This window comes from Corvus hawaiiensis, chromosome 24 (genome assembly GCF_020740725.1).
Source record: "Corvus hawaiiensis isolate bCorHaw1 chromosome 24, bCorHaw1.pri.cur, whole genome shotgun sequence".
Classification (NCBI taxonomy): Eukaryota; Metazoa; Chordata; class Aves; order Passeriformes; family Corvidae; genus Corvus; species Corvus hawaiiensis.
In genome coordinates, this window is record NC_063236.1 from 6,531,746 (window position 1) to 6,667,633 (window position 135,888).

The 135,888-nt window shown below is 55.8% G+C and overlaps 7 protein-coding genes and 2 long non-coding RNA genes across 26 annotated transcripts in view; 5 read left to right on the plus strand and 4 right to left on the minus strand.

The window, feature by feature from the left end:
- Positions 1-3,204: 3,204 nt before the first annotated feature.
- Positions 3,205-25,451, plus strand: SLC6A17 (solute carrier family 6 member 17). Its single transcript, XM_048328000.1, has 12 exons — positions 3,205-3,697; positions 10,793-11,199; positions 14,447-14,604; positions 14,872-14,998; positions 15,605-15,786; positions 16,873-16,983; positions 17,970-18,211; positions 18,841-19,033; positions 19,380-19,572; positions 19,763-19,922; positions 20,421-20,583; positions 21,009-25,451. Exons 2-12 carry the CDS (start codon positions 10,914-10,916, stop codon positions 21,375-21,377), a joined length of 2,184 nt encoding a protein of 727 aa, XP_048183957.1. The 5' UTR covers positions 3,205-3,697; positions 10,793-10,913; the 3' UTR covers positions 21,378-25,451.
- Positions 25,452-28,352: 2,901 nt separating this feature from the next.
- KCNC4 (potassium voltage-gated channel subfamily C member 4) lies at positions 28,353-50,850 on the plus strand. Of its 3 annotated transcripts, none has more exons than XM_048328132.1 (5): positions 28,353-28,520; positions 30,355-31,101; positions 35,423-36,359; positions 37,818-38,003; positions 49,847-50,850. In XM_048328132.1, exons 1-5 carry the CDS (start codon positions 28,353-28,355, stop codon positions 49,906-49,908), a joined length of 2,100 nt encoding a protein of 699 aa, XP_048184089.1. In that variant the 3' UTR covers positions 49,909-50,850. The 3 variants fall into 3 exon arrangements, with proteins under 3 accessions (XP_048184089.1, XP_048184088.1, XP_048184090.1); XM_048328131.1 differs by lacking the exon at positions 49,847-50,850 and adding an exon at positions 43,252-43,838; XM_048328133.1 differs by lacking the exons at positions 28,353-28,520; positions 49,847-50,850 and adding exons at positions 29,258-29,441; positions 43,252-43,838.
- Positions 50,851-54,261: 3,411 nt separating this feature from the next.
- Positions 54,262-56,416, minus strand: LOC125338139. Its single transcript, XR_007208203.1, has 2 exons — positions 56,329-56,416; positions 54,262-55,033 (listed from the first exon to the last, which is right to left on the minus strand). It is a non-coding gene; the product is annotated as an uncharacterized LOC125338139 (long non-coding RNA).
- Positions 54,764-58,048, plus strand: LOC125338138. Its single transcript, XR_007208202.1, has 2 exons — positions 54,764-54,845; positions 55,673-58,048. It is a non-coding gene; the product is annotated as an uncharacterized LOC125338138 (long non-coding RNA).
- A 19,811-nt stretch (positions 58,049-77,859) lies between these two features.
- RBM15 (RNA binding motif protein 15) lies at positions 77,860-102,929 on the plus strand. 6 transcript variants are annotated; one of them, XM_048327691.1, is made up of 5 exons: positions 77,860-86,754; positions 93,417-93,599; positions 95,332-98,211; positions 98,741-98,900; positions 101,324-102,929. In XM_048327691.1, exon 1 carries the CDS (start codon positions 77,933-77,935, stop codon positions 80,759-80,761), a length of 2,829 nt encoding a protein of 942 aa, XP_048183648.1. In that variant the 5' UTR covers positions 77,860-77,932; the 3' UTR covers positions 80,762-86,754; positions 93,417-93,599; positions 95,332-98,211; positions 98,741-98,900; positions 101,324-102,929. The 6 variants fall into 6 exon arrangements, with proteins under 6 accessions (XP_048183648.1, XP_048183649.1, XP_048183650.1 ...); XM_048327692.1 differs by lacking the exon at positions 98,741-98,900 and having other exon boundaries at positions 101,324-101,452; positions 101,552-102,929; XM_048327693.1 differs by lacking the exon at positions 98,741-98,900 and having other exon boundaries at positions 77,860-81,761; positions 85,170-86,754.
- Positions 95,733-108,500, minus strand: SLC16A4 (solute carrier family 16 member 4). Of its 10 annotated transcripts, none has more exons than XM_048327695.1 (9): positions 108,089-108,490; positions 107,479-107,597; positions 106,390-106,522; positions 105,485-105,628; positions 104,497-104,724; positions 103,408-104,025; positions 101,392-101,603; positions 100,384-100,477; positions 95,733-96,045 (listed from the first exon to the last, which is right to left on the minus strand). In XM_048327695.1, the coding sequence occupies exons 1-9, from the start codon at positions 108,102-108,104 to the stop codon at positions 95,891-95,893; spliced, it is 1,719 nt and encodes a 572-aa protein (XP_048183652.1). In that variant the 5' UTR covers positions 108,105-108,490; the 3' UTR covers positions 95,733-95,890. The 10 variants fall into 10 exon arrangements, with proteins under 10 accessions (XP_048183652.1, XP_048183655.1, XP_048183656.1 ...); XM_048327698.1 differs by having other exon boundaries at positions 104,563-104,724; positions 108,089-108,486; XM_048327699.1 differs by having other exon boundaries at positions 103,480-104,025; positions 108,089-108,486.
- Positions 108,501-109,890: 1,390 nt separating this feature from the next.
- LAMTOR5 (late endosomal/lysosomal adaptor, MAPK and MTOR activator 5) lies at positions 109,891-111,838 on the minus strand. Its single transcript, XM_048327971.1, has 4 exons — positions 111,730-111,838; positions 111,553-111,614; positions 110,674-110,791; positions 109,891-110,211 (listed from the first exon to the last, which is right to left on the minus strand). Exons 1-4 carry the CDS (start codon positions 111,762-111,764, stop codon positions 110,151-110,153), a joined length of 276 nt encoding a protein of 91 aa, XP_048183928.1. The 5' UTR covers positions 111,765-111,838; the 3' UTR covers positions 109,891-110,150.
- A 9,476-nt stretch (positions 111,839-121,314) lies between these two features.
- Positions 121,315-126,083, plus strand: LOC125337914 (embryonic pepsinogen-like). Its single transcript, XM_048328166.1, has 9 exons — positions 121,315-121,370; positions 121,706-121,868; positions 122,317-122,434; positions 122,843-122,961; positions 123,827-124,026; positions 124,383-124,496; positions 124,974-125,118; positions 125,653-125,751; positions 125,946-126,083. Exons 1-9 carry the CDS (start codon positions 121,315-121,317, stop codon positions 126,081-126,083), a joined length of 1,152 nt encoding a protein of 383 aa, XP_048184123.1.
- A 5,274-nt stretch (positions 126,084-131,357) lies between these two features.
- KCNA10 (potassium voltage-gated channel subfamily A member 10) overlaps positions 131,358-135,888 on the minus strand; it is a 10,998-nt gene continuing 6,467 nt past the window's right edge. For both annotated transcript variants that reach the window (XM_048328438.1, XM_048328439.1), the window contains one exon: positions 131,358-133,176. In XM_048328438.1, coding sequence (XP_048184395.1) covers positions 131,552-133,102 — 1,551 coding nt within the window. In that variant the 5' untranslated portion in view covers positions 133,103-133,176 and the 3' untranslated portion in view covers positions 131,358-131,551. The remainder of the gene's footprint in view (positions 133,177-135,888) is intronic.

The window sequence follows — 135,888 nt, forward strand, 5'->3', positions numbered from 1 at the left end:
AAAAGTACCGGGCAGAGGGTCTGGTTTATTTTTTTCTGAGCCTGAATCTCTGTGAAGCAGCCTCAGCTGAACGCGGCCGTAACCTTCCCGCATCTGCCCGTGGCATCTCCAGCACTGGTCACCGCAGTGGGACAGCCTGGCCCATAACCAGAATTTTTGGTCCTGAAAATGTTCCTGGCAGAGCCCAAATCCGACTTTGTCCCATCTGGTTTTAGCTCTGATACACCTGGGAATCTTTCCATGCCTCAATTTACCAACGAACAGCACACTTTGGTGACGTGTGGTGAACCAAAGGGAGATTTTAAATCCGCGGGGAGGATTTGTGACGCCTCAAGGTGTCATTGAGCCAGCCCTCCCCATCTCCAGCAGGGTTATCCCTGCTCCCTGATGAGATGTGCAGGAGCAGGGAGCTGAATGGCTGGTTCAGCCCCCCCTTAATAAGGATCCTTGATTTCTCTTTGCTTAAGACCCCCTTAATCAGGCTGCCCGATGTTCTTTGGGTTAATCTGGGTGTGCACAGATCCCACAGGATCTGTAGCTCCCCTTCCCCAGCCCTCCAAGCTCAGGCCCATCTTCCCATGGAGACAGTGCCTGGATGCAACAAAACCCCCCATCCTGGGAAATCAGTTATGGAATCCCAGAGTGGTTTGGGTTGGAAGGGACCTTAAAGCTCCTCCAGTGCCACCCCCACCATGGGCAGGGACACCTCCCACTGTCCTGGGTTACTCCAAGACCTGTCCAGCCTGGCCTTGGACACTGCCAGGGATCCAGAGGCAGCCACAGCTGCTCTGGGCACCCTGTGCCAGTCCTCACTTCCCTGTCCCCTGCGTGTCCCCACTGATGTCCTGGCTGTCTGTCCTGTCCAAGTCTCCCTTTCCCAGCCTGGACATCTCATCCTTGGCTTCTGTGTTTGTTTCCCCCCCAACCAAAGGGAACGTTCCACAGGAAGGGCTGTGTGGAGGCGCCTCATCTCAAACACAGAAAGTACCAAGTCTTTGGAGAGGTCACAAGGACTGACCACAAACCAGAGCAGTCCCTGGCAGGCTCTGACCCCCATCCCACCTGCTCCAGGCTGCTTTGCATCACCCGTCGCTCTCTGGATCACGCAGAGATCAGATGCTCTGATCACGCAGTGAGCAGACACTGTGGATTTTGTACTGGGAGGGTGTTTGGATTTTTAAATCATGACTGTGCTGGGCCTGCTCCCTTTCCAATGCTGAGCTCTGCACGGCCAGGCTGGGAAAGGCGCAGGTAATGGAGTGTGGCCTCCTTCCTTCCTGGGGGAAGAGGGAGAGTTATGGCCATCGGCGCTGGCCGAGCTCCCAAGTAGCTGGAGAATTGATCGTTCTGTGCCTAATAGGCTGGAAAGGGAAACGGCTCCAAAGGCCAGGAATGTGTGTAAACACTGCGATCCAGGAGCTGAGGGAGCGTGGTTTGGGGCTGGAGGTTTCAATCCTCTGGAGTTTGTCTTCCAAATGTGTTTTTCCTCCTATCAGGGTTTCTCAGTGGATACTGGTACCAGCATCCGCAGCACCAGAAAGATACTGGTGGGGAAAGTGCATCCAGGCTCCATTGCTGGGGGTTGGATGAGCTGAATTTGTGTTTTCAGGACCAGGAGACTTTTCCATGAGGTAATGAACCAGAAATAAACTCCTCTGAAAACTTTTCCCATTTTCCCTGCAATGAACCAACCTCCCAGCCCTGTGCGTTTCCTGATTAACCCAATTAGAGGTTTTCTGAGGGCAGCCCTGAATAGATGGGGAGGGCTGAGCCCTCCAGGTGTCCTGGGCTCTGCTCCCCACACCAAGCAGCCCGAGAGGCTGTGGGAAATTGGGCCTAAAAAGCCGGATTTGGGGTTTGCTCACCCTCTAGAGCTGTTTGTGCAATGTCTTCCTGCCTTCCTCCAGACTGAATGTGCTGCTGCTGCATCCCACAGTGCCCTGTTGGGAAGGAAAGTGGTGTCCTTTCACCTGAAGAGTTTTATTATCTGCAACAAAGGTGGGTTAAAGGTGGAGACCTCAGAGCAGCCTTCCAGGAGCTGAAGGGTCCTACATGAAGCCAGAGAGGGACTATTCCTCAGAAATTGGGGTGACAGAGCAAAGGCGGGATGGGTTTGCACTGAAAGAAGGGGAATTTAGGTTAGATATTAGGAAAAACTTCTTCCCTGTGAGGGTGGGGAGGCCCTGGCACAGGGTGCCCAGAGCAGCTGTGGCTGCCCCATCCCTGAGAGTGTCCAAGGCCAGGTTGGACAGGGCTTGGAGCAGCCTGGGATAGTGGAAGGTGTCCCTGCCCATGGTGGGGGTGAAATGAGATGGGCTTGAAGGTCCCTTGAACCCAAACCATTCTATAAGAAATGCAAATATCTCATTTATCACATCTCAAATATCTCAAAGCTGGCTGACACCCCAGCTCGGCCCCATTCCAGTCAGTGCTGCTCCTGGGCTCCTCTGGCAGAGAGAACTGGTGTGGCCAGTAATGTGGTGTCTTCTGAGCCCAGTGCTGGCTCTGGGGTCCCCGAGTGTCACAGGGCTCAGGAGCAGCACTGAGCATCCTCACGCTCCAGGGGCAGGTTATGGATTCACACCTGAGTGAGGAGGAGGCAGAACTTGGGGCCTGGCCACTCCTCCTGCCTCACTCCTGTGTGGTCCCAGCCAAAGAAAGTCCTCTGAAACATCAAATAATAAAAGAGATATGAAATGCCTCTTTCAAATAATGAAATACAGTAGGTTTCGATTAGATTTGAGGAAAACATTCTTCCCTGTGAGGGTGGTGAGGCCCTGGTAGAGGCTGGCGAGGAAAGCTGTGGCTGCCCCGTCCCTGGAGGTGTCCAAGGCCAGGTTGGATGGGGCTTGGAGCACCCTGGGATAGTGGAAGGTCCCTGCCCGTGGCAGGGGGTGGCACTGGGTGGTCATCAAAGTCCCTTCCAACCCAAACCATCCTACCGTCTCTGATAATGTGTCGGGGGAAAGGGGTGACCAAACCCGCAAACTCTCCCTTCCCTGGGGGAAGCGCTGCCGGGAGGGCAGCCCTGAGGCCGCTCTTTAGGGGCATTCAAAGGGGGTTTTATTCTTTCCACAGCAAAACCGAACCCACGCCTCGTGTCAGGACTCGATGCTACTTTTCTTCGAACGCAAGAGCCTCCCTCGGAGCAGGGGGGGTGGCCCGGCACCCCAGCTTTGACGCGCAGCCCTGGTGACTCAAGCCTGCGTCAGGGGCTGCGTGGCCCTTCGCGTTGATTTTTTTTTTTTTTTTTTCTTAATTTATTTTTTTTAAATCGCTTTTCCTTTCTTTCTGTATTTCCCGGGAGCCGAGCGGAGTTACCTCCCTCCGGCGAAGGCGAGCGGGGCCGGGCGAGCCCAGCGCGCATCCACCGGGCGGTGGCGGGGCGAGGCGGGGGGGGACCCGGAGCGGAGCCACCGGTACCTCGGAGCTTCACGGCAGCGCCGTGCGGAGCCGCTCCCGGTCACCGCTCGCCTTTCCCGGTCACTGCCGCTCCCGTTTGCCCGGCTCCCCGCTGCACCGGCAGCCTCGCACCGGCCCCGCCGCCGCCCGGACTCGCCATTCCCCCCCCCTCACCGGAGCGGGGGGAACCTGGGTGATTTCTACCGGGAATTTGCGCCGTTTCCTCCGGGACCGGGCCAGTTTCTCCTGGAATCGGGTCGGTTTCATCCTGCCAGGGAGCCGCCGCAGCGCCGAGGTAAGGATGCTCCCCCCGACCCCCGCTCCGGGCTCTCGCTGCCGGGGGTCTCCCCGCCTCGCCGGTGGCTGCCGGCTCCGGGTGCCCCCTCCCCAGGGGGGTCTTTGGGAGGGGGGAGATGCTCAGGGCCAGGTTGAGGAGGTTAATGGAGGAGACACCTCAGCCTGGAGGCATCAGGCGTGGCCCTAAGGGTGGTGGCATCCAGGGCTGGAGGGGGGACATTTAGAGACAGCAGACGGCTTAAGCCACTCCAGGGGGCTGGGGGTCACCGCCGGGGGTGGCACTGGGTGCCTGCCCGGCTCGTGCTGGTGGGGGGCTCATCCCGTTTGAGGATGGGTGGAAATGGAGCCTCCAGGTTGACCTTGACAATAACATTGGGAGAGGAGAAAGCATTCGGCTGCAATGAATATTTCAGTCCCGGCCCCTGGAGTGGTGGGGGTTGTTGCCCCTTCTTTTATTTTCATGCTGCTCCCTGAGTGTGGATGGTTGGGTTTGAGGTAGAAAAATGGGGCTTGGGGTCGTGGTTTTGTGAAATTCCCGGTGTTGGGTGTGGGGAGCCCTTGGCCCCCTCTGTGCATGCTGGGTGTACCCAAAGATGCGTTTTTTGGGCTCGCATCTCGGCCAGCTCCAAATTTCCGTTGTCCCGGGAATGTGGGGCTCAAAGCAGCTGAGAAATCTGCTCCCAGCTCTTTGTAGAGGACCCAGAAGGTGAAATCCTGCTTCCTGGATCACGCCTTGTGTCTGAAGCACCTGGGGTTTGAATCCATCAGGAGCTGATGTAACTATTTCTGGTCTTGGTAGGAAAAAAACCTGGAGCACCGCGGCAGCTGAGCTATTCTGGGCAGGGCGGAGAGTTCCTTGTGAATATTTCTCCAGAGGTGTCAGGACTAGGTCAAGGAACCTGGCTGGGGGTGTGACTGCTCCAAGGGAAATAAAATGTGGGTCTGAGCTGTCCACTGGGATGAATTGGAGGTGGCTCTGCTAAAATAAAAGGGCTCAGTTTAAACCTGGAGTGACTCCACTGCTACTTCAGGCTTGCACAGAGCAGGGAATCTGGAGTTACACCAGAGCTGGAGTCATGAGGATCAAATTTACCCCAAGTCAGATGCTGACCTGTGCACGTCCAGGCGAAACCATCGCCTTGGGAAGAGAGGCCCTGCCTTTACCCCGTCCGGGCTGTGTTTGGAGTTGTTTGTTTACAAACGTGGCAGCAGCTTCATGAATTACACCAGGAAAAAGCAGCGCTTACGGCGGGGTTTGGATGCCACCCGTTTGCTGCTTTTTAGGATGAATCTTGGCTGGTTTGGGGTGCAGTCAGTAACCTTTGGCTGGAGTGGGTGAGTTACGACGGATCGCGGAGATCTGAGTGGAAAACGATCGTCTGGCGAATCAAACCGAGCCCTGGAGGAATCATATGATGGTTGGCTTTGCTCTGGTGTCACGTTATTGCAGCTGCGTGTGTTTTCGTGCCACTAAATGAGACATGAAAGGAGGCCAGAGCTGATGAATCAAGGGGCTCACACGCTTCGTGACAAACCCGAGTGCCGAGGCTTCTCCTCCGCCCGTGTCCCTCTTGTGACCCACGGGCAGAACGGCCCCTTCCGGAGGTTTCTTGGCACCTACCGGGGACAGGAGTCACTGTAATGTCACAGCCTGTGTGAAAACCTCCGAGGTGGGACAGGCACCCACCCGGGCTGGGCAGAGCAGCCCCCTCCGGGCTGGTGTAGCCCCATCTCTGCTTTCCTGAGGAGGAATTGGGGGTTATTTATAACATCTGGGCGCTGGCGAAAGCCTCCGGGGTGGGTGTAAGACAGAAGCGGGGGCAGCTCTGATTCATCAGCGCTCCTGTGTCATGATGCTAAAGCGGGACGCGGTTTGCACGGGAAGGACGAGGAGCGTCCCCGGCCCCTGCGAGGGAAATGCCGGCTGCGTGTCACCGAGCTGCCCTCAGCCCCAGCCAGCCCGCGGCCTGGGGAGCTTCCCTCAGGTGCCCCCCGTGCTCTCCCATCTTCTCACGCTGCCCCCATCCGAAGTTTGTGCCTCCCCAGGGGTGGGTGTGAGGAGGGGACAGACCTGGTGGCACTGGGTCACCCCGTGTCCTTTCCGCAGGGTGGTGGGAGCTGGGTGCTAATTAGCAGGGCTCGTATTAACGAGGGGAGAATGGGAGCAGCCCTAAAACCCTTCCCTGTGGAGCCGGAGGCCGAGCAGGGAGGAGCAGACCCCGGGATGGAACCGATTTAAGGTGGAGGTGTCTCGGACCAGCCTTGGCTGGTGGAAAGGGGAGGTTTGTGTGACGGAGGCCATGGGAAGGTCCTCGGAGCAGGGCAGGGGTGGGTCAGAGCTGCAAAAAAACTCTGCCTTGGGCAAAAATCTCTTCTTGGGGCTTTGAAGAGAAGTTTGGATGCTGCTGGGAGAGTCCTGCCCTTGGTTTCTTGTGGCTTGGAAGAGCGGGACGCTTCCCAAAGGACCAGCTCTGCCAGGGCAGTCCCCATCCCACCACAGAGGCTCTCCTGACCTCAGGGAGCAGCAGGAAGGGGCCTGGAGCTGCTTTTCTCACGACTTGGGCTCGAAGTGGGATGTGCATCCAGGTCTCCTTCCCTTGGCTCTTGGCTGTGCAGCGCAGAGGGACGACGGGAGGGATTCATGGTCCTTCCCTTCTCCTCTGCTTCCCGGGTTTGCTGCTTCCGGGGTGACCTTGGATCTGTCCCTTCTCCTCCCCGTTCCAGTGTCCCCATCTGCACCGAAGAGCTTGGCCCTGGGTGCAAGATTCCCCTGGCTCTGTGTGTGCCAGGGAGGATGAGGAGCTGCAAATTGATGCTCAGATCTCCGAGCATGAAGCTGAGAGTAGATTTTCCACCTCCTGAAATCCCTCAGTTCCTCTGTCCCCACTCCTCCCTCCCTTCCCTGCTCCGTGACCTTGACGGGGCGAGCTGGACCTTCCCGGGCCTGGGGAGCTGGATGCTGCACCAGGAACATCTTTCTCCTCTCCTTTAGGAGCTGTGGGGGATTTGTGTGGAAGCTGAGGGGGGAGAAATGGTAATGGTGGGGCAGGGAGGGACCAGCAGAGAGTCCCCAGGGGTTGAAACGCTAATTTTTAATTCACCCAATCTCATCTTGTGGCTTTTCCTGCCTCAGTTTCCCCTTTCTGGACCCAAACAAGGGATAAATGTAGAATTTGGACACAGAGAGGAGAAATTCCCCCTCGCCACACCCTTTGGACCCAGAGCACATTTGCTGCCGGTGGCTGCTCTCCCTGGATTCTGCAGTAAATCCCCATCTCCTCCCTGCCTTCCCCTGCGCTCCCAGGCCCAGCTGAAAGCTTTGCTGACACATTTCCAGCCCGTTTATTGCTTCCCAAGAAAGCAAGGATGGGCTGAGGCAGGACACGTGGCTCAGAGCCTCCCTCCTCCCCTGACCCCTTTGTGGTGCTGCTGGCAGGGCTGGGGGATTTGGGGGGGGTCTTCACTCATCCCAAATAGCAGCTTCTTCCCCGTGGATGCTTTTGGGATTGATGGGAGCCTCTGGGCAGGGTTTAACCCTGGAGCAGGAGCTTCTCCATCCCTGCCCTTTCCCTGGTGGGTTGAACCCAGTTTGTCCCATGGCAAACCCATTCCATGTGCCTTGGATGCACTGCAGTGGTGGTTCCCATGCCAGTCCAAAGGGATGTGGAGCTTGAGGCCACCCTGTGTCACCTGGAGAGGAGGACATGGGCGGGGGACTGTCACTCTGGGCGAGCAGGAGCCCTGGACTCAGCCCAGGGCTCAGGGAACGGCAGCTGCTTTGTGAGGAGTTAAATCTGAAGGTATCCCCTGGGACTGTGGAAGTGGGAATCCTGCTCAAGGACACAGCCAGGGACACGGAGCAGGAGGAGGTGAGTTACCCCCAGGGACAGCCCAGCCATGCTCCCCCAGTGTCTCCCCTCGTGACGCCTGTTTGGAGACACCAGTACTGACCACTGCTCAAACTGGTCCTTTCCCTGCTCCTGCTGTGGGAAAAGCCGTGTTCCCTCTCTGGGTGGGTGGCACCAGCACTGGTTTTTACCTGGGCAAAGCTGTGGGTGCAAAGGCAGCCCTGGTCCGGCAGCACGAGTGAGGTTCTTGCAAGCCCTGGGCTCTGAAAGACCCTAATCTATCTTCTAAAGAGAGAGAAAAAATGCACATTTAAGAAAATAAAGGTCATGGGGACTAAGTAAACAAGCTGAATCTCCATCTGTCAGTGACAGGGTTTTCTATCTCTCTCCAGCCCGGAAAGCTCCTGGTTGTCAGCTGATCTGCCTTGTCTTTCTCACAGGGTGGTTGTTATTTTTGGCAGATGAATTTTTGATTAAATTCCCCTTTCAACCAAAGGAATTTGCGGAAATACCTTTCTCAGATGGATTTGGACTGTGCTTTTTGATTTGAGGGTGCAGACCTTGGGGCTGATGCAAGAGGCTGGGGAAATTAATGGGAGGAGCCCTGCTGACCCCGTGTTCCCTGGATCGTGTCCCTGTGCTGCAGGGGTTGGTGGCTCCGTGCGGGTTCTGGCCGGGCTCATCCCACAGCCCCAGCAGGGATGGGGATGGCGAGGGCTGGCTGTGCTCATGGCATCGCTGCTGGGGATGATCCTCCCTTCCTTCGGGCCTGGATCTCTGCCAGGCACCACCACCATGCCCAGGCTGGGGCTGAGCCATTGGGAGATGGCAAGAACTCCCCAAAGCAGCCATGGGGACACTGGGCCAGAGCCATTCCAGGACCAAGATTTGGATCTCTGCTACGATTTTCCCCTCTGGTTTAGTCTGGGAGCAACTCCTGGGGGCAGGGAGACTCGTACCTCTGTCCTTCACCCTCGTCCCAATGTTCAGAGAGGCCTTCCCCACCCTGTTAAAGCAGCCAAGCACCCCAGCTGATTCCCCAAATCCTTTGGGAATGTTGGAGTGTCCTCCAAGGCTCTGAGAGGGCTTTGTAGGTGCTGGAAGGACCCTGCTGCTCCAGGATGTGGGTCCTGGTACCTCTCAGCTCCTCAGAATAACGCAGAGGGGACCTAAACTGAGGAGAGGAAGAGGCTGAGATCCAGAGGGATGTTGTGGGGTCTGTCCCGACACCACGGTGCTGGCCTGGCTCAGCACCACCTTCCCTGGAGCTGGGCACCTCCGAGGGGTTGAGGTGTCCCAGGAGAGCTGTTTGGGGCACTGAACTCTGTGAGCTTGGCCAGCACATCCTGGATCTTCTCGGCTCTATCCCGAATCCTAAGAGATGCTTTAGCCCCAAGGCCGAGTGCTCCTGGCGCTCTGAGTCTCCCTCGCTCCGAAGGAGCTGCTGAGCAGGCAGGGAGCAGCAAACAACCCGTGGGTGTTCACCCAGCTCTGCACAAATCCACGCAGAGCCTGACCCAAACCTGATGGAAATCCTGTGCTTCCCTGGCTGCTGGATGAGGCCCTTCCCACGCTCTGTGCCCGTCCCCATCCCGGCTTGAGGATGCTCCAGCCCCGGGCAGCCGCGTGCCGGTGATTGAGCGGTTTATGTGAATGAGCCCTCGTTAGGAAATGAAACATCGCCGGCTGGGCTTGAAAGGATAACTCCAACGGCTTCTCCGGAGGAGCCGGATCCAGGGAAGATGTGGAACCGAGGTGGTTGCCTGGCAACGGATGCAGCCGACAGTTGAAAATAGATTTTTTTCTTATAGGAACAGGGCCTGGCAAAGGGGGAACTTCCTTCAGGGGTGAAAAAACACCGAGGGGAGGATGGGTGGAGGGGGAGGTTTCCTGCTCTCGGTGCTTTGCTCCTGGGCTGGAGCCCCGTGCATGAGATGGGGATGAGCTTTGCTGCCTGGGCTGAACCCTCTGCCCTGGAAAGGGTTGGGACTGGGGGCTGAATTAGATCAAAAATGTCCAAAGGAAAGAAGAGCTGGGAATGGCTCTGGAAAAGCCCTCAGGGTGGGGGGGACATGGTGCTGCTGCCCAGCTGGGGTGGGACAGGTCTCTGAGCACAGCAGCATCGCTCTGCCATGGCCCAGCCAGCAGCCGGGTGTCCCCTGGGATGCAGAGGACAGGGAAGAGGGAAGCGCAGCTCTTCCCGAGGGTTGCTTTTCTGAGATAAGGGATTTATTATGGGATTTCTGTGTTTTCCCCCCTGCTGATGTAGCACCACAGTCCAGTCTAGGGCAGGAGCTGCCCATGTGACCCCAGTTCTCCCAGTACGGAGAGGAGGGACATGGTGCTCTCCCAGTTTGGGGATCCCCAGCCCAGTGGAGCAGATTTCCACGATGTCCCCAAGATTTTTGAGGCTGGGTGAGATCTGCAGGGCTGGGCTGGGCTGTGGGCACCTCCTGAGGTGCTTCTGTGCAGGATCACTCCTCCTGACCCTCGCTGAAGGCTGGGGAAGGGAAGGGGCCGGGATTGATGGCTCTGCCTTGGCTGCTGCTGTTTTGCAGCCGTTACCTGTCGTGAAGCTGCCTGGGGAGATTTAGCGTCGGGCTCCAAGGCTTTTAAGTCACTCCTGATAACTTCCTGGGATGCAGAGACAGCCTGGGAATTTGTCACTGCCCCCTGAGCGCTTCCAAGCTGTCGTGGAGCGAAGCCTGGGCTGTGCTGATGGTGAGGAGGGGAAGGAGCAGGGCAGGGAGGGCAGAGCCTCAGCGAGGACTGAACGTGGTGTCAGGCCTTGTGAGGTTCAGCTGCTGCTCTGGAGGCATTAGAGGGGACAAGAGGTGTCACTGTCCCCTGGAGCCCAGGGAAATTCCTCTCTCTGGGACCCAGGGGCCTCTTCCCCATGAATAAGAGAAGCTGTGGCTGCCCCATCCCTGGCAGTGTCCAAGGCCAGGTTGGACGGGGCTTGGAGCAACTGGGGACAGTGGGAGGTGTTCCTGCCCATGGCAGGGGTGGGGTTGGATGAGCTTTAAGGTCCCTTCCCACCCAAACCATCCTGGGATTCTGTAATTCTCAACCAGAACGTTGCTCCTGGCCCATCATTCCTGGAGAAGGGGACCCTCCAGGTTCAGGTTCAGGTCCCCAGGACATGGGGGGACGGGCACTCTTCTCACCTGGTGCTGCCGGTCCCACCAGGACACCTGGGGATGAGACAAAACCAACTGACCCCAGCTGACCCCTTCCCCACCCAGGTCCTGCTGATGAAGAGGAGGTGAGGCCCGAGCTGTAGCTCACACCCGTGCTGCTCCCTGTGGGACATTCATCCTCTTCCCTCCTCCCATCCTGCCCCCGGGGCCGCCTGGAGCCGTCCCGATGCCGAAGAACAGCAAGGTGACGCAGCGGGAGCACAGCAGCGAGCATGTCACCGAGTCGGTGGCCGACCTGCTGGCCCACCAGGAGCCCGTGGACTACAAACGCAGCGTCCTTAACGTGACGGGGGAGACCTGGGACAAGCAGAAGGAGGGAGATGAGGACCTGGACGCGGAGAACCGGCCGGCGTGGAACAGCAAGCTGCAGTACATCCTGGCGCAAATTGGCTACTCCGTGGGGCTGGGAAACGTCTGGCGCTTCCCCTACCTCTGCCAGAAGAACGGAGGAGGTGAGAGATGGGGCAGAGGTGGGATCAGCCCTTGGAGAAGGGGGTGTGACCCAATCCTGCCTCGCTGCATGTTGGGGTGTGGATGCCGGCACAGGACAGGGGTAATTTGGGCTCTAAAATGGGTTATTTGTGCTCTAAAGTGTGTTGTTTGGGCTCTGAGGGGGTGAAAGGGCTGCCAGAAGCTGTGCTGAGATGTGGGAATCTCCAGGACGGCCTCTTCCTAAAGGTTGTCCACCTGCCAGGTTGGGAGCCAGGATTTCTGGCTGCAAGCCCTGATTCTTGTAGGGACTATTTGGAAATCAGGGCCCAAGAGGGAAGAGACAGTCCCTCCATTTCCTTGGGTCCTGAAGCCACATTTTGTGGTTCCATCCCCTTCCCAAATCCTCCTTCCAGACAGCCCCTTCTCTCATCCCACCCCACGCCTCCTCCTCAGGCTTCCAAGAGGGCCAGGTCTTTCCCAGCTGTGCTGAGACCCACCACCCTCCGTGACACTGACAGCAGAGTGGGTTCCTCATCATTAACCCAAACCCAGTCCCTTCCCAGCCGTGTTGGAGGGAGCCAGGCCCAGCCCAGGGCCCCCCTGAGCTCTCCTGTTCCCAGTGCTGCATCCTTCGCCGAACCTGCAGCGCTCTCAATAATTAAAACATCTCCGGTGTCATCGTCAGGATGAGTCATTCTGCCAAACAGAGACCTGTGCAGTCAGCACTCCCCCCCCGGGGCTGCTCACCCCCATTCCCTTCCCTTCCCGCCTGGGATGGAGGCGGCTGTGCCTGGCTCCTGCACCCCAGCACCTCCCAGTGCCTTGGTTTGGCTCCAGGCTCGGCTCGGTGCTGGCACAGCTCAGCTCAGCATGGTGTGTTCGCCCCAAATTCAGGGCTGGGAGAGGTTGGTACAGCCCCCCTGGCTTCATTGCACAGCTGTCCACACCTGGCCTCTGACTTCCAAGCAAGTTTTCCTCAGTAAATGAGATTTAGAACCAGCTCAGGCCCAGAGGCCAGAGAACCAGCATCCTCCTGCTCTATAAGGACTTAACCCAGCTGTGCCTCCGTTTCCCCACGGGCACAGCAATCAGTAATTAACCCTAATTAGTGCAATGAAAATCCCTCATCTTACACTGAGCTGTCTGCTGTCCTGCGTATCCGGGGGGCTCTGGCCCCAGCTGTGCAGGTGCTGGGTGACAGGAGGTGCAACCGGTGTTCCTGGGCTGGGATTCGTCCTGGTGTATCCCTCAAACCTGGGGCTGAACTTGCTGTCTGTGTTTGGGGAGCATTAAAGAAGTGGTTTTAGACACAAGCCCGGATGGGGTGTGGAATGGGGATGGGAACTGAGGCAGCACAGCCCTGACACTGCAGCAGCAGAGGAGATGAGCGGTGGGTTTGACCCATCCTGTGATGGGATCCAGGGGCACCGAGCTGGGCAGGGAATGGGGCAAGCAGCTGCTTTTAGGAGCTCCTTGCTGCGATAGAACATCTTTCTGCAGCAGGACTTGAAATAAAAGGCCTTACAAGCTGCCCCAACCATCGCCACAATTCCATGGATGGGGAAACTGAGGCACAGAGCTGGGAACTCTGAGCAGCGGCTTGCTGAGCTTTGCAGTGGTATTTCTTCTGCCCAAGTGGCACCATCTGTGTGTCCCATGGGGCAGACAGCAATTCTCTGCCTTTTCCTCCTGCCATGTCAAACCCCCTTGGCAGGGATTCCCTGCAGGCCGTGAGGCTGCTGCGGATACAGGAGCTTGGGAGGGGTGGACAGACCATTCCTGGTCGCTCTGAGCAGCTCCAGGATGTGGTGGCGGTGGCTGCTTTCTCTCCTGCTCCCCGAGCAGGTGTCTGCGGGGGAGAACGGCTGCGTGCTGGGAGCAGGATGGGCTGGAGCCAAATTCCCAGGACTCGAAGTGCCGGGAGCCAGCATGGGCTGGCAGCGCTGCCCAAGGCTGCTGCCCACCTTTCCAGACATCACAGGAAGAAAATCTCCAACACTGGACAAATTTGCATCTGAATCTGTCCATCTGTCTCGTCTGCACCTATCTGCAGGTGGAGATACCCAGGAGAGCGTTGCAGAGATGGGATGCTCGTGGTCCTTCCCGAATTTCCCTGAGCTCCAGCTCTGCTCTCTGCCTCTCCTTTTACCCTCCCGATCACCCTGGGCTGCTGCACCTCAATTTCTCTCCCTACCGGCATTTTTAACACACCATCCCCAACCACTGCTGGCGCTGATCCGCTTTGCAGAGTCCCAGCTTGGAGCAGCACTCCCTGCCCCACCTCCTGCCCGGGGCCGGGGAGTGGCGGCTGTCCCCGGGGTGTCAATCCAGGCAGGAATTTCGGCTGTCTTTGGACCGTCTGCTGCCCTGCAGGAGCCAGGCACATGCTCCCGAGCCCATTCCTCAGCTCCTGGCAGGAGGCTGGAGTCATTGCTCAGCCGGGCGCTGCGGCGTGGCTCATCGCATCCTTTACGGTCACCGGCTGTGCTTCGGGAGCCACCGCCTCCTCTCCAGCCTCAGCAACCAGACAGGCACTAACCGAGCTTTTAACCTGAGTCGTTTCTACCCCTCAGACCGTGCAGGGTGGCACACGGCATGGTGGTGCTGCTGCTGGGAATGTGGGATGTCCAGGGGGATGTGTGGGGACAGGGGGCTCGGCTGTGCCTGGGGGACCGGGAGGGCTCCCGTGTGTCCGAGGTGGCCGGGAATGTGGCCGTGTCCCCATGCGTTGGCCTATGGAGGTGTCTCCTTGCACAGGGAGATTTGTCTGTGTGGATTCAGGGAGTCTTTGGGGGCCTTGGGGTCTATCCCACACGACTCACACTGGCAGGGGAGGCTGCACCCTTCCCTTCCACACACGTGTTTGCTCCTCTCCACAGCTTCTCCTCTGGCCAAGCTCTGATCTGCATTCCTGGATCACAAAATCAGGGGAAAACCACGGAAAATTTAGGTTAGAAAAGCCCTCTAAGACCATCGAGTCCAACCATTAACCCAGCACAAGGCCACCTCTAGCCCATGTCCCCAAGTGGCACATCCACACAGATTTTAAATCCTTGCAGGGAGGGGGACTCCACTGCTGCCCTGGACAGCCTGTGCCAGTGCCTGACCATCCTTTCCATGAAGAAATTTGTCCGAATATGCAACCTAAGCCTCCCCTGGCACAACTTGAGCCTGTCCCAGCTCTGCCCTGCTTGTCCACCCCCGTCCATCTGTCCTTGGCTGCACCGGAGCAGGGAGATCTATGATGACCTTTCTGTCCCCTTCCAGGTGCATACCTGGTCCCATACCTGGTCCTGCTCATCATCATCGGGCTGCCCCTGTTCTTCCTGGAGCTGGCAGTGGGGCAGCGGATCCGCCGGGGCAGCATCGGCGTCTGGAATTACATCTGTCCCCGCCTGGGAGGCATCGGCTACGCCAGCTGCCTCGTGAGTGCGCCCAGGGCACCCCTCCAGCCCCACCTCGGGGTGTGTGGGATGAGGCAAACCTCGAGGAGCCCCATGGGGGGGGGTTGAGAGGCCAAGAGGTGTTTGTCCAGCTCCACTCACGACTCTAGGGCTGGTTTGGGAATGGGCCCATCCCCTGATCGCAGCAGCCTCGCTTCCCTCCGCTCCCTGCGTGGCATGAGGGGTGCCGGGGACGGTGCCACTGCCCTGGGGTTTGATGCCGTGTCCTCCTCCTTCCTCCCCCCCAAGGTCTGTTTCTTTGTTGGTCTCTACTACAATGTCATCATCGGCTGGAGCATCTTTTACTTCTTCAAGTCCTTCCAGTACCCCCTGCCCTGGAGCGAGTGCCCCATCGTGAAGAACGGCTCGGTGGCCGGTGAGGGACGGGGAAGCTCGGCTGGGAGGAGCAGTTCCCAGGGAAGGGGGGCTGTGGGACACTGTGGGACACACATCACCACCCCCAACAGAAGGTGGGGCCACAGGAGGTGGAGGTGTCTCCTGGGGCCCTGGATCCTCTCTGGCCCAGCTGCCCTGACCATATGGAGAGCTTTCCCTTGGGTTGGGTGTCTCCCATGCGCTCTCTCCCCACTGATGGGATTCAATGCCAGTTTGGGAATCCAGAGTCCCCACTGATGGGATTTTCAGGCTGCCTCAGTGCTTGAGGCCAAGATCTGACCCAGGACCATGGAGGGAGGCAGCGAGAGGCAGGCAGAGGCTGCTCCATGGCTGCCTGACTGAGACATGGATGGAGCTAATGGTGTTTAATAACACCTGAGCATCAACCTGGGACTCTCTGAGAGCTTTTATAGCAAATGAAACTGTCTCTCCCAGTATTTAACATCTCATTTTCACCTGGCAGTGTTTTTCTGTCCTGTCTCTTCTTTTCCCTGCTAAGAATGAACCCCATTAATTTCTGCCCCTCAGTTTCCAGAGGTGGGGGTGACTCTCCCCCTCACGCCCTCCTGCCTCTGCTCTGTTGCAGTTGTGGAGACTGAATGCGAGAGGAGCTCAGCCACCACCTACTTCTGGTACCGGGAGACCCTGGACATCTCCAACTCCATCTCTGAGAGCGGGGGGCTGAACTGGAAGATGACCCTGTGTCTGCTGGTGGCCTGGAGCCTTGTTGGCCTGGCCATGATCAAAGGCATCCAGTCCTCAGGGAAGGTGGGTATTGGTGGCCACCTGAGCCTGGCCGGGCTCTGTCTTGGAAGCAGGAACCTGCCTGGACCACACTGTCCTGCCCCAGTCTGGGGTACCAGTGGAATGCTGTGTCCCCTGGGATGCTCACACCCACTCCATAGCTGGGCTCACCTCTGGAGGGATCCAGAATAAGATCAAAAGAGGGTGTAGGGAAGAGCTTTAGCTCAGCTGACACGTGCAGCCAAGGCTCAGCCACACCAGGGCAGAGAATCCACCTGAGCTCCAGCACTTCACAGAGTCACAGAATCAATTAGGCTGGAAAAGACCTTTGAGGTCATCGAGTCCAACCTGTGACCTAACACCACCCTGTCACCCAGGCCATGGCACTGAGTGCCACATCCAGCCTTTCCTCAAACACCTCCAGCGATGGTGATGCCACCACCTCCCTGGGCAGCCCCTTCCAATGCCCAATCACTCTTTTTGTGAAGAACTTCTTCCTAATGTCCAGCCTAAACCTCCCCTGGTGCAGCTCAAGGCTGTGTCCTCTTGTTCTGTCGCTGGGAGCAAAGCCCAACCTTCACCTGGCTGCACCCTCCTGTCAGGGAGTTGTAGAGAGGGATGAGGTCCCCCCTGAGCCTCCTTTTCTCCAGGCTGAGCCCCCCCAGCTCCCTCAGCCGCTCCTCACAGGACCTGGGTTCCACACCCTTCCCCAGCCCTGTTGTCCTTCTCTGGACGAGCTCCAGCATCTCAACATCTTTCCTAAATTGTGGGACCCAGAACTGGACACAGCACTCGAGGTGAGGCCTCACCAGTGGTCCTGCTGATCCAGACCAGGTGCCATTGGCCTTCTTGGCCATGTGGGCACTCTGCTGCCTCATGTCCAGCCTGCTGCCAGTCAGTACCCGCAGGTCCCTTTCTGCCTGGCCACTGTCCAGCCACCATCCTGATCCGAGGGGCATCACAGTTTATTCCTGGGGAGCTAACCCCATCCTGGGGAGGGAAATGCTCCCTTCTCCGCACTCTGAGCTGTCCGTAGGTTGGGTGGGAGGGTGGCTGAGCCCAGGGGGGCAAGAATTGAGGCTGTGCCTGTGTTCACCCCTCTTGCTCCAGGTGATGTACTTCAGCTCCCTCTTCCCATACGTGGTGCTCGTTTGCTTCCTGGTGCGGGGACTGCTGCTGCGTGGGGCAGTGGATGGGATCATGCACATGTTCACGCCCAAGGTGAGAGTTCCAAGCCCAGCAGACTCCAAGCAGGTTCCCCACCTGGCTGATCACGCCCTATTTTCCCTTATTCTCTTATTATTCCCCTTATTTTCCTCCCCACCCCAAAAATCAGAGTGCCAGCCCCAAATCTGGGGATTCCTGATAGATCATCAGGATGTGGAGTGGCTCCCAAAATTCAGGGTGTGGCCAGGACAGCCAAGAGCCTCACAAACTCACCATCCTCAGCTGCCCAGCCACCAGGGTGGGGGGCACAGAGGTGCCCGAGGGGATATATAAAGATCTAATGGAAAGATGCTGTCTGGCAGCAAAACCTCTGCTGGTGGTATGCACTTATTAATTAACCAGCTAATTAATTAATTAAGCAGAGATGTAGATGAATCAGCTCGTCTGGCGAGGCTGTTAGAAGATATTAATTAAGGTCCCTTGACGAACAACGCTGGGAGGCCTCCAGGCTGCAGCTCTGGCTCCCAGGAGAGGGGGAATGTGGTTGGGGGGGGTATCAGGAGTTAGAACAACCCCCCCGCCAGGATGTTGGATTTCCATGCTCCAGGTGCTCTGGAAGCAGGAGAAGGCCGTGGAGGATGGAGACCCATCGCTGGGCATGGGGTGGTTCCCTGGGCTGGGGGGACAGGGACATGGAGCCCCCAGTGTGGGCTCTGGGGCAGGTGGAGTAGACAGGGATGTGGTCAGGTCAAACCTTGTCCTGACCTCTCTGTGCCTCAGTTTCTCCCTCTGTGGGAACGACAAGAAGGACCCGTGAGTGCTGGGTAAAGCCAGACCTGACCATGGCAGATCATGGAACCACGGAATGGTTTGGGCTGGGAGGGGCCTTAGGGATCATTTCCTTCCACTGCCCCATCAAAGCACCCCCAGCTGCCCCAAAACCAACTCAGCCCAGAGGCACAGCAGCCTTTTGATGGAGCTTTGGGATGGGTTGTGGGGCCACCAGGCCACCTGACTTCTTCTTCTGTCTTCCTTCCAAGCTGGACAAGATGCTGGACCCCCAGGTGTGGCGTGAAGCAGCCACACAGGTTTTCTTCGCCTTGGGCCTGGGTTTCGGGGGGGTCATTGCCTTCTCCAGCTACAACAAGCAGGACAACAACTGCCACTTCGATGCCACCCTTGTCTCCTTCATCAACTTCTTCACGTCTGTGCTGGCCACCCTGGTTGTGTTTGCTGTGCTGGGCTTCAAGGCCAACATCATGAATGAGAAATGTGTGGTGGAGTAAGATTTGCTTTTTCTCTGTTTTGTTTTTGCTGGTTGTGGTGGGTCTGGAGCTGGATGATCCTGGGTTTTGGTGGACCCAAGTTCCTGATGGTTGAGACCTGGATTTCCAGAGATGTCCCGCTGTAGCTGAGGGAGTTGGATGTCGCTGTTGTACTGAGAATGGCGAAAGGAACGACACAGAATTCAAGTCCAGGATAAAATGGGATTATTTAATGAATTACAAACTCGTTTATTTAACTTGGTTCACAATAGAGAAATGATGATTGGCCCATCAGTCAACCACCCACCAAAGTGGTTGGCTGAAAGGAATAGTTCCCATTCTCAGAATATTATTCTCAATGAACCAAAACAATAGCCACAGTATTCCACAACAACCTGCACCTGCAAAATAGTTTACAGAATAGCAACCCGTTCCTCAGCTAGTTTGTGTGAGAATGGAGACTTTCATAGGAGGCTGTAAAAAGCTGGAAAATTTCTCTGCTAGCTTTTTTAGCACCTACAGTTGGACATTCAGCTCCTCCAACCTAAAGTCCAGCCCCAAGACGGGCTCTCAGTCTGCGGATTGAGCGTGCATCCAATGTGTCTCAGGTGCCCTGCATCACCTGAGAGGTTCTGCTCTCCCTTAGGAACGCTGAGAAGATCTTGGGCTACCTGAACACCAACGTGCTGAGCCACGACCTCATCCCACCCCACGTGAACTTCTCCCACCTCACCGCCAAAGACTACAACGAGATGTACCGGGTGATCATGACGGTGAAGGAGGGGCACTTCAAAGAGCTGGGCCTGGATGCCTGCCTGCTGGAGGACGAACTCAACAAGGTACCTGGTGGCACTCCCGGTAGGACCAGCAGGTCCCCCGCCCCATTGCCTCTTCCTGTGTCAATCCTGAGCACATGGATCTGGAAAAACAACTTTTAGAGACCCTCCAGGCATGGGGAATCCAAGTCTCTGTGGTTTTACCCAGCACACAGGGGTCCTCCTGGGGTGGGAGAAGTTCTGTCCAGTACAAGTCTAGCAGGGTCATCACCAGTTCATCACCAGTACCAGACTGGGATTTTCCTTCCTTGAAGAGGATTTGGTGAGGGAGACCTGAGACATCAGGGGCTTGAAGTCTGTGTCCTGACAAGTTTCTTCTCATCTTTTGGTTCTCTCCCCACCTCAACAGTCGGTGCAAGGGACTGGGCTGGCCTTCATCGCCTTCACAGAAGCCATGACCCACTTCCCAGCCTCGCCCTTTTGGTCCGTCATGTTCTTCTTGATGCTGATCAACCTGGGCTTGGGGAGCATGATCGGGACCATGTCAGGCATCACCACGCCCATCATCGACACCTTCAAGGTGCGGAAGGAAGTGTTCACAGGTGAGGTCCCTTCTCCTGCAACCTCCTTGGGAAGGGGTGGGGGGGTCCCCGTTGCCTTGAGGAGTCACTCCAGAAGAGTGTGGACATAGTGGGGGGTGAACTGGGCCCTGCTAATGCAGGGAATGGACTTTGTGGAGGTCTTGGTGTCCCTCAGGGGGCTCTGCTGACCAGGCCCGTTTGCTCCCCACAGTCGGTTGCTGCATCTTCGCCTTCGTGGTGGGGCTGATCTTTGTGCAGCGTTCTGGAAATTACTTTGTCACCATGTTTGACGATTACTCGGCCACGTTGCCGCTCACCGTCGTGGTCATCCTGGAGAACATCGCTGTGGCCTGGATTTACGGCACCAAGAAGTAAGGAATTTCTGTGCAAAAGGAATAACTGTGCTGTAACTCCTGACTGAAAACCCCTTCCAGCTCTTTTCCACATGGCTTTCTCTCCAGGAGAAAATGCTCCAAGGGCAGGAATTTGGTTCACTTTGATCCTCCTGCCCTGCCCTGGTGTAACCCAGCCCCAGGAGCGGGTCTGTCTCGTGGGTATCTCCTGTTGGTTGTGATGCTCAGTTACTTGTGATGACCCTTCTTTCTGAGGTTTCCAGGTCCTTCTGCAAGTGGATGCTGTTCCCCTCTGTGTGTCTCGTTCAGAAGTTGTCCAGAGCGAAGGCAGCTCTGGGTAACGCTCAAATGGTCTTGTCCTGAGGAGTTTTCCACAAGTTCTTCAGGCTTGAGGGACGCTGAGATGCTCAGCTGAGTTCTTCTTCAGGCTCTACCTTGAGCATCAGCGGGGCTCCTGGGAGGTTGTTTCTCACTCGAAGGCGGGGGATATCACGATTCCATGTCTCTCCTTGGCAGGTTCATGCAGGAGCTGACAGAAATGCTGGGTTTCCGGCCCTACCAGTTCTACTACTACGCCTGGAAGTACGTGTCTCCCATCTGCATGGCCGTGCTCATGACCGCCAGCATCATCCAGCTGGGAGTCAGCCCGCCAGGATACAGCGCATGGATCAGAGAGGAGGTGAGCGCAGCTCCCTCCCCTTCCCCACCCACGTCCCAGTGGAGCAGGGGCAGCTCAGAGCCACAGACTGCTCTGTTCATGCCAGCTCCGCTCATTCCTCCTTCCTCTCCTGCTGGGTGACATTCCCACCCTGCTCCTGCCCTGGGAGCGGTCAGGTTTGTTCACGCTGCCCAGATGTCTCCAGCCAGCTCTGCCCATGGGCTGAAGTTTGTGTTAATTTTGGTTGGCTCCCACAGCTCCACGCTGTGCTCAGCATCCTGTGTGAGGATCCTTTCCCTCCACCTGAGCCCACCTTCATGTGGTGTCCCTGAGGATGGAGTCTGGCAGGAGGCAGCAGGAGCTGTCTGGTGCTTTGGAGACGTTGTACCTGGTGGGCATCACCTCTGCTGCAACAACCCCGTGACGTTAATATCTGTCTCTTCCAGGCTGCTGAAAAGTTCCTGTTCTACCCAACTTGGGCCATGGCCATCCTCATCTCCCTGATCATCCTGGCATCCCTCCCTCTGCCTCTGGTCTTCATCCTCCGGCAGTTCCACCTCGTGTCGGATGGCTCCAACGCTCTCTCTGTCACCTACAAGAAGGGGCGGATGATGAAGGACATCTCCAACCTGGAAGACAACGATGAGACCCGCTTCATCCTGAGCAAAGTGCCCAGCGAGACCCCGTCCCCCATGCCCACACACCGCTCCTACCTGGGCCCCGGGAGCAACTCCCCCATGGAAATGAGCAGTGCTCCCAACGGACGATACGGGAGCGGGTACCTCCTGGCCAGCACCCCTGAGTCTGAACTGTGATGGTTGCCTGCCAACCACCCCCACCGGGAGAGGAGGGCACTGGGGAGTGGATCCTGGCTGTCCAGGCAACAGGAAAATTAATTACTAAGGAAGATGAAGAAGAAACCCCTCTTAAAACCGTAAGCAAAGCAGCCATTTCTGAGATGACGTCGGGAAGAAGGGATTGCAGGAGGGGCAGGACTCCTCTGACAACCCTCGGTGGAAAGGCAGGACCCCTGGACTCATCTCCGGGGAAGGGAGGAGGAGTAAGAGGCGCTGCAATACCTTTCCAAGAGTTGTTCTCATGCAGCTCAAATCTGAAGCAAAGAATCTCTCTTTTCTAAGCAGCTGATGGTTGGAACAAGGACCTGGCAGCAGGTGGGAAGCCAATCATACTTCCTCCTGTCACCCAGTGCTCTTCCCTCCCTGTCTGTTGTCCTTTAGCCGGGAGGAGTCATGGCCTTATTCCAACGAGCACAATTAACCATCGATGTTCATAGCACAAAAAGGTGCTGTTGTTGTCACCATCGTTGTTGTTGTTGTTGTATCTCCTGTAGGTTTTTATAGCTGTGGACACACCCAAATAACCCCCCAAATTCTGGCCAGGGTTGGCAGGGAGCAGTGTGGGGCCAGCTGAGATATTGGGGTGGGTAAGAGAGGGCATGGGGCATCCCTGGAATCTTTATTGCCACCAGCATAGGGATGGTGGCTGGGAGTTGCTTGGGGGCATGGAGATGTCACAGCCATGGGATGGACCGGCTGGGATGCTCCGTGGGCTGGTGGCGATCGTGCTGAGTGGCAGGAGGACCCCTGAAGTGACAGTGGTTTGGATGTGTGAGCCTGTGTGTGGTCTGGACGGGGTGAGCGTGCTGGGGGTCACGAGCGCTCTCCTGGAATTACTCCTGACGTGTGGGATGCTCTGCTGATCCAAAATCCCTGGCACGGTGATCATCTCCTCTCACTCCTCTCTTTAGATGTCCCCGAAGGACAAGCAGAGGAGCTGTGGGACATCCAGTCCTACCACACTCCTGGTTTAGCTCTCAGGAAACCACCCCCTGACCGCCCTCCCTTGCCCCGCTGAGCTGCGCAGTGATTCTCTCTGGACGTGCCTCCTCATTTCTCCTCGTGTCCCATCCAAGCCAGGGGTTTGGCATTGCCTCCTGTCACACCCCACAGGAGCTCACCAGCCTTTGGGTGGGGGTGACCAGCTCCTGGGGACCACAGGCACCCAAGGAGCAGCAGCTCTTGGGAGCCAGTGCCAGGTGCCAGGTCCCCAGTAGCTCTTGATCCAGGCTGGGGAGCCCTTGGGAGAGTCCAGGGGCCTCTCTCGTGCCCATCCTTGCTTTTGGGGGCTCACATTGATGTGACCTTATGTTGTTTCTCCCCAGGCTGTTTAGGAAAGGGTGGGATCTCCCAGCTTTGGGTCTTTCCGACCGGGACTGAGGGTCGTTTCCCTGAATCCTACACGTAACCAAGCACTCTGCCAAGGGTACTGGGATAACCTGGCATCATCCCCCTTTTCCTTGGGGACGGGGAAGCAGCCGCCTCCTTGCACACTCTCTCCCCTCTGTCGCCTCCAAAGGCTGGGGGAGCACCTCAGCCTGGGTCCTGCTGGGCTCAGGTTGTGCATGAAGATCTTTCGGGCCGCTCTGAAGGCCGCGTTTGTGGGTGCTGGTTCACGAGTCCTTCTCTCCTCCACTTTCCTGTCGATTGCTTTTCTTTCACCTTGATTCTCCTTTTGGTTGGAACTGAAGGCAGAAAGCAGCTGGTCTATTCACCACACCCCTGATTCTCAGCATCCCTGGGGCCAGGAGGTTCCCACAGTGACATCTCTTGTGGGTGTGATCCTTTATTCACAGTCTTCTCCATGGGCTTGGCTGGTCACCTGGAGACTCTTCCTGGACAATTAGCTCCAGTCCTTCATTAACCATTTTTCTGGGGGGAAAATGGAGGAATGGACTGAACCAAAGCAGCTCAGTGATGGTTCCAAGGGGCACCAGATCTGCAAGTCAGGATCAGCCATGCTCCTCCAGCAGTTCCCCCTTGCTCATCCCCTCCCGCGTCTTTCTCCTTCCTCTGCCCATGCAAGAGAGATGCAGAAATGTCCCCATGGAATCTCTGGAAGGGAGCAGCCCAAATCCAGTGGCATTTCCCCATCATTAGGCAACACGTCCCATCCCATTTCTCACTGGGTCCATCCTCACCTGACCAGCAGAACAGAGGATGAGTCAAACCCTTGCCCAGCATCACCTCCCCATGCCCCCGAGCCCAGGGACCAGATTCCCACCGTAGCTCCCATGGAGTTAACGGAGCAGGACACCTCCCACAGCCAAAACGCTCAGTCCCATGTGCTCCCATGGCACGATGCTCCTCGAACCCTGGGGGGAAGGATCCGGCCCTCGGTCTCTCCCACCCCCGTTCCCAAACCAGCCAGGGAGGCACTCGCTTTCCTCTCTTCTCCTCGCATCATCAATGAGAGGCAAAGTCAATAAGAAGGTAAAAGAAGCTATATTATATATATATATATATATATATATATATAAAATATATACAGAGAGAGGAGACGGAATAATAACCTAGAGATTCTCTATTTCTATTGTATATTTATTCTGTAAATGTCACTGTAAATGCTGTTAAATGACAAATCGTATTCCAAAGTGGCCCATGACCTATTTTCATTCCCAGTGCTGTACAGATCAATTCTCATTCTATAGCAGGGCATATTTTTACCTTTTTATTTCTTGTGCGTGGTGGGTGCACGTCCCCTTCTCCCCCCCAGCCCCAGGGTGTCCAGCTGCCCTGGGGACCCAGCAGGGAGGAGGAGGAGGAGGAGGAGGAGGAGGAGGAGGAGGGACGACACCTTTACTTTTATCTGTGGAAATACTGTACTTTGTCGTGGCATTTGCTCGGTGTTAGACACGGGGTGTTGGGGGGAGTGTGTGTGTGTTAGGTTTTAGGAGATCCGTGTTGTCGCCGTGGGAGCGTGCGCGTGTTCGTCCGTAGATGCCGTGCGTGGGGTGTGCGCGTGTCCGTGTGCGTGGGTGGCTTTAGGATTCACTTCTGGCTGTACTCGCTCACTTTTGGAGCCTGCGTGGGGGTTTCTCCCGCTCGCCGGGGCAGGTTCTCCCTCCACACACCTTCTCGGGGTCCCAGGCTGTGGATGAGGCCGACCCCCAGTGGCTTTTAGCCCTAGAAATCACTTCTTTTCCTCTTTTTCTGCACAGAGGCACAGGGAATAGCTGCTAGTTGTGAGCACAGGCACTTTTCAGTTTTCCTTCAGGCAGTGGGGCAAAGAGCGGGGAACCGCTGCCGATATCCCTGTCCCCCACATCAGCTCCTCGATGGGTTCCCAGCCCAGATCCTGCTGCTCAGAGCAGTGTGGTGCCCCTGGCTGCGAGACGAGCAGGTGCTGGGTAGGTCGGGGGAGGTCCAAACCCTGTCCCCTCTCTGGGGGGAGGGTGTTCAGTGGGTCTGGAGAGGGCAGAAAGGAGGTTGCAGGAGGGGCACACCCTGTGGTGCTGGAGCTGCAGGTCCAGCCTGTAGGGCTGGAGTTGGGATGCTCCGTTCCCCAGGACTCTGCTGCAGGGGCTGGACCTTGACCCCGGTACAAAGCAGAGGTCAAGGCAGGACAGGAGCCGGGTCCCCAGGTGTCCCAGGGCTCCTTCCCCTCAACCCCTCCAAAACAGCCCCTTCCTCACCTCTCAGCTCCCACCCAGACCCCGACAGGTCACATTAAGCCCCAGCACCTCCCAGGAGCAACTCCCACTGCCTTCTAATGGCCCCCGCCTCTCCCGAGCGTGGCTCTCGCCGGCAGGAGCGGCGCCGGGTGGCCTTGGTGGCCGGGAGGGACATGGCACAGCCATGGGAACACGCAGGATGCGGCTGCTTCCCCTGGGACAAGCACAACACTGGCGAAACCCTCCTGTACAGGTAAAGCACAGACCTCCTAGTGACGCGTCCCGTGTCCCCTCGTAGCCGCAGTAGTTCCCTCGTGTGCCGGGCGCGGCCGGGCTGCGCCGCCCGGGCTCCTCGGCCATCGGGAGAAACCCTGTAAGAGCTGTATCGGAGTCTGATTAAAAGTCTCTTCTTACCAAATCTCTCCTCACCGAGTCTCTTCTGTGCCTCTGTTTCCTTTCTTGGGTGGGCTTTGGGGTCTCTCTGAGGTTTAGGGTGGCAGAGACACAAAGCAAGGGGCCCGCGGGAGTTGAGGTCTGTCCTTCCCTGTGCTGTCCCCACTATTGTCCTGCAGTGTCCCCTCATCCCTGCCTCCACCCAGCATCAGCCGCTGCAAGGGCCTTGCTCGGAGCGAGCTGTCTGTAGGTGCTTCAGGAGCCTCGTGGAGGTTGTTTCCCATCCTGGGCCAGTTTAACCAGTACACATTGGCTTTCCAGGGCACAGGGACTGGTAAGGTGCAGCGCCTGCTCCTCTGCACAGTGCCCTGATAACAGCGCTGGTGGCTTATCCTGAGTGCTGGGAGCCCTGCGAGTCTGGAGACCCTTCCTGGAGAAGGCCCAAGGGTTTCCAGCAATCCCAGATGATTTCAGCTGCTGGGAATTAGCTGAGGTTAGCTGGGGAGCAGGGCTGCCTCTTCCCTTCTCTCCCATCTCTGGTAGCTTCTTTGGCTTCTCCAGGGCTCCTTCAGGAGCCTGAGGAAAGGGGGAAAGAAATCAGGAGAGATAGATCCAGATGAGATCCCTGGCACCAGGGATGCCACGGGGACACTGCCACGGCCGTGAACTGAACAGTGACAGCCCTGGGGAAGCAGGGAAGGTCTTTTGGGCACCATCTGGAGAGGTTGGTGCAGGACTGGGGCGAGCGTCGGACATGGCTGGAGGAGCAGCACTGCCCGGGGAGGGGAAGGAGGTGGCACAGGGGTATCTGTGTCCCAGAGGACATCCAGGGTCCAGCTCTGTGGGAAAACGCCCCCCAGGAGTGATGAGCAGGACAAGGGGACACGGAGGGCAGCTCTGACCCCAGCACAGGCCGGTTCTGTGGGAGCAGGGATGGAGATCCCAGCTCAGGGTAAGGCCCAGTGCTGGACTGGAGCCACGTGTGGTGTCACTGCAGTGCTGAACCCACCGAACTCAGCCCATCCTGCACTCCCAGGGGCTGAGAGAGGGTCTGCAGGGGCCAGAAAATCCTGGTGCCAGGGGCTTTCTGAAAACAGGAGAGAGAAACAAATTGGAAAGGGTGATTCTGGCCCTTGGGGGCTGGAATAAAGACACAGAAATGGGCCCAAATGTGGAATTTAAGCCAAACACTTTCTATTTTAAAAACCGCATAAATATTGAATTTCCCGTGACAGCGAGGGAGGGAGGTTTCAGAGCCTGGTGGGAGGTGAAGGATGTTGCTGTCGGATGTGGGGGTGGGTTTTGGGCGTCCCATCTCCAAACATCTCTGGACCGGGCTGCGGGCACGAGGCGGGTACGGACACGAGGTGGAGCTGCTACAGCAGCCTCTGCCGAGATTCCCTGAGCACTTCGGAAAGGAAAAGGACATCCTGACGCGGAAAGACAGGGAAACCGAGGCACGGCCCCAGCTCACGAACCGCTCCCGCTCACTCCAAAGCCACACAGTCCCCACCACTGTCCCCGCTCCAGCCCAGCCCCCTCCCTCCCGCTCCCAAATTGCTTTTATGGAGCGAAATTGCATCAGCGCTGCCGTGGATGGAGCCAGATTCTCCCCAGACCCCGCCGCGCTCCGCCGGCCGTGTTTTCCCTGCCTGGGCTCCAGCCGGGGCGCAGGACACGAGGTGGCACTGTGTGACAGAACACGGGGACACGCCGCCGCGCCAGCAAGCCGGGGAGCATTCCCTGCCCGGGAATCAGGGCATGTGCCAGCTCCCCTTGCAGGCTGAGGTCATGGAGGGATGGGGCTGCAGACTCTGCCAGTGTCACCGGCACTGCTAAAATGAGCAATTGTAGTTAAAAATTCACCTGGCAGAGGCGGAGAGCAGAGACAGAGCTTGTCCATGGCTTGTGACAGCTTTTTAGGGAAGACCCACCTCCAAGAGAGTGTCCAGAAAGGTTTCTTGGGGATCCCACCCCGGGGAGGGGAGTGCCGTGGGTGCCACCCCAGGTCCAGACCTGTGACCCACAGGTCAGAGATGGAGCTGTCCCACCAAAAACATGAGGGCAGAGACCTCCTTTGGAGCATCCAGGGGTTCCTGAGGACAACATATCCTTCATTAACAAGATTCTGGGCTGCAAGGACCTGGAGAGGTTGGTTTGGCTATTTCTACACCAAAACAGGATGGTCTCTCCCTAAAGTGATGCAGTCCAGCCTCCTCCTCTGCCCTTCCATGGACGGAGGGATCCCAGCGTGTCCCCAGCCTCCCTGTGAGGCCACTCAGCCCTCTGGGCATCCCGTGCTCCGCTGTGCTGCTCTCTCCCCACCGCTGGGGATGCGCCCGATGTGCTGGACCATGGGCCAGGCTCAGGGTGCTGCGCCGGGTCAGGGGAAGAGGCCATGGAGGGGAGGGACCCAGACACCCCTTAAAATGTTCCCAGGACCCACCCAAGGCTTCCCAGGTTAGAGCTGATCCTGCTTGAGGTCTTCCAGGTCCTGCTCCTCATTCCATCCTTCGTCTGGATGTTCTCTGAGACACCGTGAACCTTGCAGGACATCCCTGCAGAAGTGACTCCTTCTTGCTCCACAAAGGCCCTTATTCATCCAGCTCTTTCCATTTTCTCTTCTTCTCTCTCTCTCTTTTTTTTTTTCCCATGGACATTAAAAATCAGAAGGCATATTTAGAGAGCAGACAGCTTTGGGCGGGTGTTGCTGGCTAAAAGATCTCTTCCTTCCCCAGAAACAACTCATTTGTCTGCTTGGCCACCTCCTCCCACCCCAGGAACGGCCGCGCTTGGGTGCACGAAGCTCTTCCTGGCGGGATGAAAGTCGACAGATAAAATATTAGCATCAGGTCGCAGCATTCCTTCCTCCTGGCCAAACTCGCATTACGCCGATGAGGAGCCGAGCTGCGATGCCTGGCTGGTGATGCAAGGCTCGATTTTTCCAGCACGGTTTTCCCTTGGGCTTCAGGCTCTCCCGCTGGTGCAGCTCCGGGTGGTTTGGGTGTGGAGCTACGCCAGCCTCCACCCGCTCAGGATCCGGCCCTGGAAGCTGTGGAGTTGCAGTCACAGTTGGAGCAGGGCTGTCTTGGTGGTAAGATTCGAGCGTGGCTCTCGTGCCTCGTGGATTTTTTTGGGTGGAGCTTTTTCCCCAGCCACCCCCAGTGCCCCCCGGAATTCAGGGGCACATCAGTGAGGGGACAAATCTGGGCAGGGGGTGAGGAGGGGACCTGGTGGGGTGACAATGCACCACACAGCCCGGGGAGGTGCAGAGAGGGGTGCTGAGGCAGCATCCTCCACTCCACGTCCCCTCGCCCTGCACCAAGAACTCCCTTATCCGAGTGCTGACCCTCCTGGGTGAGACCCCCACCCCAATAACAGGCCTGTGCTGGGCTTGGATCCCTTCTATGACCCCAAAGTACCCCCCGCCCCCCAGTGCAGCAGCACCAGAGGTGCCAGTGCAGGAGTAAACAGAGCTGGCAGGATGAGTCCCTCAGGTCTTCACCTGGGTGACAGCCTCGGCCCTGGGGCACGGTGCTCTTCACCTCCTCCCCAGCCCCAGGAGCCGGGGCTGAGCATCACCAGCACCCCGGGGGTGTCGGAGCCCCCCAGGGAGGGGGCTTAGGGGAAGGGCTCCGCGGGCTGGGGTGGTTGGTACCCCGAGCCCCGGCGGCCGCTGCGGGAAAGGGGCATCTCACACGCAGGAGCAGAAACAGGGCGGAGAGATGCTCGGGGAGGGTGGTGGGAGGGAAGGGGGGTCAGGTCTGAGTGCAGCCTCCCAGCTCCCCACCGGCCCCGGGGTCGGTCTCTCCTGACCTCTCGGTGAGCGAGGGATTGCGAGCCAGGGAGGGATGGGATCTGCGGGAGCCTCTGCCAAGAGCTGGCTCCAGATCCGCAGGCAGCTCTGGGCTGCATTTCCCCTCCGGCGCGAAGAGGAGCTGGGGTGTCCGGGGTTCACTCCTCGCTGACACCGACCCCCCGAGACCCTCAGCGGCACGTCGGGCCCCGCGGGGAGGTGAGCCGGTGCCGGGGGGTGCGGGGGCCCTGGGGGTAGGCGGAGGGTTGGGCTGGGGGTGGAGGGGATGAAGGGATGGATGGAGGGATGGGAGGATGAAGGGAGGGATGGATGCGGGGATGAGAGGGAGGGCAGAGGCGGGGGGGGGGGGGGCACCGGGCGGGCTGCGGGGCTGGGCGCTGGGGCGGGGGGTCCCCGGCCCCCCGGCGGGGCGGTGCCGGTTCCCGTAACCCCACCGCTCGCTGCCAGCCCTATAAAAGCCCCGCCGAACCCCGCAGCCGCTCCCGCCGCCTCTCTCGCGCCGAGCCCCGCGGGGAGGCACCGCCGGGACGCAACAGGCCCCCCCCCCCGGCCCGGCCACGCGTGAACGGGGACCCCCGGGGAGGGAGAGCGGGAGGGGAGGCGGAGAGGGCGCATCCATCCCCCCTTCTCTCCGCCGGGAACCGGGGAAGAGCCCCCCCGGCCGCCGCCTCCTCCCCGAGCCCGGCCCGGGGGGGGCGGAGGGAGCGCGGAGCCGCCGGAGCGGGAGGGGCGGGCGGCGGGGCCCCCCCGCGCCTGGCGCTGCAGGTACCGGGAGGGGGGGGGGACACAGCGCCCGGCCGGGCTCAGCACCCCCCCATCCCTTCCCCAGCATCCTCCCGGCCGGGCCCGCATCCCCCCCCCCCCCCCCCCCCGGCTGCCGCACCCCCCCGCCCGCTCCTGGCCCCCTCCATCCCGCACTTGTTGCTGCCCGGCAGGGCTGGGCTGGCTCCCGGTTTAGGGCGGTTTTATTTGGGGGGGGTTGGCTTTGGAGGGGGTGGAGGTTGCAGCCTCCCCTGCTGTCCCCCAGCAGCCAGCGGTGTCCGGCGCGGCTCCAGCTTGCTCCCCCCGAGGCCAGAGCCAAGCCTGAGCCCCCCCCTTTTCCCCTCCCCAGTCCCATCTCTGTCCCCCTCTCCCGCCTCCGCTGAACCCCAGCTCCTCGCCCGGAGGAAGGGTGCACGTTGTGGGCATCTCCCATCCACCGAAATCTATGATCAGCTCGGTGTGTGTCTCCTCCTACCGTGGACGCAAGTCGGGGAACAAACCACCCTCCAAAACATGCCTGAAGGAAGAGATGGGCAAAGGGGAAGAGTCGGACAAGATCACCATCAATGTAGGTGGCACCCGGCATGAGACCTACAAAAGCACCCTACGGACTTTGCCGGGCACCCGCCTGGCCTGGCTGGCTGACCCCGATGCCCAGAGCAACTTTGACTTTGATGGCAAAAGCAACGAGTTCTTCTTCGACCGTCACCCCGGGATCTTCTCCTACGTGCTCAACTACTACCGCACCGGGAAGCTGCACTGCCCCGCGGACATCTGCGGGCCCCTCTTCGAGGAGGAGCTGACCTACTGGGGCATCGACGAGACGGACGTGGAGCCCTGCTGCTGGATGACCTACCGCCAGCACCGCGACGCCGAAGAGGCCCTGGATATCTTTGAGAGTCCCGAGCCTGGTGGAGGGGCTGGCGGAGAGGAGCCTGAAGAGGAAGGGGGTAGGGAGATGGCCCTTCAGCGCCTGGGCATGGATGACAGGCCCCCAGGGGCGGCGGGGGCTGCTGGAGGGGGTGGCTGCTGCCGGAATTGGCAGCCCAAGATGTGGGCGCTCTTTGAGGACCCCTACTCGTCCAAGGCGGCAAGGGTAAGCTCCCGAAATGCGCCGGTGGGGAGGCGGGATGGGGCCGTGCTGGGGTTGTGTCTTCACCTCCCCATCCCCGTGGGCAAGTCCGACTTTCCTGGTGGGTTACACGGGAGTCATGTCCCATCCTACAGGACCCCTCTTCCATTGTCTCCCAATCCCCTCCCAACCCTCACACCTGGGAGGGCTGGGCTGAAACTGGGGGCAAGCCCAATCCCTGCCCCCTTTGCGCCCTCGAGTGCTCCCTGTGCACCTCCTGGGCACATGGAGATGAGGGATTGTCCTTGGCAGGGCTGACTCCTGGCAGACTTTCAGGATGCTCTAGGATAGGATGTTTGGGTTCCTCTTGCTGGGCTGCACGATGCCAAAACCCACATTTAACAGCACAGTGGAGGTCAGGGCTGGGGATCAGGTCCTGAAGCAAACGGGATCCTCACGGTTGTCCCCAAGCAGCTCACGCTCCTCGTCTGCAGGAGCCGCAGCCCCAAAGGACACCCTGTTCCTGTGCACCCCCTGCCCGCTGTCCTCACGCCGGCACTGCCCCAGCAGCATAGGGAGCCCACCAGCACGTGTGGTGCAGGCTCAGGCACCGCTGACACCCAGCACACCTGAGCCACGGTCCCACAGCCCCCTCAGCCACACATAGCCCCGGGCCCTGGCACCGTGCGTGTGCACACGTGAGCACATCCACGCAGCAGAGACCCTGCCACCCTCCCTGGCCATGCCAGCGGTCCCTACCCATGGGCAGTGACGCGCCTGGGACGCGTCCCCCCAAACCAGGCGCATCCCCAGGCTCCCAGCCTGGCGCTCGGGTGCTGCTCTGCGCATGTGTCTCCTCTCCCAGCTGCTCATAGACCACCCCCAAAGCGCTGCCCACTGACCCCTCGATACCCACCCCAGCCCCTGGCACGCCCAGCTTATGGATCTGCTGCACACACACGGACAGGCAGTTGGGATCGAGATGAATTCTGGATGCATTGAGAGGTGTAAAAAAAGCCCCGTCAATGGTAAGAAATTCTGCAGGCATTTCACACCCACGAGCAGTGTGCGGGGCAGGGGTCAGTTTGGCAAGGAGGTGTTTTTGCAGCAAATGTTAGAGCAGCACACACATGCAGAGAATGCTCGGGCAGCAAGAGCTGAACCCATTTTAAAAGGGTACCTGCTCCTTTGTCCATCTCTGAGGGCTTTTCACCTCGGAGAGATGCTCTGAGTGGTGCAAAGCTCCAAATAAAAAATTAAACAAAATTAAAAATAAACCCAAGCACAATAATTCAATTCAATTTTTCCCCCCGGCGTTATTTGGTTCTGCTTTTCCTGTGTGCTGAGCTGCTCCTGGAAAGGCTTTATCAGGAGGAATGTATTGGAGGGAGCAGAGATGGTTGTGATTGAGGCCCAGCTGGGGCTGGAGTGGGACCAGTTTGTACTGGGAGCTCCCTGCTTCCTTCTCACCGCTCTGGATAAACGTTCAGCTCAGCAGTGCCATGGGAACGATCAACTTCCAGAGGTAACAGGAAAAAATACCAGTATTATAGCTTGGGAAAACTGCTCTGGCAGAAGGGGAAACTGAGGCACAGAGCAACACAACCATCCCAAGTGAGCGCACCCAGGTCCTGGCTGGAGTCACCATCCAGCATTAGGGTGCTGCAGGACTCGTGAGCATCTCTGTGGGTTCAACATTCCTGGTGCTGCCCTGGCTTTTGGGCTGCGTGAGGTTTGCGGCAGTTGGGATTTCTTTAATACCGCCCCATTTTGGGGTCTCCCCCTTTCTTTCCAGAGCCAAAGGGGTGCTGCTGGCTGCAGGGAATGTGCTGGAGCAGCCCAACAGCATGTTGCTAAACCTTGGGGAGCAGCAGTCCCAGGCTGTCCATGTAAACTCTCTCCCTCTCTGTGTGGCAGCCGTGACTAAGAGTCTCAAGAGCTGAGTTTCTCCGATCCTCGCTCCTCCTCTCTGTGGAGCAGCCCCTCGGGCCCTGACTCAGTTGGCTCCTGGTTATTTCCGTCTTTCCCTCCCTCCAGCACTTCTCCTCCTGAGCTGGCAGCTGGGTGAGCGCGTGGTTAGAAATCTCTGCCGTGTTTTAGCCTCTCTTCGTGCGCCATCGATGCCCATGGGATCCCTGGCTCCTCAGTCTAGTCCACTCTGGGAATATTTGGTCCCAGCTGGAGTTTCACACTTTTCCTCCCCATGCGAATCTGCTCTGGCTGTGATTTTACCTCTACTTCCAAACCCCTCTTACGTGCAGCTCCTCACTATTTTTTCCCTTTGCAGCCCAACTTGGAGACTCCTGACCTCACTTTCATGGGCACTTTCAGGCTAGTGACCCTCTGCGGGGTCATGGATTTTTTAGGAACACCCATTGCGAGCTGTTGAGTGCAGGTCAAGATTGTGTAGGCCACCAACATGTTCTGGAGGACTTGTTTGGTGGGAGTTCTGGTGTGTATTGGTAGTACTGGTTTATACATAGATTTATACATAGATTTTATTTTATTTTATTTTATTTTAAAGACAGTTTTGGAAAAGAACTTGAGTTTGGAGCAGCGACTGGAGCTGAGGTGAGACATCTTGGGTCAGACACAGAACTGGAGCAGCATGCTGAGGGGGACACGATGGTTGGCACCGGCTTGAACCTGACTCTTCTATTTTTAAAGGCTGATTTTGCTCCTTGGGCTAAATCAGGTCTCACCTCACACTCAACAGCAGGGCTGCTTCATTACCCGAGTGTTCGCACGGTCTCACTCCCTTCCTGGGTGATTTTTTTTTCTTCCTACTTTGCTTTAAGTCTAAATTTTTACTCTTCAGGTTTTCCCAAGATTCCCCATACAGGGAAGCTCAGGAACGTGACTCAGCCCTCAGCTGAAAAGCGGATTATTTTGGCTGTGCCACGACTGTGTAGAGACACTTGTCTGGTTAAGCTGGCCTTGCTGTAAGATCCCACTTCTTGCTGGATCTGCTTCCCAAACTGCACACGGCTGATCAGCCTTCGGAGCCGCATCCCCGTGCGTGGTCCAGAGGGCTCTGACTGAGGGGTGAGGAGCATCTCATTCCATCCCCAAGCAGGTGTCTCTCACCGGGGCAGGAGAATCATCTTCCAGAGGTTTCTCCATCATTTAATGCCTGATTTAAACTTCACACCAAACTCCTGGAGGGCTGATGCTCTCTGTGGTGGACCCACACGGGTCTGCCCTTGGGGACACCCCTCAAGGATGCTCCTGGCAGGCTCGGGGCTGCCGCCACGGCACCGCTGGTGTCCAGGGCCGGGTGTTTCTCCAGCGTGACTCAGGCTGTCTCTGCTGCTGATTCACTCCAGCCGAGGATCCGGGCTGTCGCCTGGAGCAGGCTCACGGTGCTGCTCTGCCGAGTGCAGCCGCTTGGGTGGGTTTGACAGCAAAAGGTCACATCCTGCTTGGTGCAGGTGCAGCAAAGGGGCTGCACCAGGATCTGCTCCTGGGAAAGCCGTGCTTTTGTGCCAGAGGAAGGTAGAACAAGAGTTTTTGTGCTCACAGGGGTTTTTTTTTTGCAGGGGGCAGCTTTTGGAAACATATGCTCACTGTGAGTGAGGGAGGGAGCTGAGCAGGATTGATGGGAGCATGACAAGGTGGTCCTTTGTGACCTCCAATGCATGCTGCTGGCCCCTCCTCACTCATATCCACAGCGAGGAGAAGGGAGGAGGAGGAGGAGGTGACATGGAGGGGACAAAGGTCTCTCTCTCGGGCAGAGAGGAGAGATGGGAACATCCCGGTGTCACCAGGTCCAGGCATCAGCAGGAGGCTGAGCTCTGCCTGCTCCTCTCCTCATCCTGCCCTCTCAGACCTGGAACTTCTGTGGGCACATCACCTACCACTGACCCTCAGGGAGGGGGCGAAAGGACATCTCTGACACATCCAGGCCCCAAAGCTCCCAGCTGTGAGCAGCGTGAGCCTGGCATCTGGAGGGGTTTGTGATGAATGCGGGGGAAAGTTCTTTGAATCTGTCCTGTCAAAATTCCCTTTTCACGTCTGTTCCCAACGGAAGATTGCTGCAGTCCCAGGCTGTCCCAGGTTCCCTTCACCCCCACCACTGCCATTCCTGGCACATCTCCAGGCACAGCTGGAGCTCAGCACAACTTCTCCCGTACAGATCGTAGCACTTGGAGAAAGGTCCTGGACTGATGGCCCCAGGCTCTGAGGTTTTCTGTCAGCTCATGGGAGAGGTCTGGGGATCCCTCCCCATTCTCCACCCTTGGCCTTGGGGCAGTGGGTGGCAGCATCCTGGAGTGCTTTGACCTCCTCCAGACAGAAGAGGTTGCCCCACATCAGCTCATGGCCGGTGTAATTTTGACTTTCGCAGGTGGTTGCTTTCGCCTCGCTTTTCTTCATCCTGGTCTCCATCACAACCTTCTGCCTGGAGACGCACGAGGCCTTCAACATTGATGTCAACGTGACGGAGACCCTGGTGGTCGGCAACACCACGACGGTCCTGCTGACACACAAAGTGGAGACGGAGCCCATTCTCACCTACATCGAAGGGGTCTGCGTGCTCTGGTTCACCCTCGAGTTCCTGGTTCGCATCATCTGCTGCCCAGATAAGCTTCTCTTCATTAAAAACCTGCTCAACATCATTGACTTCGTGGCCATCTTGCCCTTCTACCTGGAGGTGGGTCTCAGTGGCCTGTCCTCCAAAGCTGCCCGGGACGTGCTGGGCTTCCTACGGGTGGTGCGCTTCGTCCGGATCCTCCGGATCTTCAAGCTGACACGGCACTTTGTGGGTCTCCGGGTGCTGGGCCACACGCTCCGGGCCAGCACCAACGAATTCCTGCTCCTCATCATCTTCCTCGCCTTGGGGGTCTTGATTTTCGCCACTATGATCTACTACGCCGAGAGGATCGGAGCCAAGACGTCCGACCCCACCGGGAGCGACCACACTCACTTTAAGAACATCCCCATCGGGTTCTGGTGGGCCGTGGTCACGATGACGACCCTGGGCTATGGTGACATGTACCCCAAGACCTGGTCGGGGATGGTGGTGGGGGCCCTGTGCGCCCTGGCCGGGGTGCTGACCATCGCCATGCCCGTGCCCGTCATCGTCAATAACTTTGGGATGTACTATTCATTGGCCATGGCCAAGCAGAAGCTGCCAAAGAAGAAGAAAAAGCATATACCCCGTCCGGCCCCGCTGGACTCCCCCACCTATGGCAAATCCGAGGAGAACTCCCCCCGGAACAGCACCCAGAGCGACACGTGCCCGTTGGCAGTAGAGGAGGGGGCGACTGAGCGGAAGCGGTCAGGTGAGACCCCAAAGGCGGGGCTGAGGGAGGGAGAGACGTCCGGGAGCCCTCAAGGCAACGTTTTTGGTCCCCTGTGTCCCAGATCCCTGGGGATGGCGCAGGATGTGGCCCCCAGCTCTGGGTGGGTGAGACCTCGGTGCCGGGGTCCCTCGAGTGGGAGGGTATTGGGGCCATGTTGGGGGACCAGGGCGCTGCAGGTCAAGTCCCCCGTGCAGGCAGGGGGGAAAGGCCATATCCTGCTTTCCCAAAGGCCACATCCTTCCCTCCTAATGGCACGGATCAAGTCACCATGGTGGGTTTCAAGGTGCCCCTGCCTAAGCCACCTCTCCCTCACAGTGACAGAGGTAAGGCCAGTTGCTCTGCTCCTGTGCTAGCCTGGTCATGCCCTTGGGACAGATTTTTCCTTTGCTTCCTCCCACCATAAATCAGGGAAACCTTCACCAAAATTGATAAATCCATGGACATTCCCTGGGGCTTGACCACCTCCTCATTCTTCTTCTGGTAGACAGAATCCCTGCGCTGCTGCTCCAAATCCTGAGCAAAACCAGTCCCTGGACATTCCTTTTTTCATCTCACGCACTGAGCTGAAGTTCGGGGGTTGGCCAAGTCTTCCCTTTGGATCAGGAGAAGGCCCAGTCCCATCTGTGGGCAGCTGTGGGCACCATCCCTTGGGCTGACTTTGGGGGTCTGTGAGAGCCCTGCCCCAGTGCCAGTGCTGGCCATGGTGGCTGCTCTGCCTCTTTGGTCTTGGTTTGCTGCCAGTGGCACCTCTGGGGTCTCTGGAACAGGAGGCACCATGGTGGGGTTGTGTCCTGCACCAGACCTGAGGTCAGCCCTGGGCAGCTGCACGTCTGGCCACACGTGTTTAACAGTGGTGGTCCTTCTCCTGGGGGGGAACAGGGAGCTCTGCGTGCCCCAAGCAGCTCTTTTCCTTTATAAATCTCCTTTTTCCACATGCCTGCAAATCCTATCTGCCCTGGGAGCCCTGGCAGTGGGGAGCAGTTAGAGCCAGGAGCTCAGGCCAGGCCCTCACGTGGCAGAGCATCCTCTCAGCCAACGAACCAGGCAGCCAGGGGACATAAATTAGCACTTCCCACTACCCCGAGCAGCCCGTTCCTCAGCAGTGTGAATTTTGGAGAGCTAATTCCCTCCAATTAGGTGGGTGGATCTCAAAAACCTGGGGTGTTTCATCCCCAGCTTTGGCTTCACACAGGTTTTATAACCCTCAGCAGGACTAGAGCTGCTTGGAATTATATCTGTCTGTGTCCTGCTCCCCTGGCTGCTCCAAAGGAGCGTGTCCGGGCTGGGATCAGCACCTGAACTGGTGGGTGCTGCTCCGGGCCACCTGCAACCTGCTCTTCTGCCTCCTTGCACGGTCCTGCAAGCCCTTCTGGCCACCCTGAGCACTTTCTCCTGTGGTTCTGTCAGCTGCTGATGGGTCTCTGCCACCCCTTGCAGACTCCAAGCAGAACGGTGAGGCCAACGTGGTGCTGTCGGATGAGGAGCAGCCGCTGTCCCCGACGGACGAGGAGAAGCGGCCAATGCGGCGCTCCAGCACCCGGGACAAGAACAAGAAATCCTCCACGTGCTTCCTGCTGGCCACGGGGGACTTCTCGTGTGCAGCGGATGGAGGCATCCAGAAAGGTACGGCTGGAGGTGTGAGCAGGACCTGGGGAGGGTGAGTGGAGGTTGAGTGCAGCTTTGTTGGGCCGATCCAAGGCCGTGGTTCATCTCCATCCGCCCGCCTGGCTGTTCTCTGCTCCCCAAATCCACGTCTTCCTGCCTCTCCATCTGCTTCTCCTCCGTCCACCACATCTCTCCGTGCTGGCTCCACATTTTGTTTTCTCCTTCCCAGTGGTGCCCGTTTGGGGTCTCTGACCCTGTGCTGGCTGCACTGCCCTCCCTGGGGACAGAGTGCTCCAACCTCTGCCTCTCCAGCTCTTCTCCCTGGGGTTCAACCACTCATCCCTGGATGGTGGGAGCGGGACATCTCTCCTGGGGACACGGTGAGGTTGTGACTGAAGGGGACCGAAAGGTTTTCAGTAGGGAAAAAAAACCCCAGAGGCTTTTCCTTCCCTCTCCCCTCCGGTGGCTTTCAGTGGGTTCGAGCGTGGGGAGCCGCGATGCGTCAAGCGCTGCCTTGCCAGCAGCTCTGGGCTGCCAGAAAGGCTCCTCTGGGCTTGGAACAGGAGCTGTGCTAAGTGTTGAGGTTTTCCATGGGAAACTGAGAGGGAGATGAGTCAGGAAAACACAAAACCTTTCTTCCCATGACAAAACAAAATCTTCTTCAACCTGGTCCCAGACCTCCACCCATCTCCCAGCACTCCAGCTCCAGAGAGGGTGAACCCAGTGCCACGAAATCCAGCTGCACCCTCGATTGCTGGGATAATTCTTAGGGCACAGCTCAGTTTTCCAGCTGTGCAGCGTTTTGCGTGTCCAGGGTGGTGTGGGATGCTGTGGCTGCAGAGCTGACCTACTTCCACCTCCCTGGTACCAAGTGCTGCCTGTTGCTCACAGGGAACGGTGCCCGGGAGCTGGGACCGGGCATGGGATGGTGTGCTGCGCCTCTGAGCTGCTCCCCAAAACCTGTTGGTGCTTTGGAGAGCCTCAAGGGTTTGTTACTTTTGGAACTGCTTGGGATGGCACAGACTGGACGGGATTCAGGGAGGTGTTTGGGGCAACCACATTTATCAGCTGTAGATGTGAGTTGGTTGTTTCCTGCTGGGAAATCAAGGATTCCATTTGGCATTGCTGCTCAACCTCGGAAAGAGAACAAAAAGGAAAAGCTTTGCTCATCCTTGGGGTACCATCAAATATCTGCTTGAAACGCCTCATGTTGTCTCCCTGGATGTGCTTTTTCCTGTGGAGTTGGTCTCTTTTCTTAATGCCTGTTAATGTGGAGAGGGGAGAGAGCTTTAGTCCCACTCCAGACTGGGAGGGGCAATGCTGAACTGGAAGGGATGGAGGAGAGGGATGAAAGCCAGTGCTGCTCTTCCTCCTTAGAAAATGCTGAAGTCAGGCTTCAGCTGAAGCACTTGAGTCTGGTCCCACTGAAGCCAGGAAAAGTGGAGCAGCTCTAAGAGCTGAGGATCCAGAGCTGCTTTCACTCGCTCCCAAATCCCATCCCTGGATCACAGGAGACCAGGAGGTTTCTGTCCTCGTGTGGTGGCAGCAGCAGCTCTTTGAAAGGGCACTTTGGTGATCGTTCTTGGGGTGTTCTGGTGTCTTCCCTGCAAGTTTCAGAGTGCCTTTTACACTTTGAAATAGAAGGTGTGCACGGGTCACTTACCCCCATGTTGCTGCAATGATGCTGCACCTGGAGAAAGCCGGATCTGGGGTCCAGAGGGACTCCAGTGATGCTTGAGGCCTTTTGGGAAGAGGCAACCTCAGTACTTGTGTCCTGCTGGGGCTGTGGGACAGACGGGTGGGACACTGTCCTGGGAGGTCAGGGCTGGCCTAGTGACATGCTCCAGTATGGCCAGGGGTGACCAGAGATGACCAGAGGTGACCAAGGGGCAAAGCAGCCTCCAGCCAAGAGCCGTTGGGAGCTGCAGAGGCTCCTCTTCCCTCGCTCTTGATTTATCTCCTGCTGAGGCTGTTTGTTCTGGTACCGGGATGCTGGCAGCTCTGCAAATTGAGATGAGCTTGGTTCTGAGCCCGACTTGCTGATGGCCATCTGTCAGATCCTGGGACAGGTACTGGTGTCTGTGCAAGCTGTGGAAATCAGGAGGTGGAGCTGGTTCGGGAATGAGCTGCAGATCTCGGCATCCATTGTGGTTTAACCCCGACTCCAGCAGTTGGTCTTGTTGGGGCAGCTCAAAGAGAAGAGCTCCTCCTGCCTTTGGACCTGAGCCTGGAGAAGATTGAGCTGGATTGCTGTGGATTCCTATGTGGAATGTGTTTCTTCTTCCTGTGGCTGCTCCCAGGGGTATTGCTTTGCTCCCTGGCTGCTGGGGACGGCTTCAGACCCTTTGTCTCCCTTCAGCACTCAGGTCCCGCTCAGCAGTTCCCAAAAATGTGTCCTGCTGGGTGCAGACACCTTGGCATGGGGCTGCCTTGGCACTCGAGCCCTGTCCTCTGCTTGGACAGAGGGATATGGAGGCAGGATGAGTCCAGCCAGTGAGACTGGTTAGGATGGAACCATGGAATCGTTTGGGTTGGAAAAGAGCTCCACGAGTCCAACCTTCCCCCGGCACTCGGCCGCTAACCCGCGTGTCCAAGCGCTGCATCTCTGTGTCCCTTAAAAAGCTCCACCTCCTTCCTCAGCACACTAACACGGCACAGCAGCAATTTCTGGCTCTGTAGAGCATCGTGCAGCTGATTTTCACTCTGGTTCTTGCTGTCAGCGCAGGGCCATGGCTCGCACGTGGCCTGAGCCCGCAGCATTGAGCTGGGAATGCTCATGGCAGCATCCCCTGGAACTGCCTGACTGGGGGGCAGTGAGGACCAGCCCACGTTTGCACAGGAACATGGTGCCACACGAGCTGCGTGCCAGGCCTCTGTCCCCAACAACAGGATGTTCCTGGGCTTTGCTGCCTCCCTGCTTGACCCCATCCCATGTGCCACCGGCTCCCAGCCTGCACCAGCGCCTGGAGCCGAGCTCCTGCAGGGAGCAGGCAGTGCCATGGTGCGGGGGGAGCCCCCAGGGGTCACACCATGCTCCTTTATTGGCAGCAAGCCCGCTCCTAAAGCAATCCCGGTGACTCTGGGTAGCCCCAGGGCGAGTTACTGGGACCCCAGCTCTGTTTAAGCACCGTGGCAATCAGCAGAGCACAACCCCCCTGTGCGTTGTGGCTTCACTCTGTGGTGGCACCTGGCCCTGGGTGTGGTGGGGAAGCACGACAGCCTTGAGGGACAGAGTCTTGAGCTCCTTCCCAGGTGCTCCAGCACGCGTGGCTTGGGATAAGTTGATGGAGAGAGGATGAAGTGTTGGGCTTTGTGCAGGTTTGCCCCGAGCCCATTGCAGAGAGTCCCTGGGGAAATCAAACACCTTTATGCAGTTCTGTCCCAAAATGTGACGCTTGAGGCTTAATCAGAGCGAGCAGTGTGATTTGACCCTGTTTCTACGCCTGTTTGCATCCTTTTCTATTCAGCCTTCGGAGCGAGAGCCCCACAAAGCACAGCAGGTCCCTGCACTGCCGGCGGCTCCCAGCAAACCCCGACCCCACAACGCTTCCTGCCAAACTGGTGCTGTTTGGGTGCTGGATCCAGGGTTGCCCTGAGCTTTCAGGGACCGCTTGGATCTCAGCATGGTTGCTTCCCACGCACGGCTCAGGGCGGCAGGGAAACACGTGAGCTTTTCAAAGAGCCTCAGCACACCCAAGGGGAGGGAAGGATGAGCCCGATGCAGTTTTTCGGGAATGTTGTGGGGAGCAGGGGGGTCTTTGCATCCGCTGCTGTTGGTGGGAAACTCCCAGCTCCCCCCAGCTCAGGGCTGTGCTCGCTCCCCTCCTCGCTCGCTGTGTGGATCTGTGCCAAGAAGTAAAGAAGGAAATTGCTCTTCTCCTCAGGTCTGCTTCTGCTCCCGCTTCCACCATGGGGATGGGGAGAGCTTTGCTGGAGTCAGCAACAGGTTTAGGCAGGAGTCCCTCTGTCCCCTGGAGCTGCCTCTGCTGCACAGCCGGAGGAGCTGCATCTCCTCAGGGGGCTGAGAGGTGGGAAGGGGTTGAAGAATCCCTGCTGGCTGCTGGGGCTGGGAGAAAAAACAAACCAACAAAAAAAGGGGATTTTCTGTAGATTTGTAGAGGCTGTGCCCTGGAGCGTTTCCCAGGTGATGCTCCTGTCTCAGTATCCCCCTTGGGGGGTGTGTGAGGGTGATGCTGTCACTGGTCCGGTGTGAGCCTGGATCCCTGATCCAAGCCCAAACCAGCATGGCCAGGCCAGCACCAGCAAAGCAGAACCCAAAGATGTGCCACAAACTCCTGGGGTGGGACATGGGGAGGGATCCCGAGCCTGGCACTGCCCAAGGGACCATCCATCACCTTGTTTTTCTGCTGTCAGGAGCTGCCTCCCTCCGCTCCCCCCACACACTTCCATGGTCTTGCTTTCCCTGGAACGCGCTGGAGCCTTGGGAAGGCTCAGGCTTGGCTGGGTTTGCTCACCTGGGTGCTCTCAGGGAAGATCCAGGTGCAGGGACACCGGGCTCATCGCGGCTGGGAGCGTCATTAATTTTCCATATTTTGGCAGCAGATCCAGGGAACAGACTCATCCTTATCAGCGGTGCTTTGTGGACCTAAAAATTAAATTTTCAGTGCAAAGACTTTGTGTCTTTCCAGCAAGAAAAGTGGCTTTTGACCTGTGAGGTTATTTCCTCTGGCTGTTGCTTTTTCAATAAAAGCTGGAGAAATCCCTGGCTCTTTGGGGGAGTGTGAAGGGTCCCTGTGCTCAAAGAAATAGAAATATTTGCTCTTTAATGCAATTTCTTGTGGAAAATAATGAGCACATCTACCTGCTCCTTTCCTCACAGAAAGGTGTCAGCAGCAGCTTGCTGCTACAGGGGTGTAAAAACCAGAGCTGGAGGAATCACTCCTTCCCAATCCCATATTTGTTTGAGTTCGGCTGCTTTTCCCCGTCTGCTTCAGCCCACAAAATCCCCAGACTCATTCCTCATTCAGAGCAATTTGGGAAACAAAACCCAGCACCCTAGAGGAGCAATTTGGTCTCCTCATTGATGACTCTCCAGTCCTGGATTTGGCCGGTGCTGCTCGGTGAAGGGAGTGGGAAGGCCTGGAGGATCCACAGGAGCCTGCTCGCCCTCGAAAAGCCCGCCCAGCATTTTTTCAGGGGGTTGCTCGGGGTGTGGGGCTGGGTGACACTCAGCCTGGTGCTCTCAGCTGTCCGAGCCTTGGGCAGGAGGCTGCTCGGCTCTAACCTGTCTGTTTTCTTCACCGAGGCCATGGAAAATCCCGGAGCCTGAGCAGCATAGATGGTGTGGCAGGATCCGCGGTGGGCTTGGCTCCCCTGGCGTCCCGCTGCAGCTCCCCCTGCTCCCCCGTCCCCTCCATCCTCTAAACGGACCTCGCTGTGCCCTGAGTGTCCCTCCGTCCCTGTCCCCGCCACGCCGCGTCTCCGGTGCCCAGAGCAGCCCGAGCTGGGACATCTCCGCCCCGCAGGAGCTGGGTCTGACCCTCTCCAGCTGCCCCTGTAACGTCTGCACCCGCCTTGTCTCGTGTCCATGTGTACGGACAGTCCCTGGAGTAGGTGTTGGGGTGCTTTTCCCCTCCTTGAATCCTTATTCATCCGAAATAAACCGTGCAATTCCCTCCGGTGTCGAGCCCTCCCCCCCGTGGGCCGTTTGCATCGGGCTAAAGGGTGGTGGAAACACAAGGAGGACGAGCTGACTCATAAAATTATATCTCATTGTGCTGGAAATGGCTGAATTCACATATTTTTAGGTTTTATTTTGTTTGCTTTTTTTTTTTTTTAAAACCAGCCTCAAGTTTCTGGAGGCAGCAGATGAATAAACCTCTATTCCCTGCCCAGCAGTGGTTCCCCTCTTGTTCTTTGCATTTTCCTGCCTAAATCCTACTTGTTCTTTCCCAGATTGTGTCTGCTTCTCCATCCAACCTCAGGGATGGGCCTGAGGGCCTTGGAAACCAGCCTCGAGATCCCGTGGAGGCTGGAGGGCCCTGGGAGAGGGTGCAGGGAGCACACAGAGGCTGGGATAATAGGCATGGATACTCCCATGAAGAAATGGGAAGTGGTGGGAAGAGCAATAAGGGTCCCTGGGAAAGCTGCTGCTGGTGTTGAAGAGTGGGGAAGTGAGAGACTTGAGGCAAAATGGTGCCTAAATGGATGGGGGAGGAATCCTTGTTTGGGATGGACGTGCAGTGGTGGGGCAGAACATTCCCGTGGGGATGGGAGCTGGGTTTGAACCAGGCCCTCCCCATCCCTGGGAGGATGAGGCTGGAGAGCCAAACTCCCCGTTGTGCTGCTGGTTTTTGCTCACGTGTGCTGGTTTTTGGGGTGATTTTGGATGATCTCAGGTGTCTTCCCGAACTAGAACAAACCCTTCAGCCCCTGACCTCTGGCTCATTTCTAGTTCTGTCCAGCTCAGCCTCCCTGGAGGCGTTTGGATCTTGGAGGGCTGCAAGGGGCTGGTTTGGTGGGGTCCAGCCCTGGGCTTGACTCCCCCTCGGTGCTCTCTCAGCCTCTTTCCTCACTCTGAGCAAGTCAGGGCTGGAGCCCGGGGACTTTTCTGGGGAGGAGAGCTTAGATTTGGGTGTGTTTAAAAAGCAAAGAGCCCCAGGAGCTTTGCTGGGGTCAGACCCTTCCCCTCCATCACGGCCAAACCGGAGCTGGTGCTCAGGGAATGGTGAGGAGGGAGGGTGCCTGTGCGGCCGGGCTGGTCACGGCTTCGACTCGATGACCTTGGAGGTCTTTTCCAACTTTAAGGATTCTGTGATTCCATGGTCCTCAAAGAAGCTGGGATGGATTTTGGCAGATCGCACAGTCAGGACCCTCCTACTCCACCCCAGGTTTCCCATGCCTCAGTTTCCCTTGGTGTGGAGAAGGAGCTGCCAGGAGGAGCAGTCAGCACATGTCCAAACCAACCAACCTACCAACCTACCTACCTTCCTTCCTTCCTTCCTTCCGAATTCCGAATTCCTTCCTTCCGAATTCCTTCCTTCTGAATTCCTTCCTTCCGAATTCCTTCCTTCCGAATTCCTTCCGAATTCCTTCCTCCCTCCCTCCCTCCCTTCCTTCTTTCCTTCTCCTTCTCTCCCTCCCTCCCTCCCTCCCTCCCTCCCAGCTGTGCGAGAGCCAAAGGGAAGCAGAAAAGAGGTGAAAACCTTGGTGCCTGGGGATGGATGACAGGAACTGAGCACTGCATAGACCTGGTGCTGGAGCCAGAATTTGTGTGGATTTGGGGAGAAATTGGGATGAGCTGCACCCATCCTCTGCTCAGGATGTGCCATACAGGCCTGGGGGGGTGATCCATCCCTCACCGGCAGCCCCTGCGTTTGTGTGTTGGGAGCAGCTGCCTTCCTTGGATTCCTGTAGTTCAGTGCATTCCCACAGCAAGTGGACAGGGTAACAGGGCAGGTTCATGGATCACCCCAAATTCCATGAACTGGGAGAAGGGGTGAGTAGAGCAGCACCATGCTGGCGCTCCTCTGGCTCATCCTTCCCTCTGGAAGCAGGAGCAGCTGGAATATCCCCAGCCCCTGCCAGAGGGAAGGTCACCCTCCGTGATTTCAGTGCTCTTTGGATCATAAATGATTTATCCAGGGTCATGCGCTGACTTTGGGGACGAGCCAGGTATGAAACCCCGTCCCTTGCAGAAGAATCAGATCAAGATGCTCAAACTTTGGGGGTTGAGTCTCTTGGAGGCAGAGGATTAAACCCAGAGCAGCCACAGATCCCAGGACATCCCATCCTTGCCTTTCCCCCCTTCAGGCTCCCGAAGCAGCTCATCCCAACACCACAGTGGTTATTTGGGGTGGAAAACCTTTGGTGGACTCCCCAAAATCTCATTGCCACCAGAGCAAGGAGGGTTGGGCATGAGCTGACACAGAGCCGGCAGGATGCAATTTTTAGCTGGGGCGTTATGCAACCCGGGAGAAGGGATGACTAATGTGCAAAAGCTCCTCTAAAACAACCGAGCCCCGAAAGGGAGACGGAGGGATTTCAGTGGGAGGCACCGAACTGCTGAAAAACCCATCGCATCTTCTCCCTCTTCCTCGCCGCCTTCTCCTGAGCAGGGATTTGGGGGATGCAGGAGGGAGAAAACAGCTTGTTGTTATTTTTAGATGGGGTCTGAGTTGCTTTTGGGGGCGAGTTGGCACGGGTTAATCCCCAGGTAAGATTAGAAGAGGAGCTGTAGTGGATCAGAGGAGACCTCTAAATATCTCTGGAGCCCAGGTTTTATCTCAAACAGTGGCCAAAATCGGCTGCCTGGAGAATAGGATAAGAATAGAGCACGAATATACGATACTTCCCCTAAATATCCTCCCAGGGCTTATCTGCGCTGAGGGATCTGGTTAGGAGAGCACGTTCCAGCCCGGGCAAAAGGCATCGAGAGAAAGCCAAAGTGTTGGATTTATTCCCAAGAAACTGGAGCCCAACTGCCCCTGTCCAAGCCCTAAAATGGCATCTAAACAAAAATATCATTGAGGGGTGTGCAGTGACTGTTGGGGCATCCCAGCATGGAAAGGAGAGGTTCCCTGGGATGGGCTGGGTGTGCTGGGTCTCGTTCCCGGCAGGAGGATGAGCAGGAACACAGGGATGAGCACTGTGTGTGCTGTAGGAATGTGTCCCTCCCCTGTGGACAGCGGGATGTCTGGCGGCGTGGGACCAGCCGGAGCTTTAGTGTCCCGTGTCCCTCTCCCCGCCGCAGATGCAGACACGTGTGATGCTCAGCTGTGGGAACGGGGCCAGAGGTCAGGGAGTCATGGAATGGTGGGGTTGGAAGGGCCACGGGCAGGGACACGTTCCGCTAGACCAGGTTGCTCCAAGCTCTGTCCAGCCTGGCCGGGGACGCTCTGGAGGTGCTGGGTGACATCAGGCTGCCCTGGCAGAGCCCTCACATTCCTCTGTCTGTGTGTCTGTCCGCTTTGGGACACGGACCAGCGCTGTGGGACGAGGATTGAACCCCTGTGACCACCCACCCCCATGCAAGGAGCCAAACCAGAGCAGCCTTCAGACTGGGGGGATTTGGGAACAGTTCCCCGCTCCAGCATCAGCTTTTTCCTTCTCTTTTCCTTCTGGAAGACTCAGAGTCCAGCCCTGTGTGGAGGCTGCACCGTGATCCCGGGTTGCTTGCAAAGTACTAATTTTTATTGTTGCAACAACTGCTCTGTTTCTCGGGAGATGCCTGAGAGAGCTGAGAAAATAGAAAGGCCTGTCAGGCAGCTGGGCAGGAGGTGAAGATGTCAAGAGAGTAATTGCTCTACCCAGAAGGAGCCTGTTCCTGGCTTCCCCAGCACTGCCAGGAAAAATCCTCACTGCTTATTTGATGACAATAAAGAAAAATAGAAAATAAATAGCAACCCCATGGCTTGCCCGTGCTGACGAGGAACAGGGAGAGCAGAGGCAGATGCAAAATAGGATGCAGTTGAGCTTATAAATAGGAGCCTCCCAGCTCCCAGTCTGTTACTTCCTTACCTCCGCCCGGGCAACCGATCCCAATGTTTTACCCACGGAAAAGGTAAATGGAGGCTCAGAAAGAATTCTATGAACTTCTGGGGAGAGGGTCACACTTCCTCCTGTGTGGGACAGGCCGGGGCAGGGAATGTGCCCTGGTGGCTGTAAAAAAGTAATCACAGAGTCAGGGAATGGTTTGGGTTGGAAGGGACCTCAAATTCCATCCCATTCCAGCCCCTGCCATGGGCAGAGACACCTCCCACTATCCCAGGGTGCTCCAAGCCCCATCCAACCTGGCCTTGGACATTGCCAGGGATCCAGGGGCAGCCACAGCTGCTCTGGGCACCCTGTGCCAGGGCCTCCCCACCCTCACAGGGAACAATTCCTTCCCAATATCCCATCCATCCCTGCCCTCTGGCAGTGGGAAGCCATTGACCCTTCTCCAAAGTCCCTCTCCTGCTCTCCTGGAGCCCTTTTAGGCACTGGAAGGGGCTCTGAGGTCTCCCCAGAGCCTTCCCTTCTCCAGGTGAACACCCCCAGCTCTCCCAGCCTGGCTCCAGAGCAGAGGGGCTCCAGCCCTCCTGATGTTGGAGCCCAGGGCTGGAGGCAGCTCTGCAGGTGGGGTCTCACCTGAGCAGGGCAGAATCCCCCCCTTTCCTGCTGCCCACGCTGGGGATCAGCTGGGGGGGGCTCTGGGTCATGGCTGGGGAATGCTGAGCTGCTCATCTCCCAACGCCCCCAAATCCTCCTCCTCAGGGCTGCTCCAGAGCAAAGCAGAGTTAGCTCAGGACCTACCCAAACCCACGCTGGCACGGCCGGGCACTGGCAGCGCTTTGGGGTGTGTGAGGGGATCTCACAGCGGGAGGGAGCGAGGGAGGGAGGGAGGGACTGTGTGAACTCCCCGTGCGGGGAAATTCGGCGCTGATGGCTCTGGGAGCACCGCAGCAAACCTTGGGTGTATTTGGAGCTGGGTTGTGCCAGCTGTGCCAAGCCTCCTGCCTCGCCCAGGGCAGCACCCTACGGACGCTGGTGGCAGATCCACACCCAAAAATAGGCTCGAGGAAGGGGCTGCACATCACTGAGGGGCCATGAGGGCAAGAGGGGAACGGAGCTGGTACCGATAAGCCAAGACAGGAGGGCTCTCTTCTCGTGGTGGCTTTGTCTGGGGGACAAAAAGATAAAAATCTGGGCTGTTGTTATTTATTTTTAGTCGTGCTAATTTTTTTCCAAGGCTGGGAAGCTGCTTTCCAAGGCAGGTCCCTGGAGGCTGTGGGCAGCAGGTCTCGAGCTAACACACAAAATGGCTTTGAACAGGGAGGAGGAGGAGATGGGAGTTAAAAGCCAAGTCGTGCCCCTGGTAAATCAATCGACCTGACGGGGAATGTTTCTAGCAGGACACGAGCCCTGCCAGGAGCTTTTAGCTGCTTGCAGGAGTGACTGAACCAAGAGCTGGGATATTTTTCAGCAGCCACTGCATGCATGGGCACTGCTGGGCCCCAAATTGCTGCAGGGGGATGGTGTTGGGTCTCCAAAGCGTTTTGTCTTGGGAGGTGGGGAGCTCTCCTGCCAGCTCGGGGAGGAGAGCTCCTTTAGTCCCTAAGGCTTTCATGGGATGTGAGGTTTGAAAAGCCTCCATGCCTGGGCACTGCTCACCCGAGCTGTGCAGTGATGCTCGATGGAGAACGAGACCTTTATGTTGTGGAAAACGAGGAGGGTTTGGAGCTGCGTTGGGTCTGCAGGGGAGGCAGCTGGGCCAAACCCATGAGCAGGAGCTGGGGGTGAGGTTTAAAGCAGAATTCCGCGGTTTATCGGGTGCATCAGGCGCTGTCTCCCTGCCTGACAGCCCCTCGCCTGGAAACTGGGCCCTGGCGCACGGGGAGAGGCGGTGGGGTGACTCAGAGCTCCAATCAATGATAATTAATTCAATGATAACAAATGAGAGGGAGAAGAAAAAACACTGCGGGATTAATGCACCAGGCTTGGCTTTGGGACATCTGGCTTGGGGTTGGCCTGGGAAGTTTTGGGCAAGAGCAGCTTTCTGGGAGGAGAGGGTTGAGAGGGATGTGGTGAGGGTGATGTTTTCCCCCTGCTTTTCATTTTTACCCTCAAAATTGCCCTGACTCCACGCATGGTTTCTCTTGGAGAATCATTCCCCAAGTCTCCATCTCTGGCACCATTCTGAGGCTTTTTAAAACCATCTTTCCCTGACTTACCGATGCAACAGCAGCATTTTATCCCTCTGGAAAAGGCCGTTTCATTTTGTGCTTACTCTGTTTTCTGCATCCTTCTAAGTCAGGGTCCCCTGGAAGCCCAGGGTCCTTCTCCCTCTCCCATTTCTCCCCCAAACCACTCATGGAAGCAGCGTCTAATGCCGTGTTTAATATTTGTGTCTTTAATTGCAGATTCCTGCCAGGACACCCTCGCTTCCAGTTACCCCCAGGGTGAGGTGGTCACCTTCTCCTGAGCCCCAGCTGGATGCAGGCAGCACCCTGGCACGGGATGCCTTCTCCGAGGGGGAGGGATGTGTATCCCGAGGGATGCTCTCCCTTAGGCCAAGGGATGCTCTTCCTAAGGCTAAAGGATGCATTCCCCCAGGGATGTCCTCCCCAAAGCCCAGGGATGCTTTCCCTCAGGCTGGGACATGCATTCCTCTAGGGATGCTCTCCCTGGGGCCAAGGGATGCTCTTCCCAAGGGAGATGCTCTCCCCAGGGCTGAGGGATGCTCCCCCCAAAGCCCAGGGATGCTCTCCCCAAGGCCGGGACGTTCATTCCCCCAGGGATGCTCCCCCAAGGCCGAGGGATGCTCTTTCCCCAAAGCTCCAGCTCCATCCCTGGGAGGGGGGGTGGCAGCTGGGTCCCCCCAAGAGGTGCCACAGAGCAGCAGGGCCGGGAGGGAGGTTGGGGACAGCCCCATTCCCCTTCCTGGTGCCAGCCCTGCCACGGCCATGCTGCCCCAGCACCCCCAGGGCTGCCCCCTCCCCTTGCCCACGCTTTCGGCTGCACCTCACCCCCCACCTCTGGAGATCCAGCTGCTCACCGGGACATCTCCACCCGCGGCTGCGCCCGTGCTCTGACCCCTCCATCGTCACACGGCCACCCGGAACCCTCCCCCGGGGTGCCAAAGGCTCCGCTCCAGGTGCCACCATCGCCCCCTCCCACGGGGCCTGAGCCCACGGGCACGCAGGGCCGAGCGGGGCGGTCGGGGTGCGGGGATGGGGATGGGAAGCAATAGGAGACCGAGGTGTGGGGATCCCGGCTGGCCTGGAGGGGTCAGGGTCCTTCCAACGCTGTTCCATATCTCTGTGACCAAGGCAATACTACTCCTGTCTCCGTCTGTCCTGTTCGCATGCCTGTCCAACGTGTAGAGTTCCAATAAAGACATCCACGAGCTGAGTCAGCTCCCGTACCCCTCCTGCCTCCCTGTTTCCTTGCCTCTGTCTCCCTGTGTGCCCACAGAGTCCTGTCCCAGCCCTGGCTGTCCCTGGCAGTAGGAAAGGGAGACTTTGGCCATGGCATTGCCTGGATGTTGCCTGGATCACCTTGAAGGAGGTGATTCTTCCTCCCTTCTCTGCTCTCATGAGATCCCACCTGGAATGCTGCATCCAGCCCTGGTGCCCCCAGCACTGAAAGGACATGGAACTGTTGGAGCAAGTCCCAAGGAGGTCGTGGAGTTGACAAAGGAACTGGAGCTCCCTCCCCTATGGAGACAGGACGGGAGAGTCAGGGCTGGTCAGCCAGGAGAAGAGGAGGTTGTGTGGAGACCTCAGAGCTCCTTCCAGGATCTGAAGGGGCTACAGGGAAGATAGAGGAGGACTGTTCATCAGGAACTGGAGTGACAGGACAAGGGGAATGGCTTCAAGCCAAAACTGGGAAATTTAAGTTTGATATTGGGAAGGAATTCTTTCCTGGGAGGGTGGGGAGGCCCTGGCACAGGGTGCCCAGAGAAGCTGTGGCTGCCCCTGGATCCCTGGCAGTGTCCAAGGCCAGGCTGGATGGGGCTTGGAGCACCCTGGGACAGTGGAAGGTGTCCCTGCCATGGCAGGGGCTGGAATGGGATGGGATTTAAGGTCCTTCCCAAACCAGTCTGGGATTCTGTGGTTCCATGTTGTGGCTGAGCTCCTCGCTCTCTCACATGGGTTGGAGCAGAGCCCCCACTGGGAAGCCCACGGCAGAATCACCCACGTGAGCCCTTTGGTGGGAGAAAGGCCCCGCAGAGCTGACACAGGCTCTGCCCAGCCCGGCCATCACCCACCAGCGCTGCTGGATCACCGCAGGGCCATCCTCGGCTCTCAGAGGGAACACCAGGATGGGGTGAACGGGCCGGTCCTGCTGACTCCATGGTGAGTATTTCACATCCTTTTGGGGAATATTTCACACCCTTTTGGGGCTGTACCCTGACAGGCCCAGCAGGAGCCCTTGGAGAACTGCAGAGTTCTGGCACAGCTCCGGGTGCTCCGAATCACTGCTGCCATGAGCTGGGGGCGCTGCAGCTGACACCTTGTCTGGAAATTTGGGGCTCTACCTTTGACACCCTGAGGTCTTTCATTTGGGAGTGGTGGCGTGGGAAGAGGCTGAGTTGGGTAAAACCAGGGAGGGAACTGAAAAGCGGCCGTGAGACTGGAAAGAAAACATTCCCAAATGTGAGCAGTTGGTGGCCAGGGGCCAAAGAGCAATTACAGAGAGAGCCTTCCTCCAAGAGGCTTCGCTTCCCGCTGCGGCTGCAGAGTCCTCGGAGTCGGAGTCCTCCTGCCGGGCCCTGCTCCGACGTGGCCGTGGGCACGGATCGATCACGGATCGATCACAGATCGATGCTGGGTGCCGGGGCTAGCTCATCAGGGAGGGTCGGTCAGGGGGTGCTGAGCCCCTGCATCCCCCGGGGTCCTGTCGGGGACCGCGAGCGCTCGGAACATCTCAGCAGAGCTCAGGACCTGCCCCCGGGTGACCTCGAGGGGACAGGGACAGCCCAGCCCTGTGGGAGGGGGTGTGGGGGCAGGGTGGTCATGCTGGGGGTGGTTGGGACAGAAGCGGCTGGAGATGAACCCCAGCAGCAGGATGAGGTCGCTGCTCCAGCCTGGACAAAGCCTCTTCCCATCACCATTCCAATCGCAACCTGTTCCTCTCTGATCCCTGGGCAAAAAATTAGCCAGGAGGAACAAACGGGTGACTCAGGGATGGAATGGGTGTGCACAGACCCCATGGGCCCCTCCCCTTCCTCCTTCTGCTTTGGGAGAGAGCAAAATCCCTCCACGCCTGACCCTGGGGCTGCAAGCTGAGAATCGTGGCCCCAGCCTAAATCTGGGGGGCAGGGGACGATGAATGGCCAAACCTCTCTGAAGCTGCACAAAGGTGATGAGATCCACGAGCCAGGTAAGGTCCTTCAGCCCAGGACCCCGTGGGGGTGTGGGAATGCAGGAGGGGATGGAGCCCATCCCAACCCCCAGCCCGTGCAGGGATTCCCGAGCTCCTGCTGGGCAAAGCCATGGGAAACCCAGCTTCCCAACAGATCGTGGAGACACAGGAATGTTGTGGCGGGTGGGGGAATGGAGCTGGGGGAGGCCGGACCCCAGGTGATCCCAAACCCTCTTGGGGGAACACCAGGATCAGGTGTGGAAGAGCAACAGTTCCTGGAGGGAGCAGAAATCCCAAAGGGCAGCAGAAAGGTCGATTTTGTCTTCCAGTCCCCACGAGGAATCCAACCCATTTCTGGACCCAGGCATCCGCCCCCTCACTGGGCAGTGGGATGCTCCTGGCATTCCCACATCCCCACAGAGCAGATCACCCTCACCGGTGGGCGATGCCAGCCAAGCCCAGCTCCGGCAGCCCCAGCCCGGGGCTGGCAGGGATTTTGTCAGTGCCACTGCTTGTTTGGAGCCGCAAGACTTGGATTCGGTGCTTTTGGCACGACTCGGCTCCTGGCCCGTGTTCCTTGGCTCTGCATCCCTCTAGGTGCAAATCCAGCCAAGTGGGAGAAGGGAAACAAGGGATGAGGACAGAGCCTGGCATGCCCTGACACCAGTCCCTTTCTCTTCCCAAACAAAAATCACCCTTTTCCCCATCATCCTGGAGCATTTTTGTTTCCTTTCCTTTATTTTTGAAGCCAAGGAGACACGTGGAGCACCTGGGGACACGCGGCTGGGAGGGAGCCTGGGCAGAAAGGCCTGATGGAGGAGGGGACAGTGACAGCATCCCTGGCTCGGGAGTGGGATCAGCCACCAGGTGCACTTAAAGGAATTTTAATCAACAAAAGATGGGGCTGTCAATAAAAACAAGCGCGAGGCTCTGGGGCACCACACCAAGGGATGAGAGCAGGGTTTTTAATCTAGGAAAGTACCTGCTGGGAGGGGGTGGCTGGGAAAGGAGCTGCAGGGAGAACCGAGGGGCCAGGTCTGAGCTGCCAGAGGGGCTTTCCCCCCAAGCCAGGGCACCCTGTGGGTGCTGCTGCAGCGGGAGCTGGCTCTGTCCCAGCACGGATCTGCCTGGCAAACGCTGCTCCACGCACAGGTGCTGAGCCGAGCGTGGGGCTGGGGGCTGAATCCCCCTGATCCCACCCTGATCCCACCCTGATCCCACCCTGATCACACGGAGATTTGCAGCTGCTGAACTCGGCAGTGTTCCCTGACTGCCACGGCCCTGCACGTCCCCTCCCCAGGGCTGCTCCTGGCTCCCCAGTTCAGTGCTGGAGCAGAGGATTTCAGCGTGGAGGGGAAGGGCTGGGGGTGTTCAGTGTGCCCAGTGCCCACTCTTCTAATGAGATGCAGTCTAATAAATAACTCAAGCCCCAAACAGAGTCTCTTTATCATCAAGAAACGAGCAAGCCTTGCAGCTTAGCCACGCACAGATTTTACTGCTCTGGCTACTCAGAGCCAATGGCCTTAATCCCATCCTTGCTGGAGGGAGATCTTAGAACCCACAAACACGGACCTAAAACGTTTCTTTTTTCCCTCATCCCCGCTTTGCAGTATTGTAAGATGTGTTGAAATGCCAGATAAGCCAGGGAGAGGCTCAGGAGGGGTTCCTGGGGTGCTGGGAATGGCTGAGCCCTGGAATGGTTTTACTGGGAAACAGGCTTTGCCCACACTGAACAGGGCAGGGGGGAATTTTCCACTGCAGAACCCCATTTATCACCCACCCTGAATCGTCTGACTGTGAGCTGGGGATGGCATTTTCCCTGCTTCTCTAGATCCTGGTAGAAATAAAGGCTCAAAGCAGCATCCCCAGAACGCCGCCTGTTCCCCCCCAGCGGGAAGAAAAACAAATGTATAAATGCAGAGGTTCCCTAGAAAAATCAATCCCAGCTCTCCATCCAGCTGCTGGAACCTCCACAAAGCCACCTGGATGCGGGTTCACGTCCTTGCCGTGGGCTTTTGAGAGCCTTTTAATTAGGAGCCGGCACTAATGAAGGTAGGAGAATTTCCTGGATGGGATGTTGCAGGGCAATGCCTGATCCCGGCTCCGGGCACAGCTGGGGAGACCTGGGAAGCCTGGATTCACTCCCAGCTTGCCGCGAGGTCTTGAGCAAGCAGGCTCGTGCCTCAGTTTCCCCATCTGGGTGTTCCCTCCCGGGGAGTGCTGAGCTGCGGGGAGAATGTCTTTAAAAAAAAAAAAAAGAGAGAGAGAAATTAAGGAGGTGTTTGTGTATTCTGCAAAAAGCAGCTCTGGGAGTCAGCCGAGGACAGTCCCAGCTAATTGGGAGGGGAGAGCTGGACTTTATTTGCTTATTACGGCCCGGGAGGGCTGGGCTGGCACAGGGCTGTGGGCACGGCGAGGGGCTGGCAGTGCCCACGGCCCCAGTGCCCCTTCTGCTGGACCTCAGGGTCTTTTTCACGGAGAGGTGATCGGAGGGAGAAGGAAGAACACCGTGCCAGCAAGGTCACCCCTCCCTCAATTGTCCCCAGCCCCCTCGGTGGGGACAGCTGGCTCCTGCCCAGCCCATGTCAGTGCCACGCGTTGAGCTTGGCACGGCAGAGAACACAGCGCTCCTCCCAGCCAGCTGGGGGCCAGGGAAAACCTTGTTTTCCTGCTTTTACACTGGGAAAAGGGCATCTCGGAGAGGTGCAACACAGCCCCAAGGACCCGTCTGGTGCCTCCAGCTGCTCCTTCTCTATCCCTGGAGTGGGGATTTGCTCTCCCCCACCAAGCTGGTGCTCCTCGAGGGCTGAGACCCCACCGTTACTTCCCCCATCCCTTTTTTTTTTTTTTTTTTTTTTTTTTTTTTTTTTTTTTCCCAGCTGATTCATGGAATTTCTGCTCCGGCAGCACCGTGTTGCTTTAAGCTGTTTACTCGAGTTCAGGAGGCGACAGCTCACAGGGTATTTTTAGCTCTCCGGGTAGCGGAGCGGGATTAAAATGCAGTCAGTGTTACAGACGCTGGGGCTGAATCAGTATTCCTGCACAAGCGTCTCCGTGCCAGCGTTTTCCATTGAGTGTCTGAAAAACCCAAGTTTCCATGGAGACCCAGCTCCAGGGCAACCCGTTTTCCTTGCAAAAAATAATGACAATAAGATAAAATAAAATAAAATAAAATTTTAAAAAGGCAGCAGGTAGAGAGCGGGAGCAGGGGGTCGACCATGGGATGGCACCAGGAGGAGGGTGGTGGCTGTAAATCCCAATCCCTTCCCGCTGGGATGTTGGGGCGGAAGCAGAGGCGTGGGCGTGGGTGTGAAATGCTGGTAAAGGTGGTTGGGTGTGGGCTGTGCTGCTCGAGCCACCCCGTGCCCCTCTGGGGGGGTTTGGGGGCTGGGTGTGCTCCGTGCGGGGCGGGTTTGGTGCTTTGCTGTGGGGAAAAGGGGCAATGTGACACCAAGGTTGGGTTTGGAAGGGTGGGAACAGGAATTGTCACCCCATCTCCTGGAGCTAAATGAGTTAAATCAGAAGATTCTCTCACCCGTGCTGGATCTGTGTCCTCTTCTGCCTCGAGGCATCTCTGAAAGGGCTTCTCCAGGGGCAAGTTTGTCTCCAGTCCGATGTGCGGGAGCAGAAACGCCCTCGGAGGACGCGAGGCTGGAGGTGTTGGCTCAGGGTCACACCACAGGACTGCCTTGCCTTGGTTTGCTCGTTGGCCATCGCAGAGTCCTCAACCACCAGACTCTCCCATGGAGAAGAGACCGAAACGTTGGGGTCTCTGTTATTTTCTAGCTTGGAAAATTCCCCCCTGATTTTCCCCCCTCCTGCTGCATCTTCCTTGGAAATTTGGCGGAAAACTAAGAGAAAACTCTTCATCATTGCAGGGCTTTTCTCTGATTTCTCCTGCCTGTGCCCAGCACTGTGGTCAGGACTCAGCCCAGCTGGTGCAGCGACAGTGCTGGGTGGCAAAGCAGGGCAGCGGGAGAAAACCCAGTGCTCTCAGTGCGGCACGGGACAAGATTTGGCAAGTGGGACCCAGCAATGAGATGCTGGTTTGGTTCTCCCAATAACCACAGGATGGCTGGCCTGGGGACCCATCCAGTGGCACCCTTGGAGGCCCCCCTCGGTGGGGATGTGGACATGGGCCGGATGCTGAAGCCAGGAGTGTGATTTTCCTGAACAAGCCACATCCTCGAGCCCGCTGAGATGCGAGTTGGAGCCACGGCATTTCCTGCCCGTTGCTCGCCCCCTGCTCTGGTGGGGTTTTTCCATGTGGTGATCCAGCATGTGGAAACCTTGGAAACCCAACCTGCAGCCACTTCTAGCCACCCTGAGGGAGGCCGAAAAGCACAATGAGAGCAAGGACAAAGCAGAGCCAGCTCTCGGTCAGCCCCAGCACTGCCTCCCTGCACGGGAATGCTGCATCCGCAGGGCCAGCCCATGGGTGACGTGTAAATGGTGCAGCTGCTGGGCAGGGATGGACCATCTCTGTGGGGATGAGCTGCTTCTGGGAGCAGAAGGCTCCCCAGATCCCGACCTCCTGGTGAGATCTCTGTCCTAGAGCCAGATGTGAGGGCAGGTGGGATTCACGCAGAGGCAGAAGGCCGCGGACGGACGGGAGCCACCGAAGCCCCGGTGCAATCGGGCACTTCAAGGCCACGCTCTCCACAGCACCGTTCGTTATTTCGATTTTTCAAACCAGTCATGAGCAGCCAGGGTTGAACAAATTGCTCCATTTTCAAAGCGGAATTTGTGCTTCGCCATCCATTACCTGGGGAAAAAACCCTGAGCTCCCATCTGTGGAGAAGCTTCCTCGCTTTCTCGGGGGTGTTTTCATTAAAAGAGCGATGGGTGTTTAACACCCCGTGTCCTCCGAGCCAAATCCAACTCCCAAACTGGTACCAAACCAAATGATTTTTGCTGCAGCTCCTCTCAGCCTGATTGATTAATATTTCTGCCCAAGCAAAGAAAATGTCCTGTGAAAAGGCTCCTTTTGATCTAAAAACTGTTGTCATCGGCTTTTTTTTAATTGAGAACCCCTTCCACTGGCATTAATAGCTGCTCCCCCAGCCCTGCCCTGCGCTCAGCATGCCTGAAACAGTTCCTATCCAACAGATGATTTTCCAGCATTGGAAACAGCTGACACGATGGGATTTCATCTCCATTCACAGGGAATTTAGGCAGACTTGTTCCTATTCAGGCTGTGCTCAGAAAATGGGCTGTTTTCCTTGTTCTTGATAATAAAAGAGGAAAAAAGTCATTTTTCTGCCCAACTCCTTGCTTTTTGTAGTCTTGGAAACTGTGTCGCTCCCCGTGGAGTCAAGGGGGTGCTACCAGAGGCACTTTGGTGCTGCAGGGTCGTGGTTCAGATCTTGGATCGTGGATTTGGCCAAGGTTTGGCACAGGTGAGGAGAGGGCCACCCTGTGCTGCTGGGATGGACATTCCTCTGGGATGCAGGAGGTGAGCCGATCCCCTGGGAATGGTGTCACCAGGGCAGGAGTGTCCCAGGGAGTCCCCTTGTCCCTGGGCTGGGGAGCACGTGCCAGGGGCATTCTCTTGGCGCTGCCAGAAGCTCAGTGGTAACCAGGGGCTGATTTTGTGTGTCTGAGGCTGCATGGAACACGTGCAAATGAATTCCCTCTTATCCCTGCCCAGGCTGCTCCACTGTCAGCCTTTGGTTTTTTCCCAGCGTGAGCAAGTCCCCGGCTTTTCTTCCTGCTCCCAGAAAACGGTATTTGGGGAACAGCCTGCAGGAAAAACAACCAACCAACCAACCAACCCCCCAAACTAAACCACAGCACTCCAGATATCCACTGACTTTATTTCAGCAACCTGGCTGAATTCTCCGTGGGAGCCTGTGGCTCTTCCTGGAGAAAGGAGGATTTTTGCAGCTTTTCAAAGGTTGGTCTCAATGTCCTTGGAGGCGTTTTCCAACCTAAACGATTCTGTGATTCCCAGCAGTGATGGGAAGCAGGGATGGGCAGAGATATGTGATAAACCCGATGTGTTTAAGCCCTGGTGGGAAGCATTTTGCAGCAGAGCTTGGAGTCCCCCCTTGAGCATGGAGGGTGCAGGAGACTTGGCCAGGGGAAGAGGGGAGAAGCCCAAGGAGCAGCTTTCAGTATGGATCGTGGAATGGTTTGGGTTGGAGGTGACATTAAAGCCCATCCCATTCCACCCCCTGCCATGGGCAGAGACACTTTCCACTAGCCCACGTTGCTCCAAGCCCCATCCAACCTGCCTTCTGACACTTCCAGGGATGGATGGCTGCTTCCAGCTGGAAGAGATACCATCTCCTCCCAGACTGCCAGCAAGGGGAAGGTCAGCGGTGTCCGAGCAGCTCTGCCAGGCTGCGGCAGCTCCTCACAGGGTCAGCCCAGCATCGTCCCCTTTGAACGCGTTTCTGCTTTCCCTGCAAACCCCCCGGCCCCTCTCCAGGGGACCCCAACCCCCTGCAGCCCCTGCTCTGCATTTATAGCTGCCACTTGCAGCTCTTTTGTTGTTTTCTGCTGTTCATTTAAAAAAAGGCAGCTGACACCATCTCACTGTCCATGGAAGGGAACTATTTAGGGACACAACCAGTGGGTTTTGGAAAACTTAACCATAACGGGAGAGCTGCGGTTCCTTCCAGCCGTGCGCCCTCCCTGCTCCTTGCCAGCCAGCTCTGCTCAAGGGGACACTTTAAATGGGATGTTAACAACTCCAAAAAATACCACAAAGCAGTTTCAGAGCAGAATAATTGGGAGTCAGCTGCAGCTGGGGGCTCTTCGTGCTTCCCGAGTGTTGTCCCTCTCAGAGAAGGACGTCACATTCCCGTCACTGGTCTAAGAGTCCTTGGAGCCAGTCGGGGATGTTGAAAGCCAGCTGAGCTGAGGAGCTTGGCAGGGCTGGGATTTGTGGGGAGAAATGGCCTTTTAAGATGCTGGGGCTCTTAACTCATCTGGAGCAGCGCTTTGGAAGAGATTAAGGAGGAGGAGGGAAGGGGCAAGTTCTCCTCTCTGGTCTTGGCTGTGGCCGTGATGGGGGGGTTGTGTTGGCTCTGTGCAGCAGAATGAGAGCTCCTGTATCCCAGAAAATGATAGGGATAAATTGGGGATAGATGGTGAGGAACCCCCTTGATGTCCCCCATCCTCTGCTAAAACCCCTCAGGAGACACCGTGGGTTAGAAGTTCCTGGTTGTGGGGCTGCTGCTCCGCTCTCCCCCTACTGCCCCTTGGAAATTCCTTGCTTGGAATTCTTGGGCTTTTGCTTCTAAATTTAGCCCTTTTGGGGCAGGCTGGGTATGGAGGAGGGTAGACGATAGATAAGGAGGAGGAGAAGCCCTTCTTTCTCCCTCGGTCCATCGTCTAATCAAAGGGAGCCTGACTTTAAAGGCTCCTTGTTCAGCACGGAGCAGACAGGGAACATCCATCATTAAAAATGTTCAAGGGCTTTTGTTCCTCTTTGAAATTGCTGGCAATGACCAGGCTTGGAGCAACCTGGTCTAGTGCAAAGTGGCCCTGCCCACGGAGGTTGGAACAAGAGGGGCTTTAGGTCCCTTCTCACCCTAACCATTCCAGGATTCCATGACTCTAAACACAGCCTTGCTGCTCCTTCCCCTCCTCATCAGCCCGCAGGCACCACAACAAGGACCCAGCTCCAAGGAAAAGGAATTTAAATGCAGGAGATCCTTGGGCTGCTGGGATGTCCCCACCCCAAAATGCAGCATGCAGTAGGAATTGTCTTCTTTTCACGTTCAGCCCCTCTCCCCATTTCCCTCTGAAACTGCACAGATGTTACTGGAGCCAGAGAGGCCTTTGGGGATAAAACAGGGATGTTTTCCTCTCTCTCGTGGGTAAGAAAGCAGCTGCTGGGGTATGGCCGTTGTCCTAAAGCAGCTGTAACCAAAAAGCCAAGCCAGCGGGAGGGGGGTGATGTGCCCTGGGGTTCAGCTCTCAAATCTGCACCGCGCGTTTGGGTCGTGGTTTCTTTGGGTCAGGACCTGCTTTTGTCCCCTCTGCCGGACAGCTCCGGGGGCCGTATGGGGCCAGGACACTCTGCAGAAGACTCTGCTGCCGGCTGCGGGTTAGAGGTGCGGCCAGGGAGGCCGGGAGGGGCGGTGGGTGCCCGTGCCCAGGATGCTGCTCTCGGCAGATCGATGCTAATCCCGTTGTCTGTGCTGCAGAGCCGGAACCGCCCCGAGGGCCACGGGCAGGAGCGAGGGGTAAATCGGGGTGGCTCCCGAGGCACCCGAGTCCCTCATTGCTGCCAGCTGATCCTAAAAGAGGGGCAACAAGGGATCCTCAACTTCCACAGTGGGCAGGGAGCTGCTGTTGAGGGAAGGGCTGCTGTTTTTTGTGGTCGTGGTTTGTGCCCGTCCTCAAAACCTCACTAGGAGGGAGAAGAAAAGAGAATTTTCTTAGTGAGTCCCTTCCTTCATGAGCTCCGTCCTTTGTGAGCCCCAGCCTTTGCTCCTGGCTCCTCTCCTCACATTTCACTGCTGCTTTTCCCCCTCCACATTTTCAGCCTGCAGGACAAAATCATGCCTGGAGCTGCCGTCCACCCTTCCACCACAGCTGCCACCCTGTCCACATCCACACCCCGCTGCCGCTGCATTTCCATGGGATCACACTCTTCCCAAGACGTGGGAAGAAACATTTTCCAGGCTTCTCCCTCCAGATTTCCCCCGTGGAGGATGCAGGTGGATGGGTTTTGCCCGGCCTGATTGAAATTCGGCTCAGCACATCCTGGCTGGCGATCAGTCCTGCCCATCACCGCCCCGAGCCGCGGCAGAGCGGCTGCTCCGTGCTGATACGGCACCGAGCGGCTCCCGAGACCCCGGCCTTGGCACATCGGGCTGGGAACGAGCGAAATCTGCTGGGCTGGGGGAGCTAATTAGTCTAATGGGGGAGAAAATTGCTGCGAGGGGATGGGAATCATCCATCCACTTCTGTGCCCGAGGCAGGCTCGTGGACGCGGGTGGGAGAGGAGCAAATCGCCAGCCCCGGGTCCTGCCATCGATGCACTTTTTAGCCTCGGGCGCATCATTTAACTCCCAGACTCGGCTTTGATAGCCAAATCAAGGCTGCTTTGGCTTTTTCCTCGTATTCTGCTCATTTTTGTGGCTAGAAGGGCCCGTTGTGTTCAGTAACTTTGACTTCCTGCATTAGGCCATAAAATGCTGCGTGGTGCCGAGCCTTGTTATTAGCATTTATTACTGCGGAGGGAACGGGCTCGGCGAGCGCAGCTCCATGGGTGGGGAGCTTTTTAAAGCAATCACCTACGGCCATGCAACCTGTTATGAAAGCTCTGCATAACCAGGATGGATTTGTTCTGTGGGTAATGAGAGGAAAATCAACGCCTCTTGACAGAGAAGAGCCTGGTGTGTTTGTTCTGGAAATTAGGGGGGTCGGCACAGCTGTTGGAGGTGTTGCCCCCCATCTCAGGTTCTTTTCCTTGTGCAGGTGGGGATGGTGGTGGTTGGCAGCCCAAGGAGCTGTGTTGGCTCTGTGGTGCCTGCCTGGAGCAGGGCTGGCTCCCTGGCTCTCCTTGTGGGCACAGGGAGCCGTGTTGGGATAATTCCTGGGTAGGAAAACGCAGTGCTGAACGCTTGATCATACCTTTCCCTGATCATCCTCCACTTTCACACCGTGCCCTGGGGACGGTCTGGGCTCAGATCTGCCTCCTCCACCCCTGCTGACCAAGAGAACGCTGATTTTAGCACTGAAAGCTCCAGTCTGAGCAGGATCTCACTGTGTGAGAGGCTTGAAGGGCATAAAATGGGGCCTGCGTGGCCAAAGCCGGAGTGGGATTTGGTTCTGGGTGGAAGGAAAGAGCCAGGAGAAGCCCTGAGGCGGGGGAAGAGCTCAAGATGGGCACTGGAACAGGCGCCCAGGGGGCTGTGGAGTGTCCCTCTCTGGAGACATTCCAAACCCGCCTGGATGTGTTCCTGCACCCCGGCGACCCTGCCTTGGCAGGGGGGTTGGACTGGGAGATCTGCAGAGGGCCCTTCCAAACCTGACCGACCTTCCCACCCTTCTGTGATTCTGTGAGAGCTGGCAGTGTGATGGGCACAGGGTCAGGGGAGCACAGCTTGGAGGGCAGCTTCGGGAGGGATTAAGGGGCACAATGGTTGCTGGGATGTTCCTGAGGAGCAGAACAGGAGCAGGACGGATTTAGCACAGGAGCCACAGTCCCTTTGGTCTTTATCCTGCTGCTCCCTGTGCCCACCTCTGAGGCTTCTGCCCACCCTGGCCCCTCCCCATCACTGTCAGCTCTGCCCCTGCAGTCCCTGCACTGCTGGGTGACAGTGCCACCACCTCCAACCACACCTGTACCTGTCACCCATCAACACGACCCCCAAAGTGACGATCTCAAGGGCTTCTGTGGACCAAAACAGTGTGCAAAGGGCTTTGGGAGAGGCTGGAATTTTTGCTACACCTGGGTATTTTTTTCCTCCTTCCTGCACAGTGGAGCCTGGGGAGGAGAAAGGATGAAAGGACCTGAGGAGCTTTGGGGCTGAGTCCAGCCCTGCAGCAGCTCCTGCAGGACCTTACCTGCTGCTGGAGAAAGGCAGTGAAGAGAGAGGGAGAGGTGGAGGGACAGCCTGAACTCCTGGGGATGTTCAGACCGGCTTCTCTCCCCTCTGATTTGGTTTAAATTAAGCCATCTGGTCACATTAAATGGTGAATTACCTCAGCTGCTGCTGCTCTCCCTGTGGGAACAGTGGCCAGAGGGGAGGGGGAATGCTGGAGGGCTGCACCCCTGGCCCCCAGGAAAATGTGGATGCCATGGGGATGGGCGACATCTCCCCTTTGGTGTTCCAAGCAAACTGGAGCCGCTCCCCTGGGAAGATCACAGCCCTGCTGCACCGGCCTTGGAGGAGGGCTCAGAGCTGGTCTCAAATCCATCTAATCAAGCCAAGCGTGGTGTCCCCTCCTTGTCTGGTGTCCTTGGGAGTCCTTTTCCAGGCAGCAGCACCAGATCAAGCGATCAGAGCTCTCACGGCGATGCTGCGGCTCGGAGAAAGGGAGGGGGGCAGTTTAGCAGGACAGAGGGGCTGGAGCAGCCATGGGGAACGGCAGCCTGAGGCTGGAGCAGGACCTGGATTAGCCAAGGGTGGGATTTTGCTTCACTCCCGCCTGTTTCCCCTTCCTGGTTCTCCAGGGATGTCTTCAGGCTGCCCTGGGTGGGCACCCACGGTCGTGGGGGGGACCCTCTTCTCTTTGGGCAGCTCAGAGGCTGACCCAGACCCTGCTGGGGGTCTCAGCCAGGTCCCCCCAGTGTGGGCTGCCAGCCCCTGGTTGAGCTTCACTGCATGGCCTCTGCCCCTGCCACACTGGATGGTCACCTGTGCCAGTGTCATGGAATCCTGGAATGGTTTGGGTTGGAAAGGACCTTAAAGCCCATCCAGTCCCACCCCTGACACGGGCAGGGACACCTCCCACTGTCCCAGGCTGCTCCAAGCCCCATCCAGCCTGGCCTTGGACATTGCCAGGGATCCAGGGGCAGCCACAGCTTCTCTGGGCAACCTGAGCCAGGGCCTCCCCACCCTCACAGGGAAGGATTCCTTCCCAATATCCATGTATTCCTGTCCCCTGACACTTTGAACCCATTCCCCCTTGTCCTGTCCCTCCCTTTCCTGATGAGGGGTCCCTGTCCAGCTTCCCTGTAGCCCCTTCCGATCCTGGAAGGTGCTGCAAGGTCTCCACACAACCTTCTCTTCTCCAGGCTGAACGTTCCCAGCTCTCTCAGCCACACTCCCAGCTGCCACCTCTCCAGCAGTGCAGCACCCGGTGCTGTGCCAGCACCCCAAACCCAGCCCTGCACAGCCGGGGAGGACACGGGTGCTCGGTGCTCACTGCCAGCTCCTCGCTGAGACCCCGCTCATCATCACTGCCACGAGCTGTGAGGTCTTTGCTCAGGCCTGTGCCAGGGACATGCCGGCTGGGTGGACACAGGTCACTGTAAACCACCCTGTGCCACCAGTACCCTTTCAGGACCCTTCGTGGGAACAGCAGCACTGAGAGGGAAGGGCTGGGAGGCCAGGGGGAGGGGTGGGAGCCCATTAGTGCTGGGGGAAAGAACTGGGGTGGAAGAAGTGGCTGAGAAGAAAAAGCGACAGGCGGTAGAGGGGGCATTTGGGGCTCCAAAGTGCCTCTGGGTGCTGGTAAAACTTCCCTGTGAGCCCAGGGGAGGGATGGATGCTGGTCCTCAAGGGACAACCTGCCCACTGCAGTGTCCCAGCGGTGTCTGTGTCCCCAGCTCTCCCAGGGCCCTTGGAGAGCTCCTCTGTCCAGCTGTGCAATGGTCACTGTGACTCTGAGCACGCCGGCCCCACTGACGTGCAAAGGACAACCACTGCACTGGGTTAAAAGTGAGTAGAATCACAGAATGTCCTGAGTGGGAAGGGACCGCCAGGACCATCCAGACCAACCCCTGGCCCTGCACAGACTTCCCAAAATCCCACCCTGGGCATCCCTGGCAGCGCTGTCCAAATGCTCCTGGAGCTCTGGCAGCCCTGGGGCAGTGCCCATTCCCTGGGGAGCCTGGGCAGTGCCCAGCACCCTCTGGGGGAAGAACCTTTCCCTGCTCTCCAGCCTGACCCTGCCCTGGCACAGCTCCAGCCCTTCCCTGGGTCCTGTCCCTGTCACAGAGAGCAGAGCTCGGAGCTGCCCCTCTGCTGCCCCTTGGGAGGATGTTGAACAACCCAGTGAGGTTTCCCCTCAATCTCTCCTTCTCCAGGCTGAACAGACCAAGTCCCCTCAGCCCCTCCTCATTAGACCCCTGCAGATCCTTCCCCATCCTCGTGGCCTCCATCGGATGCCCTCCAGTGGCTTCACATCTTTTTTTTTCTGTGGAGCCCAAAAGTGCCCCAGGACTGGAGGTGAGGCTGCCCCAGAGCAGAGCAGAGCAGGACAATGCCCTCCCTGGCCTGGCCAGTGATGCTGTAAATAGTGACCGAGGCCTCTTCCCTGCTTTCCTCCTTCGGCCCCTCGGCCACTCTGTCTCTCACACTCCTCTCACACCCGCGCTGCTCTGAGCACAGCAGGAGCTGTCACTTGGCTCTGCTCCGGGCCACGTGCCCAGCCCTGGCTCGCAGCAGCTCTGGGTGTCCTGGACCTCCCCCAAGAGCATCTGAAAGCAATCCACCTTCCCAGAGCTCTTGGCAGCCGGGCTGGCTGATCCCAGGGCTCAGCGGGGCTGTCCCAGTGACCATCCTGGCAGTGGGAGGAAGGGGTTAGATCCAGACTGCAGGATGGGGCACTCGACATTCACCTGATAAAATGTTTCCTGAAGCTGTAGGGTCTCCTCTCCATGTCCTGGGTGTCTCCTGGGGTCAGGTTCCCCCTCTGAGGGGCATTTCAGGGCATCTCACCCCATCTGTACCTCCGTTTGTCAGCCTGTAGCTCACGGTTGCTGCTGAGCTCCTGACAGACCAGGATCCTGGATCCATCCCAGATTCATCCCGTGCTGAAATACGGATACAGGAGTCGATGGAGAATCTCCAGGGCTGAACATGCAACAGGACTTTCAAAGGACCCAGCTGAGAAGTTTTACAGTGAGCCACAGTTTCCCATCCTCAGTTCTTCCCTCCCATCTCCCAGCCAGGATTTGGGGAGATATTTTCCAACAAGCAGCCAAATCCTCACAGCAGCTCCAGCCTGCATCTGACTGAGGTGTGAGAAACTCCCTCAGTGCCAAATCCTGAGCATGCAGGCAGAGCCCGGGGGGGAAGGGGCTGCACCAGCTCACCCAGTTTGGTTTGCTGGGAACGCTCTGAGTGTGTCAGTGGTGGTTACCATTATTAGAATCTGATTGTTGGCAGCCCCTACTATGGGGTCATTTTGCACCAAAAAAGATCAGCCAGGTCTCTTAAAGCATTTTGGAGAGATTTGGAGAAAAATAGAAGCTCTGGGTGTCCTCAGGCCTTGGCATTTGCTCCTGTCCCTGTGCTGCTCCACCTGCCTGTGGGACAGTTTGGAGGAGCTTTAATGGAAATCCAGGCTGGACTCTGGTGCATAAACTCACCAGTGAAGCCCCAGGGCTGCTCATCCAGCACGGTGCAGATGCAGGTTAAAATCCTGCCCTGGGCTGGGGGAGCTCCCTGGGAGGCAGGGCCTCATCAGGGCCTCATTCCCTCCCTAGGATCCCCATTTTCTGGTTTATGATGGGCTCTTGTCTTAATTTTCTGTGGGATCCTGTTGAGTCAACACTTCATGAGGCTCGGAGATGCCTGAGCAGCCAAAAAAAAAGGCTAAAGGTGGGTTGCAGGTAAGGAAATTTGGGAGGGAAGGTAGAGATGGAAAGCCATGGAGAAGAAGCCAGGAGCAGAGGAGCATTCCCCCTTTCCTGCTGGAAGCCGGCAGGCGATCCTGCTTCTTCCCACTCAACCCATCCGGAGGAGCCAGAGCAACCCCCCACGGACACCTGAGAAATGCCCAAAGCAAACGGGTCAGCATGAGGGGGAGGCTGCTGTGGCAGGACGAAACTCAGGGCTGGGAATTCATCACCTGTGAAAAGAACGGATGGGAAGGGCGAGGGGCAGAGCTGGAAGGGCAAATCCCGCCCGCGGGGAAGATGAACGAGCCAATGGCTCGAGACGAATGACAGCTTCTCAAGGACATCAGCGGGGGCAGGAGACCGGGGTGGGGATGAAAGGGTTAAACCAATGAACTGGTTTCTCCTCAGCACCAGCCTGGGGTGTTGCAGCGGTTTGTATTCTTCCCCGGCAGCGTTTCGGTGCGCTAACCCGTGTGTGCACACACACACCGCCCTTCCCCCGAGGGCTGCCTTGGAAAATAACCTCTTCCATCTGCGGGCCCTTATTAGCTCCAGGGACGGGTGATTTTCCACAGGTGTCAGATGAGAAAATTGAGATGTAAAGCAGAGAAACAGCTTGGCCCAAGGTGGAAAATAAATTGGGTTTGGGGCTCTGGCTGGACCCACCATTTTCTCACGGCAAGCTGGGATGTGCCTTTGCCTTTGAGCAGGGGCTGGTCCCACGGATCAGGACTGGGAGTAGATCTCATCCTGGCCATGTAGGTTCAACCTAATTTAAGATTACCGAGGTTCTGAAAGCCCCGTTTGGTGCCTGGGTGAGGCTGCAGAGGGGAATATTCCACCCTGGGTGCTCCTGACTGCTGATAAGCAGCACCCTGAAGCCGGAGGGGGGCCGGACCCTGCTGCGCTCTGCCCTGGGCCAGCCCTGTTGCTATTCTTGCTCAGACCTGTCTGCTCTTTTTTGGGCTGTTTTTTGTCCTCAGCCAGTCAGGCACCCCATCTCCCAGACAGGAGAGATGAAAATGAGCTCTCGTCCTCTCTGGAGGAGAAGATCAGGGAGAGACACGGAGAAAAAGTGAGGGAAATTAAGCAGAAATAGCTTCAGGGGTCATTTAAAAATATCCCCACGACTGCCTTAAATATATATTTAGCAAGAATTCATAGTCCATGGCTGAAGGAGCTCCAGGCACCGAATGTACAGAGTGGTTTTTGATAAAGACCCACAGGATTTATCACAGCTTAGAGGGGAAGAAGGAGGAATGGAGATGGGATGGAGATGAGGGAGATCCCGGGGGCAGGAGGAGGCTGCAGGGTTGCTCAGCCACCCTCCCGTGCCTGTGAACTGCCCCCACACTGCATAAAGCCACAAGTTGAGCTCTTTGGGCCTCTAAAACAAAGTCCTTTTCCATCAGGATCTCCCAGCAGCCAAATCCAGGTGTCCTGCTGATGGGGTAGGACTGGCATCCAAACATGTGGAGACCCTGTGGATCCCACCAGCCTGCCTGGGGCAGGTTTGTGGTGACACCACCCTGTTCTTCACGGCTCTCCTTTGGGAGTAACCATTCCTGGTGCCTCTGCCTGGAGAAGGACAGCCTGGCTTGGGTCCTCGTCCCCATGGAGGCTGGGAGTGGGTGAGGAGGTGTTGGACTGAGCCCAGCCCTTCTGGGAGTGAGCTGCTGATGGACCAACAGAGGGATGGAAAAGCATGGAATTAAATCCATAACGCAGTGTCCATGAGGAGACACAAGGGGCAGGTACGGTCCCATGGGATGAGGAGTATGGAGCCACCACGGGGATGAAGCTTGGTGGGTATGAAGCACCGGGGTGGCCTGGAGTGACACCGTGTGGGATTGAGATCCCAAAGTTTTCCCAGCTCCCTGGAAATGAGAAGATTCCCTTGTTCCTCGGAGCATCCTGGGCTAAAACCCCCTCTGAGGAGCAGCCCTCACTGCCCAGGTCTGCCTAGGAGCCGTGCCACCAGCCAGCACCATGAATTATTCACGGCTCCTCCATAGGATGGAGGATCCCCTTACACCTGGAGAAGGGTCTCCTTGAGCAGCACAGCCTTGCCCAGCGCTGTCGGCTTGGAAACACAAGATCTTGAGGGAATTCAACTCGCACGTTCCTTCCCCAGGTCCAGCACTGCTCCAACAGCAAAGTCAGGCAAGGTTTTGACTTTGGGGCCCTGACTGAAGGTTGGTGGGTGTCTCCTTACAGACCTACAGGCCTTATTGATTGTCTCCTGCCCGAGTTCCCTCCCCATCCAGGCTGGAACTGTTCCCCTCGAGCTGACAAATGGAGCTGCCAGCCTCTGATTTATTTTAATTGCCATTTTTCCCTTCTCCTGGTGACATAAAGACATGATGAATCCATGCTGGAGCGCCAGACATGGGATGTGCTGGGGCCTTGGTTGGGGCATTGCCCATTCCTACATATGGAAAAACTGCTCCCTGAAACCCCCCAGTGTGGGGAAACTGAGGCACTGGAGCTGGTTAGGAGGAGGTGGAAAATTGTTTGCAGGTGAGTGGGATGAGAAACCAGTTTTGGGCTGCCTGTGCATCACAGGGGATGGGAAGGGCAGCTAACAAGGAAAAATCCTGGAGTTTTGTGGTGAGCATGTGCATCCTCAGAGCTGAGGGGTTTCAGGCACCTTCTCTGGGCTCTCACCCGTGCCCTGGGGTGAAGTATCTCAGCACAACCCCTTTTGCACTTGGGAAGGTGTTGGAGAGGAAGGAAGATGTCATGAGGATCTGGTCTGTTCTCCTCCAGGGCTGCAGGCAGGGCCCTGAAGGGACAGGGACAGGGACAGGGACGGACGTGCTGTTTGGCATGACATGCTCCACTCCCCCCGTGGCTGGAGCCTGTCACAGGGAAGAGCTGCCAGACGTGACACACACCACCCGGAAGACAAAGGGAGATGGGGATGATCCTTAAGAGGTGTGGAAGAGAGGTGCGAGGTGCCTGTGGCTGGCTGGCACATGGAGCTGTCTCCTGGGGCCATCTCCTTCGTCTCTCTGTGCAAGTGCCGGGTGCTCCACAGGCTCCTGCCCAGCACCTCCCTTCCCGGCAGCTTGTGCGAACTGTTGGAAAATGTCTTTTGCCGCAGGCTGTGTCCTTGTTCCTCCCCGCTGGGACACAGGGAAGGGCACAGGTCTCAGGGCTGGTCTCGCTGTCTGGCTCCTTGGAGCATCCTTAGCGCTGCCTCTCCCTCCCGGAGCAAGTGCCACTTGTCCTGCAAACACGTCACACGCAGCGGTGACGTTACAGCTCAGCAGGGCTGGGGGGGCCTCCCCCATTTTCCCTCCCTCTCCCTATCCAAGGAGAATCCTTTGCCAAAGGCAGCCAAGAGCCCTGGCTGGGATGGAGTCTCTGGTGTTTGGGTCGTTTTGGGGACTTGTGGTTATGTGATGTCCCCCCTCCAGAGCTGCCACCTGTTTGGTGTCTGCCCAGCAAGCCCCAGCTCATCCGTCATTCCTGGCCGTGTCACCGTGTGGTGACATGGAAATGGCTCCAGCGTTTAAAGGCGCCTGCCTGCCGGGATCGCTGCGGGAGCACAGATGGGCTGAGTCCTTCTGGGCCCTGCTGCTCCTCCCGAGCATGGAAAGGAACCGAGGCACGGAGTGGCGATGGACCAGATCCCTGCCTCTCGGTGGAAGAGTCTCTGGGGGAGCAGGAAGTAAATTTGGGCTCCTCTGAGCACAGGTAACGCTTGGAAGGCAAAGGCAGCAGCTTGCAGGGGGCAGATGGACCGGAGACAGAGCAGAGCCAAAGCGCCTGGAGCCCATGGATGTGTGCAGCCTCCCAGGGCTCCGCTTGGCTTCCTCGGGCTGCACCCCCGCAGGAGGAGCCGCAGAGCTCTGCCACGAGGCGTCGGCGTTGGGCACCCAAAATCAGGTGGCTCCATCCTGTACAGACATCACTGTCCTGAGTGGGGCCATCCTCAGCGAGTCCCTGGGAGGGAAACGGGACCAAGAGCACGGGGGGGTCCCTGGGTGCCCAAAGCTCCGGAATTACGGATTCATGCCCGTGCACCAGGTCTCCTCAGGACAGAGGGCTTTAGGGAAGGATGTGGCCCTGCAATGCAATCCCTGATCCTGCCTTAATTCTCTCTGTACTTTGGGGGTTTATTCTTTCCTCTCCATTAATCTCTGAATATTAGGTGGAAAGCGAACAATTACCGTGCTAATGGCTCCATAAATTCCTTCATTACTTATTAAACTCGAGCCCTCCCCACGCAGCGGAGGAAAAGAGACGAAATGGAGAAGAAAAGGGAGCGGAGGGGGGTGAGGAGCCAGGGCAGAGGGTCTCGGGCTGGGCTGCGGCGGCGGGGCCGGATCAGACCCGGTAATTCACGGGCTGTCGTTGCCCTCTGCCGGCAGCGGGACGGGCAGGGGCTGCCTGCCCGGCTCTTCCCTGTTCTTCCCTGCTCTGCCCTCCCTGCTCTGCGGGCAGAGCCCCGGCAGCCCCGGGGACACGAAGCTGGGGAGCCGCGGGGTGTCTGGCGCTGCTGGTGCTGAGGCTGCTCCGCAGAAGTCGCTGCTTGGGGACCCAAAGCTGTCCCCAAAGCTCTCGGGGACGATGGTGAGCAGAGCTCACGCCAGCATGAGCTTGGCTTCAGGAGCGGCTGCCTCCATCGCACGCTGCCAGGCAGCGAGCGCCGGGCACGGCTTTCCCGGCTGCGGGGAGGAATCTGCTCTCTCCCGGCTTTCCTCGAGGTGCCGCCTCGCTGCTCGCTGCCAAACCTCCCCGGCATCCCGCAGGGTGGATGTTCTCCAGTTCCTTTTTTGCTGGCCAAGGCGAGGTCTGGGCCACTGCGGGGATCGCAGCCACCATTCCAGGGGAAGATTCGCCTCGGCTCCGGGTCGGAGAGCGCGGCAGCTCTGCTCCCGGGAGGGCTCTTGTGGCCTCGCTTAAGTGGAGCTAATGGATTCCACGTCTCCAACAGCCAGCTGGGATACGAGCACATCTCCTGGAAGAAAGGCAGCTCGTCTGAATGCAAAACTGCAAACAGGCAGATGCCTTCCCAGCAGAGGGGCTTGCAAGCCTGCCTGGATCAGTGGGATTGGAGCGGGAGCTCTGGGATCCATCCAAGGAGCCCACTGCATCTCCTCCGCCATCGGACCCACCTGCTCCTCTGTGATCTGCTCCAGCTGGCTTTGGAAAGGAAAACACACAGTTAAACCCCAAGAGAACGTTTTGGGGTTTTTTTTGCAGGAAGCGGCCAATTTCTGTGGTTCTGCAGCGCCCAAGTGTCCTGTGGGATGAGCCCAGCTCTGCAGAGGGACGTGGATGGCCCAGTCCCAGGGACAGCAGGTGTAATTAGATGTTTAGATCTAGGCCAGGGGCTCAAGGGCCATCTGGCACCTGAATTATTCATACACTTTTAACTAAGCACAGGCAGAGCAGAGCACAGAGCTCCTTCTCCAGCCTGGGCCCAGGGGAAGATTCCTGCTTGTGCCAGATCGTTTTTCACGGCCTGACAAAGCCTGATCCTCTCCAGACCTTCTTCCCAGTGCTGCCGAGCAGAGATCTGTACAGATCCACAGAGATCCACATCGCCAGCAGCTGATGTGGAGGTGGAAAAATCCATGAGGAAAAGAGTCTCCCCTTGGAAGGAGCAGGTCAGGAGGAGTGAAATCAGATTAAATGTCTATCAGGAGGACCCGTTCCTGCGGTGATATGGCCCAGTGCTCCCCCTCAAGGTGTCTTTTACCCTGTGACTCATCTGCTGAGGAATTTTAATCCCTGTCTTTCTCTCCCAACCCCAGGCACCATTGGGAAGAGGAGAGGACTTTGGAGACAGAAGTCTCTATCACTTGTTGTTAAAGTGATGCATTTCTTCTCCGGCCATGGAGCTGTGCCAGGTTTTACCAGCTGTAACTAAAAAATTTCAGATGAAGCTGAAATATGGCACATTATGGTTTTCTGTGCAGTTTTCTCTCACCTCGTTGAGTGATTCCTCAGCTTCTCTGAGCAGCCTGGGCTAGTGGAAGGTGTCCCTGCCCACGGCAGGGGGTGGAAGGAGATGAGCTTTAAGGTCCCTCCAACCCAAACCAGTCCGGGGTTCCATAATCCCATAGACACAATCGGAGACGCAGGAGAGGAGCTGGAGGGGAGGGATCTCTGCATGGGATGTGGGGGCTTCTGATCCAAGCTGCAGTGATGCTTTTTTATTGCACACTGGGATATTCTGCTCCCTACAACATGCTGGCTGCTGGGCCTCATTCCTCAGTCAACTCCAACCCTCCCTCCAAAACCCTTTCTGGCAGCTCTGGAAGGGAGGTATTGCTGTAAAACAGTACCATCTTGACAGAAGAACAATTTTTCTGGAGGGAAATCATAATGCCTGAGCTTTATCCTTCAGCTGTGTCTCCGCAGGAAGCAGCTGGGTCCAGCTGGGAGCAGCAGCTGGGATGAGCCCGTGGGACACAGCCACAGATCAGCCCCGGCTCCTCCTGCTCACATCTTTGTGTCACCTCATTGATTCCATCCACCCAACTCTGATCTCCCACAGCTTCCCGATGATGATCCACACACACCGAGCTCCCGGATCACCGCGGGTCTGGCTCTGAAACACCTGCTGGGTTCAGGTTGTTACGCAGAAGAATCTCAGTTTCAGAAGCTCGGTGTATGTTCCAAACACAATTCCTGTCACTCCAAGGTCTGTACTTAAAAATCATGGTGCATCCAGTTCTGCTGGCCCCAACATTAGAAGGATGTGGAACTGTTGGAGTGAGTCCAGAGGAGGCCATAGAGCTGTTGAGGGAACTGGAGCACCTCCACTATGGAGCCAGGCTGGGAGAGCTGGGAATGCTCAGCCTGGAGAAGAGAAGGCTCCAGGGATGGAGACCTCAGAGCCCCTTCCAGGGACTAAAGTGGGTCCAGGAGAGCTGGAGAGGGACTGGGGACAAGGGATGGAGGGACAGGACACGGGGAATGGCTTCCCACTGCCAGAGGGCAGGGCTGGATGGGATATTGGGAAGGAACTGCTCCCCGTGAGGGTGGGGAGGCCCTGGCACAGGGTGCCCAGAGCAGCTGTGGCTGCCCCTGGATCCCTGCAAGTGTCCAAGGCCAGGTTGGATGGGGTTAGAGCAACCTGGGATAGTGGAAGGTGTCCCTGCCCATGGCAGGGGTGGAATGGGATGGGCTTCAAGGTCTTTTCCAAACCAGTCTGGGATTTTGTGATTCAGTGGCAGCTGGTCACTAGTGGGGTTCCCCAGGCCTCAGGATTGGGGCTGGTCCTGTTTAATCTCTTTATCCATGATCAGGATAAGGGGATCAAGGGCACCCTTTTCGGTTCACAGAAAACACCAAGCTGAGTGGGTCTGTGGATCTCCTGGAGGGCAGGAAGGTTCTGCAGAGGGATCTGGACAGGTTAGATCCATGGGCGGAGGCCAACGGTGTGAGGGTCAACAAGGCCAAGTGCTGGTCCTGCCCTTGGGTCACAACAGCCCCGTGGAACGCTCCAGGCCAGGGGCAGAGTGGCTGGAAAGCTGGAAAAGGACCTGGGGGTGCTGGTGACAGCGGCTGGACGTGAGCCTGGGTGTGCCCAGGGGGGCAAGAGGCCAAAGGCACCTGGCTTGGATCAGGAGCAGTGTCCAACAGGCCCTGGGCAGTGACTGTCCCTCTGTTCTTGGCACTGCTGGGGCTCAGTTTTGGGTTTCTCATGACAAGAAGGACATTGAGGGGCTGGAGCGTGACCAGGGAAGGGAACGGAGCTGGGGAAGGGTCTGGAGCCCCAGGAGCAGCTGAGGGAGCTGGGAAAGGGGCTCAGCCTGGAGCAAAGGAGGCTCAGGAGGGACCTTGTGGCTCTGCACAAGTCCCTGACAGGAGGGGGCAGCCGGGGGGGTCGGGCTCTGCTCGCAGGGAACAGGGACAGGAGGAGAGGGAACGGCCTCAGGCTGGGCCAGGGGAGGCTCAAGGTGGACATCAGCAGGAATTTCTGCATGGAAAGGGTGCTCAGGCCTTGGCAGGGGCTGCCCAGGGAGGTTTGGAGTTCCCAATCCCTGGAGGTGTCCAGGGAAGGCCTGGAGGTGGCACTCAGTGCTCTGGGCTGGGGACAAGGTGGGCATCAGGCACAGCTTGGACCCGATGGTCTTGGAAGGCTTTTCCAACCTTGAATGGTTTCATGCTCAGCCATTTACCCTCCACTGAAACCCTCCCACAACTTCAGGAGCCGCTGTCCCTGAGCCAGAAGACGACACGGCAGGGGACAGACAGACACAGACAGACACAGCCTAATGGGCCCTGCTAAAACAATCAGATCCCATCTCCCCCTGTTGGATGAACTCCTGGGAGCGATCGGATTTCGTGAGGGAACGTTGTGCCTCCTGCTCTCCTGATCTCCAGCCACTCAGGCTGGGATTGTTCAAACACAGCCCGGAGCAGCTGGAGAGCCGCGGGTTTCCACGGAGTGCTTCCCATCCCAGTAGCTGCATGGAATTCCTCCTCAGGAACTGCTGGATTTGAAAATAACGATTAGGAGGGTGAAATTTGGGGTTGGGGGGGATCGAACTGGGGTTTGGTGGGGTGGGATTGGGGTTTAGAAGGTGAAACTAAGAGTTTGGAGGGTGAAATTGGGGTTTGGGGGTGAAACTGGGGGTTTGTGGAATGGTATTGAAGTTTGGAGGGTGAAGTTGGGGGTTGAGAGGATAGAACTGGGGTTTGGGGGGGTTGAAATTGGAATTTGGAAGTGGAATTGCAGTTGTGGGGGTGTAACTGGAGTTTGTGCAGTGAAACTGGGGTTTGAGAGGATCAAATTGGGGTTTGATGGGGTGAAATTAAGGTTTGCGGGGTGAAATTAGGGTTTGTTGGCATGAAATTAGTGTTTAGGGGGATGAAAATAGGGGTTTAGGATATAAAATCAGGATCAGGTGGGGTGAAATTAGTGCTTGGGGGAAGAAACTGGGATTTGGGACATCGGAATTAGGGTTTGGGAGAATGAAATGAGGGTTTGGTGGATGAAATTAGGTTATGGGGGGTGAAATTAGGATTTAGGGGGTAAAATGAGTGGTTGCGAGTATGAAATTGGGGTTTGAAAGATGGAACGGGAGAGGGTGATATTAGGGTTTGGGGAGATGATATTGAGATTTGGGGGTGAAATCGGGAATTTAGGGAGGGAAATTAAAGTTTGGGGGATGAATTTTGGGGTTTGGGCAAGGAAATGAGGGTTTGGAGGGGCTGAAATGAGGGTTTAGAGTGCGAAATTTGGAGTTGGGGGAATCCACCTGGGGATTGGTGGTGAAATTGGAGCGTTGAGGGTGAATTTGGAGTTTGGGTGTTGAAGTTATGGTTTTATTGGGGGAAATTAGGGTTTAGGGGGAAGATTTATGGGATTGTAGGATGCAGGGGCAGCAGTTCCAGCAGGGTTGGGGGACACAGCCCTGCTCCGCCTTCTCCCGCTTTGAACCTTTCTTTTTCCTATTTACACTTCTCACAGGCAGAGCAGAGCAGGAGAAAGAAGAGGAAGCGCCCAGGGCCCCACGTGGCAGCAGGATCCTCACAAAATACAGGGATTAGAGCGGGATCCTCACAAAATACAGGGATTAGAGGCGTTCCTGCTCCACGGGAACTGGGATTCCCTGAGGCCGCGGAGGCTCCTTCGCCTCAGACCGAATCCAAACCTCTTCCCCATCTCCGAGAACCTCCGAGCTCCAACTCCCCAGGGAAAGATGGGACCGCTGCTGAAAGCAGAATCTATCAGGATACCCACTGTGTTGTGAAGATTTAACAGGGAAATATTTCAAGCGGTTTGGAGGCCCCGAGTAAGGAGTGACCGTGCCCCGAGACAGTGCCTGCAGCTACTCAGGGTTCCAAAACCGGCAGAGGAGCGCGGGCCGGGCCCTGGGGAGCCTCAGACACCTGCGCAGCTCTCGCAGTCGCCGGGAGCGTTTCTCTGCATTCCCTGGTGCGGACAAGCACAAGGAAATAGGGGGAGGGTGAGACAGGCACTGAATGCAGCCGAGCTTCCTCCTCTCCCCCGCGGTGGCTTCAGCCCGGCCCGGTGGGTGTAGTGGCGGGCTGAGGGGAAGGACAGGCAGCACGCACCGCAGCCCGCCGCGCTCTGAGCCCTCAGGGGCCGCCGCGCCGCAAGCTCTGCTGGGGACCGCCTCCCTACCCGCTGCGACCAATCAGAGTCAGCGCAAGCCTGATTGATTTTTGTCTTAGCCAATCAGCACTCTGCCTGTCTGCACCCAATCAGATGCCTGGGGAGATTTTCTCGCCCAATGATAAACCAGGAGTGGAGTTAGGGGGCAGGGCGCGCCCCGTCGTGAGCGGCGTAGGGATCAGCCAATCAGAGCAGGCGATGGCGTTGACTAATGACCAATGAGAAAAGGGGGCGGGAAATAGCAACTCGCGAGATTTTGAGAGGTACGATGGGAACCCACATCTAAGCGAGAGAGCCAATGGAAAAGGGCGGGGCGGGGCCGCAGTGTGAATATTGTAACTGGCAGATACGAGAGCCAATCAGAAGGCGGCGGTAAGTTCGGCCCAGTGTCCAATGGGCAGCGAAAATCCTCCCATGGTTGTACTGCCACGACTGACATATGGAACCGCCCAATCAGATCGCCGCGCCCTTTCTAACTGCCCAATGAGCAAGCGGAGCGGGGAGGCGCGCGACGGCGGCGATTCCCGCCCCTCCCCGCGGGAGCATGGGGCTGGTTGGCAGACCGACAGCCCGGCGGACCAATGGGAACGCGCAGCGCCAGGTGGTAGGCGGAGCTTCCTCGCGGCGGCAGCCAATGGGCGAGGGCACCGCCCTGGGCAGCCAATGGGCGCGGGGGGGGCGGCGCGCGCTGCCGGCGCGGCTCCCAAGATGGCGGCGGGTGCGTGAGCGGGGCGGTCGGGGAGGCCCGGCGGGAGCGCGGCCGCCGCCGCCGCCATGAAGGGCAAGGAGCGCTCGCCCGCCAAGGCCAAGCGCTCCCGGGGCGGCGAGGACTCGGCATCCTCCTCCTCCTCCTCGCGCGGCAGCAAGAAGCCGAGCGGCTCGTCCGGCGGAGGCGGCGGCTCCAACGGCGGGAAAGCGGCGGCGGCGTCCGGCGAGAGCAACAGCGGGAGCGGCCGGCGCGGCGCCCACACGGACAAGGGCGGCCGCGCCGGCAGCCGCGAGTACGAGACCGGTTCGGCGGCGGCCGCGGGCGGCGGGGGCCGGCACGGCTACAGCGGTAAAACCGCGGAGGCGTCGCGGAGCAGCAGCAGCCGCGGCGGCGAATCGCGGGCGGCCGCCGCCGCCGCCTCCTCCTCCTCCTCCTCGTCGGAGCCGGGCGGCGGCGAGTACAAGACGCTGAAGATCAGCGAGCTGGGCTCGGCGCTGAGCGACGAGGCGGTGGAGGACGGGCTTTTCCACGAGTTCAAGCGCTTCGGCGACGTGAGCGTGAAGATCAGCCGCCTCCCGCCCGGCGCCGGCGCCGCCGACGAGCGCGTGGCCTTCGTCAACTTCCGCCGGCCCGAGGACGCGCGCGCCGCCAAGCACGCCCGCGGCCGCCTCGTGCTCTACGACCGCCCGCTCAAGATCGAGGCCGTCTATGTCGGCGGAGGCAGCGGCCGCCGGCGCAGCAGCCGCTCCCCAGCGCTGCTGGACAAGGAGTCTCCCTACGGCACAGCGGCGGTCGGGGCAGTGGCGGCGGCCGTGCGGCACCCGCCGGCCGGGGCCGCGCAGCGGGCGCTGTCCCCCGCGGGCAGCGGCGGAGCTTTGGGATACCGGGACTACCGGCTGCAGCAGCTCGCCCTGGGCCGGCTCCCGCCGCCGCCGCCGCTGCCGAGGGAGCTGGAGAGGGAGCGGGACTACGGTGGCTTCTACGAGGCGCGGGTGCGGCCGGCCTACGGGCTGGAGCGCGTGGCCGGCGTGGCGGCGGCCGGGGGATTCCGTGGAGGAGGAGGAGGAGGTGCCGGAGCGGCCGGTGAGGAGGAGATCAGCCCTGAGGATGACCAGAGAGCCAACCGCACGCTGTTCCTGGGCAACCTGGACATCACCGTGAGCGAGTCGGACTTGCGGCGAGCGTTTGACCGTTTTGGGGTCATCACTGAGGTGGACATCAAGAGGCCGGGACGTGGGCAGACCAGCACCTATGGGTTTCTTAAGTTTGAGAATCTGGACATGGCGCACCGGGCCAAGTTGGCCATGTCAGGGAAGGTGCTGCTGCGTAACCCCATCAAGATCGGATATGGGAAAGCCACCCCGACCACCCGGCTCTGGGTGGGCGGCCTGGGGCCCTGGGTGCCTCTGGCTGCCCTGGCCAGGGAGTTTGATCGGTTTGGTACCATCCGCACGATCGATTACCGCAAAGGGGATTCCTGGGCCTATATCCAGTACGAGAGCCTGGACGCGGCGCAGGCGGCCTGCACTCACATGCGGGGGTTCCCCCTGGGGGGGCCGGATCGCCGGCTCCGCGTAGACTTTGCTGACACGGAGCATCGGTACCAGCAGCCCTACCTGCAGCCCCTGCCCTTGCCACCCCCAGCTCATTACGAGCTTGTGGCGGAGGCGGCTGCTTTTGGGGCTCACCGGGGAGCCCCCCCTGACCCTCTCCGGGGGGCCCGGGACAGGACGCCACCTTTGCTCTATAGAGACCGTGACAGAGACCTTTACCCTGAGACAGAGTGGGTGCCCCCACCGCCCCCTGTGCGGGACAGGAGTAATCGGGCAGCTGCCTATGACCCACTGGAAAGCCTGGAGCGCCGCCGGGATGGGTGGTCCTTGGAGCGGGACCGTGGGGAGAGGGAGTTGGGCAGTAGCAGTAGGGATCAGCCTAGGAAACGGAGGCTGGCAGAGGATGGAGGCCGGCACTTGGACCGCTCCCCCGACAGTGAGCGCTCCTCTTCCTCCCGAAAGCGCCACTGCTTGGCCACAACCTCTCCCCCGGACCGCAGCCCCGAGCTCCTCGGAGGCCGGGAGCGTTACAGTACTGACCCCGAGCGCTCATCCCGCTTGCTCCTGTTGGAGCGACCTTCCCCCATCCGGGAATCCCGCCGGGGGAGCCTGGAGCGGGCGCAGAACGAAAAGCGCGACCGCAAGAATTCCGCAGAGCGGGAGCGGAAGCATCGCGCCGCCGCTGCCGCCCAGGAGTGCAAAAGTCCGGCCAAAAAGGACGAGCGGGCGGCGGAGGGCGGCGGCGGCGGCTCCCGGCTCAAACCTCCTCCGCAGAAACAGCAGCAGGACGGAGCGGCGCAGGCCGGGGCAGCGCCCAAGCTGTGCCTAGCTTGGCAGGGGATGCTCCTGCTGAAGAACAGCAACTTCCCGTCCAACATGCACCTGCTCCAGGGGGACCTCGGAGTCGCCAGCAGCCTCCTCGTGGAGGGAGCGACTGGGGGGAAAGTGGCTCAGCTCAAGATCACCCAACGTCTCCGTCTGGACCAGCCCAAGCTGGACGAGGTCAACCGGCGCATCAAGGTGGCGGGTCCCAACGGATACGCCATCCTTCTGGCCGTGCCCGGCGCCTCAGACAACCGCTCCGCAGCCGGGGCTGCCGAGGCCGCCACCACCTCCACGCAGAGGCCGCTCAGGAATCTGGTGTCCTACCTAAAGCAAAAGCAGGCTGCCGGGGTGATCAGCCTCCCTGTAGGGGGGAACAAAGACAAGGAGAACAGCGGGGTCCTGCACGCCTTTCCACCCTGCGATTTCTCCCAGCAGTTCCTGGACTCCACGGCCAAGGCGTTGGCCAAATCAGAGGACGACTATCTGGTCATGATCATTGTCCGTGGGGCATCCTAAGGCCCTCGTATTCTGTTCCCAACCCTGCCTACTCCTCCATGCAGCCCTTCCAGCGTGTGCCAGGTGCTATGGGATACAGCCTTAGCCAGCCCTGTCGTTATTTTAAATAGATCTTTGTTTGTAGGTGACTTTCCCGGCCCGATTTTCTGTTACTACATTTTTCTATAAAGGTAGAAGCCAGAGAGGTTGGTTAGGAGTAGCGTGAATAGGATATTTTGAGAATTCCCTATCAGTGGGGACAGCAGGGAGGCTCAGCCTGCTTTGATTTACAGAAAATAGAAAAGAAAAAATAAGAAAAACTGGGGTGGGGGGGAAGGGGAGGGAAAGAAGAATTCCCGTCTTCTGAATTTTGATTCATGTCCTTTTTTCATTTCATGTATTTTAAAGCAAGTCCCAAGAGCTCGTCCTTGAGAGAGCTCCAAACCCAACAGACCAGATTTAAAGCACTCAGTGGAAATGGAAAACCACACTCTAGTAACAGACTGGTGTCAGCTCCTCTTTTGAGTCCTTGAAATTCCCTGTCGGCCTCAGGCCAGCGGCCCTTTGGCCCACGGGATCCCTTCCCTCGGGAGCCTCAGTGGTTTCCCCATTGAGTCGCGTGGCTCGAGGTCGACGTTTTTCAGGTGAGCAGCAGCTGCTCTCGGGTACACAGCAGAACCCTGAATTCCTTTGTGGAAAGAGATTCCTTTTTCAGCCAGCCCCCCAGGTGCATGCACTGAAACTGGGCTTTTTACCAGGTGTATTTCCCTGATTTCCCGGTGTATCCCATATGTGCACTTTGGGTTTGTAGCAGTGACAAGGTTTGGCGAAGAGCTGAGGACTTTGTTACAAACCAGGAATGTCTTGTGCTCACTCTGGTGTGCAGGAAACAAGGAGGTGCTTTAAGGAGAACTTGAGTTATATCGTGGGGTTTTGGTTTTACTACGTTTTTTTTTTGTTGTTGTTTTCCAAGAGTTGCAGGTTCAGTGGGGTCTGGTTCCACCGTGCAAACTCTGAGCAAGTAAGTGCTTCTCTCCAGAGATGCTTTTCATTCTGTGATAATTTAATTACATAAAAGTTCTCATTAACATTTTACCTCTTTGTTAATAGCAAGGAACTGCTGTCTGCTAGGGACTTTTCAGGTACAGTGTGCAGCGGGCATTACATGAGGTTTATCATGGGCACCTGGAGTAAAGTGGTTTTAGCATCTTGGAGAAATGTTAAAAATACTCCAAGACACCGAGGTTTGAGCTCTTGTTCTTGTGATTCAAGGATGAAACAGTTTGCAGGGTGTTTTTTTTCACGGAACATAGTTAATTTTTTCTTATTTTTCCCCCAACCATTGGGCACTTTTCTCCAGCTGTCTCAGCCACCTTGGTAATCCAGGCATTTAGGAGGGAAGAAGGGATCTCAATCCCTGATGGGATCTAATTCCATGATATTCTGTTTAACAACCAAAAGGATGCTGCAGCAGCTTCTAAACTGAAGTGTAAATCTGACTGTTATCTTTTTACAGGCCCCAAAATTGTAATCTTGCACTTAAACCCAGAATGTAATCTTGCACTTAGCCATGTTTTCAGGGATTTGGGCAACGGAGAAGCGACGCTGCCTCGCTCGGTCCATGCTCCAGTAGATTCCTTGGATGATTGATGCAGGCATGAGTTGATTTCTGCTACAACTCGCACGGCAAAAATCAAATTCAAAGTGTGGAATAGGATGCGAATAGGAGATGAAGGAGGAAATGTCTTGAATGTATTTTATGGGTGCAGCTGAACTTGCTTGAGTTTCTGTCACAAAAATAGGAATTTTTGTTACTGAACCACTTGTGAGAGAGGGCTGTGGTTTAAGAGGGCTTTGATTGCTTTATCTGCCAGGAATGAGTGGACACAGTACCCCAAACATCGTGGTGAACTGAGAATTCCAATCTGATAGCGTATCTTAAACACAGATCTGGTTTTTATAGCTGCTTTTCTTTCTAAATGAAAAGGTGAAAGCCTCATTTAATGCTCTTAAATTTGAGGGTAAAATCCAGGATTTCTGGGTTGCCCTTCAATGTGAATGTAAGAGATGGCAGAATTCAGCTGTTCAGCTTACTATTAACAACGAGAATTTTTGGGAATGACACCGGAAATGCAAATCACTGTGTTTAAGGAGATACAGCGTATTTACCACTTACTGCAAAGAATGTTTTAATTGGAGCAGGTGCCTGTTGTGTGTCAGCAGGTGATCAATGCTGCCAGTGCTGCTTGCATTCGCAGGGAGTTTTCTCATTGCATCTGACAGAAATCACTTGCAAGAGTTTTCTAGGAAAGAGACTTGAGCACCTGGGAATTCAAATCTGCCCAAAACCGGGAAAAAGAAGCACTAATGTTTGTGTTGGACACTTAAGGTCGCTGAGAGCAGCGTTTGTTCGGCTGATCCGCAGCAGGCACCTGCTTAAAAACCCATAAAACTTGGGGTCAATGTAGGTTGCCAAAGCCAGCTTGGTTTGGGAAGCCTTTTGGGAAGAGCATCCTGGGTGCACTTCCATTTTTCCCTTGGAAAATCACAGTGGTTCCACCTGCTACTGGCTGTTAAATTGTGCCGTGCTGGAGGGCCAGAGGGAGCAGGCAAGGCTGTGTTTGACTCCAGGTTTTCTGGTTCTTTATTTAATGGAGCACCTGCTGCTTTGAATCTGGTTTATTTGTGGTTGCTGGTCTGTTTTGTAAGCAGGGATTTTAACACCCTTTGAGGGTTCTTGTGGCAAAACTTTGGCAGCTTTTTTTTTTTGCCGGCACTGAATTCCCGTGCTGCCGTCCCAGCCGGTGCAGCTGGGCAGGCTCTGCTTTCCTCCTTGGTCTGAGGTGTTCCCCATTGGAGTAACTGTCCACTGAAGTCAGCTTGGCCAGGGCTGAAGGTTTTGAAGCCTGTGGGTGATACCACTGTGTGCAGAGCAAACCAGATGTAGCAGTTGTTGGCTCTCTCCCTTGTGTCTGGCATTACGTTGCTCTGGCGAGAGCTCAGTATTCCCTCCCAACCTTGTGTGCAGCTGATGTTCTTCTATTTCATTAGTGTGTTGAACTAGCCTGGAAAAAGGATGTCCTTTTCCTGAATCATTTCATCCGTGTGCTTTATGCTTTGGGGAAAGAACCTCAAATGACTCGTAGTTTTGTTTGAGATTTTAGGTAGTTGTTTTATTTCTTTCAATTGGAAGCTTTGTGCAACTTCCTTGGCCTCCAGCCAGTGGCTTTGTTTGCTCCCGCCGAGCTGCTGCCACGGGAGCACCGAGGTTATCCTCAATCCAGAGGTTTTAGGGGCACAAATACCGACACGTCCTTGTCAGCCTTGCAGAGAGAAAAGGGCATCCTTGCCAGGCAGACAAACGTTGCCCTCTCTCTCTCTTTCGTTCCCTACAAGGGTGTTAAAGATGGAATATTTTGGTGCCAACTTTCTTGGCCCCTGTGGAGAGCGGAGAACGAGTTTTAATTTCTTGCGTGGGTTTGGGAACCCTCTGGTTGATGGTAACTGAGGTGAAAGGCCTGAAGTATTAATGGGGAAGGAGGAGAGAATCAAAATTGTGAAGACAGGTTCAAAAACTCTGAGGACTCAGGGAAAAATGGCTTGGAAAATGGTAATTCCTGGCTCTAAGCAAAACAGTGTTGAGGGCAGCGCTCCTGGGGAGTGCTGTGTACCCAGAGGGGAAGAAATGGTTGCCATGTGGCTCTAGAGCTTTTGGGGTTCTTTCCCCTTTATCCCCCTGTTTACTTCTTTATAGCACCGAAGGACAGGTATTCCAATGATTGATAGACTGAACGATGAGGTGATTTTTGTATCAGGCTTAAAGCAGAGCGGGTGGTGCAGAGAATGGTTCATTGAATATTCATCTTCCTGCAGCTCCGATTGTGTGAAAAGGATGGCTGAGAGATACGGCTTGAATAGTAACAATTTTAAATTATATTGGGTGTGTCTTTGATTTGGCCTTTTCTTTAACATTGGCATTGTCTGCTGTTAGAACTGCGCGGCAAAACGAGAGCAAAAGAGCTGTGTGACACTACATTTCATGGTTTTGTTGATAAGTTGCCTTCAGGAAATACCCTGTGAGGAAAGTCAACCGAATTAGCAAGAATTGGGTTGGTTTTTCTCCTGGTTAATGATTTCGGTGTGCCCCATCACGTGTTACTACGAGTTGGGTAATCATCAGTACTGTAAGCCTAGTTTAATCCTGGTCCAAAAAGAAGCCCTGCACTACTTGTTTTGCATCTATCCCTAGAAGGTGACTTCATTCCGAGGTTTCATGCCTGTGGGTGGTATTGGTGCTTTTTGAAGTCCAAGTAGAATATTCAGAAAGGTCTCGTAGCTCTTTATGTTCATCTGTATAACGTAGGGAGGGGAAAAACCCAAATCTGGTGTACACATTTGTATTGAAATAACGTTTTTTTCCTCCTGCAAGCAAATCTGGTGGACTGCAGAAGACAACCGCATGGGATACCAAGCTCTAATGGACCTTTGGGAAGAGAAGCTGTGGCTTATGTGGAATTTCCATGGGCCTCCTGATGGAAGAAAGCTTATCTGTTTAGTATTTGTGCATTTTACTAAAATGGCAGCTTTAAAAAAAAAAAAAAAAGTTGTGTATCTGCTATTGTGATGCCAATGCCCGTGTTTTAAGTGGAAAAAAAAAATGACCTCTTTGCTTTGTGCTGTGTACACAAGATTGCTGGAAAAGTAAAGGAATACCCTTTTTATGGCTCACACAGCTTAAAAGTAGCTGTCACTCAAACATGCGCTCACAGTTGAGCTGATTTTGTTTCATTCTAAATAAATTGTTTCTTTTGAGGAAAATGGTTTTTCTGCCTGGAAGTGAATTGACGACAAACGTTTGGCCCCTATGTTGGCAGCGGAGGGGTTCCTGCTGCTGCTGCCCAATTGAGCTGATAGTTGTGGGTCTTGAGCAAGAAGCAGGGAGAGCACCGACACTTTCGCGTTGACCGACCTGTGGTACCAATCAGAAGGATTCTAGCTGATTGCCTTGCTGTGGCCCCCGTGTTTGCAGTGAAAAAGGGGTCACTTGCTGCGTTTCTCCTCAGCGGGACGGGGCAGCGGTGCTGCTGCTGGCACGCAAGAAGCAGGGAAGCACCGCCCTGCGCCTCGGAACGGTGGCCAAGTCTGGGGCTTCGCTGGTTGGAAGAGCTGGAGTTCCTGAATTTTAAGTTTCTGATTTATTTTGTTCACCCAACATGTTTGCCTTTAGTTTTGATTCTTGGGTTTTTTTTTTAATTTTGAAGAAAAAAAGTTTTGAAATTGCTTTGAATCTTGCACGTAAAACCTTTGCACCAAAATTGCCAAAAGAAAAAGAGAAATGAGTCCTTAAAAGTGTTTAAATGCTGTTAATAAAGCCTTTCCTGCCGTACGCGAGGCGCTCCTCCATCTCCAGGGGCTTTTCAGCAGTTGTGGGTTTAGTGCTGAATGGATGAAGAGTTCCTGAGAGCTGGAGGCGGTAATTTAAAACCTTTGCGTGGTGTCTCAGTGCCTTATTTTGACCGGTTTTGAAGCCAGTTGGTTCCACACGCCTCGGATGTGCATGTGCCCTGCTCGCGTCCCGGCCCCGCCGCGCGCTCCGTGCAGTCGCTCCCGGTGTAGTACAGATGGGGAGAGGAAAAGCCGGAGGCGGCCCGAAAACGTTGTGTGCTGTAGTTCTCCTGTCCCGGGGGCTCCTGAGCTTTGGAAGGCTGTTCCCGTGCAGGAGCACAACTCCGTGTTTGCTGCAGGAGAGGACCGCGGCCGTCGAGAGGAAGCTGCCACTGCTGCATCGTCGGCTTCAGGAGCTCGTGGTACAATTCTTGTGACGTGCCGTGAAGACACCTTGAATGGCAGCTTGCCCTGTTTGCCTTGACATACTTTAACCTCCATGGATAACCCCCTGCAGCCGGGCAGGATCTTTGCTAGGCTGCAGATGCCTCTCAGCCGACGGATGCTGTGGTTGTGCTCTGCAAGGTGTCTGTTCCCGGGGCAAAGCGCTGTGTAAATCCCTAAAACAGGTAAGGGGCTGGAAGAGGTTGAACTGAATTGTAATGTCAAAGAAGATTGTTGTTCGCCTTTTGTTGTCTTGGTTCTCCAGTTTATTAATGCTTACTAACAGTGTTTGGTTCAGTCACCCTGCTGCTCCACCCGCTCGGGAACGGGAGCGAAGGAGCCGACTCTTGGATGCGCTTCCCTGTTCGTTGGGGGGGTCCCGTTAACAAACAGCACATAAAGCTACGTGTCCTCAGCTTGGCAAGCTGGAGCTGTTGTTTTGACTTCGTGAACTGCTTGAATTAACACTGCTTTAACCCAGAATAGTGTTTATAATTTGTGTGTGTCGACAAGGAAAGCCAAGGCGATGATTTGGCAAATTATCTGTGTTTATGGGATGCTGGTGTAATAATTTAAATGAAGCTGTTTGTTGTAAATGGGAGCAATTGTAGCTATTGCTGGTAATGAGGGAAGGGAATTGGAGAGGGGAGACTCGGGAGATGCCTTTTCTTTTAAAAGTTGGTGTTTGTAGTTAAAATTTCTGGTTTTTGCAATGTATTTCTTGTGCTGTTGAGATACAACCTCTGGATCTCCTTTGGTGTACCATAGGTCTGGGGCTGGTAGCAGTAATGGGAGATGTGTTTCAGCCCCTTTGCCTCAGCTGGGGGGTTGATGCTGACAGGAGATGGGTGATCTCTTAGTGTACCCCCAAAAAAAGGGGATGTTTTTTGCAAGCTGGTCACCTGCTCAGGTATCCAGGTGTTTGTGGCAGGGCTTGGGCTCTATCCCACTTTTTGGCTGTGCTTCAAAGTGTCAGTGGCTGTTCGAGAAGAGTTCTGCCTCTCTGAGTCAGATTTCACTGTCTGTTTCACTGGGAGATGGTTCCCTGTCTCCTTTACATTATGTATTTATTCCAGAGACTCGGAGGTATCGTGGGATGTGGTGTGGGATGGTTCTCCTGCGGTTGCTTTGTGCCAGCGAGTTGTTTTTCGGGTGCTGGGTCTGCCCCTCTGCCTTCTGAGGGGCTTAGAGGGATGCTCCAGTGGCCAGGTAGAGCCAGGCTGTTGTTAAAACCAGTCTCTTGGAAGGGTTAAGTGCTCTATATGCATCATAGTAATTTGGCTAATGAGACTTCTGGGGAAAGTGGATTTATAACGAGAGCCATTTAATTAACTGCACTGCAGCAGAGAGCGGTGCAAGCGGATTAGATGGGAGCTGGTTATTTGAATTCACACATTTTTTTAGAACTGTGCTTTTACCAGCTGCAGCTGAATTAATAAGTTTAAAATATCAGATGCCCCAGATTCTGCTCTTGGCCAATACCAAGCTTGTGTTGGCCTCATGCTGCTGGTTTACTACGAAATGGCAAATGCTCTTGGAGGATATGCTCCCGCCTCGTGTGCCGAGGGCTGGGGCAAAGACCAAAAAGGGTTTGGTCAAACAGGCAGAAAAGCCAGGGAGAGCAGCGGAAAGGCTCTTGAGCTGATGGCTTTGTGATTCCCGTTGTGTCTCCTGCGGTTATTGGCTCGGAGCCCTGTGCCTGAGTGTAATTAGAGCTGCCTTGAGAACTGGGTGAGGTAAACTCCTAAGACAGAGTAAGCTCTGAGGGACCGGGTCAGCGGCACGTGCTGTGATGGGTTTGACAGGAGCCTCCTGCTGTTCTTCCTGTTTGTCCATGTGCTGCTGGAGGTGCCTGTAGTAGGAGCAGAGAACACGGACGGTGGCACAAAGGTCTCCTATTTTTTTCACCCTTTGCCTCCTGCTCCAGGGATGTATTAATTAAACGTGGCTGGAACCCGGGGCTGTGGGTGCTGTCGAACACGCTGCTGGTGCTGTGCATTAAGGAGCTGCCACCTCCCAGCCCAGCTCCTGTGGCCAGGCTCTTGGGTTTGAGCTCGTGTGTTGTCCCAGGATGGGGGTGGGATGTGGTCGGCTCCACAGATGAGCGGATGAGCTGTAGATTGATTGTGGGTCACAGCTATTTCATCTCCTTATCTGCCTGCCTTGACCTTCATACCTAGTTCTGCAATTGCATCTGAAGATCGGGCTGGAGATTTTTAGCTCTCTTCAGTATTTCCTGTCCCCAGATCCAGTGAGAGGTCAGGCCAGCGTTGAGCAATGCACACAACCCGACCCAGCCCCGAGCTGGCAGCTTTCCCTGGCGTTTCTGCCCTTTGTGCAGGCGAACACTTGGATCCTCCAGCCGCTCTCTCCTTTCAGATGCACGTGCTGTCTTTCCAGGCTGTGCCATCGCACACTTCAGATGTGTCTGAGGACACGCGAGGGGTGCGGAAGGGTTTCAGTGAAGGGAAGCCAGCGAGGTCTCCCGGGGTGGTTGTTAAGCTCTGTTTGCCCATGGAGAGGAGATGTCCTTTGGGCTGTGGAGGTGTTTGCAGCTTCCTTGGCCAAGGGATTGCTTTGGTCAGTGCCAGCCTGAACTGAGCTCTGACGTGGGCAGAGGTTCAGGGCAGGATGAGGTCTTGAACCACCCGAGCTGCTGTTGTTGAGGCTTGTGGGGGGCACATGGTGAGAAAAGGGGATGTTGATGTTTCTTGTGCTGCTCCTCTTGGGTGGATGAAGACAGGACTGTGTACGAGACTACAGGAGGGACTCTTCATCAGGAGCTGGAGTGACAGGACAAAGGGGAATAGATTCAGCTGAAAAGGGGGAAATTTAGGTTTGATATTGGGAAGAAATCCTTCCTTGTGAGGGTGGGGAGGCCCTGGCACAGGATGCCCAGAGCAGCTGTGGCTGCCCCAGCCCTGGGAGTGTCCAAGGCCAGGTTCATGGTGCTTGGAGCAGCCTGGGACAGTGAAGGTGTCCCTGCCCATGGCAGGGGGTGGAACAAGATGAGCTTTAAGGTTCCTTCCGATCCAAACCATTCCAGGAATCTGTGATTCTAAGACCTTGTGTTCCCCCTCTGCCAGCGCGGCGTTCCCCTCTGGCACTGAGGCGTAGCATGTTCGGAGCTCTCGGATATCTGAGAGTGCCTTTGCTGTTCCTCATGGCACTCAGGGCTGAATCCCAACAGCAGCTGGAGGCTGGGAGAGCCCAATCCCAGATACCCCATGCCTGTGACCGCCCTTTTGTCAGCCAGGGTGGCTGTGACTCCTTTGCAGCTTGAGCAAAGGCTTGAGGGGCTGGAGCTCGGTTTATTGGTGTTCTCTCTGTCCCTGGGGTGTTGTAAAGACACCCTTTGCCTCTTTCTTCCAGAGTACAATCCTGGCTCTGTCTTGCCCACGTGAGGAATATCTGTCGGGGAAAGTTTTGCAAGGCTTGGTGGTGGCTTCAGAGGCAAAGTCTGCTTTGGAAAAGAGACTTTGACCCATGAATTACTTCTAGAATTGTCCGTGGCCATGAGCAAGAGCTCCCATTCCCTTTGTGGTTTCTGCAGGCTGGAAAGTTTTCCCATGAGGATCTCAGCTAAAGCTAAATATTCTGGGTTTTCAAACATCTGCTTTAATTTTTGTTCATTAGAGCCGCTGATAAGTTCCCATGGACTTCAATGAAAACCATGATATCTTTAAAGATTTTTATTATTATTTTTCTAACAACTCCCACCTCCTGCGAAGGCTTTCAGCTCCTTGGAAGTGAAACTTTTTCGTTCAGGCTCTGGTGAATTGCAGCCTAATAACGCTCTGCATGGTAAACACGGCTGCAGGACGTGTTCCAGGCAGGGAGGGAAGCCAGCACCAAAAAAAAGAGTGTTCCTGTTATCACTGTGTGTGAGGGCGAGCAAACAGCCCAGACCGCACGCGGTATCTGCCGAGCAGGGCGAGGGAAGAGCAGCCACGTTTCCTGTTGCTGGAAGGCCCTGTTGTCGTATCCTTACCCAGCTATTTTAAATGGCTTTTGGCTTTCTTCCTGTGGCTTAAGGTGAGCACAGGAACCTCAGCAGTGTTGGTAGCTGAAGCTCCTTGTCTGCGGTGTGCCCTGTGCTGCCACAGCTGTGGAAAAGCCTCTTGCTCCCCTTTAAAATGGGAATTACGTAGATTTTCCCCCCTGTGGTTAATGGGCGTGCTGGGAGCTGTGGCAGGAGCAGCTTCACAGTGGGTTTGGGTTTTGGTTCAAACAACCGAGGTGCCTGGAAAGGGTCGAAGGGAGATCTCAGGGGTTGGGTTAAACCCGGAGTTCTTGCCCCACACCCTGAGGGATGTGTGATTCCCAGACAGCTCTCCAAGCACACCCAGAGCTCGGGCACGTTGGAGAAACAACCGAAATAATCCCAGCCCAGCCCTTGGAGGGGATTTCATTGCGAGATAAAGATTGTTCCTTATTGTATGATAAGCGTCAGGATCGACTTCCTCTGTGCCCAGTGCCTGTGTTTATCTGCTGTTGGCATCTGAGGAGCGCTGGGAAAGTCACAGCCTTGGTTTTTAGTAGATTTTGTTTTTTATCAAGGGCAGAGCCTGACCAGGAAGAGGTTGATTTTGTGTACTTAGAAATGGCTAAATCCGTGTTTTAGGAGCTCTGTCCTGCCTTTCAATGACCCAGAACACAGAACAAGGAAGGGAAACCTGCAGCTGATAGCCAGGACACTCAGGGGTGCACAGTGGCTGTATAAATTAATAATATAAAATAATTCCAGTGGGAATGAGGGATGCAACGTGCTTCCTGATGTGATCTCCGACTGCACCAGCTTCTGTAGCTTTGATACACCCGAGCTGAGTCTTAGCAGCTTTTTATCCTGGCACGTGGAACATCACTTGCAGCAGGTTTAAGACCCAGCAGGTGCCCACCCCATAACTCAATCCTGCCAGGATGCCTAGCAGGCGTTGGGAGCAGGTCCTGGAGGCTACCCAGGCTCCTCCTTCAGGATTACACCTGGGAATAAATCACTGACTGACAATGGAAAAGCCTTTCCTTCCCGGGAAGGATGGAACCCCTGCAGCCCAGCTGTTGGGATGACACAAACCCAGGAGTAATCCTTACCTGCCATGTCTTGGTGGAGGAGCCAATTCCATGTTTTCTTCTTGCTTTCTTAATCCTGTGGTGCTCAAATTAATCAGGATTCAGGGTATCAGTCCTCTGTCTGTCAGTGCTCAGAAAACTAATTATCTAAATGAAATTGTTAAGGGTTTTTTTTTTCCCAAAGGGACTCAGGTGTTGTACCAGGTCTTTGTTGGGATACAGTGAAAATTGGAGGCTGTGTTCTTGGGTTCCTGTGGTCACTCGGATTCCTTCCAGCCAGCTCTGGTTCCTTGCAGGTCGCTGGATCTTTTGGAGAGATCTTTAGTGTTTGGTTTCTCTGCACCATGAATTTTGGAAGGTTTTTAAGCCCATGAATCCTGGTTAAAGTGCTTCCAAATGCGGTTTCCCATCAAGATCCAGCTGGCCACGGCATGTTATCCCACGTGCAGAGGATGAGCTGGGCAGGGAAGTGTTCCCCTGAGTGACTCAGGGCACAGTGCTGAGACTGGCATTGGTTTTCCAAGGGGTTTGATTTCTTGTGAGTGAAGTTATCTTCTTGGAAAGATCCAGGAGGTTGGTGGTGATTTTTCCAATGCAAAGTGTGGAGATGCTGCTTCTGAGGTACACGAGGGTTGGAAGGCAGGAGGGATCCGGTTCTCCACTGCCTTCCCAGGACCAGGATGGCTGGGGGAGCATTTAAATGTCTTTAAACAAAGCATTTTTCATGCTGAGGATCATTTTTAGCCGTTGCTGCTCATTTTCTCTACCGCAGATGAGTGAGGGAAGGATTTCCTTTGAGGAAGGGAAAAATTTTGAGGAATAATTTCTGCATGGAAAGGGTGGTCAGGCCTTGGAAGGGGCTGCCCAGGGAGGTTTGGAGTCCCCATCCCTGGAGGTGTCCAGGGAATGCCTGGATGTGGCACTCAGTGCTCTGGGCTGGGGACAAGGAATCAGGCACAGGCTGGACTCGATGATCCAGGAGGGCTTTTCCAACCTTAATGATTCTGGCATTCTGTGGAGGGAGTAGGGACAAAAGGGATTTTTTACTCCACCTCAGACTGCAGCTTTTAACCTCATTTGTGTCCCAGCAACCCCTGTTCTTGCATTTCTCCACACACCCTGTGCTGTTCTGCACTGTGCAAAAACAGCTTTAGGAAGTGATTTGCAAGGTGACTTCAGTGGGACCAATGCCTTCTCCTGGTCTTAAAATCAAGAATCAAACACGGTTAGAAGGGAAAAAGGGATTTTACCTCAGAATTTATTTTAAGGATCCTTAGGTGCACCACGTCCAGGTCGAATGCACCTCAATGCACACTGCAATGCACCCCCAAAAGATCTGGTATAACATTATGGGTGTTACTAATTAGCAGATCTATCAAAGTTTCCCCAATGAGAGGCTCAAGTGAGCCCCCCTCCCCAAGGAACCTTCCCCTGGATGGTTCTATCTTCATTTACAGAATGTGTTCTGGAGAGGACCTCGGGGTCTGCGGCTTCTAAGACGTTTGTTCTCCTAATTTAACAAATAAGTCTAAGAATGTAGGCTAAAAACCACTAAGAATACAAAAAGCTATAAAAAGGTATATAAAAGGTGTATAAAAGAAAAGGCAAAAAATCATCATGGCATCAGGATGGGAAAACCTTCCTGCAGGCAGGGGTTCCCATCCTGCTCACTCTTGATTTGTCTCATGCACCTGTTGTATCCTGCAAGTAAATAACTGCCTTTGGTTCTCAGAGCTGCCAGGGGAACTAAAGCTTCTTCTGTGCTTGCCTCCCCCAGCACGAGCTGTGAGCAGAGAGGTGTTTGACCAGCAGCCATCACCCTGGGCCTGCTCAGTGCAAAGACAAAAGGTTTGAAGACTCTTCTCGCCCCTCCCAGCCCACTGGCAGGATGGCACAGGGCTCCTGGAGGAGTTTCTCACTGTGGGCATTGGTTTCCTCAGCAGTTTTGGATAGACACGAGGTAATTGTGGCTGGAGAAAGGTGCTGTGCCTGCACAGGGTTATTTTGGGGGCAAATAAAGGCTGGTGGTGCCCGTCCATGGGGTGGGATGTGGGAAATGGGAGCTCCTGAGCTGTTTGCTCCTCTGCAGAAGGACAGAGAGGCGGGACAAGCACTCCCATTTTGCTGAGTAAGGGTAAAGAATTGGTGACTTTTTGGTCTGGTGGAGAGGCAGGGGAGGAATCTCGTTGAGATCCTGGAGGTTTGCAGGGGAGCTTTGTTGGAGCAGATGGGATGGGAGGTGTGGACACCACATCCTGCCAAGTTGTTTCTTGGTGGCAGAAGAGGTAAAAATATCGCAGGGCTTGTGCTGGAAGGAGGAAGGTGTTGAGCAGAGGCTTCGTTTACAGGGAGCAGAGCGTAGGGAAAGGTGTTGGGATTGTGCAGAGCAGGAGCAGCAGGGTGAGGAGCTGGTGGGGTGCCTCTTTGCATCCCCACACAGCTCTGGTCACACTGTTAAAAGCCAAAGCACAGCTGCTCTTAGGGAGGGGCAGAGCAAGTGGGGGTTTAAAGCTTTAGAATTGGAAAACCTGAAGCCAAGGCTCTCACATAGTTCCTGTTACAGCAGCAAAGCAAAGCTGCTGGTAACGTTTGATTTGGTGAGAGGGAGAGTGAGGAACTTTAACGTTTCAAGAGGTGAAAACTCAAAATTTTTCAATGAAAGCTTCGTCCCTGCTGCAGAAGGTCTTGGCTGAGGCCTTAGTGCAGGATTGGCTGAGGACGGCCCCTGTTCATCCCCCTTCAACTCCCAGTGCCTTAAACCCTTCAGAAATGATAATCTCATCCAGAAATCCTGGTGGCTTGGAAAATGCCCCCTAGGGATCCTGTCCTGGATGCAGGTATTTCCTGGTCCATCCAAATCACGGAGTGTTGGATGCTGAGGTTGAAGGTGTAGAGGGATGGTGATTAAAGGGTAAAAGGACCATTCCTGAAGCACTTGCTACCTGCAGATTCCTGAGAGAAGCTATGAAACAGCTCATGAAAAATGAACTCTTTTGTAGCACTGATATTCCCCGTTCCCTGTAATTTTCCCCTCGTTTCAGCACAGTTTCTTTGGCACTGTGTAATTGTGTAAGGGCTGAATTTGGCCCATCATCTGTGCAGGAACTTTCTTACCTGGGACAGTGTTTGAGCTCCTTAAAACTGTTACAATATTCTGTAGCTTTTTATTAAAAATAGACCAGCTAATTTGGGGCTTGAAATAACCCATTTCACAGTTTAAAGGGGTGTTTCTGCAGGGGAAACAACTCTCTTGATGGCTTAATATTAAAAAAAGGGATGAGGAAAAAAAGGGGTGAGAAAAAACATAGGATACTTAAATCTCTTTACAATTTAATAATTAAAAAAAAAGGAGAGGTGAAAGGAAGGAAAATGCCAATGGCTGGAATAAATATCCCAGGTTGACATCTTAATTTCAAATGTCTGGTGATAATGCAAAAAATTGCAGCTTCACTACTGGAGAGAAAGGCAAAGCTGCTGTATTGTGTCTTATCCACCCAAACGAAATCTGTGGGGTGCTGGTTGAATGCAGCCTCAGCACTGGAGCTGCCTTTGTGTGTGCCTGGAATCCCAGGGAGTCTCTGGACGGTTGGGAAGCTGGGGAGAGAAGGGCAGAGGAGGCCGTGGGGTGGCTTTGGTCTCTGCCTTTGCTGTGTTGTGGTTCTGGCTTTAATTAAAACTGGCTTTGCCTGCAGGTGCTCCGTGCTGTGGCAATAACTGTGCCTGGGAGATGGAATGGCCCCACTGCAGCATCCTGCCCGCAGGGAGAGGGGCTCCTGGAACAGCTGCTCTGCGGATCCTCGTGGAAGTACCATCCTGATCCCCCTGTCCCTGCCCTTGCATCCCTCCCCAGGGCTGGGTGTTTGTAGCTGAATAGAACGGGCTGAAACCTCTGGCTGTGCTCTGGCACCTGGAGCTCCTTGGCTGCTCATCCCACGAGGTGAGTCAGCTCTGCTCCGGGAGGGACGGAGCTGTCGTGCTGAGGATTAAATGTGAGAGGCAGAAAAACCCAGCTCAGGAGCAAAGGCACAGTGAAACCCAGGCCCACCCACGCCATAGGCTGCATTTTCCCCATCAAGTAACACTTCACACCGTGCATTTCTCAGATGGCTTTAATCAGGAGAAATATCCACATATACAAACTGAATCTGGCATCCAAGAATTCCAGTTTTCAGGGTTGCTGTTGTTGATACTTCCCAGTACAGGCAATGGCTTTCCCAGCATGGATGCAATCAAAGCCCAGCCTTTAAAACTTCAGCCAGACCTGGGGCTCTTGTTCAAATTGGCTTTTTTTAGCTTCCATTTTTGGGCTGAAGGCTCGAAGAAGAAGGAAATAGGTGAGATGAGAGCACAAGCTCCAGCAAAGAGGAAGGAGCAGGCGTAGGTCTGGGTGTAGTCGTAGAGCCAGCCTGCAGGAGAGAAGGTTGTTATTAAAGCTGTGGGATTTTTCTCCGTGAAAAAAACCATTTGGGGCGGTGGGTGGGAGGCAAAGGATGTGTGTTCTCATCTAAGAATTCCTCAGATACTTCCTTTGAATTATTTTAACTCTTCCTGGGCAGCATTTCCTGCGAGGAAATGACACGTAGCTCATTCTTCCCAGAGCCAGCTGTGATCCTTGCAGTGGACACGGGCTTTAATTGGATTGAACTGAATCCCTGAATTTTTTTTTTCCCCTGTTAAATAAGTGGGCCAAAAGCAGCTGATGGAAGATCCCGTTGGATTGCTGGGATGACTTGCATGTGTTGGTATTTGCAACATTTGGGCTTCAAACCCCCTGTTCTCCAGCATTGTCTTCTTGTGAGCAGACCCAGTTTAATGCACTTTCTCTGACAGGAGAGAGCCCAAGCCAGGAGCTGGAGGTGAACTTGATAAAATCAGCTCTGGGAGGACTTAAAAGGCAAAGCTGAATTCCATTGAGCCCCAGGTATCTGTGGAGGACTCAGGTCGCCTTTTAAAGTGACCTCCAAGGTCACTTTGGTGAGGTTTGGTCCTGGCAAATCATCTGGGGTCTGGGCAGTCCTTTGAAAGGTGGGGAATTCCTCTCTTTGAATCTAAAATCTACAAAGTGGTGGGAGATGCTGCTGCACATAAAAACCCTCATCCAGTCCCAAATGTGGTGTGGGCTGGGCGGGTGTGGGGCAGCAGCTGAGCCAGATCTGCTGCTGCCGTGAAATGCAATTCCTCTGGAGACATCTGTGGAATCCAGACATCCGTGGGCTTCCATGATTTACACAAACAGCAGGTCTGGCCCAAATCTGGGATTCTTAAACCCAGGAAGGGAACTGATCTGGTCCCTGAGATCCTGGGCTCACGGAAGGAAAGGGTTCCGGTAAAACGCTGGGATCTGTGCCGGAGCAGAGGCACCGACGTTTCCCTGCTGTAGATTTCCACAGCTGCAGGAAATATATATTTATAAGGCAGAGGAAAAGCTGCTTTTGCCCAGTTTCAGTTTCTGTTGGCTCATTGCTGTCTCGGGGGAGCCCCTCTGTTTTTCCCCCAGGGCTGGCGTGTGAGCGGCGCTGGAGGAGCCGGAGGCTGCAGCTGGGAAGGAGGATCCCGTGGTGCTGGGCTGGGTGACTCTCCCATGACCCCGAGGTTGTTGTGGAGGGGTTTATTCCCAGGGGTGGGATCTGGTTTTGCTGCCTGGAAGTCTCTGGGATTTGGAGAGGAGAAGGGATGCTGACGTAGTTATTTGTGAGAGGAGCAGGACAGAGTGCTCCAGCTGAGCTCTGATTTACTGCAATTATTCTTAAAATATCCTTCAGGATATTTGTTAATTTTTTTTTTTTTCATGTTCTTGGGGGTTTTTTTGGTGCAGAATGGGATTTCGGTGCAGAGGGATTTACCAGCATTGCCTCACTGGCAGCACAGCCATTAACTTCCACCACACCCCAACCTTTTGAAGCAACTCCAGTCTCTGTGCCCCCAATCCTTTTCCAAACAAATAATCACTCCTGCTGCAGAAAGCTGAATTAGGATCTTGTGGTGTTCGAACTCCAGCAAAGCAGCAGTTTTGTAAGGAATGCTGGTAAATCCCAGGCACCAATGTGATCCAAACGAAACATTCCCAGCACTGCTGGTGCTGCCAGCTGGGTCAGGCTGTTTAAATGGTGCTACTGATCTTTAATCAGAAGTTCGATTTATTCCTGATGCCCTGAGGAGCAAAATTCAGTGGGAAGGTGAAGGTAAAATGTAGAAAACATCTAAGTATATGTGCCAGCAGAGCTTTTGGGAAACTCCATCCTCTCTCCTATCACCACCCAAATTTCTTGGGATTGGAGTTTGTGCTCTGGGGGCTGGAATCTCTTCTAGAACTTGCATTACATGCTTTGGTTCAGCTCTTCTGCACTTTGAGTCAGTTATTTGTACTGCTGGTGGAAACAAACTGTGCCCTCCTCTCAGCTTGCTCATGGCTGCCAAAATAATGTTTATTCTGCTTTGGGTTGGGTTTTTTCAGCGTGGCAGCATCCAGAGGTGCCAGTGGATGGGGAGTTCTGAAGGAGACTCCGAACTTCCCCTTCGGGTCCTGCCAGCTGCCCCTGGATTTCAGGGCTCTCAGCTGAACAGATTTGCAGGTAAGGCACCTTTTCCTTGCATTAGGCTTTGATCTAATATGCAAATTAGGCAGTTTTAACCTTTGCAGTTCTCATTACCCATCATCATTATTTCCACTGCATAAAAGCACTTGAGTTTGATAAAACTGTAATTCTAAACTCAAGGTTTCTGGGAGGTGAGAGCACCAAATTCCAAGGTCTCACAGAGTGTTTAAATCCTGCATTCTGCAAGGAGCAGGTGGGTTTGGCCACTTCATCAGGAGTTTCTGGTCTCACTCAGTTTTCACACTTAAAACTGCATTGAAAGAGAAAATTGCAGCATTTATCTTGGATGCCAAACCTGGATCCTGAGCTCTGGATTGTTTCCAACTTGCTCTGCCTGTAATGAGATGGATGGGGAAGTGTTTTGCTTCTTGGCTTTATTTGGCCTTTATTTATCCCGCCTGCACTAAGCCTGATTGCTGTGGAAAGGTTTTTGCAGGAAGCCTGCTTGCTTTACAAATCCCCTGCAGCAAGCAAAAGGCTTCCCATTAGTGAAAATACATTGCAGGTGGATGGCAGTGGAACTGCAGTCTGAGCCGAGGTGTGGAGCTCCTGCTGTCGTGGCAGGGAATTCAGTGGGATTGAGGGATTGCTGAATGCACACCTGGGAGCAGCAGCAGAGATCTGGGATCCAGGCTGGCCATCACCGTGGCAATGTGGAGCTCCTGGTCAGTGAAATGTTTTGGCTGCTTGAAATTGCATCCACAGGCAGACAGAGCATAACCAGCCCAGGGATATTGATTAGGAAAATGAACTTTTTCCTGTGCTGGTGGAACAGCAGCGTTGCTGAAACTTTGCATGGAGCTGGAATTTACAGAAGCCTTGGCAACTTTGAGCCAGGTGCCTCTGCAGGCTGGGGACAGCTGATTTGGAGGGCAGGAAACAAAAAATGATGGTTTGGATTGGAAAGGACCTCAAAGCTCATCCCTTTCCACCCACTGCCATTGGCAGGGAAACCTTCCATTATCCCAGGCTGCTCCAAGCCCCATCCAACCTGGCCTTGGACACCTCCAGGGATCCAGGGGCAGCCACAGCTGCTCTGCGTACTCTGTGCCAGGGCCTGCCCACCCTCCCAGGGAAGGATTCCTTCTCAGTATCCCATCCATCCCTGCCCTCTGGCAGTGGGAAGCCATTGACCCTTGTCCTGTCCCTCCATCCCTTGTCCCAAGTCCCTCTCCAGCTCTCCTGGAGCCTCTTTAGGCACTGGAAGGGGCTCTGAGGTCTCTCTGGATCCTTCTCCTCTCCAGGTGAACACCCCCAGCTCTCCCAGCCTGGCTCCAGAGCAGAGGGGCTCCAGCCCTGGGAGCAGCTCCGTGGCCTCCTCTGGACTCGCTGCAGCAGCTCCAGGGCTGTGCTGGGCCCCAGGGCTGGGGCAGCTCTGCAGGTGGGGTCTCACCTGAGCACAGGGGCAGAATCCCCCCCTGCCCTGCTGCCCACGCTGGGGGTCAGCCCGGGAGCAGTTGGCTTGTTGGGCTGCATGGAAGGAAAAGCTTTGTCCTGGCCAGGCTGTTTGGAGGAGAACAAGTCCCCTGCTCCTGAGCACAGGCTGGACACTCATTTCTAAGTGAAATCTCCCAAATCCTCACAGCTGCCTTGGTTTTCTGGCAGAGGGAGAAGAGCAAAGGCTTTTCATGCTCCTTATCTCAGGGCCCAGAGCTCTGGTGGCTGAGCTGTGTAATCTGTGTCAAAACAAGAGATTACTGAGGCTTCTCCTGATGTTTCAGTGCCTCTGCCTGGTGGGAATGTTGCTGAGCCTGTCCTTGCTTCCCCTCCAGTCCCCCCAGTCCAAGCTCAGTGTTATTTTAACACTGTTGGGAGTAAAATCCCTGGTAATGTGCTCGTTGTCCTGCCGTGGTCAGGGCTGAACTGCGCACGTGGGGCTTCACTGCATTTTCCAGATATTCCAGGCAGCATTTCCTAAATATTCCAGGCAGCATTTTCCAAGCTGCTGGTTGGATTTTGCAAATTCCCAAGCAGAATGTTGCCTGTCTATAAAAATACATTTCTGAAATAGGGTTGTTGTTTTTTTTTCCCACCCTCTGTTTGAACAGAAAACCCATGCTGGGATGGATCCCTGTAGGAGAGTGAACCAGCAGCGTGTTTTATCCCTGGATTTCTGGGGTGGGTGATGTTTTATATAACATCAGTTACCTGCTAAAGGAGGTCCTCCCATGGCTGCTATCCCTGCGAAGAAGGCAGCAAACCCCAGGTAGCTGTGGAGCTTTTCCACACCCACCAGATCCACCTGTTTGGAAACCAAAATGGACAATTAGTGATGGAGTTCATAGGAATGCATATGCACAAGAGATTCATGGAATTAATTTTTTTTTTTTTTTTAAAGCACAAGGTTTGATTTGATTTTTCTGGGGAATTTTCTTTTTCTGGGGAGTTTTCTTTTTCTGGGGAATTTGCTCTTCAGCTGCAGCTGTGGAAGGACTTTGCCCCTGTAGGTCTGATCCAGCCTGGAATCCGTTCGCCTCCTTAAGGCCAACATGGAAATTACTGGGATGGGAGAGGCTTTTCTGCCTTCCAGCTGCTTTGAGGAAGGTGTTTAAATCTCTGAATGCCTTCCAGAAAGAAATGCCAAATTATGATGGTGCTTTTCTATCTGGATCAGAGAATCCTGGAATGGTTTGGGATGGAAGGGACCTCAAAGCTCATCCTTTTCCACCCCTGCCATGGGCAGGGACACCTCCCACTGTCCCAGGCTGCTCCAAGCCCCGTCCAACCTGGCCTTGGACACTGCCAGGGATCCAGGGGCAGCCGCAGCTGCTCTGGGCACCCTGTGCCAGGGCCTCTCCACCCTCCCAGGGAAGGATTCCTGCCCAATATCCCATCCATCCCTGCCCTCTGGCACTGGGAAGCCATCCCTGTGTCCTGTCCCTCCTTCCCTTGTCCTCAGTCCCTCTCCAGCTCTCCTGGAGCCCCTTTAAGCACTGGAAGGGGCTCTAAGTTCTCCCTGGAGCCTTCTCCTCTCCAGGCAGAGCATTCCCAGCTCTCCCAACCTGGCTCTGGAGCAGAGGGGCTCCAGCCCTGGGAGCAGCTCCGTGGCCACCAGCAGGGTCCTGCTGGAGCTGTCTGTGTGTTCCAGGTGATTCTGGGAGCGGAGCAGGTGCCACAAGCCTGGCTTGGCCCTGGCTGATCACACGTGGGACTCACCAGCACGGGCAGCACCAGAGCCATGAAGCCTCCGCAGAAGGTGGCGAAGGCCACGGTGTAGGTGAGGAGCAGCGGGAAGGTGGTGGCCAGTGGCCCCAGCAGGTTGGTGGCCCCGCTGAGCAGCAGGTAGGTGACATGGAAATGGTACTTCTTGGTCCAGTTGTGGTCGGCCACCCAGCCCGAGAGCAGCTGGCTCAGCATCTCCGTGATGCCTGAGGGAACAGGAGCTCTCAGAGCCTCAGGGGAGACTTGGGTTTGTATGATACTGAAATTCTGTTACTTCTAGGTATTTTTGTATATTATTATTTCATTTTTATATATTATTACTTCATAGAAATATATTAGATATTATAAATCTAGCTGCATTGTATAGTATTTTATGTGATTATTTATATTAGTTGTAGTATAATAGGTATTATATTGATACAGTATTTTGTATTTTATATTATTCATATTATTTTATATTATTTTGATTATAGTTTATTATTATCAGCTCTAATATATCTTAACTTATCTATCTCATCTATATTATTTTATATAATTTAATATACTTCATACACTTAAATTATTCATATCTTTACTGTGTTTATCATAAATTAGTATTTTTATATTTTTGTATTGTTATATTGTTATATTTTTATATATTATAACACAATATTGCACATTATACATTACAACTGTATTTTACAGTATTTTATAATATATCATTTATGTTTTTATTCTGCATTCTTCACATTACACTTGATTATTTCTATTAACCCTAATATATTCTTATCTTTATTTTATAACGTTAATTATTTGTATTATTTCATATTATTATATCCATGCTTATTTTTATATGTGTTTATTTATAATGCTTTATGGTGTTATGTTGATTATTTATTATTTACTTCTGATTTTTATGCTCTCTATTTCTGTTATTATACATGATTCCTGTCATTTGCTGTGTCACATCCCAATTTCCCTGTTCATTGTGAGGACGTGACCACAAAGGGCTGAAATGCTGAAAAGTTCCAGGGAGGCGTTTTTAGGCTCTTGCAAAATCCATGGATTGGGGTTTTTCCCTCTTCCCTTCTGCTGCTCTTTCCAAGGGCACCGAAGTGCTCTGGAAAAATTCCCTTGAGGCTCTGCAGCCCAGACACCTCGGAACTGCCCTGAGCCAGGAAAGAGGAACTCTCTAAAGAGAAAAAGCTGAATATTAAGATCTAAATTCTTCTAAAAATCCAAAGAGCACAGAAACCCAGGAATTTTAGAGGCTCAGCAGCCTTTTGGTTGTTGGGTTTGTGAAAGCTGGGCTTTGAGAGTTGGGGTTTGAGAGTTGTTTTTTACATTTCTTGGCACTTTTTTATGAAGCAAAATCTGAGGAGCTCTCGAGTGAGCTCGTGTCCCACTGACCCCTGAGTCCCTCCCACTCCTAATTCCAAACGTCACATCCATTCCTGGGCTCTCCTAACGCCTCGACAGCCCCTCACTGCTGAACATTCCCCAGCACTGCACAAAGAAAATGTATTTTTGTACAATAAAGTACTTGCTGCTGACTGAGGCTGGAGCCGCTTTCTTACCCCAGCATGGCTTTAGTGTTAATCCCAGCTTATAACCAGGCATGGGTTTGATTTTTGGGGAGTGTGCCTTGTTTTTTCCCCACTTTGAGGTGAATGTACCAAATCCAAATGCCTGGGTCCACGTTAATGTGGGGTTTTTCCCCCCAATAGTGAATTTCTCTCTCCTGGGTCAAACTGGAGGGCTTTGGATGCCCCTCTGGATTCTGGCGGTTTGTGGCTTTAAGCACAGCAGGAATCGTGATGGGAAGGCTCCAGGAGGACAGAGAGCACCTTGAAACTGGAAATTTGGGGTTGTTGAGAGCAGGGGGGATGTGAGATCACCCAGCTGGCACTGGGAGCACCACCCAGCACCACCCCAGCGGGAGCGACTCGTGCACGGACAGGAGGCGACTCTGTGTCCGCAGAAGGGGGTAGGGGCTGGACCTCTGCCAGGAGAACCCATCCCAGGACAAACCTGGGACTATTTCTTGGCAGAATCTGTGGTGTTGCTGTGTGACCCGTGGGTGTAAAGGATCCCTTTGCCTACCAGCCACGGCGATGAGGTAGGAGCTGTCCCTGCTGCTCATGCCCAGCGTCCTGGCTCTCGCCACCAGGTGGAAGAAGGGCACGAAGTAGGCCAGGTGGCTGAACAGGAAAGACCACGTGAAAATGAAGAAAACGGGATCCTTCAGCGGGGAGAAGTCCAGGAGAGGCTGAGAAGGTTCCTTTTTGGTGGCTGGAAGGGGTTTGTGGCTTCTCTTGGCCTCGGTGGATGTTTCTGAGGAGGAGCTCTCCAGAGTGGGTTTCTGGAGCCTTCCCAAGGCAGATGGATTTGCTGGATCGGAGACATCTCTGCCATGGGGCATCACGAGTCCCTCTGTGCTGGGAGCCTCCTGTGCTCTGAGAAGCTGTAATTCCCTGTGAGTGCTTCCAGCTGAACATCCCCCAGGAGTTTCTGGATCCTTCTTTTCCATTGAAGACCCCCGGTCTTGGTTTTCAGCAGATTCCCGAGGCACTCGGGGGCTGACGGGCCACAGCAACATGCTGGAGGGCACCAGGTTCAGCATGATGCCTCCAAAAATCAGGAGAGTACCTGAGGGAAGGCAAAAAGCATTTTGTTCCCGGATTGAAAAGGGAGGAGCAGCAGGAAATGGCCTTTCTAGAGCAGGGTGTGGTTTCCACTGACCGTGGAGAAAGCTCTGCCATCACAAAGGGTTTTGCCTTCTCCTTATGGAGGAGTTAACAAAGCAGGGATTTTTGTTCATGTTTTTCTGGAAGCTGGAAATTCATTTTGCTGCGATGCACACAACAAACCCAGAGCTGCCTCTGAGATCTGGGAGCTTGTTTTGCTTTTCCTCCTTTAAACCCATGATGGACCTCTAAGATGGTCTTGAAACACTACACTAAAAGTAGGCATTTCTGGCTTTGATTTCTGAGGTCTGCGCTTTGCCTCTGACTTTAATGAGTGATTAAGTGTTTAATTATTAACAAGATGCCCCCAAACTGTCCTAGAAGAGGCAGAGTTGTTCCTCGGTGTGTTGAATTTTTAAAAAGAGCCTCTTACCCTGCCCAGATCTCCCCAAACGCCCTCTGGGAGCTGGTGAATCTGAAGGAGCAGGAGATCCCTCACCTTGCCAGCCGTAGAACTCGATGAGGAGCTGAGTGAAGGGAGCCATCAGGAACGTCAGCCCCATCCCGGAGCGGGCGAGGGCGTTGCAGAAGGCCAGGCGTGCCCGGCAGCGCTTGGCCGTCATCACCGCGCCCGCCTGGTACAGGCAGGCGAACCCCATCCCTGTGGGAAGGCTGAAACTGAGAATTCCGTGCCCAAAAAGGGACTCCTGCTGTCGGGATTCTGTGTCTTGCTATCCCAAGGTCGTGGTCCCTGGCTCTGCAGTGTTCCTGGGCTGAAAGGGGGGATTTGTGCTGTGGCAGTCAGGGGTCGGTGAGATTTGGTGGGTGGGATTTGGTGTCTGGGGGATTGGAGGCTCTGCCCTCGTATAAGGGATTTTAAAAGGCCAGGATCTGTGTAGGTGCAGGGAAAAAACCAAGGTTAGTTGGGACTGGAATGTTGAAACTGATGTTTCATTCTGAGCATGAAGCTTTGGGAGTTCACACAGCGTCTCACAGAAAGAAGCTGGGGATGCTTTGGCACTGAAGGTTCACAGAATCACAGAATGTCCTGAGCTGGGAGGGACCCACAGGATCATCCAGTCCAACCCCTGGCCCGGCACAGACACCCCAACAACCCCACCCTGTGCACCCCTGGGAGCGGTGTCCAAACACTCCTGGAGCTCTGGCAGCCTCGGGGCCGTGCCCATTCATTCCCTGGGGAGCCTGGGCAGTGCCCAGCAGCCTCTGGGGGAAGAACCTTTCCCTGATCTCCAGCCTGACCCTGCCCTGGCACAGCCCCAGCCCTTCCCTGGGTCCTGTCTGTGATCACCTCAGGCTCCCCTTCTCCAGCTGAACAAACCTTTGGCTGCTCCCCCTCCAGACCCTTCCCCAGGCTTACGGCTGAAGGAGCTGATTTACTCATTATGCCCAGGGAGTCTCACCCAGGAGGAATCCCATGGAGAAGCAGAGGAAGGGGACACTGGTGGCCTGAGTGCTGAGCAGGCAGCCCCCGGCCACCAGCCCGGCCCCGAGGATGGAGGTCGGCCGCTCTCCCAGCCTCCGGCACACCACGGCCACGAGCGGGGCTGCAAGGGAAGGAGGGACATGTCTCAGGCTGAAGGTGACAAAAGCTGCTTTGGCAGGGCTTGGGGACCTGATTGGGACCACTGAGAAGTGGTCCATGTGCAGCCTTGGGAGTCAGGGGGTGATGAGGGGTTTGGGATGGGTCAATCTTCAGGAGAGAGACTTCCCCAGTACCCTGGGAGCTCAGGGAATGGGGCAGGGAAGGAGGCAAGGCCCAAACTTTCAGCTCTCCTGAGTCTCCTTCCCAAATCACACCATGCCCAGCGGTTCCAGATTGTCCCACAGCTGGGACAGGATTGTTGTTTGCTCTGGATCCGTGCAATAAACCTACAGTGACATTCAGAGGATCCCAGAATGGATTGGGTTGGAAGAGTCCTTAAAGCTCATCCAGTGCCACCCCTGCCATGGCGGGGACACCTCCCACTGTCCCAGGCTGCTCCAAGCCCCATCCAACCTGGCCTTGGACACTCCCAGGGATCCAGGGGCAGCCACAGCTGCTCTGGGCACCCTGTGCCAGGGCCTGCCCACCCTCAAAGGAAAGGATTCCTTCCCAATATCTGATTTCTTCCCACTATCCCATCTGAATGACACAGGACCCTGTGTTTAGACCACGTTCCTGCTCAGACACGTGTGAGTACCAGCCACGTCCCGTGTGGAGCAGTCTGGGATCTGGGAACTGGATCCACAGCGGATCCTCAGTGCCCCCAGGTCAGATGGAGCCAAGGCTGCAGCACTGCTCCAAGCCTTGGGAATGCCAGCTCACCTCCCAGGAAGCGCAGGGAGGACATGATGGAGCCGATCCAGCTGACCTGCTCGGAGGATCCCCCGATCTCCTCTCGGAAAGCCACGAAGAAAATCCCAAAGGTTTTGAGCATCCCCATCACGAGCACATTGACCTGAATCGAGAGGGGGTGGAGGTGAGGTGCCGCAGGGGACTGGGAGGGAGGAAAAGCTTTTCCTTCTGCTGCTTTTGTGGTGGTGTGGGAGAAACAAACTGGGGCACCTGGACCGGTGTTGGGAATACCAGCAGTGTGGGCTGGTTGTGGCTTTGCTGCAGTTTGATCCCAAGAGATGCTCAGAAAACCCTCAGCAACACTAGAGCTCAACTCTTGGAGGATATTTTTGCCTTTTAAGTTGCTTTTTAGTACTAAAGCAATAGTCTAAATGGATCAGTTGGAGATCACTGGGAGTTGATGAGGGGATGAGTGGAGCAGGCATGGATGTTATCCGGGGCGCTTTCCCAGGATTTCTCTGCCACAGGGGCAAAGGACAGACAGTTTGTGTCCTTAATTTTAACTCCTGTTGCCTCCCTGGTGGCCGGTGGTTAATGATTGGCAGTGAGTTACTTGGGGTGGAGTGGAAGTGGGGGAAGCTTTCCTAGCTGGGGGGATGGTGCCTTCTTTACAGTCAGACTCGGTGACCTTAAAGGTCTTTTCCAAGCTTCACAATTCCTTGATTCATTACTGGTGGGAAGATAAAGCCTGGAGCACAGAGAATTAGTGCCTTTGGTGCTGAGGTGCCTGGTCCTCCCAGAGAGTACCTGAGTGTGTGTGCTGCTCCCTGGCTCCCCTCTCACTGCCCAAGGTGGGATCGTGCCCTTGCCAAAGGGACAGGACACCCCTGTGGGGTTTGACACCCCCGTGGTGATGTGTTTGAGTAAAAGTCATCTTACTGTGGCAAGGGAACCCCCTTGTCCATCACTGAGACGTCTGCAGGTGGCATTCCATAGGGAATGGCGGGGCTGGACTGTGCCCTGGCACGGGTGGGCTCGGCCTGTCCCATCCTCTGAGCGAGGCTGGAGACTTTCCCCCCTGCCCCAGCTCCAGGAGGGTTTGGTGCATTCCCTGCTTACCAGGAAGAAGTGAAACACCACTGCCCACGCCCGCCCTCCGCCTGCTGCTGCGCTGCCTCGGCTCTTCCCAGCTGATGGAGCCTCCAAAGCCTCCGGCTCTTCATCCTCCTTCCTCTCCCCTGCCGATGAGAATGTCAGGGCACATTGACACCTTCCACTGCTCCTGTTGCTTCAAAACCATTCCCGTGCCAGCAGTGCTGCCGTGGAGCCCCGTGGCTGTGGCACCCCCGTGGCTGCCAGCACCACACGCTGCACTCAGCCTGGTGATCTTTCACCAACCTTTTCGACAATTCCACCTTATCCCTGTCTGGAAACAGTTTCATTTCCTTTCTCGTTCCCACCAAATTACTGTAACCACTGCGGCTTTAGCGGTGGGCAAGTCCTTAGTGCTGCTTCAGCAGTTTGGGTTGTGCCAGAAGCCAGGGGGTCTCCGTCTGTCTGGATCCACCTTGGAGCTCTCCAGGAAGCTCTTCCTACTCCCTCTTTTCTCTGCTTGTTTCCCTTCCATCCTCTCACCCACCCCGTGCCTCTGGCAGAGGCAGGATCCTGCCCGAGGGAGCAGCTGGACCCTACAGCAGTTGGGGATGATGATTCTGGAACTTTTCCTTACCCCCTCGCTGCTGCATGCTGGAAAATCCTCCCCGGAACCGTCAATAGCCAAGAGGAACCTCTTCAGAGTCTCTTCATTTGCTCCAGAGATGAAATCCCCCCTTCCTGACTTGGCACCCCAGAGTCTGCTCCTTCATTCCCATCCGATGAGGATGATGGTGTCGGTCCTGAGCAGGACATGGAGCCTGGCAAGCGCTGGGGGGACAGAGCCCATCCTCCTCCTCCTCCTCCTCCTCCTCCTCCTCTCTGGGGGCAGAGCTTGGCTTGTGAGGCCCCAAGGCCGGGAGTCCCTCCCCTTCCCAGCTGGGAGCAGGAAACCCGGGGCGTTTGGAGCAGAAATCCTGTTGGGAGGGAAAAGGAGGGGGAGCCTGCCGAGTTCTGACTCCGGGGAAAGCTCCGGATGTGGCCAGAGCAGAGCAGGGGTGGACTGGAGCCAGGCCTGGGGCTGCCGGTGGCTGCAGAGGAGCAGGGCCCTGTCCCTGCCCGTCCTGCACGGCTCTCAGCCCGGGAAACTGCAGCACCGAGGATGGGATAGGCTGGAAAACTTCTGTGTTTTCCAGCTGGACAGAGCAGCCGCGCTGCTGCAGCCCCGGGGCGGCGCTGGGGTCGGAGCGGGATCGGCGTCGGCTCCGCGCCTCCACTGCGAATCTGCCCCAACTCCCGGATAAACAGAGCCCTGCTGCTCCCTGCCCTGCTCTCGGCTGAGCTGTCACCCCAGTCAGCATTCCTGAGGTCAGGGAAAACTGGGAGCACTGGGGGATTGTGGTGCTCTCTGGTTTCCTTTGCCAAAGCTGCATCACTCCGGATAAATGGGAGCCTGTGGAGGAGCTCTCCCCACAGCAAGACTTTTCATATGTACATTGAGCTTTATTTGAGCAGGGTGAGATTTGTACTGAGCGTGGTTTAAGGGCTTGAAAGAGGGGCAGGGGGGAGCTGTTGGATGCCCAGGGGGAAACTCCAGCTCCAGCTGCTCCCAGCCTGGCGGGATGGAGGGACAGGGGAGAAGGACTCCCCAGGGCCACCACAGAGCTTGGCTATGCCAAGATCGGGGCTTTACTCCAGATTGAGACTGAGCTGGATGGGAGCGTGGAGCCTGGCCAGGCAGGGGCTGCTCCTGTGTGAGCCTGTCACTGTCACTGCTCCGAGGAGTAAAGTCAGAGCAGTGACAAGGGCATTTCACTCTGACTCAGTGCAAGCTTTACCTCATGCTCTGCTGGGAAACTTCCCTTCCCCTTCCTGCAGCTGCAGCCCGGCTCCTCTTCCCTCCCCAGCACACGGAGCCATCGGAGTGCAGCAGCTTCCCAAGTCCTTTTGCAGGATTGTTTCCCTGCCTGTTTCAAATCTTCGAGAGGCAGAGGGACCTGGATTTGAGTGTCTTGGGGTGACACAAGTCGCTGCCTATGCCCAGAAATTAATTCCTGTGCCTTTCTATGCCTCTAAACTGAGGATATCTCAGAGGATATATTTCTAAATTTGGCCAAACCGGTACAGTGAGGATGTTCCAAGATCCATTTACAGCTCCCAGGGCCCCGGCAGGGCCAGCACACGCAGGTCTGAACTTCACCCCAAGGCACAGTGAGCAAGTAACTCCCACAGAATGTTTAACTTGAGGAGGCGAAATGTTTCCTAGGAGAAATTCTTTGGAAAGCGTTTGTACCTTTCCTATTGGAGGAGCCCCCGTGAATTCCAATGTTTCTCTACAGAAATGCAAATGAAGGGAGTGGGAGAAGTTACCTCGCTTGGCTTTGGAAACGAAGCACCAGGCCCGGCTCTCCCAGGCGGAGCAAAGAGAAGGAAGGAAGCGTTTTTACAGGTCATTTATTATTGATCTCTCCAACAAATGAGCCCCCTCCCCACAGCCGGTAGCATCTGCTGTAACAGGGGCTGGGGGAGTGCCCACGGTTCATCCTCAGCAGCACAAGGGCTAAAATGTGAGCTGGAGCCCCGGAGAGCTGCCCAGGAGCCGTGAGAGGGGAGGGAGAGCCTTCATCCCAGGTGTGGAGCTCCAAAGGGAGGGTGGTGTGCAGGGAGGAGGAGCCGCGAGCGGAGCTGGTCCCCGAGGCTCAGGACAGCAGCTTGTGCACTGCTACGGTGATGCTGTCGTGCTTCTGGATCATGATGTTCCTGGAACAAGGAAAACGTGCTGAGGGAGCTCAGCTGTGCCAGGAGGAGCTGGCAGGGAAGTGGGAAGCGGGCAGGGCAATCACCGAGCAGCTGCAGCCCCCAGCTCCATCCCAGACCTCGGCTGCTCCATGTCCCCACTCCCTGAGCAGCGTCCCTGCTGCCTCACAGCCTTTGTTACCCACAGGGATCCCGGGAGAGCTACCGAGCTGCAGTGACCACCCCCCCTGAAAGGTTTCCCACTGCTTTTACCTCTCCTGCCTCTTAAAATCCCATTCATCCAACGAATCTGCCTATGGCAGTGCCTGCCTCCCCCCACAGCTTCACTGGCACGGGGCTTCCTCCACAGCTGCCCCTGCAGCTCCAGAGGAGGAGCTGCTCCGGGGATCTGGCTCCGGGAGGCTCCCAGGGCTGGGGGAAAGGCAAAGGCGGGGGGACAGCGGCAGCTCCAGGCTGGCAACTCACCCATTGTCCGACTCCAGGCACACCACGGGCGTGTCAGTGGGGTCGGAGGTGAGCTTGGCTGCCTGCTGGGCCAGCACCGAGATGATGCCAGCGTGCTCGTCCGACAGGGTCCCTCTGCCTGGACAGGGGGGAGACGATGGGCAAAGCCACGTGTGCCAGAGCAGTGCTTGGGGAGAGGCCATTTGCCTCCCCAGGCCAAGGGGGTTCATCCTGCCCCAGCCCATTCCTCTCCCTGGGGGCTGATGCAGTGTCTCCCCAAATGGTCCCTCTCAAACCACCAAAAATCCTGAATTAAAGCTTCGGGAAGAGCCGGCTCCGGGTTCCTCCGAGGCACAGGCAGCTGGTGGCCCCTGGGGACAGCAGGGCAGGGCCCGGTGTGCTCAGAGCGGCGTCGATGCAGGACAAGGCCGGGTACCCCCAGACGGGGAGGGGTCTGGTAGGGCCGGGCCTGGTGCCCCCCTGGGAGCCCTTAGAGGGGACGGGCAGGTCCCGGCTAGAGCTTGGTGTCCCCTAACCCGGTGCCCCCATCTCGGGGAGCCCTTAAAAGAGAATGGGCAGGACCTGCGGCTACCCCGTGGGGCAGTGCCAGGTGCCCCCCACCCCTAGGAGCCCTTAAAGGGGCCGGGCAGGGCTTGGTGTCCCCTAACCCGGTGCCCCCCACCCTCAGAAGCCCTCACAGGGGATGGGCAGGGCCTGAAGCCCCCAGCCCCGGGCGCCTTTGGAGGGGATGGGCAGGACCCGGTGTGCCGCAGCCCCGGGAGTCCTCCTTGGGGCAGTGCCCGGTGCTTCCCACCCCCGGCAGCCCTCAGCGGGCCCTGCTAGGCCCCGGTGCTCTCCCCCGGCCCCGGTGCCCTCCCGCGGCGGCGCTCGCTCACTCACAGCCCAGGTTGAGCCCCTGCGAGTCGGTGCACAGGACGCCCACCACGGCCGGGCTCTTCATGCTGGGGGGAGACAGCGGCGGTCACAGCCGGGTCGGGCCGGCCCAGGCCCAGCTCCCCTCATCCCCCGTGTCCCCCCGGTGTCCCCCCGTGTCCCCCCGTGCCCCCCGGCCCGTACGTGTCCTCCAGGTGCTGCTCCAGCGTCCCCTCCATCGCCAGCGCCGCCACTTCCGCCCCGCGCCTGGCAGCGGCGGCACCACGTGACCTCGCGACGGCGGCTCCGCAGGACCAAAAGCGCTCGGGGCGCGCTCGGCTCCGTGGGGGTGCCCCGGACACCCCAAAATCCGCCGGTCCCGGGCCCCTCCCGGGCCCCGCTGTGCGGCTGCCGCCGTCCCCTCACGCAGGCACCGTGCCCGGATTCGGGAGGACCCGCAGCAAACCCGCAGCCCCAAACCAGCCCGCCCCGCCTGTCCGTTTTCCCGCAGAGCACGCGGCACAGCTGCGATATTTGGGGTTTTTTCCTTCCTTTTCTCCACTTTATCCTCCTGAGCGTGGCTGAGTTGTGTCCCCTCCCTCCACGCAGCACCGCCCGGGATTTGTAGAGCCCAAGGGAACTCAAGTGGGCTTTTAACGATGCTCCTGTACCCCCTCCCCGGCCAGAGCATCCTCTCGCAGCTGGACCACGGCGGGGGATGCAGGTTTGGGGATGCAGGGACACGAGGATACGGCCGGGATCAGCGCCCCTATCCTCTCCCCATGGGGCACAGAGGTGTTAAAAGGGACTCTCAGACCGGTTTTCCATTGAGGACCCCCCCAAAAACCGCGTCGTGCCGGCAGCGGGCGGTGGGAGGGGATTTATGGGGCAGCCCCGGGAGCCCGCGGCACTGAAATGAGGCAGCGCCCGGCCGCGGATCTCGGCTTGTCAGCTCGGGAAATTAAACTGTTATTGAAGGGGGAAGCGAAGTGCAGCAGGGTTTTGATTTTTAAATTTTTTTTTATTGGACTTTTCTTTCTCTGTGGTCAAGCTGCGAGCTCAAAGGGTTTCCAGGGGCTTCCTGCTGCACCCCAGCCCACGGGAACGGCTTGCACTAAAATTGCCTTTGTTTTGGGGCTTTTTTCCCCACTTCTGGGAGGCAACACAGGACACAAATAATACAAATACAAGCACAAATACAAATACAAATACAGATACAAATACAAATACAAACACAAATACAAATACAGATACAGACACAAATACGAATACAAACACAAATACAAATACAAACGCAAAAACAAATACAGATACAAACACAAACATAAATACAAACACAAACACAAATACAAATACCCCTCTGGAGTCGGGGGCTGCCTCCCCTCTGTCCTGTCAGCCCCTTGGCAAGGAAACCTCTCGAGCACAACCACTCCCGAGCCATTCCCGGCTGCGGGATTTCTGCCAGGAGAGATTTTGGATTAATTAATTCAAGCCCAGGTCGGGGACACTTCAGTGGTGCAGCTCTGCATGGAAACCTGGGCTGGGCTGAGGGCAGGGAGTGCTGGGGCTGGTTTTGACTCATTCGATTGGCAATTCAGCACCAGACTGATTCTCAAAAAAACCCCAAAGAGCAACAACAAAAAACCAAAACAACACCAAAAAAAACCCCAAAAAACCAAACCAAAACAAAAAATACCCAAGAAACACCAAAAAAACCCCAACAGAACAAACCAACCAGCCAACCAACCCCCCCAAAAACCAGTAACAACAACAAAACCCGAACAAACAAATAAAACCACCACAAGAGCCCGATCAAACCCATATTTCAATGCCAAACCATCACCTCGGACCACGCTTCCCGGACAGGGCTGCTCCTGATCCCAGATTTGTCCCTGTGCACTGGGTCCAACAGGGACCAGCCCCCAAATCAGCCTCGGGGTGTTGATTCCTCAGTGGGAAAAGCCAAAGGAGATTGAATTCCAAATGCTGGAAAGGAGTCTGAGACCCCAGGGCTGGAAAAATCTGTCCTGCTGGGTGAGAATCCCAAACCCAGCTTTCTTTTGGGGTGAAAAAACCAGAGTTCTATGTCCTGCCCTTGTCCTGAGAAGGGTCTGAGGCACCATCTGTGCCCCAGGCAGGCCTGGGAGCTTGGTCTGGGCAGTCCCAGCCGAATCCAGGATCCAGGATTTGACCGTGGAAGCACCCAGGTGTTGGCCATGGAAGGGTATTTCGATTTTTCTTTGTTATTATTTTTTACTTACGATTAAAATAAACCCTAAAAAGGATTAACCTTTGTATTGCTGGGCTCCCAGAGGGGCTCCATGGGATGAGGAGGGGGGTGAGGAGTGATCCCAGCTCCGTGGGGACGTCCCACGGCCGAGGCTGCAGGAATTCCTTCCCTGTGAGCAGCAGTGGGTGGTTTTGTTTTGAGGCCCCCCAGCCTTGAGCACATTGGGATGTTCTCCCTTGCGTCCTCCCAGGATGCACGGATTTAAAAAATAAGCTGATCATTCCACCTTTTCCAGCTTTTCCAGCCTTTTTATTCCCCCGTGCTCCCAGGAGCAGCTCGAGGTCGACGCGTTGTACTTCAAGCCATAATTCAACATATTTATACGTGATATTCAAATTGAAACACACCCTCAGTACTAAAAAAGACATTTTCCCCTCTCTGCCTCCCTTTATGCTCCCAAATAAATGCAGCCAAGCCTCTCTTTCTGTGGGATATTTGTCATGGAGCCACGCTTTTAGCATGCTGGGCTCTGACGAGCCAGGGAGTAACAACTGAACTTCATTCTTTGGTTTTCTTTCTGATAAAAAAAAAATCACAGACCCTTCATGAAATTCTCCCGTGCACCCGGCAGGAATAAACACGGATATCGAGGTGTGCCTGGAAAATCCGGCTGCGGTGGAAAATCCCCCTGGGAGGTGGATGAAGGAGGGAGGGAGGGAGGTTTTATCCCTTCCCGGTGGTTTTTTAACCTGTCTTTGACACCGTTTGAGATTCAGGTCTCATCTGCTCCTCCCGAACTCATCCCGGGGGAAAACCCGCAGGGTTATAAAGGGTGGGAGGCCGGACCCTGCGGCTCCTGAGCCTCCTCCTGCTCCTCCCCCGCTGCCCCTGCGCCGTCCTCACCGGGCTGAGTCCTGCTCCCGCTGGTTCGCCCTCCTCGCTTCGGGGAGGAGCACAGGGACCGCTGATTTTCTTCATTTTTCTTCATTTTTCTTCCCTGGGTCGGAAGGGACCTCAAAGCTCATCTCCTTCCACCCCCTGCCATGGCAGGGACACCTCCCACCAGCCCAGGTTGCTCAGAGCCCCATCCAGCCCGGCCTGGATGGCTCGGGATGCCCCGGGGGAGCCGTGGGCGGTGACAGGGAGCTGGGATGGAGCCTCTGCCCGTTCCTTTAGAAGCCAGGCACACCCCACACTGCTCCAAACCGAGCCAGAAAGGCTCTGCCGAGCCAGGAGGAGCTGAGTGAATCCCTCCGAGCTGCCCCAGTGCTGTGGTTTCTGCTGGATGAGAACCCCCAGCTCACCGGGATTAGCCCAAAGCGCGGGGCTGCTGCCGTCCTGCTCCTGGAGGATTTAGCAGCAGCATCCCAGCCTCGGAGCGAGCATCCCACCGCCTGTGCCTGCATCCATTTCATGCTCCAGGAAGAAGATTTAATGATGCTGCACCCGCTGCTTGCACAAGCAAGGGCTTCAGAGGGATCAAAAATTAATTTCAGGCATATCCCTCTGGAACCTCGGAGAAGAGCCAGAGGTTTTCTCAGGGCTTTGATCTCACTGATCATTTTTTGGGCCATGACACCTCATTTTTCTCGTTCCTCCCTGCAGGTGCCTTTCCTTGGGAAGTGCCAGCACCACTCCTGCCCCTGCCTGCCCAGCCTCCTGTGCTGCAGGGTCCTCAACAGCCGCTACCGCTGCTCCATCGACTTCAAGAACATCCATTTTTAGGATGATGCTCCTGAAAATTCCACCCATGAGCCCCCAGCTCCTGTGTCTTTCCATCTCCCGTGGCCGCCAGGTGCCCACGGAGCACCCGGCAGCCTCAGGAGTGCTTCTCTGAGGTGGCCAATGTTGTTCTGAGCTCAGCGTTTGTCCTACAGGGAAACTGAGGCACGGCCAGGCCAAGCTGCTCCCACAGGTGGCTCAATCCCAGCCTGGAGCAGGACCTGGCTGGGCCTGAGGGATTCTCTGTGTGGCAAACGGGGCCTCACAAATCCCTTTCCCAAGGTGTTGACTCCTGGATGCTGCCAGTGAGTTTCCACCCCCCTTCTTTGTCTCATCCAGGAAAAATCAAGGGTGAGGCGATTTGAAGAGTGGAAGTGGGTGCTGGGCAGCCAAGAGCTTCCTCATGTGGTGTTTTATCCTGTAACATGATAAAATCTGGGACGTGAAGCTGAGCAGCATCATCTCATCTGCAGAGCAGGGCTGCTGGAGACCTGACTTGGATTATTTTCACACTTTTCAGTTGTGTACAAGGGAAAACAAAAATCAGGGGGGTGGGAAGTTCATTTTATGAGCAGTTGGAGCATTTTATTCAACACCCAAAGCTTCAGTTTCTGCCCAAATTATCCCAAATGTGAATCCTCTGCAGCCCCTCCGTATCCTCGGAGCTGCTTCAGCTCCCTTGCAATTCCTGCTGGAGGAATCAGTTCTGGGATGATAATTCCCATCGTGATACTGCCCAGTCGTGCCCTATCCATGAGTTTTTTCCCTGGCAGCAGCTCTTCCAGCTGCTGATGGATGATCTAATCCGGCCCACAATGAAATCAAATCCATATCGGGTAGCTGTGGGCAATTAAGGAATGGGTTTTCCCGAGCCCTGGGATGGGTTTGGAAGAGTCTGAAGCAGAGCTGGCTGGAGCTGTGTTGTGCCAGATGTGGCTCTTTGGGATGTAGCAAAACATTTTCCAGCCTCAGCATGAGGGTTTGGAGCTTCGCTTTGAGATGAGCAGGGGATATTAAAGGGAATTAAATGTGCTAAAAGTGGTCTCGGATGTGTGTTCGCAGTTCTGCTCTTGGAATCTCTTGTGGAAAACTCGGGTGCTGCTGGAGCTTCTCTCCTGCTGCCTGTGGCAACCCCCAGCCAGGGTAAGGAGAGAGAAATGAAGAGAAGAAATTAAAACTAATCAGCATTTACAGAAAAAAAAAAAATCCACCAAAAAACCAGGTTGGCTTCCTTTCAGGCAGCAGCATTTATCCCAAAGCTGAATTTAGGGGCTGGATGCTCGTGTGTGCAGAGCTGCAGAACCTGTGCAGCTGGGAGCTCCAACAGTGGAGCCAGTGGGGTTTGGGGGGGTCTGGGGGGGTTTTGGTGCTCTAAAATCACTGATTTGTATCTGTAAAGCCCCGGGCTGTGGCCGTGGCAGGCGCTGTGTTCCCATCGCTGGTGAAGCTGTCGAGATTTGGTGTTCGAGGCCCAGCAAAAACTTCCCTGTGCTTGTTTCTCCCCCTCAAAAATGTCATAAATGTGGTGAAAATAAAACACTGCAAAGACCAGGCTGAGTTCATTTAAGGTTGGTTTTTTTTTTTTTAAACATCAGTATTTTTTTGCTTTTTATTTATGAGAGAAAATGCTGCTGTGGGGCTGCTGCATCCCCAGGCGGGCGAGTTTGTGGTACCCACATGTGGCACTGGGAACACCATGGATTGCCCAAAAACCCCCAGGAAGGGGTCTCGGGGCAATAGAGAGAGGGAAAAATTCAGGAAACCCCCCACAATAACTCATAAAATGGCCCAAAAATATATAATTTCATGGTTTGGGTTTCTTTTATTAAGCTGCCTTATTTTATGAGCTGCCTCTGGCTTTCCACAACCTTGGAAAGGGGCAGAGAGGGATGTTAATTTGGGGGTTTTTGCTTAATTTTTGGACATCTCCCAGTGGAAAATATTGCAAATTGTTTTCTCCCAGCAGACTCCACCACAACAAAAGGAAACAAAACCTCTTAGCAGCTTCTTACCATCCTCAATTCCCGTTCTGGAGGGACTCCCCAGACTCCAGGAGTGGGAATTGCCAATCTCCCAGTGGCTTTCAACTACAAGAGGTGACAAATTAGTGGGAAATCCCTTGATTAAAACGAGGGACGACCCCGTTGAAGGAGGAGGCTGTGCTTGACTTCAGACTGTGAACTGGGGGAGTCAGGAGCTGTCCATAACGAAGGTGGTGCAGAAGCTCCCCTTTCCTGCGTCCCTGCAGGGTTTTCCCTGCAATTTAGCAAAACCCCCACTTCTGAGCTGCTTTCAAAGCGCATTTGGGGCAGCGAAACCTAGAAAAGATCCTTTTAATTTCTTCCTGGAGGTGCAAAGCTCCCGCGGGGGGGGGAAGCCCAGGGGGAAAGTCCACACCGCCCGGTGAGCCGGAGCCCCGGGGCTCTTTGATCCCCGGAGCCGCCTTCCCGCCCGGAACGGAGCCAAGCGCCCCTCGGGGCCCCCGCACGGGCGAGTCCCGAGCTCTGTTTGATGTTCTGCCTCCAAGGTGAACCGGCTGCACGAGAGAGGGGTGGGAGCGGCCGGGACACGGCTGGGATGGGAGCAGGACAGGGTTGGGATGGGAGCAGGACAGGGTTGGGATGGGATGGGATGGGATGGGATGGGATGGGAGCAGGACAGGGTTGGGATGGGAGCAGGACAGGGCTGGGATGGGATGGGATGGGATGGGATGGGATGGGATGGGATGGGAGCAAGACAGGGCTGGGATGGGAGCAGGACAGGGCTGGGATGGGAGCAGGACAGGGCTGGGATGGGATGGGATGGGATGGGAGCAAGACAGGGCTGGGATGGGATGGGATGGGAGCAGGACAGGGCTGGGACGGGAGCAGGACAGGGCTGGGATGGGACGGGAGCAGGACAGGGCTGGGATGGGAGCAGGACAGGGCTGGGATGGGAGCAGGACAGGGCTGGGATGGGAGCGGGACAGGGCTGGGATGGGAGCGGGACAGGGCTGGGATGGGAGCAGGACACGGCTGGGATGGGATGGGATGGGATGGGAGCAGGACAGGGCTGGGATGGGAGCAGGACAGGGCTGGGATGGGAGCGGGACAGGGCTGGGATGGGAGCAGGACACGGCTGGGATGGGATGGGATGGGATGGGAGCAGGACAGGGCTGGGATGGGAGCAGGACAGGGCTGGGATGGGAGCAGGACAGGGCTGGGATGGGATGGGATGGGATGGGAGCAGGACAGGGCTGGGATGGGAGCAGGACACGGCTGGGATGGGATGGGATGGGATGGGAGCAGGACAGGGCTGGGATGGGAGCGGGACGTGGCTGGGACGGGAGCAGGACAGGGCTGGGATGGGAGCAGGACAGGGCTGGGATGGGAGCAGGACACGGCTGGGATGGGAGCAGGACACGGCTGGGATGGGATGGGAGCGGGACAGGGCTGGGATGGGAGCGGGACAGGGCTGGGATGGGAGCAGGACACGGCTGGGATGGGATGGGCTGGGATGGGAGCAGGACACGGCTGGGATGGGAGCGGGACAGGGCTGGGATGGGAGCAGGACACGGCTGGGATGGGAGCAGGACAGGGCTGGGATGGGATGGGAGCAGGACAGGGCTGGGATGGGAGCGGGACATGGCTGGGCTGGGATGGGAGCGGGACAGGGCTGGGATGGGAGCAGGACACGGCTGGGATGGGATGGGAGCAGGACATGGCTGAAATGTCACAAACCCGGCACCGCATTCTGGTGATGCACTGAGGTGTGAATATTCCACACCTAAAATAATCACATGGATGGCTTCAGAACAGCAGGGGAATATCCTGTTCTTTATTCTATTCCATTCTATTCTATTTCATTATTCTCTTCTCTAGGGGTGTTTTATTCTAGTCTATAATTCTCTTGTCATTCTATTTATTCTATTCTATTCTAATTATCTTGTATTGTAATTCCATTCTATTCTAATTATCTTATTTTCCATTCTCTAGTCTGCTCTGCTCTAATTAGTCTCTTCTTCACTGGACTTCAGGAGCTTTATGTATTTATATCATATTAAAACACAGAATATATCATTATATTTTTAGGTTTTATAATTCACAGTGTCCCTCATACATTATATATTAGTATTATTACTTTAATATATTTATTATTTCAATAATTTTTTAAAATATTCGTTTTTTGCCCGGAGCAAATTTTTGTCGCAAGGGTGGTTCCTACAATTCATGCTGATGACTTCCCACATTTCAAACCCATCTTGAACTCCTTTCTGGCACCAAGCTGGGATGAGCCTCGCTGCCTTTTTGGCTGCCACGGCCCCAGCCCCTTCCCACTCTTCTACAAACCACCCGGACAATTTCAGCAGAAAAATCATCATGGATTATTACAAAACCATTATAAATTCCTGCTTTACTGCACTGCAAGAGCCACCCCCAACGTGGAACCCCTGTGTGTCCCTGCAGCGGAGGGGACATCCCGGTGCATGGAGTGGCTTTGGCCATAGCACCCTCGCAACAGCGGCAATTCCCACAGGAAATTAAACATTAAAGAAAAAAAAAATCCGTAGTCTTTCCCCTTCCATCCTCAAGGAAACCCAATCTCCTGCAAATCTGGGCGTCTGGAGGGGTGTGGGGCTGAGGACAGGCGGTTCAGTCAGAGCAGCGCCAGCGGGTGCCGGACCCACGTCCCGCACCGCCCGTGCCCCCCGCACCCCGGGGACGGGGGCGGGCCCGGGAGCCGCTATCGCTGCGGCGATACCGGAGCTCTGAGGGGCTGGAGCGCCGCGCCAGGGTCCCGTATCTCGGGCACAGCCCGGCGCCAGCGGCCGTGGGGTCACCTTGCCCTGTTTGCATCCCGCGGCACTCACGGGGTTTGAGATGACGGGAGGGGGGGAACCGGCGCCGAGAAACCCGAGTTAAACCCCCCCGGTGGGGTCACCCCCGCCAGCAGCCACAGGGCCCTTCCCGTGCCAGCCCCGGGGGACATTCGTGTGAACAGAGGTGCCACTGTGCCTGGCAATGGCGTTGGGGGCCAGGCTGAAAGGCCAAAATGATGCCTCAGCTCTGGGGGCTGCAACGTCAGGAGGACCTGGAGCTGCTGCAGCGAGTCCAGAGGAGGTCACGGAGCTGCTCCCAGGGCTGGAGCCCCTCTGCTCCAGAGCCAGGCTGGGAGAGCTGGGAATGCTCTGCCTGGAGAAGAGAAGGCTCTGGGGAGACCTTGGAGACCCTTCCAGGGACTAAAGGGGATCCAGGAGAGCTGGAGAGGGACTGGGGACAAGGGATGGAGGGACAGGACACAGGGAATGGCTTCCCACTGCCAGAGGGCAGGGCTGGATGGGAGATTGGGAAGGAATTGGTCCCGGGGAGGGTGGGGAGGCCCTGGCACAGGGTGCCCAGAGCAGCTGTGGTTGCCCCTGGATCCCTGGCAGTGTCCAAGGCCAGGCTGGATGGGGCTTGGAGCAGCCTGGGACAGTGGGAGGTGTCCCTGCCCACGGCAGGGGTGGCACTGGATGAGCTTTGAGGTCCTTTCCCACCCAAACCATCCTGGAATTCCGTGATTCTCTGCCTGGTCAGGATGAAGGATTTGGGGTGTAAAGGATGGAGAGTTTGGATTTGGGATCCAGTGGGGAGCACGGGTGAGGATCATGGGTGGCATAAGGGAATAGCTCCCCCCGCCCGGTGACGAGTGGCTCATGTTTGCTGTGTCCCTCGGTCCCTGGGTGCCACCTGCCTTGGCCGGGTGCCCAAAGGAGGGGAGGGGGCAGCTCCCGTTGGTCCCGGCTGCTCTTGGCACGGCAGGGGGGGTGGGCAGGGGCTTTATAAACCACCGGGACTTGCCCTGGCTGTCCTGGCAGGATGTGGCTCCTGGTGCTGCTCTGTGCTGCTGCTGCCCTCTGCCAGGGTGTCACCAAGTGGGTCACAGCAGCATCACTGCCAGGGCCACCTGGGCAATGGGAAAGGGGAAATGAGCAACTGGGGCTTTTAACGGCTTTGGGGAGCAGAGGGGAGGTCTGAGGCTGTGGAAAGCTGCTCCAGGGGTGCAAAGAATGAGGAGGTGCCAGGGAATGGGGGTGGTTTCTAGGGTTGTTTTGGGATTTTTGAGGAAATCCCTGACTCAGAGTTTTGGGGGAGTTTCCTGTGCTCCTGCTGCTGGATCAGAACATTGGAGGTGTCAAACACTGCTCGCTGGAGCTGCAGGCAGCAAAATCCCATCTGACTCTTCTTTTTTCCTTGTTGCTTGTGCCAGGCTGCCCTTGGAAAGGGGGAGGAAGCTGAGGGATGTCCTCAGGGAGAAGGATTTGCTGCACCAGTTCTTCCAGCATCACCACTACGACATCGGCACCAAATTCCCACACGCTTTTCCCAACGGAACCGGCGCCGCCACTGAGCCCCTGCTGAACACCCTCGACGTGAGTATGGGCTCTGATCCCCAAGGACACAGCCCTGGGATGGTTTGTGGGATGTCTGTCCCTGTGTCTGTGCTGGGCACAGATCAAACCCAGATCCTTTATCCCAAAGCCTTCAGCTCGCATCCCTCACCCCTCCCTGCCCATGCCGGTGGCCCGGGACAGAGGAATATCCCCCAGGAGCTCTGCTAGGAGCAGGGGGTCTCCATGAAGAAGGAGACCACAAAGATAACAAGCTCAGATACGTGAAGTCACAACAAAATTAAATAGAAAATACAGATTTTTAACTTTTAGTAGAAATATCTGCTAAGTGCCTTAAACATTAAAAAGCTGCAAGCAGAGACCTTAAACACAGCTCTTACTGCAGCAGTGTTACCTCTTCACAGAATTCTTTACTTTAGACAAAATTTGGTTTGGTTTCATGCCTTAAAATCCATCCCTGGCCCCGCAGGTGGAATACTATGGGACCATCTCCATCGGCACCCCCCCGCAGGACTTCACCGTGGTCTTCGACACTGGCTCCTCTGACCTCTGGGTTCCCTCCGTGTCCTGCACCAGCCTGGCTTGCCGTGAGTAGGAGCCGGCTCCTGCTGCTCATCCCGGGTTTATAACGGCTCCACCAAGCCTGGAAGTTGGGGTGACATTGCCGGGGCAGAGGGGATCGCCCAGCTGGGTGCATGGAGGGCAGTGAGCTGGAGTGATGAGGATTTGGGGTGCAGGACCTGCTCAGAGCTGCGTTCCACAGGGGACATGATTACTGCTTGGTGCCGCAGTTCCCCCGCCTGTGCAAGGGGGATGGGAATGCTGGTGGATCCCTGGCTGCTGGAGAAGGGGAAGGATGAACAGCAAATGCTCACAGCTGAGTTATCCCTGAAGGCAGGATAATAAACAGCAGTTCAGCAGGGCTCCTCTTCCCACACCTCCCTGAGGCTTGGCCTCGCCCAAAGCTTTAATTCCGTGTTTTTCCACTCATCTAGAAACCCACCGGGTGTTTGATCCCTCGCAGTCCTCCACCTACAAGAACACAGGGCTGAGTCTGTCCATCCACTACGGCACCGGCGAGATGGAGGGGATCGTGGGCTCCGACACCGTCACCGTGAGTGTCCCCATGGCTCTGCTGGGGCAGTGGAGAGCATCCCACCCCCTAAAGCTGATCTGCTGTTTGCTAACCAGGTGACCCAAGCAGGACGAGCTGTCCTGCAGTGAGTTATTCTGGAGCCGTGGGGTAACACTGGGCTGGCTCCTCCCAGCTGCCAACAAACCTCTCACTGTTAAAGTGAGACCTGGCCGAGGGAGCTGGGTTTGTGAGTGACCCTCACTTTACAGCTGTAAAAGCCACACCAAACTTCCACAGAGCAGAAATCTTCTACACCTTTTCCTGGACATGTGTGGAGTTTCTCCTGTGAGAGGGGACGCTGCTCCACGGTTACTCCACAGGGACGAAGTGATCTGTGCACGTTATCGTTGTTTTGGTGGGAAATCACTTTCAGCTCCTAATCAATGCTATTCCTTTTGCCAGCTGTAGTGCAGGTACCTTGCTATAGCGCACTGTTTATGTTATGGTGTAACCTATCTGTGGTTCTTCAGTTTTATCCTGTGCAGTAATTCCCATTGAGATCTTCCATCCATTATCTTTTGTCTGTTCGCTTTCTTACTAAATAACTTGTCTTTCATGAAATGCATTTGATTTGCCATCATTAAAACTTGCGGGATGAAGTTATCGAAGAATTTAAACCCTCAGTATCTGAGGCTGAGATTGGATCCAGACTCCTCTCTCTGAGGAGGGCTTCAGAAAGCCAGGGGCTCTCTCAGCCCCTCGTGCCTCGGTGCCTGGGCTTCTTTAATAACTTTGTCTGCAGCTCCCACTCCACCTGCACCAGGGGATCCCCTGCTCTTCTGCCCTGGATCAACTCCGGTACCCAGTGCCTGCCTCAGGCCTCACGGGCCCTCCCTGTCCCCAGGTGGCCTCTCTGGTGGACACCAACCAACTCTTCGGCTTGAGCACCGCCGAGCCCGGACAGTTCTTTGTCGATGTCAGATTCGATGGGATCCTGGGCTTGGGATACCCAAATCTGGCTGCCGATGGGATCACGCCAGTCTTTGATAACCTGGTGAACCAGAGCTTACTGCGGGAGAACCTCTTTTCTGTCTACCTGTCCCGGTGAGCCTTGGGGGCCTGCGGGGCCGGGGAAGGGGGGATGCACCTCGTGCACGTTGTTCGCTGGTGGCTCTGGCTCATCTTTGTCACTGCTGCCATCAGATGTCGTGTCTGTGTCACAGTGTGCAAGGGCTGGGCGCCAGAAGCCTCCCCAGAGGGGTTGTGGCTCACTGGGAAAGAGTTTCCAGGCACGTGGTTCCACCACGGCTCCCTTTCTCTGGCCACGCTGCTGGGCTGGGGTGTCGCTGGTGAGGAGGGCGGGGAGGTGACACAATCAGCGCCCCACCCTTGGGGACACACGGCCCTGCACTGAACCACACGGCAAAACCTCCCCTTGTTTTTCTCTCTGCATCATCCAGTGAGGCAGCAGGGAGCGCGGTCATCTTCGGGGGCATTGATGAGTCCTATTTCACCGGCCCCATCAACTGGATCCCCGTCTCTTACCAGGGCTACTGGCAGATCTCCATGGACAGGTGACAAATCAGCTCTGCTGCTCTCTGGTCGCCTCAAACCATTGCTTCTAAAGTGACCTCGGACCCATTGCCACCAGAGGCTTCCAGTGCCATCCACACCCCGGGGCTGAGGGATGCAGAGGGATGGGGGACAAACTCCATAGTAGTTTGTAGTACCCAAAATGAGGATGCTTTGTGCCTGGGGCACAGCCTAGTTCCTGTCTTGTGATTTAGGAGATGACTCTGGTGATGTGGAGAGCAAAATCGTGGGTCAAGACCTCCTTTGTTGGGCTCGAGTGGGTCCCAGCTGCTGGGCTGTGTTCAGTGCCCATGGCTGCAATGGTGGCTGTGTTCCCAGCTGGCTCTGCAGCTCCAGAAAGGAAAAGACTCACAGGCAGCCCTTGGAGTTGCCCAGCTTTAACTCATATAAAAGAAGTTAAAACCATCCCTAAGGTCCATCTGGTTGTTTCACAGCCCCTGGTTCCTCTCTCCCCACAGCATCATTGTGAACAGCCAGGAGGTTGCGTGCGCTGGTGGCTGCCAGGCCATCATTGACACCGGCACTTCCCTCGTGGTCGGGCCACCCTCGGGCATCAGGAGCATCCAGAGTGCAGTTGGGGCCAGGCAGGGCACGTATGGAGAGGTGAGAGCTCGCCCTGCTTGCCCCGGAGGCTCCTGGCACTGCAGAGCCCAGCCAAGGCTGGGTCACCACCCTCTGCTCATGGCAACCCTGGCAGAAACCCCCTGGGACACTCCCAGCCTCTGGTTTATGTCAGTGAGACAGAGAATCACAGAATGTCCTGAGCTGGAAGGGACCCACAGGGATCATCCAGTCCAACCCCTGGCCCGGCACAGACAACCCAACCATCCCCCCCTGTGCACCCCTGGGAGTCCAAATACTCCTGGAGCTCTGGCAGCCCTGGGGCAGTGCCCATTCCCTGGGGAGCCTGGGCAGTGCCCAGCACCCTCTGGGGGAAGAACCTTTCCCTGCTCTCCAGCCTGACCCTGCCCTGGCACAGCTCCAGCCCTTTCCTGGGTCCTGTCCCTGCTCACAGAGATTGAAGCTGTCCCTCTGCTGCCCCTTGGGAGGATGTTGAAGACCCCAGTGAGGTCTCCCCTCACTCCTCACCCTCTGAACGTGTTTCCCTCCTAAGAGCCCCTTCCTTCCCCCCTGCAGCACAGCGTGAACTGCAGTTCCATCGCTGCCATGCCCGATGTCATCTTTGTCATCGACGGGGTCCAGTACCCTGTGTCCGCCGTGGCTTACACCGAGCAGGTAACCGGGAACCAGCTGGTCCTGGCTGCAGGAGTCTCTCTCAAGGTCCTTCTGCTCTGTCCAGTGGCTCTGGTCACCTTGGCTTCTCCCATCCTCCTGGGAGACAAGGCATGGATGGCCACGGGCCTCCAGAGCAGCGCAAGAGGAGAGACCAGTCCACATTTTCCCAATCGCCTTTTCATGCTCAAATGCAGCACGACCAAGGATCTTGCATGAGCAGCTTCCAGGACACCTCTGGGGACCTCTGGATCTTGGGAGACGTCTTCATCAGGGTGTACTACAGCATCTTTGACCGGGCCAACAACCGTGTTGGGCTGGCCAAGGCTGTTTAAATCCACCATGATGCCGGCGGTGGCGAGGTTTTGTCTGCACCCGGACCACAGCCACGGCTTTTGGCACAAATAAAGTGTTGATGGTTCTGAGCTGGTGGCTGCATGTTTATTTCCCATGGAATGGCAGGAGTCAGGAAGGAGCTGATGGACACCAGCTGCTTTGTGGTGGCCAAGGACCATTTGGTCATCGCAGTTCTGCTCAGGGCCTTTGAGAGCGGTGATCGCTGCTGGGCTGAGGGGTGGAAGTCAAGAGTGGATCTTTTATTGGGGCTGCAACAACTGAATGATTCTGTAACCCCCAAATTTCCACCCAGGGAGGCTGAACTCACCACCCCAGACACAAACCATCCCAGAGCAGATCCCTACAGACCCACAACCGCGTCCCACCAGTTCCTGTCCTGGTAGATCCCCATCCCTGAACACAGGGCTCGTTCCCACTTTCCCTGCATGGTGTCTGACAGCCCAAAGCCACCCCAGGGCAAGAAGTCCCTCAGGAGGATGTGGCTCAGCTGGAGATTTCCCTTGGACCACCCAAGAGAGCAGGAAAAGGCTTTCACCCAGTGCCTCCCATGGCGAGAAGCACAGAACCTGCACAGTTCTGTTTTGTGAGGGAAATCACCCCATCCATATCCAACCCCATTAAAAATGGAGGCTGCCTCTTTCCCCAGGAGCAGCTGCAGTGGAATTGCTCAGCAGGAAGCCGGGAGAGAGATCCAAGTCCCTGCTGTGTCTTCATTTCTGCGGTGCTGAGGGGCGAGGGACTGGTTGTATTATTTATTGGTAAATGAGGCTCCATCACTGGTGGGGCCTGGAGATTCCATGCCCAGTGGGATGTGTGGGGACGAGATCCAGGCAATTGGGGCTGGAAATTAATTATTCTCTTCTGGCACTGTGTAAAAACTGAGCTGACTGTAGAGGAGGATGTGATGTGGGACGGTGGGAGTGTGGTTCACTCCCCTCAGCTCCCCGGGATCGCACATCCCTGGGTTTCCCAGCCCCAGCTGGTGGGAATCTCCTGTGCCTAAGCACAAGAGTGACCCAGCCCCGGATTTTGGGCACACGGGACTTGCCCTCAGCTCCATCGCAGGAATTTTCTCACTAAAGAAATGAGGTGGATGCAGTGGGAACCGTGACTGCGAGGGTCAGCCACCCAGGGACCAGCCCTGCACGATGGACAAGAGCTGGAGGAGCAGCCAGGGGCTGGAGCTGTGCTTTCGGTGAGCGGGGTGCGAGTGGGATGTTGCTCCTTATTCCAGTGTTGGGGTTTTAGTTTAGTCTTAGGTTTTCCTGTTAAAGGAATTTTCTCCCATATGCATGTTGCTAGGGGACAAATAGCTGTACTTAAGAAAGACAAAAAGGGGAGTGGGGCGGGCCTGGCTACTCTTTTGTCTACACCTGGGTGTGGGGACAGTTCGCTCTGAGCGTCCGGAGAGAGAAGCTGCAGAGAAAGGAGCTGCTGCTGCTTTCTTTTTGGCCGTTCTTTCTTCCTGCTGGAAGCAACGCCGGGACCCCAAAAGCCGCTTTCCCTGCCCTGCTGGAGGCCGAGCTGTGGCTGTCCTGCCCCGCTGCTGCTTCGAGCTTTCGCTACGCTGTAGCCCTGCTCGCCCTGCCTGCCTGGGCCTCCGTGGTTTTTCCCATCTGGATACATCTCGCCTGCCACCCGGGATTTGCGTTCGTCCCTGCCATTCCAGCCTGCTGTTCCTGAGAGTCCGGGATCGGCTGCCCAGGGGTTTGTGAAGCCTTTGTTCCATCCCTTCCCGGGATCCCGGGGCACCGGTGCCGCGTGCTCCCCGAGCTCGCTCCGGAGCGCCCCCTGCAGCCGCGGGGGAACCATCGCACCTGCCCTGCTCACCGGGAGCCGCCAGCGCCCCTGCCGGCTGCGAGCGGAACTGCACCCGAGGGGAAAGGGCCCGACAGCCGAGAAGGCTGGCACTGGGTTTGTGTTTGCTGTTACTGCCAGAGTTGTTGTTGTTTTGTTTGACTCGTTATATACATATATATATATAGTAAAGAACTGTTATTCCTATTTCCCACATCTTCGCCTAAAGGCCCTTGATTTCAAAATATAATAACTTGGAGGGAAAAGGGGTTATATCTGCCACTTCAAGGGGGGCCTCTGCCTTCCTTAGCAGACACCTGTCTTTCAAAACCGAGACATCCAGGCAGGACCAACAGTCAGGGGGCAGTTCCTAAACCCTCCTCCTGCGCTGGTGCTGAGAATTCCCGGCACACGGCTTCCTCCGTGGGAATCCTGGCCAGCCCTTCCCACACCTGTGCTCACATTCCAATGAAGGAATAAACCAAGGAAAAGCTTCCAAGCGCGGGTTGGAGCGCAGGGAACGCGTCGGGACTGGCGGTGGCAGGGAAATGCCGATCCCGGAGTGCCACCTCGTGGCTGCGCTGCCACTCCCGGAATGCCCCATCCCGAAAGTGTCCAAGGCCAGGTTGGACGGGGCTTGGAGCAACCTGGGATAGTGGGAGGTGTTCCTGCCCGTGGTAGGGGGTGGAACTGGATGGGCTTTGAGGTCCCTTTCAGTCCAAACCACGCTGGGATTCTCGGGAATTTCAGCTCAAAGGAGGGAGTCACTCCTACCTGCAAATCTTTCACACCTGGCCACAGGTTCTGTCTTGCTCCAAGGTTAAAACATGGCCAGGACACCTTTCTGATAAAGCAAAGGGGGTTCTTGTCTTCTTTGAGCTTTTCCTGAGGCAGTAATAAAAAGTTCGAAGAGGGAATTCAGCCTCTGTGCTGAAGGACCTGACAGACTGTCTCATTAGGGTTTGACTTGGGAACAGGACAGTTACTGAGGGCTTTTTTTGGATTTCATGGAGCTTTGAGCTTTGGGCCTGTGTTTGGGAAGGGAAAAAGCTGCAAATGGTGCGGGAAAATGGGGTTTCTCTCAGGTTTTTGTCAAGCACCAGCTGAGTGTTGACACTGGGAATTCATAGCCTGGTTTTCCTCCTCTTTCAAGCAAATTGGAAATAAATTGATGTGTCTAGAGAGGTTTAATGCCTCTGACCTCATTCCCATGGCATCAATCAGGGATCCCCCCTGGACCTGGCCTCTCACAGTGGATGGTGCAGAGTTTGTCGTCATCTCACAGAGCTGGAGATCTGTAATTATCTGTTTTCCAGAGAAGTCGTGGCTGCCCCATGCCTGGGACTGTCCAAGGCCAGGCTGGATGGGGCTTGGAGCAGCCTGGAACAGTGGGAGGTGTCCACCCTGCCCGTGGCAGGGGTGGGATGGGATGAGTTTTAAGGTCCCTTCCAACCCAAACCAGTCTGGGATTCCGTATTGCCCCATGTCTCAACCCTCCCACACACCATTCCCAGCTGGAATTGCGTTGCCATGGAGCAACACAAAGCCAGGAACAAAAAGCTGAGTCCAAATAAACAATATTTTCTGCATGCCAGATTTGGAAGCATTTATTCTTTTATTTGAGGATAAAGTTTACAAGTTTATAAGAATCAGGTTGTCCATCCGTCCACCCATCCATCCATCCCAGCACCATTATGGTCCATGTTTGCAGGGGGAGTGGAAATGTGCTCATGGCTAATCAGGCTGACTATTTCCCAGCCCAAACCTTCTCATCAGAGTTTTTTGTGGTGATTTCCCAAGGAAAAACCACGAAAAGTGCTTCTGATTAGAGAGGCTGGGAGAGAATTTGGGGAGGGGAGCAATAAAAATACAAAAGAATGGGAAAATTCAAGTTTTCTGGAAGGAAAGGAGAAAGAAGCTGCTATGAAATAAGAATAGTGATGTGGAAGAGCAGCTGGGGAGAACTGAGGGGTGAAAAGAGAGGATCTGGGAATGTTTGGGTGCTGTTCCCAGCTGTTCCCAGCTGTTTCTCCTCCAGCTGTGCCCAGCTGTGCATTCTCCAAGCGTCCCCACAGATGATGGAACTTGGACACAGCGGGAAGGAGATGAAATAGCTCTGACAGTTTCTCCTGTCCGAGATGATGGTGTGGGGTTTGCAAGAGGTGGGGAAAAGGATGGTGGAAGGATGGGAAAAAAACAACAGGGAGAGCAGGTGATAAGTGGGATTTGTCCCAGAGGGAAAAGGAATTGCACTGGTCATGCCTCAGATCCATCTCCTGGGGTGCAAAACACCTCATTGCAGAAAGACAGTGCACAAAATCCCCTAAAACCAAAATAAAAACCCCCTCCCACCAGGACTGTGGGATTTCTGCTACAGGGAAAATCCCGAACCCACATTTTCCAACAGACCAGGAGCAATAAATCTAATCCCTGTTCCACCACTGCTTTCTGAATGAGATTGCACACCAGGGATGCTGGCACGCTGTGTAATGATCACGGGGATCCATCAGGAGATGAGACATCCATGCAGCAGGTGTGGGATAGCAGAGCAGATGACACACTGCACGAGAAGCTGGGATTTTAATGGAGGCAGAAACATCAGAAAAAAAGAAAAAACAAGAGTCGAGCGAAACAGGGAAGTGGGAACAAAATGTTTTTGTCAGAAAACCTGCTGGCATTGGAGAGAATGGCAAAATGAGCGGTTGCTGGCTGCTCCCATCCAAAGTGCCTCTGGAAATTTGCATTTTTAGGAAAGCAGAAGTGCCTTGTTACAGCAGGGAGCGGAGCTGTCAGGAAATGTTGGCTCTCATCGCTCTGTGCCCCCTTTGCAGCACCAGAAGTGACAGTAAAAGCTACAAGGTCACAGTGGCTCGTCCCCAGGGTTGTTTGTAGACCAGATAATGAGCGTTTGTTGCAGGAGGAACCCCATTCCCTCTCTAAGAGCTCAGTTTTCCAGCAGAAACCCCAGCGGGCTTTGAGCCGCGGTGCCCTGGACCTCTCATGTGGCTGTGCCACCGTGACTGGTCAGCATCCCCTAATCCCCCACCTGCTGCCTCGGGGCCATCCATGACTGCCCACCCTGCTGGGCCATCACAGTTAATTAGTCAGGCAGACCAGGGAACCCATCCAGCTGAAAATATCCCTTCTTGTTTCTTTTTGCCAGCTTATTTTTCAGTCGGAGCTGTCGCAGGTGTGGGGATTTGTGAGACCCCCAGATCTGAGGTGGTGGGTGGGGAGGAACTGTTTAAAATGGGCTAAGAAAAGCAGGGAGCTGGACCCACCTTCATTCCTGGACAGCTGGGTGTCACCGAGCCAAGCATTTCATGTCATTTTGCCCTTTTTCCTCTCCGGTAAACGGGGAAACCTCTGTATGTGGGGAATTCCACTCTGACGCCATGGACGGGGAAGAGAAATGTCAAGCAGATGAGCATCAAATAAAAAACACCAGACCGATGGGGAGGGCAGAGAGATAAGAAAGATGGTATTTATTTGAACAGCCACAGGAAATCAGAGATTGAAAAATGTCTAGAAAAAAAAAAAAAGCAGCAGCACATTTGGTTTAAAAAAAAAAAATCAGAGCATGCAGATGTTGGATACGTTTTCCAGCCAATCCCACCTGACCGTGCCCAGTCCCTCAGGGCCTCAACCATCATTTTTTGGCCTTGTCTCGAGGGTAACCCCCATTGGTCTTATTGAGTGACTCCATGCTGCCATTGCCCGTGGCCACGCTGGCCAGCAGCCGCTCCACCTCCCCGGGCAGCATCTGCTTCTCCTCGTTTTCCGTCTCCCGGTGGTAGAAATAGTTGAAATTCGAGACGATGACGGGCACGGGCAGAGCGATGGTCAGCACCCCCGCGATGGCGCACAGAGTCCCCACAATCTTCCCGCCCAAGGTGGTGGGACACATGTCTCCGTAGCCCACAGTGGTCATGGTCACCACGGCCCACCAGAAGCCATCGGGAATGCTGGAGAAATGCGACTGCGGCTCATCGACTTCCGCGAAGTAAACGGCGCTGGAGAAGAGGATGACGCCGATGAAGAGGAAGAAGATGAGCAAGCCCAGCTCCCGCATGCTGGCCTTGAGGGTCTGCCCCAGGATCTGCAGCCCCTTGGAGTGCCGGGAGAGCTTGAAGATGCGGAAGACCCTGACGAGGCGGATGATCCGCAGGATGGCCAAGGACATGTTCTGCTGCCCGTTGAGTTCGCTCTGCTGGATCAGCTCGGTGGTGAGCGTCACGAAGTAGGGGATGATGGACACAATGTCAATGATGTTCATGATGTTCCTGAAGAACTCGGTCTTGCTGGGGCACACGATGAACCGGACAAAGAGCTCAAAGGAGAACCAGACGATGCAGGCGGTCTCTATGACGAAGAAAGGGTCCGTGAAGGTGCTGTGGGCCAGCAAGGTGTCTGTCACATTCTTAGAAAGCTCCTCGGCGGACTTAAACTCCCTCTCCTCCCGGAACTCCGGCAGGGTCTCCATGCAGAAGATGATGATGGAGATGACAATGACCAGGACAGAGACCAAAGCTACACCTCTGGCTGCACTGGAGCTCTCGGGGTACTCGAAGAGCAGCCAGAACTGCCTGTGAAAGTCATTGGTTGGTAAGAGGGTCTCAGGATCCTTGATGAACCCTTCATCCTCCCGGAACTGGTCCATGGCTTCATCACCCAGCTCATAGAAGGTGATTTCATCAGCAAAGACGTCGATGGGGACATTGGCCGGGCGCCGTATTTTCCCCCCAGACTGGTAATAGTACAGGATCCCATCAAAACTGGGCCTGTTCCTGTCAAAGAAATACTCATTCCTCATGGAGTCAAAGTAACGCATCCTCTTTTCCGGGTCCCCAAGCAAGGTCTCGGGGAACTGGTCGAGGGTCTTGAGCCGCGTCTCAAACCTCAGCCCAGCGATGTTGATGATGACTCGTTGGTCCCCCTCATCCATGCCCACCCTCTCCCCCACCAGGTGGTCGCTGAACTCGGTGGAGAACCTGGAGAAGATGGTCTCATTGTTGGCGTTCTCGCTGTTGATGAGGATCCGCAGGTTGGACAGGAGGTTGGCGCAGCTGGGGTGGCCTTTCCGCGACTGTGCGGCGGGGCTGAGGTCGTTGGAATAACAGGGATCCTCCACGATCTGATCGGCGTTGTCAAAACTGACCAGTGCCACCTCCATCTCCTTCCAACTGGCCACGTCCATCATACACTAATCAGCTCACCAGCAGAAATCCCCGCAGCGGATGCTGGCTGCCCGCGTCTTTCCCACGCTAGGAGGATCTGCAAGGGACAGGGACACAGAGCTGAATTGTGCATGTGCTGAGCAGAGCGAAACAAACCTGAGCTCACACCACTCTGTTTTGGTTTTTAATGGAAACATTAATGCCACTGACCGGCAAAATGACTTCCAGCTAGTCGTTCACCTTTGCATCCTGCAAAGCCTTTTGGCAGGGCTTTGTCATTGCTAAAGCTCCCAAACCCGCCTCCAGAACCCAAGGATGAAAGGTCAGGCAGAAGCAGAGGATGGGGCTGAATCCAGGTGTCCCACCCTGCCTCTCCCCAGTGATCCCAGAGCAAAGGTTCCTTTCATCCTTTTCCCGGTGCGGATCCAAAGTTCAGAGCAGGATTTGGAACTTTTAAACACGGCTGTCCCGCTTAAGAGCAGCCCTTGATCCAGGTGGGAGAGGCATTGGGTCAAACCCCAGGAGGTCCTGGGCACGTTGCAGCTGGGTCAAGCAGTGTTTGGAAACAATTCCCAAAGCAGGAACCACGCGGGAATTTGGGGAGTGCAGCCCAGCAGGAAGCAGGCCAGGAGGAGAAATGTCCACCAGCCTTGGAGAACGCCTTTGCTCTGGGAAGAGGGGTTGGAACAGAACCCCTTGTCTTGATCCAGACCTTGGGGCGGGCAGAGGATGGGGTGACATCCTCCAGAGCTCTCCCAGTCCTCCTCCACGACAGACCAAGCACATTCCCAGCCCCAGGAAGAAGCTCAGGACTGAGCACTCGGGTCACTGGAGAGCACCTTTCGGGCCACAGGGTGGATTATCTCCCAGACCAGCTCTGTGAGGCACTCAGGAACAGCCAGCATGTCCCCAAATATTCCCAGGCACACACCTCCCCACACACCACCGACATCATTCTGAACTCAGCAAAGTCAAAGAGGAGCCCAGGGACCAGACCAAGTTACAGAGCTGGGAAATTACCTGTCCTGCCTCAGGGAGAAACACAGAGAGGAATCAGGCGTTAACAGGGAACGCTTCTGTGGAGATTCTCCCCAGAATGAACTTTCCAAGTAAATTCAGTGCCCTGATTTATTTCCCCTCCAAATGTATTTTCCAGACATGAGACACCACAGGAGGACACGTGGAGCTGCTCTGCGTGACCGCCGCTCACCAAGGGCACTCCGGCTTTCTTACCCAGCCAACTTCAGTGGGAGGGAGACAAAAAACCCAAATGCCCTCAACTGCCAGGAATAGCAACACAATTTAGGCCACGGAGCAGCAGCAGTGGCACCGGGGCCGGTCCTGTGATGAGGATGGTCCCCAGTGCAGGGTTTGCTTCTCAGTGCTGGGCAGGGACCCATCCCCCCATGGCTCCTGGTGCCTCGATCTCTTTCACTGGATTAATTTGGGGCATTGGATGGATCCATCCTTGCTGACACACAGCTGGGAAGGGGGTAGGACAAGCCAAAATCCTGAATCTGTTGCAGAAATGGGTATCACCATCCCGGCTTGCTGTGAATCTTCCCTCTCCTCCCCTCAGCTTTACAGCCCCGGCAGCAGAACTTCGTACAGGACCCAGCATCCCTATCCCAGACCAGGCAAAGCCTCACTCTCTCCTCAGTGGGAGAGATTCTGGGTGTGCGGACAAATCCTACAATTTATCATAAGTTATTTACAAGACCAGGTTTCTTTGCTTAAACTAAACCCACAAAGCTTGGCTACTCTTAGAAATCCAGCCCTACAGAGCTGCTTCAGGCTGGTTTTGTGCCAAATTCCCCACTTGGGACACGTAGAGGGGAGTGGTTGGGGCAAGAGACAGAACGAAGAACCCCCTGCCTGGAGGAAGCAGCAGCAGCAGCAGCATGGTTGTGTCCCCAAAGTGACCTCAGGCAAAGCTGGGGAACCCCAAGGACTCCAAACCTGAGTCCTCCAGCCCCAGCCATGCCCAGCTCGGACATGCCCAAGGTCTTCGTGGGGCTGGATTCACCCTGGGCTGGACAATTTGGTGGCTTTGTGAGAAGCTGGTGCTGGCAGGATGATTTGAGGCATCGGAGCAGCAATCCAGAGCTGAGGATAACCCTGGTTTCAGGAGCATCAGGAGGCCTGCGAAGGAATACTGCAACAAACCTGGCCCGAATAAAGCTCTTTTGAGTCTTTCAAGGGAAAAACAAACCCTGAAGGAAAGAAGAAAAGCAGCCCACCTCATTCCCTTCTTGCATTCTTGTTTGTTCTTAATATGAATCCCAAGCTGATTTTTAAATCAGAATAAAATAAAGTTTGAATCAGAGTTTAGTGTTCACTGGCAGGGTGAGCTGACCTGACCCACCACACCTCCAGCCTGGGGGAGAACCCAGAGGGGTCCCCATGTCTGGGAACGTCTCTTGGCAGTGGAACAGAGTGGAGCAGCTAAAGCTGACCATGAAATTCCCAGAATCCCAGAGTAGGCTGAGCTGGAAGGGACCCACAAGGGGAAATTGCATCCCGAGGCAGCACGGTGAGGTGATCTCAGTATTTTGAGCGTTAGGGACGCTCGGCTCTTGGCACTGCTCGCTGGGCAGGAAGGCTCTCCAGCCCCAGCTTGGAGCGACATCTGATTTGGGATGTGCTGAAAGCTGCCTTTGCTCCAGAGCCTCTGCGAACATCGAGCTGAGCCCCCCCAGCACCGTCCCTGCTGGGGAAACTGAGGCACGGAAGGGGCAATTTACATGTCTTGGGCAGGGCTGGGAGTGGAAAGTCGGGCTCATTCTCCCCCCTGGGACATGGAAAGGAG

Coding starts and splice junctions, on each gene's coding strand:
- SLC6A17 (XM_048328000.1), top strand. CDS start 10,914: ATGCCGAAGAACAGCAAGGTGACGCAGCGGGAGCACAGCAGCGAGCAT. Junction 19,923..20,420: donor TGGATTTACGGCACCAAGAA/GTAAGGAATTTC, acceptor TCTCCTTGGCAG/GTTCATGCAGGAGCTGACAG. Junction 20,584..21,008: donor GCGCATGGATCAGAGAGGAG/GTGAGCGCAGCT, acceptor TGTCTCTTCCAG/GCTGCTGAAAAGTTCCTGTT.
- KCNC4 (XM_048328131.1), top strand. CDS start 28,353: ATGCAAGGCTCGATTTTTCCAGCACGGTTTTCCCTTGGGCTTCAGGCT. Junction 31,102..35,422: donor ACTCGTCCAAGGCGGCAAGG/GTAAGCTCCCGA, acceptor TGACTTTCGCAG/GTGGTTGCTTTCGCCTCGCT. Junction 38,004..43,251: donor GGATGGAGGCATCCAGAAAG/GTACGGCTGGAG, acceptor TTCTTCACCGAG/GCCATGGAAAATCCCGGAGC.
- RBM15 (XM_048327690.1), top strand. CDS start 77,933: ATGAAGGGCAAGGAGCGCTCGCCCGCCAAGGCCAAGCGCTCCCGGGGC.
- SLC16A4 (XM_048327695.1), bottom strand. Junction 100,478..101,391: donor CTCTGGTGCTGCCCGTGCTG/GTGAGTCCCACG, acceptor GTTTCCAAACAG/GTGGATCTGGTGGGTGTGGA. Junction 96,046..100,383: donor GGGAGGACCTCCTTTAGCAG/GTAACTGATGTT, acceptor TCTCTCCTGCAG/GCTGGCTCTACGACTACACC.
- LAMTOR5 (XM_048327971.1), bottom strand. CDS start 111,764: ATGGAGGGGACGCTGGAGCAGCACCTGGAGGACAC. Junction 111,615..111,729: donor GAGCAGCACCTGGAGGACAC/GTACGGGCCGGG, acceptor GTCTCCCCCCAG/CATGAAGAGCCCGGCCGTGG. Junction 110,792..111,552: donor GCAGGGGCTCAACCTGGGCT/GTGAGTGAGCGA, acceptor CCCCCTGTCCAG/GCAGAGGGACCCTGTCGGAC.
- LOC125337914 (XM_048328166.1), top strand. CDS start 121,315: ATGTGGCTCCTGGTGCTGCTCTGTGCTGCTGCTGCCCTCTGCCAGGGT. Junction 121,371..121,705: donor CTCTGCCAGGGTGTCACCAA/GTGGGTCACAGC, acceptor TGCTTGTGCCAG/GCTGCCCTTGGAAAGGGGGA. Junction 124,497..124,973: donor TGGCAGATCTCCATGGACAG/GTGACAAATCAG, acceptor CTCTCCCCACAG/CATCATTGTGAACAGCCAGG.